The sequence below is a fragment of the Neofelis nebulosa genome, chromosome 9 (assembly GCF_028018385.1).
Source record: "Neofelis nebulosa isolate mNeoNeb1 chromosome 9, mNeoNeb1.pri, whole genome shotgun sequence".
In the NCBI taxonomy this organism is placed as follows: domain Eukaryota; kingdom Metazoa; phylum Chordata; class Mammalia; order Carnivora; family Felidae; genus Neofelis; species Neofelis nebulosa.
The window spans coordinates 36,289,475-36,398,068 of NC_080790.1; the positions used below are offsets into that span (position 1 = coordinate 36,289,475).

The following is a 108,594-nucleotide window of genomic DNA, read 5'->3' on the forward strand; positions in this document are numbered from 1 at the left end:
CTCTGCAACAGCTCATTGCAAAACCAATGCTGAATGCTATTTTTGCTTTTCATCTTTTTCATAAAAATGAAAATCCTCTTTGGTTAGTGAAAACAGGTACTAATGTAGGTCTTTCAAAAAGCCTAACTGGCCTGGGGGGGCCTGGATGGCTCAGACGGTTAAGCCGCTGATTTCAGCTCAGGTGGTGATCTCACAGTTCGTGGGTTCGAGCCCCGTGTTGGGCTCTGTGCTGACAGCTCAGAGCTCAGAGCCTGCTTCAAATTCTGTGTCTCCGTCTCCCTCCCCCTCTGCGTCTCCCCATCTCACACTCTGTCTCTCAAAAAATGAATAAATGTTAAAAAAAAAAAAAGCTAAGTGGCCTGATAACATTCAAAAAGCAGAGGATACTTGTATGTGATTTCAGATACAGTATTTGCTTCCATTCTATGGGTTGCCTTTTCACTCAGTGAATAATGCTCTTTCATGCACAAAAGTTTTGCATTTTGATGAAGTCTTACTTATCTATTTTTTATTTATCTATTTTTTCTTTGGTTGTTTGTGCTTTTGGTGCCATATTAAAGGACCCATTGCCAAATCCAAGGTCATAAAGATTTGCCCCTGTGTCTTTCTTCTAAGAATTTTATAGTTTTAGCTTTTTAATGTAAGTCTTGGATTCATTTTGAGTTAATATTTATATGTGGAGTGAATTAAGTGTCCACTTTCATTATTTTATTTTATTTTTTATTTTGTTTTATTTATTTTAGAGAGATAGAGAGAGAGAGAGAGAGAGAAGCAGCACATATGCAAGCAGGGGAGAAGGGCAGAGGGAGAGACAGAGAACCTCAAGCAGGCTCTACACTCAGCACGGAGCCCAACACGGGGCTCAATCCCACGACCCTGGGATGATGACCCGAGCTGAAATCCAGAGTGAGATGCTTAACCGACTGAGCCAGCCAGGCCCACTTTCATTCTTTTACATGCAGATATTCACTTGTTCCAGCACCATTTGTTAAAGTGAGCGGTCTTTCCCCCACCTACTGGTCTTGATACCCTTATTGAAAACCAATCCTCTTTACTTTTTTTCAGTACAGTTTTATTGCTTTCTGTTGCTTGCATGTATTTGTTAGATGCGTTTTATTTTAAAATTTTCAATATGGAAAATTTCAAGTATATACAGAAACAGGTAGGTGTACTCATCACTCATCCTCCTCAACTCATGGCCAATCCTGTTACATCTTGTTCTTACACGATGCCCCACCTCCACAGTATCTTTGTAGGTCAAATTTAGTGAAGCATACTTGACACACAGTAAAATTTACCCTTTTTATAATTCAACAAGATGTGACCGATGTATGAGCCAGCACAATCAAGATATAAAATATTTCCAACACCCTGAAAGTTTATGATCCCTTTGCAGCGAAATCCCTTCCTTCCAGTGTTCCTGGGAAACGCTGATTAGATTTCTGTCCCTATAGTTTTTTTCTCTTCTAGTACTGGGCCTCCATTTATAAACTTCTCGATTTTTAACAAACCAGCATTTTAGGCTGCAGATTTTATTTTTGGAATCTCTCATGGTTCCAAGGATACATAGCTAGGTTAGACTGGAGCTCTGGCAACGGCCCTTCTGTGTGAGGGAGAATAAAAAAGTGATCATCTCCCCATCAGGGCACAGGCAAGATACAAAATGGGGCTCTGGGCTTCCTAAAGGAGGGGAGGAGGGAGCCTTGAGAAAGTAGTGTCCTTTTGGAACCTGAGGCACAGAACAGCCTCATACACCCTCTTTTCTGTGGTTAATTGCAAGGGATTGATTGAAACCATTTCCCACCACTTCTAAAAATTCTCACTCAACTAATACCTATTGAAAACCTTCTATTTTCGGGGCACCTGGGTGGCTCAGTTGGTTAAGCGGCCGACTTCAGCTCGGGTCATGATCTCGCGGTCTGTGAGTTCAAGCCCCGCGTCGGGCACTGGGCTGACAGCTCAGAGCCTGGAGCCTGTTTCAGATTCTGTGTCTCCCTCTCTCTGACCCTCCCCTGTTCATGCTCTGTCTCTCTCTGTCTCAAAAATAAACAAACATTAAAAAAAATTTTTTTTGCGGGGCGCCTGGGTGGCGCAGTCGGTTAAGCATCCGACTTCAGCCAGGTCACAATCTCGCGGTCCGTGAGTTCGAGCCCCGCGTCAGGCTCTGGGCTGATGGCTCGGAGCCTGGAGCCTGTTTCCGATTCTGTGTCTCCCTCTCTCTCTGCCCCTCCCCCGTTCATGCTCTGTCTCTCTCTGTCCCAAAAATAAATTAAAAATGTTGAAAAAAAAATTTAAAAAAAAAAATTTTTTTTGAAAACCTTCTATTTTCTAGACACTGTTGCAGCAGCTTGGGAAATATTTGTGGACAAAATAAAGATTTCCACCCTTATGGAGATTAAACTCTATCAAGCATAAACAGACACTAAATAAGAAACATAAGAGATTAAAAATAACATGGCATGGCAGAGGTGATAAGGGCAATGCAGGAAAGTAAAAGATCAGGAAAGGAGGGCAGCAGGAGGGCAGGAGTGGATTGAAGAATTAAGTAAGATGGTCAGGGCCCATTTCCCTGAGAAAGTGGGATCTGAACAAACACTAGAAGGGATGGATGGGGAGTTGGGCAGGTGGGTGCTGGGGAGTGAGTAACCCAGGTTCAGGGAATGGCTTGGAGCTAAGCCCTTGTGGAATGTTTGAGAATCAGAAAGGAGGGCAATGAGGCTGGGACAGGGAATAAGAGGAAGGAGAAAGAGAGGGGTCAAAGACAGTTAGGGTTTTGCAGGTGCACTGGCACGTCAATGAGTTGAGAAGATTCACCCTCTACTGTCAACTATGACCCTTATATCCTGATCACTGCACTGCAGTGTTTAAAACATTGTACCAAATCTCATGGGATTCTAGGAGATAACTGGCAAACAGAATTAGGCAGATCCTTTGGTTAAATATGGACTTACTTTACTTTCTCAATGGAAACTACCTAATAGCTACTCCTATACAGAACAGAGTGGTAGTTCCGAGCCTCTGGGCCAGTAGTTCTGGGTCTGTGACCTCAGTGCCACCACTTTGAAGCTGTGTGGCCTGGGGCACGTTGATTCTCCTCTCTGAGCCTGTTTCCTTGGCTCTAAAGTGGGGATGGTAATCAGTGCCTGTTATTGGCTTAATTGTGCCTCCCCCGCCCCCCCCAACCAGATTCATATGTCAAAGTCAAGACTGCTGTCCTTGTACGAAGTAGAAATTTGGATGCTGACATGCACAGAGGAAACATTGTGAGGACACAGGCAGAAGACGGCCATCTACAAGCCAAAGAGAGAGACCTCAGATGAAACCCACCCTCCAACACCTTGATCTTGGACTTCTAGACGCCAGAACTATGAGAAAGCAAATTTCTATTGTTTAAGCCCCCCGGTCCGTGGTATTTTGTTATGACAGCCCCAGGAAAGGTTTACAGTACCCTTAAAGGACTGTTACGGGGTGCGCTTTTAGGGAATTGGCGTCTAAAGGCTGTGCTTTCTAAATCTGATTCATTCTTACCCCGCAGGGGTGCATTCTCTCCACCAGGAGAGATGCTGCCAGGAACAGGCTTTCTCTGGTGCAACTACCAGAATTTTAATTTTTTTCCATTATAGAAAATGGTTTTTTTTTCATTAAATAGACAAAATTGCTATTTAAACTCTATCTGTACATCCCTGTTGATTTTACTGTATGTTGTCATAAAAGTAAAATAGAAATATAGTGAAAAATGAAACCTTGTAGGAAAATGTAAGAGGAAAAGGCCTCTCTCCCTTCAAGTTTCTACTCCCTGCTGTGTGCTCAAAAGTTCAGCACTGATGACAGTTTCCTTATGGATGCTTCTAGGGAAATATTTTTATTCATTTATCAGAAAATATAGGTATATGCATCCTTTAAAAACTTATACAAAAGATACCAAAATTTATGGAGGGTACTCCCCCCCACCCTCGTCTAACATCTTGTAGATTTTTTTCCTATCAGCCATACAGACCAAATTCATTCTGTCTCCTGGGCTGTATAATATAGCTCACGTAATTCTAAGTTCAAAGGTCAGGTGGTTCTGGGGAAGAAGGTGCCAAAATCTAGTCTTTCCATGAGGCCATCAGAGACCCGGCTGCTTGCACCTGTCTACCGTGCCACCTTGCACAGTCATCCTTACCAGAGGGTGACTGTAAGGTGCTTGCCAGTGGCTGCTGGGAATGCATGTTTTTTATATTACATTCATAGGACAAGGGGAGGGAAGAGAGAGAAAGAAGCCTCTCCTTGGGGGCCATAGCTTCTTTTTAGCCAGGCTGAGCTCACTTGAGTCACATATTTCCCTGAGACCGATCAACTGTTGCCGGGAAAACACCCTGTGTACATTGGCCTAAACCAAACAGGATCATCCTCTAGTGGGAGATGGGGTGGCGGCCTGACCGAGTCTGGGTTCCTGGGTCGGCAGGGTGTGGATAGTAGGTCGGGGGTCAGCAGTGTCTTCAGGGTAGGAGTATTTTTCATTTGCACAGAGCTGCACACAAGCATGTTCAAGTGTATGCAGGTAAAGAGAGATGTAGAGAAGGAAGATCACCAAAACTGGCTAATGGTGGTTATCTTTGATTAGTTGTTTCAACTCTTTACAATGAATACATTTACATTATACAAAAAAAGATATGCCATTTTACATATTATCAGTCACCACTTAGGATAGAAACAGAATAATTGTCTTTTCTCAAGAGCATGCAGAGTTTTATGGTGATCCTCACAATAAACATTCTAAGAACTATTTCAGACATCCTGTAGACACGGGTCATTGGTGACAAGCTGGTGTGAATTCTGCTTTGGCATTTCACCTACTTACCATCCCCAGGAGGTGGGGATTCAACGATGAAAGTTTTCTGCCCCCTCCTCGGCCAGGTGCTTGTGGCCTAGTGGGGTGGGATGGGATATAAGAATAGAAGAACTGAGGCAGCTTGTGGTTGTTTTCATGAAGAGCATGGGACCACAGAGAGGAAGTGACCCACAGGCTGGGAGAAGTGGAGGAAGGGCTTGCAGGGGATGTGATATTAGAACTGTGTGGGGACAATAAGAGCAGGTGGGTGGTGGCAACCAGTGCCTGGCATACCCACGAAGGAACAGGGGCCACATGGTGTTCTTACTGCAGGCCAGCCTCACGGCCAGAACTGGACTCTCGCATTGAAATGCAGGCTGGTGTCCTGTATTCATTTTCTACTGTGGTGTAACAAATTGCCACAAATTTAGGAGCTTAAAGCAACATCCTTTTAGTATCTCATATGAGATAATATATAGACATGAGACGATGCCCCGAGTCTCACATGGCTGAAGCAAAGGAGTGGGCCTGGCTGTCTTCCTTTCTGGAGGTTGTGGGGGAAGAATTTGCTTCTAGGTTCATTCAGAGTGTTGGCAGAATTCAGTTCCTTGAAGTTCCCCTCTATCTTCAAGGTATTAGCATCCTGGCCAGGCACATTGAGCCCTTCCTGGGCTTCCTTCCAATCTCTCACCTCCTCTTCTGCTTTTCTCTTCTGCTTTTAAGGGCTCATGTGATTTCATTGGGCCAACCTAGATAATCCAGAATAATCTCTGTATTTTAAGGCCAACTGATTAGTGACCTGAATCTCTTCTGAGAGTAAAGTAACAGTCCCAGGGATTAGGATGTGGAAACTTTTGCCAAGGCCGGGGTGGGGGACATGATTCTGCATGCTTCGGTTCTGGAGCCGGACCTTGGCAGCCATCAATACCTATAGCACAGGGTCCTGATGAACCACCTGGGAGGATACCAGCCTTCCTGCTGGGTGACCAGGGCCAGTCCCAGCCCTGCCAGGCTTTTCCTTCTCTGAGAAGTGTCAGCGGAGTCGGTTGGTACTGGGTCCAGGGCCATCTGCCCTGCTGGCCAAGGCTCATCCAAGAATTGGCCTCAAGTATTTTACATGTACTATCATAATAAATTCATGACAACGTTTAAAAAAATCAGAAACAGTTTCATGAAAATCTGCATTTTTTCTTTCTCTGGAAAGTTCATCAGCTCTGGCAAAGCTGAGTTCCTGGCCAAGCTGGAACTGGGGGCACCCTGGGGGAAGGGAGGAGGGTCTGTGCGCCCTCCCTGAAAGTATCTGCCCTGGGAGGCCCCACTGAGTCCACACCCAGTTTTCCCGGGGTCTCCACGAGGACGGGGAGGGAGGGAATCCGCGTTTACTGGGCCCTCGCCAGTGGCAGCCACTGACTCTACATTCACTCATTGACTTCTCCGACCAACTATTTTGCTGGTGCGCCCACGGCACACGGTTGGGGCCTTATGCCAGGGTGGCCTCTCACCCGCGCCGCCACCAGCCGGAGCTCGTCCCCGGCGCCCCCTCGGCGGCCCGCTCCCGCCCCCGCCGGCTCCGCGTCCCCGCCCCTGGCTCCGGAGCGCGGCCGGGAGGCCGGGCGGGGAAGGGGCCGGAGCCTGGAAGCCCGCCGCGCCCGCCGCGCCCGCCACCCCCGCCACCCCCGCCACCCCCGGTCCTTCGCCCTCGGGGCCGCCGCGGGCCGTCCCCCTCCGTGGTCACGTGAAGAGCCGAGCGGAGCGCGCCCAGCGCGGGCCTCCGGGGGCCCGAGGACAGAGTCCGCCGCGGCGGTCCCGGCGGTCCCGACGGTCCCGACGCTCCCGCACCCCGGCCCGCCGCGCCGCCGCCGAGATGCCCGGGGCCGGCCGAGCCGCGGGCGTGCGCCGCCTGCGCCGGCAGCCGTCGGAGGAGCCGCCCGCGCAGGAGGTAAGGGGGCGACGGCCGCCGCGCTCGCAGGACGCCCCGAGGGTTGGCGGCGTGCGCCGACGGCAGAGTCTCCGGCCCCGAGGTTTCCCTCCCCGCGCGGACACCCCCGGAGCTCCCGGGTAGAGCGCGACCTCGCGCAAAGCCGGCGCCGGCCGCTGGGAGTGAGGGCCCCGTGTGGGGAGGCGGGCGAGGAGCCCCTCCGCCCCGGGGCTTACTCCGTCCTCTGGGCCGCGGGAGCCCTGGCACCCGGCGCTGCTCCGCTGGAAGGCGCACGGGCGGCCGCGGCTCTCGGGATCCGCGCCCCGGGCCGCAGCCCTGCACGCTGCAGTCGGTAGGGGGGCTGTCAACCCCGCGCCGCCTTAGCCCGCCCGGAGCCGCCTCCCCCGGACGGGGCCCGGGCTGGGACCGGCGCCCGGGCTCCGTTTGGGGGTCCAGGGCCAATGAAGCGCGTCCCCGCGCGTTCCCGGGTCTGGGTGGCCCGTGCTCGCCGCACTGTGCTCCATGGCGGCAGGAAAACATCCGAGGGTCCCATTGCAGGGAAACGCCCGGGAAGAAGGCTGCAGGATGTGGGTCTGGGAGTGCTGATGCAGCGCCGGCTCTTCTGATCCCCGCGGGACGAAGCAGATGTGCTCAGCTCTGCACTTCTTTGGAAGACGTGGAGCTTCCAAGCAGTCATTCCTGGACTGTTGCCTTTCTCTGGACAAGCACTCAGAGCGGAGAGGGAGGCAGAGCTCCAGTGATAGGAAGCCCCCGCTTGATTCAGGAAACCCTAACTGTGAATGACAAGATGAGGGGGGGCCCATGATCTGGTCGAGCCTCTGTTTTCCCCCTCTGTAAGGTGGGATGATAATTCACACCCACCTCAGAGGAGTGTGAAGGCCGTGTCAGTCAGGCTCAGGGCACTGTGCCTGGCCCACGGTAATGACAGCCAGGCTTCTCGGGCAACATTCATACGTGCTGCATTTCCTTCTGGTTGTGCAAGTGTGTGGGAGGTGAAGGGTGTTTTAGTCCCTTCTTCTCCTCCTTGAGCTGGCCTCTTCAGCTCTGGGCTGTTCTGGTAAAGCCCCTGCCTCTCCTCAGTGGGCTCCTGTAGCCTGCTGAAGAGGGCCCACGGGGCAGGCTCTGTGGCGTAGGATTTAAAAGACCCGCCTGGTGCATTGGCCTGCGTCTTTGGCCTGCTGGTCTGGCCACTTATAACAGGTGAATTCTGCCACGTCTCCTTAAGAGAACAGGTAGAGGAAGGCAGGTCAAGGAGAGAGAGGAGGGGAAGGATTCTTGGTTGACCGAACAGGCCCTGCCCCTCTCCTTCTGCACAATGATGGACCCGTGATCACCAGAATTTTCTGTAGCAAGAACTGTAGCCTGAGACTGTCCATATCCTCCCTGTGTGTATTTAATGTTTCTTTGTCTGAATAAGAGAAGAATGTAAAGACACGAGTAATTTGAGACCTCAAGAAATGGAAGGAAGGCTGAAAACAGCCCAGGGGAGCAGGCAGAAAAGGTGAGGAGCCTGGTACCAGCTGGTAATTCTCAGCAGAACCCCTCATTTTCTGAGATAACAGCGATGATTGAGTCATTAAGCCAAGGCTCTGACCTCAGACACTTGGTAGCTATGATGGCATGATTAGTTTTGGGTCACTGAATAAAAAACTGCCTAGTCATCTGAAATGCCATTTCCACCCTCTCCTTTCAAGCAGTTTTTTAGAACCTTTTTCTGCCTGGTGTTTATTTTGGCAGATTCTAAAATGGCAATCCACTCCTTTGGTGCTTTTCCCAACAGTTCCAGCTGTGAAATTGAAATAATCCAATGCTAGTGATTCTCAGCCTTACTGCTGGTTATAATTGCCTGGGGAGTTTTTAGAAGCGTATCTGGGTTCAGGCAGGCCCTAGCCCTCGAGATTCTGATGTGATTGGTCTGAGTATGGTCTGGGTAACAGTCACTTTAAAGCTCCCAAGTATTGAAAGCGCAGCCAAGGTTGAGAGCCCATGTTCTGTATGCTGTTACTTTGTGACCTTCGTGATCACCTCTTAATATCTTATGTGCTTCTCTTCGAATGTTCCCTATTCTTAAACGTTTTCCTTCAGGTCTTAGATTACCGTGTCTTCAGGCTCTGGTCTTCCCGGTGTTGCCTTATAGTGATTTGCAGAGAAGTTTTTTTTTTGCAGGGGGAAAATGGGAGTAACCGGGAAGGCTTGGGAGAGTATTGGTTAAATCAGGGAGTCTTAAACTGAAGTGTCCACAGGGGCCAGAGAGGAACATAAAACCAGTGGCCTAGGTGGGAATGACTCAGTTGGGGAGGAGAGTGGGGCTTGTGGTGACACGGAGGGCGTGTTTTTTGCCCCAGGAAGACCACGGTTATCCACTTCCGGTTGGTTGTGGCTACACGGCCTATCACAGATTGTAAAAATGGCCACAAACTCTTCCCATCTTGGACACGGCCCCATTTGCAATGAGCCTTTGCAACTCCTTACATCAGGAGGTGGAGTCGATTTCTCCAGCCCTTGAGACCATTGGCCAGGCGACTTGCTTTGGCCAATGCGACATTAGCAGATGTGACAGAAGCAGGGATATGAAAAACACTTGAGCATCGGTTCTTGCCCTCCTGATGCTCCTGGGAATCCTTTGACCACCGACGTGTGGAAGAGCCGTGGCCAGCCTGCTGCCTGGCGCACATGGCTGAGACACGTGAGTGCGGCTGTTCTAGACCATCTCCTCCAGATGGCCATACAGATCAGCTGAGTTGACCTGGACCAGATGGGCTGCCTGGCTGACCCACCGAACTTGGAAAAAATAATGAGTGTTTATTTAGGTGACCTGAGTATCAGGGTGGGTAGCAAAAGCGTATTGAAATAGAGCCCAGCATTGCCAGATGTTATGACCTTTCAAAGAGAAACCAGAAGTTCAAATTTTTGGGTAAGCTCCAGTTTAAAAAAACAAAAAAATTGAATTAGTAGCCAGCGTCCATAAAGCACTCTCTGGGCCAAACAAAACACATCTTTAGGCTGCCCTTGGCCTGCAGGTTGTTGGTCTTTCTGCACAGAGGGACGTGAGGTGTTTATACTAACAGCTAATTGCCATCTATTCTCTCACCCATCTTCCCGTGGCTGCTATGCCCCAGCTTACCCTTAGCAGCTAGCTGTTTCTTTATATGAAATGTCCACAACATACTTCACAGCCCGGACTTCTGCTGGCAGTCTTTCCACTTGGAAATGGAAACTTCTGGTATTTCCAGTCTTCGTAGAGGAAGTGAGATTTGAGATGGGCCCCCAAAGAAGGAAAGTTCTAGAAAGGATACTCTTGGTTTTTACGTGAACAAGAGATCAGGCGCGGAAGTGGGGCTGGTGGTGGGGCCGTGGATGGCACACCCACGAGTTGTGGCCAGAGAAGAGGGTTTCTGTAGGGAATTGAGGGTGACAAAGTTGGAGACAAGGGGGATTGTGGAGCCCCTAAATGCCAAGCCAGAGATTTTACATTTGATTCTGTGGGCACTCTATGCAAAGAGAAGTCACTAGAAGCTTTTGAATGGGAGTTGGATAGGAAAGCACCGATCACCTCTGTTCCAGGCATCCGTGTGCTTGTAACCTATGGGGGGAAAGAAGGGAGGCTGAGAGAGAGACAGACAGAAAGTACAGTCCTTGTAGTGAGGGAAAAACTGAGATGAGGGAATTTTCCTTAAAATTTATGGCAACTTCTTTTTACCTTAGGTTGTGGTTAGGTTAATTTTCTTCTATATCTAAATAAGGCATATCGGCTTTTTTCAAAGCACTTCTGTCAACAGCTTCGTCAAGGTTCTTGTTTGACTTAAAGGTATCTGGAGCTTCCAGTTTATTCCTACACTGGGGGCTTAGGGAAGGAACTTCCTTGCTCTCTACTGAGAGCCTCTGGAAATGATGATTCCCTCCCCCACCTCCCACCCTGCCCTGTGCATTTTCTTCCCTCTCTCCCTAAGTGATTCTAAGTTATTCACCTTTCCTCAGAATGCAGGTTTACAGGGTTGAGAGGGCCAGAGGAGAAAACACAAAAATCTTAAACGCATTTTTAAATCTCGGGGACAGGAAAGGAAATGTCACAGCTTCGAGAAGAGGAGAAAAAGAAAGTCAAGAGAAGTCAGTTATTGCCATAGCGCCATGAAGATGCAAAACATACAAGAAGCAGTAGTAAAATGGCCACGTTTAGACCAGCGATTTTCCATCTTGACTGCATACTGGAACCCCCAGGGAACTTTACAAATTCCTCCTGGGTCTCACCTCCTTGAGATTCTGATGTGGTTGGTCTGGGCAACGAGAGCTTTACAAGCAAAGCTCTGAAGGCGGTGGTCTGAGCGGTGGGAGCTCTAGAACTGCTCCCCTGGCAGCCACTGGTGCCTTCCCTATGTGGGGGCTGCTGCTTTGAGGTGCAAAACCATCTAGTAGCTGCATGGGGGGGGGGGCATTGCGATTTGGTCTTTGCTGTTTTCGTGGTAGATATGGGCAGTGGTTCCCATGTAAACTTGAAGTATGCAGTTTTGAAACAGCATGTCTGACACAAGCCCGTTCTTGGGTTGGATGAAAATGATTTGTTTTATGGAAAGATACCAATGACCTTAATACCAGTAAGAATGCCCATTAGAGTAAGGTTGCCTGTTAAGAGCACTTCTTCCCAAGGAAAAATGGGAAGGACCCTTAGAAGGTGCACACAAACAGGATGGAGAGAGGGAAGATAGGTAGGAGCAGAAGACAGAGCAGATGAGGTTTTAAAAAGAGACATGTCGGAAATGCAATAGCTAAGGGTGGGAAAACTCTGAAACGATATAAAAGTAAATTTGCTGTTGTGAAAGTGTCAGCATATTTAAACATAACAGGTATGAATTCAGATGGCAAGGGGGGAGTTGAAAGAGGTGCCACGGTGCTTATATCATTCATTCAGTGTGGGGAGCCTGGGTGATGACTGATGGAGGTGACCCCCAGGGCCCAGCTGGGTGAGGAGGGATTGCTGGTGAGCATTTTTTTTTTTTTTCTGTTTTCTACCTGGAGGCCATGTGGATGATGCATCTCAAATCCACAATTGTCAAACTCCTTTTGTGCGGACAAACTGTTTCACTGGGACTGAAAGAATGTTAGTAGTATCATTTTTTTTTCAGTAATTGTTTTTTTTGAGATAGAGAGAGAGAGTGCGAGTGGGGGAGGAGCAGAGAGATGGAGACACAGACTCCGAAGCAGGTTCCAGGCTCTGAGCTGTCAGCACAGAGCCTGATGTGGGGCTCGAACTCACGAACTGTGAGATCATGACCTGAGTGGAAGTCAGATGCTTAACCGACTGAGCCACCCAGGCGCCCCCCAAGATATTTTTTAATGTTTACTTATTTTTGAGAGAGAGGGAGAGAGAGAGAGACAGAGAGACAGAGCACAAGCGGGAGAGGGGCAGAGAGAGAGAGGGAGATACAGAATCTGAAGCAGGTTCCAGGCTCTGAGCTGTCAGCACAGGGGTTTGAACCCATTCATGGGGTTTGAACCCACGAATCATGAGATCATGACCTGAGCTGAAGTTGGACATTTAACTAACTGAGCCACCCAGATGCCCCAGTAGCATCATCTTTTTAAATTGGGAACAATTAAATTGGCTTTAAGAGATTTTGCTTTAAATATATCTATGTCTATGTCTATATCTGTATCTGTAAACATGGGGCTTGATCTCATGACCTGGGCTGGAATTAAGAGTTGGGCACTTAACTGACTGAACCGCCCAAGTGCCCCTAAATATGTTTTTTACACTTGATCTTAGCCAAAAGGCTGAGAAGTGATCCTAAATATATTTTTTAAAGGAAGGCCTTAATATCTTAATTCTTTGCTGTCCCAGTATGATCGATAGGAGACTTAATGAAACTTTCTTAAAATCTCGGGGACAGAGATTTTATATCTAAAATAGATTTCTGAGCATATCCTGGGGGGACTCTAGTGTTCCTCAGTGTTCATGATGTTCAGTGGAAAAATAATTGGCATTAAGAGATTGTCTACTAAAATGTTTTTAATATGAAAAAGAAAAACGTGTGTTAAGTGTTTAACACATTTGTATGGTACTTTTTAGTGTTTAATAACCTGCTTTTAAAAATTTGCTGCACCAGCCCTGAGAATGCACATGACTCAGGAGGTGATGGGTTCTTACAGTGGTTAATTCATCTTTGAGACTTTTGTTCCACATCTATTTTATTTTTTTATTTTTTTATTTAAAAAAAAAATTTTTTTTTTCAACGTTTTTAATTTATTTTTGGGACAGAGAGGGACAGACAGAGCATGAACGGGGGAGGGGCAGAGAGAGGGAGACACAGAATCGGAAACAGGCTCCAGGCTCCGAGCCATCAGCCCAGAGCCCGACGCGGGGCTCGAACTCATGGACCGCGAGATCGTGACCTGGCTGAAGTCGGCCGCTTAACCGACTGCGCCACCCAGGCGCCCCCCACATCTATTTTTAATCAAAACATTTATCTTTGTTTTGGGGCAATTTTTAACCGCTGTAGTGAGCCATGACTGATATACATTAAACTACACTTACTTGAAGAGTGTAGTTTGATGAGTCTTGGTGAGCCTTGGTATCACAAGGAAAACACTTGTGATAGTAATACCACATTCAAGGTAATGAATGCATCACCCCTACGGATTTCCTCATGCCAATTTGCAACCCACCCCTCTCTCCATCCCCTCCTCCCCCTGTCTCCAGGCAACTGATCTGGTTTCTGCCACCATAGATTCATTTGCATATTCTAGAGTTTTATATACTCGTGTAGTAGGTGTTCCTTTGGGAGATAGGAGTTAACTTCTTTCACAGAAAACTTATTTTCAGATCCATCCATTATGTTGTGTTTATCAGGAATTCATTCCTTTTTATTGCTGAGTAGTCTTCCATGGCATACATATATCACATTTTGTTTACCCATACATGTATCTGTGGACATTTTGGTTGTTTCTGGTTTTCGCCTCTCAAGTTTCTAGTTTTCAACTATTTCAAATATTTGCATACAGCTTCGGAATGGTGTTCTCACATAGCCACATTCTTGGGTTGGATGTAAAGTCTCCATGTAGACATATGCTTTCTTTCTCTTTGGTAAATGCTTAGGAACGGAATGGCCCCAAAATTACCAAATTGTTTGCCAAAGTAAATGAACCGTTTTCCATTCCTACCAACACTGTGGGAGAGTTCTAGTTGCTTTACATCCATGTGAGCTCTTGGTAGAGTCAGTCTTCAGTTTTAGACATTGTTTTGTCTTAGTGGATATGTAGTGGTAGTTCATTGTGGCTTAAATGTGTATTTCCCTCATGACTAAAAATGTTGAGCATCTTTTTATGTGCTTCTATGCCATGCATATATATATATATATATATATATATATGTATATATATATATATATATATATCTTCTTTGGTGAAATGTCTCTTAAAAGACCTATCTTAGTAACTAATGTTTGTGTTTTTTAATGCAATATGACTTACTTTTTTAAGTGTTGCAATATGAAATAAGTTTAGGAAATGCAGTCCTACAGTGTGTACAAATATATACTTTTGTCCAAAGTTTGGAATCTTTTGACCTCTCTGAATACTAGATGCATTTGCAAAATTGGCTTGCTTTACCAATGGTAGATCTCCATTCCAGTCCATACAGGACGATGTCCTGTGTTTTGAGGAGGTAAGTCTGGTAATCGAATGGATAATCGGGTTTTTTTCCTCCTAGAGGACGAAGGAAGGTCTAAATAGCTAGTCTGTTTGTATGTGTTCTTTATCTCATTTATACAGAATCAGAAATGTGAGTCATCACCCATGGGGCTCAGCTGTACTGGTCATGAGGAGATGTAAAGTCAAATCTCAAGATGCCCCTCTGGCTGGTTGGATATTATCAATCATTTTAAATTATAAGAATGTTGGCGAGAAGCAGGAATCATGGTGCTCATGTACTATTTAGAGGCATATCAAAGGTGTAACTTTGGGGGAAACAATTTGGTGGTATCTATCAAAATAAAAAAATGCAAAGACCTTTCATCCACAAGTTCAACTGTGTCCTACAAGCACACTCATGGCACAAAGATATGCATGTGTGTCTGTGTGTAATACATATTTTAAAAAATCCAATGTAATTGTGTTTGAAATAGAGAGTAAAGGGACACACTACTTAAAGGAAGAGGCATTTGTTGAAAAGGACGGGGTAGGTGTGTATATATTGTCATGGAAAGAGAAATGTCCAGAATATATGGAGTGAGAAAAATAAGCTTTGGACCATATGAAAATAATTTTATTATTTTTAAGTTATGTGTATGTGTAGAGCGGGGGTCATACCTTGAGAAGGAGTTAGCTTCAAAAGTCATCAAAAAAGGCAATAATTTATTTATTTACTACCCTTGAAAAACACTCTAACCACTCATCAAGTACCCTAAATATAGTTTTGTGTTTATCTGTTTGTGTGTATATAGCCCTATATATGTTTGTATAAACGTACCATTTAAGTACATTTATATGTACTACTCAGTGCTTTCTCGTTTCTTCCTCTGAGAGCACACATTACAGGGCACACAGTTTGCATTCAGGAAGGTTAAGCATGCCTGTGTCTCAGCCCCACCTCAGGTCCCAATGCCCAGGAAAACACATACAGTACTCCGAAAGTTGATTACCTCTGGCGAGAGTGAGGTGGTGCGGGGAGAGAGGGAGGAGGGTTTCCTTTTGTTCATCTACATGAAAAAGAGAAGTGTCCTTTCCTCCTCTGATTGTTGTTCTCTCCTTACTTTCTCCCAAGGAGGACCAGAACCTTCTCCTGGCAGCTGCCTATGTTTCTGATGCCCAGTACAACAGAAATGTTCCATTTGAAACGTCTCCTCGGGCCATCAGGTAAATAAAGTATTAAACTGTCTCCTAGAGCAACCTGTCCTTTAGTACTTACCAGTCTTGAAGTTGAACCCAAACTGAAGACATTGTCTCCACAAACATTTTGAGAAGTCTCTAGGATAAGGCATGGAGATTTGGATAAAATCCTAACATCCAATGCTTTTTTTTTTTTTTTTTTTTTAAGTTATAAGAGCGTGGTGTCTCACACATAGGGAAGCACTCAATAAATACATTAAGGACAGATAAATGAGTACATGACTAACATAGAGCAGGAGATAGGGCATCTGAAGTGAATCACATCATCCTTTCCTCGTAGACAAGGTTGTCCTCTTAGAGCCACGTAGGCGAAAAGACTTGTTCTTTTTCTTTCTGGTGCCTTCTGATGCATTCCATATATTTGTTCTTTTCGTAAGAATCATGCCTTTTCTCTCCCACCCGCTGACCGGTCACTGGTCAAAGCCCTCTGAAAGTATTCTTTTTATTACGGTCACAACCGCTATGCAGGAGGTACTTACTGATCATAGCTTGAGATGGTTAAGAGACTGTGGTTTGAGATGCGATACTATTGTTGCCTTTCTTTTTTCTGTTAGTGTTTTGTAATGTGCGCTCAATTCAGTGCTGTCCCTTGCTCCCTAAGATTTAAAGGAAATGTGGCCAGAGCCCTATTTTGTATTTTGCCCACCATTAGTCTTTTAGTGGGAAGTGTGAGTTTTGTGTAACTCCTGCTCCTTGTATATAAACACCTTTATTCTTTTCATCTCCAGACTTTACTATTTTTATAACCACTGGACAATGCAAGTAGCCATCTACTTCTTTATTTGTGTCGACCTCTCTCTCGCCCTGTTTGAAGAACCGGCACTGTTTCCCCTGCCTTTCTTGGTAAGGATTAAAAACAAAATGGCTAACCAGACTTTGTCATTGATGAGTTGGGCCCCATGCCTTCTTCCTTTTTTTTTTTTTTTTCCAAATTTCAATAAATACGAGTGTGGTTTTCTTTTATTATTATTTTTAAATGTTTGTTTATTTTGAGAGAGAGAGAGAAAGAGAGAGAGGGTGCTTGTCCGCACCTGTGTGTGCACAGGGGAGGGGCCAAGAGAGGGAGACAGAGAATCCCAAGCGGGCTCCTTACTGTCAGTGCAGAGCCTGACTCTGGGCTCAAACTCAAACTCATGAACTGTGGGATCATGACCGGGGCCAAAATCAAGAGTGGGATGTTTGCCTGACCGAGCCACACAGGTGCCTTGGATGAGGTTTTATTTTCATTGCTGGGGTTTGTTTGGAAGAACTCTGCCTACTCGCTGAGCTGATGCTTCCGTGTCAATTATAAGGCATTTTATTTATTTATTTATTTATTTATTTATTTATTTATTTTTAACGTTTATTTATTTTTGAGACAGAGACAGAACATGAACGGGGGAGGGTCAGAGAGAGAGAGGGAGACACAGAATCTGAAACAGGCTCTAGACTCTGAGCTGTCAGCACAGAGCCCGATGCGGGGCTTGAACTCACGAACCGCAAGATCATGACCTGAGCCGAAGTCGGACGCTTAACCGACTGATCCACCCAGGTGCCCCTATGAGGCATTTTAAATGGAGTAGAGGTTTTTGTCTTCCGTGTCCGCAGGGATGAATTGGGTAGACAAGTGATATTTTCAGAGCGTATCCATGAAAGGGCGAGTAGACAATGTCATAATTTAGTGTGATACACAACTTGTTGTACTTGCCACGTTTCCAGCTTTTTTTTTTGTAGTCCTAAATCACTATTTATTGGCACTTAGCAGCTGATCACGTACGGTTTTGAGTAGTCGCATCAAATTCACCAGCGACTCTGGCTCGGTCCAAGTATGAAATTGATGATCCACTCATGTTAAATTTCCCGACTTGATGCTGCCCCTGCAGTTGTCGCAGAGACTGGGTGACTGGCAAGGCCCAGAATATTTACGGTCTGGTCCTTCAACAGATAAAGTTCACTGACCCCTATCTTTATTACCTCCCCTGATTCTGTGGGTAAGTGGGCCCAGGCCGGAAAGATTTCCTGCTCCTGTGTCGTTAGCTGGGGTAACAATATCTGGAAGCTCCGTGGATCTCTGGAGGCTGGCAGGTGCTGCTGGCCGCGAGCTGGGAGCTTGCCTGGCTGGAGCCGGGGACCAAGTGCCCTGCTGTGTTACGCAGCTGCTGCGGGTGGTGTAGGTTTCTCCCAGTGGGGGAGGAGCAGGGCCAAGCAGGAGCATCCGAGTGTACAAGCCTCCACTTCCGTCAGCTTGTTGATGTCCTCTCGGCCAAAGCCCCTGAGATGCCGGAGCCCCGAGTCAACATGGGAGGACGCTGCACACGGGGCTGAAAACTGGGAGCGTGGTTCACCGGGGGCCACCAAACTGATGGTGTAACACACTTCTGTATGATGAAGAGGCTACAATTAGTGAAGTCTCTGCATAGAAAACTTGTGGCCCAGTGACTATCAAAACAAACCCCAGAGTTGGGAGAAGCAGAGCTGTGCATTCAGAGACCCAGACGGTCAGTCCCTCCCTAGCACGGCCCACTCTGGACGCGATGAGACTTCCCTGGGGTTGTCTGCTCAGCCCCTTGCCTCTCTTCCCGAGTCCTCACCCTTCCGTTTGTTTTTGGTCACGTACAGCTTCAGGTTGGCTGAGTTCAGGGTGCTCCTTCAGCCGGTGTTTGGACCTCTGGTCTCTAGAATCGAATGTGTCATGGTCCTGGAATTGCCCCAGGCCCTGTTGCAAGCCTGGCCTTGACAGGGAGTCTCGAGAGTCCTTCGAGGATGAATAGGCTGAGGGCTAGAAGGTGCGGAAGCGGCTGTAGCCCATGTCCACGCCCAGGACCCATGAAGGCTGGGGTGGGGAGGGGAAGACTGTGTCAAGTGCTGCTTTCAGGGCCCAGTCTCCCCATCTCTTCGTACTGTGCCACCCTCCTCACCCCCTGATGAAGGCGAGTGTCCTTGTTGGGGAGGAGTTACTGCCTCAGGGAATCACAGGAAAGCCCGGGCTGCGATCACAGGCTGCCAGTCTAGCTGCCTGTAGGGATTTTGGAGCTGGTGTCCTGTAACCTACAGAGGAGACGGTCAGGACTTGGCACTGGGTCTCAGTGGCCTCCCTTCTTTCCTCTAAACCAGCCACACACGGGCGGAGGGCGGCAGTGGCACTGATGGCTAAGGAATGACCCACATCTCAAAACACGTCTGTGGGAGGTTACTCTCCTGTTAGAGAAACTGAACTTCTAGATGCTTTTTCTAAATATGAACTTGAAATTGGAGAGCACAGAAGGTGCCTGTGTCTGCCGTCCCAGACCTCCCGTCTTCTGGGGAAATGCCTTCTGGGTGCTCTGCCTGCTGATCCAGCCCCTCCCAGGAAGCCCTCCCTGCCTGTTGGGTCATGGGATTCGTGACTCAAGGGCAGGTTTCCTCTTAAGAGGAAGAAACCATTCCAGCTAGCACAGAATTTGACTGCAATTTGCCGCAGTCAAAAGGGACAGTGCTAATTCTTGGAGGGGGCATCAAGGTGGCTTGGGGGGGCTGGGAGGGTTGCGAGAGAGCTAAAGCTGAACCTCCAAGAGGCGGGGCGCTGTGTTTAGTCTCTGTTTTCTGCGTGCAGGCTACCTCGTTAGCAGAAGTTCTCTGTCTGACTGCATTCTTTGGGAGACTTGTACATTTTGCAAAAGTCACTCCTCAAATGGTTTTCTGGAAGGATACGAAAAACATCTGCATCATGGTAACCATCGTGGTGAGTGCTCATTATAGTACCCTGAAGATTTTGTGGTCAAAGGCAGAAACTATGAAGACAAAAGCCTGAATAGATTTGATCTGGTTAAAGCAACAATGACAGACGTCGGCACAGCAAACACCATTAGCACAAGTGCAAGCGGACCCCAAATGAAGAACAAACAGGGCAACGTATGACAGTGCGAGTGCTGTGTTTTAACATAGCAAGAGCACTTGTAAATTAAAAGGGGGAAAAAAAAGAGGCCCCCCAACAGGGCTGAAAATAGGTGAAGGCATCTCCTAAAAGAAAAATATAAATAATGGCAGATAATGAAACAATGTGCAACTTCACTAATTCAGAAATATATATCAAAGCAACAATAAAATACCATGTGTTTGCCTATAAAACAGCGTTAGCAAGATGGAGAGGAAACAGAACCCCTGATACCCTCCTGGAGGGACGAGTAAGCTGTCTTTCTCGAAGGCTGTTTGGCAGTTCTTTGAAAAGCCTTAAAGGTGCTTAACACTTGCACCCTGGAGTTCTATTCCTGGGGCTTTATCGTTAGGAGAGAAGGATGTGTTCAAAGGTTTAGCTACAAGATTGGTCGGTGGCTGAACCGTTCCTGATACTGGAAAAACTGGTAACAACGTGATTTCCCGACAGTCGATATGTGTTAAATGAAATGTGGCCTATCCACTCAGCCCTTTAAACTAGTGTGAAAGTGACAAATGTCTATTACCAAGGCGAGGTGCTTACCATTCATGAAGCCAAAAGACAGTTACCACAGAGCTGGATCACGGTTTTGTTGCAAAGAGAAAAAGGAGAGAATGGTACGCATTCACAGAGAGATCTGGGAGGATATATGCTAAGCAGTCAGGCCAAGAGGGGCAGGGTAAGGAATTCTGAAAGGCTGCTGTTAGGGGCAGAGAGGCCCCTTCAGTGATTAGCTAAGGGTACTTGATAATTAGCTTATTACCGACCGAAGCAGCCGGCTTGCCTGAACCCTCATTCTTTCCAGTTCACCCACGGCTCAGTCTGCACGCCCCTAAGCCGTCCATTCTCAGAGCCCTCACGAACACTCCTAGGTAGGGGTCCCCGTGCTGTAGCCGATACTGGTTTCCCCTCTGAGTTTCTTTCGTCTGTGGCCCGCTGCTCGCCAGCCGTTTCTACATCTGTGTGTCAACGCAAACACCGTGGGACGAAACCCACGCCCTTTCACCCCTCGCCTCCCCTGGCTGTTTGCTTGCCGGTGGTGCCTTACGTCCCAACACCCAGTACCACGTCCTCCTAGTCCAGATTCTCCCCTCTCTCGCATCCGGCCTCCCCAGGGCCCCTCAGGACGCCTCTTGCCCCGTTTCATTTTCCGCACGTGGACTATCGCAGTCGTCTCTGATGTGGCCACACGCTGTCTCTTTGTTGCACGCCATTCTGTTCCCACGTCGTGGCACAGGCCCTGGTCACCCCTTTCGGGAACTGTCGTGGTCACCTCCACCTCAGATGCCCGATACGTGCATTTTAGATGCTAACGCGGGATTAATTCTCCGGAAGCACGTCTCAGATCACTTCGCTCCCTTGCTGGAAAGCGTCTGTCAGCGCCCCAAGACTCTTCAGTGCCCCCCAGTCCTGCAAACGTGCTTCACTCTAGTTGGGACCTCTTCACTCTAGCTGGACCGACTTGCCTGCTGCCCCACGCACATACCACTCGCTCCTCCCCTGCCTGCGGTGGCTCTTTTGCCTGGAATGTCCACTGTCTTTCCTCACCTTGTTCTACATACTTAACTTGACTTCCCTTCACACATCTGCTGAACCCTCAGAATATGCAGACTACCTATCTGTACTTTTCTTATTTTTAGAAATATTTTCTGCTACTGAAAAGAAATATAGGCGCACTGTGAGCGTCTAAATATAGGTACCTATGAGCACAGGCTTGGGTTCAGTCTGTGACACCATGCTTCCTGATGCAGGACGGCGGGGGGACCGGGTGGGAGGGGAAGGAGGAGGCTATTTCTGGAAGAAAGAAATCCAAACAATACAGACTGTATAAAACAGAGGAAGACACTCCTGCTAATCTCCTCCAAGGAGACTGTGTGTGTCTTCCACGACCCTGTCTTCAGCTTGGCCCCTTACTAGGCCCCTTACTTGGCCCCTTACCTCTTCATCTCCTAAAACTCCTAGCACAGTGCCTCACGTGCCTAGCACGTGGGCGTGCAGGCACTCATAAAATTTAAGTCCCATCACGGCGCTTCCCTGCTTCAAGTCATCCAGTGCTTTCCATCTCCCGTCTCAGAAAAGCCGAAGTCCTTATTGTGGCGGAGGCTCTGTGCTCCCCCTTCATTACTGCCCCCCCATCCACCCTCCCTGTCTCCTGCTCTCTCCATGCATGCTGGCACTGCCTTAGGCCTCCCTTGCACGCCCTTTGCCTCATCCGGGTTTTCTCCAGAGCGTGGACCACCACCTGTCGCAGAGCGTCTTTATCAGCAGCACCGTTCTTTCCTTCTGGAATGTGCGCTTTGTGAGGGCCGGCACCTTCCGCCTGGCTCTCGCTCTGTCTCCAGAGCTACAGTGACACCCTGCACTGAGGGGCGCTCTGTGACTGCGAGTATGGAGTGAATTGAATGAGGGCGTTCTCTTGCCTTGTCCGGGTCTTTCCTCCATCTGTCGCTGGGGCGATTTCACTCCTTTGCCCTTGTCGCCCTTATTTGAAAGACTTCGGAGGCTCTCCAGGCCCTGGGAATAAGACTCACCTTTTCAGCCTGGTTCTCGAAGCCATTTGCCATTAGTCCTTGTCACTTCCTGCCACGTCTCCCCCCCCCACCCTCGGGACCCTTGGCTTCCCAGACATGCCAGGACAGCTCCTCCCCGAGAGTCCCTTTACTATGTCTTTCTTCTGTGGCCCTTGATTTTTCTGAGTTTTATTCTTTTAAAATGTTTATTTCTTTTGAGGGGAGGGTCAGACGGAGAGTAGAGAGAGAGAATCCCAAGCAGGCCATCAGCACAGAGCCCAACGCGGGACTCCATCTCGTGAACCGTGAGGCCATGAACTGGACTGACATCAAGGGTCAGACTGAGCCACCCAGGCGCCCCCTGAGTTTTATTCTTTTAAGGCTCTGTCATTGGGGCGCCCGGGTGGCTCAGTCAGTTAAGAGAGGCCGATTCTTGATTTTGGGTCAGGTCACGATCTCACAGTTTGTGAGTTCAAGCCCCACGTCAGGCTCCGGGCTGACGGTGTGGAGCCTGCTTGGGATTTTCTCTCTCTCCCTCCCTCTCTCTCTTTCTCTCAAAAATAACAATAAATAAACTTAAAAAACAACAACAACAACAACAACAACAACAACAACAACAACAAACCTCTATCTTTGCTTTAAGATTACATGAGGGAGTGCTTACCCAGGAAGCCTCCTCCAGCACCGTAACCTTTGGTGATCTGCCTGTCCCCACCCTCCCCTGGACAGCCACGATAGTTCCCTCCTGCCAGCACCCAGGGCACCAGCTTCCTTCCATGGCTGCATCCCATCTCCGCCCCTGTGTCGGATCTCACTGGGTCCTCTGTGGCTTGCTGAATTAACACTTTTGACGATGGAGGTTATTCTTTTTAACTTACATCTTCCTAAAAATACACTGGGTTCTTCTTTTGCCCTGTTCTTAGGTGATCACGAACCTGACAATAAGGATCAGGATTTTCTTACCTCTGTCACCAGGCTAGACAATTTTATACACCAAATTGAAGAAAAGTTAAAGCTAATTAGGATGTAGTGTGGAAGCATGTAACTGTGCAGGTAACCGCATGGGCTCTGACATCAGACTGCGTGGGTTCCAGGGTTGGCTCTGCCCCCTACTAGCTGTGTGACCAGGGCCACATGCTCACCCTCTCTGTGCCCCCAGTGTCTCCATCCAGGAATAGTGCCCACCTTAGGGGTGTGGTGAGGATAACATAGAATAATTACGGAAGGTGCTATTTGTGCTTCACGGCACATAATAAATGCACAAACAACAGCTACTTTTAATGTTACATCACACAACTAGAATTATCCTGTTTATGGAACTTGCTTTGTGACCCCTCTTCCTGGTCGGTGAGCATGCCTCCCCACCGTCACTTTCTCTGTCCTGGAGCAGTGTGACACTGACCTGTCTGTCCCATGTCTCTCACAGCTGACCTTGATTGATCTGATTATCTATGGGTCCCTGGAAGCTGTGAACGTCCACAGCGTTCGATGGTCAAGGGCCTTAAGACCAGTCTTCCTAATTAACTTCCCTGAAAGTCGTCAGGTAAGGAAGGATATACTTTAGGATATGCAAAGGCTTGACTTTTGTTTTTGCAGAAAATTAGCCGATTCTTGTAAACGAAATGAAAATTTTGTCACCACAGATCCGAAGAACTTTCAGAAGCATCCGGAACACTCTGCCCGATATTCTCTACGTCTTCCTCCTGTTTATGTTCAGTGTGCTGATATTCTCCCTTATGGCCTTGAAGCTTTTTGGGGATAGGTGAGCACGCTGCTCTGGAAGATTCTGCTTGTGAATCCCGCCCCGCCTCCCCCCCACCCCCACCCCCCTTCGGGTTCAGCCTGTTGGTGGCAGAATCTGTCACCGGGTGCCATCTTCCTCATTCAAACACTCCAGGAGTGCTTCTGGAAGGGGAAAAGTGTATCAGAAACCACGACCTCACTTATGTGTGTGTGTTTTTCACTTTGTGTTCTTGGTTCCTCTTTAGGGGTCTTAAAACAGTGGAAGGATTGCCCTACTTCACAAATATCCTGGACATAGTGTTTGAGCTCTACGTGCTGGTCACTACCGCGAACAGCCCCGATGTCATGTACGTCCATCTTGGCTCATGTTCACGGATAGACACCTGTTACCAGGACAGAATTCGCTTTGTTAAAGGCAGCTGTGTCCGAACACCGGCAGGGCTGAGAGGGGAGAAATAGTGATTTTCCGTTTATTCACGTTCGTGTAAAAATTTTTGAAGGATGTAACATGTTTACACTAACAATAGCCTACCCTGTCTATCTAAAACTAAGTTTAGATGATTTTTTTTTTTTTTTAAAAAGCTGAAAGCAGCAGGAGATATCTCTTGAGATACAACTCTTAAATATTGGAGCCTACTTTCTATTTGGGATTTTTTTGCGTCTTGAATTTAAACAGCTAAGCCATCTTTCGAAAGGAATCGTGGCTCGTTCTCCCAAGCATTGATGCACCTTTGTGGTTAGGTGAGACAGGAAAGGAATGTAGAGGTTAGTAGTTGTTGCCTTCCCCTTTGCAATGCCAATTCTCTACACACGTGGACTTCACTTAGGAGGAAAACATCATGTATTTTCTTTCCTAACGTCCTTCATATTATGGATTAAGCTTGTTTGGGGAAGTAAAATTATTAAAGAGTGCCACACTGAGTAGATACCCCTTGGGGTCTAGGGCATGGACAGGGCTCAATGCGAGTGTCAATCCCAACCAGGCCATACTGCACTTCGGGGCAGGGCGGGTTTTCTGTCCTCTAGTTCTGTGTGGGATCATCATATCAACTTGCTCTGGCTTGTTGCTCACTCTTGGGCCTGGCTCGGGAAAAACATACGCAAGGGAAAGTTGTGGCCCTCCTTGTGTGCCCTTGGATCTTTCTCTCAGACCCTGGCCATGCCAGTGCCTCCAACACCCCCACCTGTATGAAACCCAATGTCCACTGAAGGTGGAGTGAGCACACACACCTGATTTATGCCTCTCACGCTGGTGCCATTATTAATGGTGCTCCTTTCTTTCTCATTGTCCCAGACTGGCTAGAAAATTATCTGCCTCCCCTGCCCCCCCCCCCAACAAGGCAGTCTGGTGTCCCCGAAGAGCCTTGAGTATAAACCCAAGCCACGCTTCGATTTCCTTCTATAGTCCTGGGCAAGTCGGTCTCCTTTCTTAGGCTTCGACTGTGAAGCCACAGTGAGGCTCCCTCAGTGTGAAGGGAAGGGATGGGATCGGGAGATCGCCAAGGTCCTACTTGGCTTTGAAAGCTGCTGCCTCGAAAAGGCACTGAGACATTCAGAAGGCAAGTTTAGAGCCAGCTGTTCCGCGCTAGGGGCGGTGATGGCTTTGCGACCCCATCACACGGGACCGCGCCATATGGGGGAGAGTCTGAGTGAGAGAAGCTTTTGCCATGCCTCGTGCCCGTGGGTTGTCCATGTGGGATGGCAGCTGAGGTCAGCCTTTTATGCACTAAGGACCTAGGCTGTGAAAAACCGTGCAACATAATTCTGTCCTTCTAGGATGCCTGCCTATAACTTCAACTGGTGGTACTGTCTGTACTTTATAACCTACACCATCATCAATACCTACATCTTCATGTCCGTCTTTCTGGCCGTGGTCTACAACAATTATAGGAAGCACTTAAAGGTAAGGTGCATGAGCGGAAGGGGGGTGGGGGCGGGCGAGGATAGGCGCGTGGGCTGGGTGCCGTGCCAGGGAGGCCGGCAAACGCATTGGTTCAATATCTGAAAGGGTGCTTTTTCTTTTCGCTTTGGCCAATCTGAAGACTTATTTGGTGTCTTGCTCTATTCTGCTGGCTAAGTTGCTTCTTTACCATTCTTTGCAATGGGTCTGACAGTGTTTCTGAATTTTATGTACAGTGGCAGGCTATTGCTGTACTCATTGCTTTTAAGGCATTCAATTGCTCATGGTTCCTGGAAAGGTTTTGTTAAGAATGGGAGTTCGGGATGTTCTCCAAGCTTCCACTCCCTTTTCCCTCTCCAGCAAGAGCAGAAACTTCTTAAAGCCAGCAGTTTCTGCCCTCGGTGCCTGCCTGTTAGATTTACGTCTGGAGAATTCCTGGAGGCGTTGGGTGGGCGGAGGCTTCTGAGTACTTGGGGGTGGAGGATGTTTTATTTACAGCCTGGAATCCACCAGGCTGCCTCAGCCACATCACCTGCCCGCCCTCCACTGCACATATCTTTGCTGGGTTTTTTTTTTTTTTTTTTTTTTAATTTTTGGGACAGAGAGAGACAGAGCATGAACGGGGGAGGGGCAGAGAGAGAGGGAGACACAGAATCGGAAACAGGCTCCAGGCTCCGAGCCATCAGCCCAGAGCCTGACGCGGGGCTCGAACTCACTGACCGCGAGATCGTGACCTGGCTGAAGTCGGACGCTTAACCGACTGCGCCACCCAGGCGCCCCCCTGGGTTGTTTTTTCTTGTTGTAAAACTAGTTGCACAGGGAAGCTTTTCACCAAAGGATGATTTTCCTGAAGGGAAGACATTGGCTTTTGGCTTCTGATCCTTTTGGTTCTGTTCTGAATTTTTCATTGCATAGGGAGGGTCCCACCGGGGAGCAAGGAGAAATTCAGGGAGAACTTGAATGTTTGCAACTATGGAGAAGCAGGTGGCGGGGCTGAGCCTGTTGGTGGCAAAATGGCCTTTGAAGGTGACTGGCTTGTCCCCGTCCTGAGCAGTCTGTGTACTGCCGGGACTTGAGCTGCTCCTGCCCCAGAGGCCAGGCCTCCCAGAGACCCTCCTATCTCAACTTCCTCCCTCTGGGTGGAAGGAGGTTGTCCCAGAGAGTCTGGTATGCTTCTCCTCTTTTTTTGCTGCTGGGCAGAACTGTTGCTGTACCTCCCCCAGCCCCAAGGAGGTGTTTCTTTGGGTAATCTTCTGCAACAGGGATCAGTCAGCAAACGTCTTAAATGTGCTTCAGGTGCCCAGCACCGCACAAAATTCTGAGGAGCCAAAAATGATTAAGACACAGCCCACACCCCTCTGGGGCGCCTGGGTGACTCAGTCGGTTAAACGTCGGACTTCGGCTCAGGTCGTGATCTCACGGCTCGTGAGTTCGAGCCCCGCATCAAGCTCTATGCTGACAGCTCAGAGCCTAGAGCCTGCTTCAGATTCTGTGTCTCCCTCTCTGTCTGCCCCTTCCTGCTGTGCTCTGTGTCTCTCTCTCAAAAATAAGTAAACATCAAAAAAAATTAAAAAACATTATAGTCTAGCTGTGTAATCAATTAAGTGATTGACAATACTACGGGGAGCAATAAGAGTGGGCATCAGGTGGCTGATTGTAACCCGAGGAGGGCTGTGTAGCAAACCACCACCCCACCCCACCCCCCCACCCCCCCGCTTCTGGAAGATTCCCTGTGCTCAGGCCAGATGGCAGCTCCGGGCAGGCCCTGCTGTCCTTCCTGCCCTGGACCTCTTCCTTCCGGACCACTCCTGGCTTAGTTTCACTTCCCTGACTTTTCTCCTCCTCCCTTCTCTTTCTTGATTGACTTAATGGTAGATCTATCTTCTCCCTCTCTGGGGTCTCCCTGTGTCTCAGCAGCACACCCGATTTCCTTCCTTTCTGGAAGCTTCCTTCCTCCTGGGCAGAGTGGAGTTGGGACCAGTCTGCCTCCTGCTGCTCTGTTTCTCACCACACAGATTATCCTTCACGGGCTCCCTCATTTGAACTTGGTAAGATGAGTTCTGTTTATGCAGACGGGTCAGCTGCGTGTACCTGCAGCCGGGGAGGGATTACATACCCGGCATGTTAAGAGACCCAGCGGGGCCTTCTCTTTGGCTGTTCAATTACCTTGAAATGTTTAGGGTAAAGAAACAAGGCTTTCTTGAATCTTTCTCTTAAAAAACACAATTCTATTTTTTAAAGAATGAGATTCGCAAACTGGCGTACCTGAAACGTCACAAAATGATAGAGGCGTTCAACATTCTGAAAGTCAAGGTGGGCACAGAGTTTGTGGTCATGGAGGCCCAGTGGAGGCGGCTGGCCAAGGTCGTGGCACCACACATCAGCAGTCCCCACCTGGAGCTCCTCTTGAGGATCTCCGACGAGGGACAGAAGGGGCACGTGGGTAAGAAGGCTTGGCCGCTGACATTCCTCTTGGCTGTGTTCAGAGCGGGCAACTCCTGGGGCACCTGGGGGGCTCAGTCGGTTGAGCATCCGACTCTTGATTTTGGCTCAGGTCATGATCCCAGGGTTGTGGGATTGAGCCCTGCGTCAGGCTCTGCACTGAGCGTGGAGCCTGCTTTGAGTTTCTCTCTCTCAACCCCCCACTCGTGCTCTCTCTCCAAATTAGAAATAAATAAATTTTTTAAGAAGTGGGTGGCTCCTAACAGTGATTCGTAAAACAGCAGTACTGTTTTCTTGTTTTCCTAAATTTGCAAATAAAAATGTGTATTGGCACTCCCCGCTGGCAATAATCCAGTGGAATTCGGGCCCTCAAAGCTGTGTTCTGACAGGGCTGTCCCCGTGGGAGTTGTCACCATGAGCCATCCCAAAGCCTTTACCTTGTAACGGTCATTCCACCACTGATTCTGCTTTAGGGACAGAATCTAAAATCAGAAGAGAGCTGTGGAAAGAAACGTCTACATTGCATTCCATATTTGAAAGTAAAAGGTTGATAGTAGCCTAAAATTCATGTATTAATGGTCGGTGGCTATTATGAATAACACTTCCTATCTATGGCATGCTTATCGTGTGTGAGCCATTGTCATGATTGTTTCCTGCACGTGGTGTGTACGTGATCTTCCCCATGACTCACTGAGGGGGGGGATTTTTGTGATCCTCATTGGTCAATGTGGAGACCGAGAGTGGGAGAGGTTAAGCAGTTTGCCCAAGGCCATGCAGCTGCAAAGTGATAGAGGCCATCTGACTCCAAGGCCCATGTTTTGCATCATTGTGCTAAACTGCCCCAGATTCCGATAGTCACATAATGGGAAATTTGGGCGACATTAACAATGACTGTGAAGATAAGACAGAAATTCAGAAAGATGTGAGGTGACTAAAATACATCCCAAACTGTGAAGCACCCTCATTTCACCTGTTTCAAGAGAAGTCTAGATGGAAACCCACCAAAAGGGAGCGGTAAGTGTGACAGGATGTAAATTTACATGAGACGAGGACTCTCAGACTAGTCCCAGAGGAGCCATAGGCCTCCTTAGGGCTCTGTGCACGTGTGAGAAGGAAAGCACAGTGATTCTCTGGAACTTACGTGCAAAAAGGAGAATGAAAGGACGTGTGTAGTAAGGTACCGCTAAATGGGTGGTGCCCACGTCTTCCAGTGAGAGTTTTGGACCTTGGCTGGAGGAAGGCCTTTGCCCTCTTGAATTAGCAGGATTTGGCTTCCTGCTGAGCCCTGAGCACGTCTCCTCAGCCACCAGCTCGAGGTTGCGGCTCCGAGTGCCTGGTCAGGAGCCAGGCTTCTCAGAGCCTGAATGACTGCCTTGGTGGCCCCCGTTAGGGACCGGTGGTGGTTGCCTGTGCCCTTCAGCATGCCGGGATTAGGGTTCTGCTAATGGTGGTGAAGGGTGACTGGTGCCCGGGCAACCCCTGAGCACAGTGCTTTTTCATATCCAACCTGCCATGGACTGATAAACAGCAAAAATCAACACTCAGAAAAATGAAGTTACAAAGTGTAAAGTCCAAGTCCCATTTTTTCATCATTAGAGTCCGTGGACAAGATCCTGGCAATTGTTCTACAAGTTTCTGTATTCAGCACTTACCCCACAGAGGGTGGGGAAGACACGGACAGGGCCAGCTGTGGCCCAGGGACATCTGTTTGAGGACCACTGCTCTTGAACTTAGAAGGGAGGGTTGGGACTTGGGTCCCCTTGGAGGTCCCACCCCACAACCGGGGTGGAGTGGCTGGTCGATTCAGTCCAGGTGTTCCCAGACTTCGGCCCCTCTGGTGTTGAGAATTCTTCCCTGATGGTTTAGTACCTCTGCTGCTTCTCGATGATTGGGGACTCTGAACATGTTGATGAATCTTCAGGGCTTTCTCAAATTTCTTTGCAATTCCTTCTGTAAGGTGAATTCCTGGATTGCCATTGAAAGGTGAGGTGTTCCAAACCTAGGGCTGGGGGCTTTTCGGAGTCTTTGTCTGTCAGGCATGGGGAGGCCTATGCACTTGGGTATCGCCTGCCCATCCAGAAAAGATACACATGGTCACTAGGACATACTCACACGAACGTTTCTTTGTTGATAAAGTCAGTCCAACTATTGGTAGTTGCTTTTCTTTGTCTTGACAGCTTCTTCCATGTTCTGGGCTATAAATAGGCTGGCTTTTAAACGATACCATTCAGCTGTGGCAGGGTAAATATGGAGCTTACCAAACACATCCAAGTTCTAATGGCACCCCTACTTGTTTGGATGTATCATTCCATGAATTACATGAGGAAGAGGAGGGAGGAGCTCTTTGATGCTCCCGCACAACTTTCTGGAGAGTGCCAGTGAAGATCTGTGTACAAAACACCACCGCCACCACGTGTGCATCGGCAGAGGCTCTTCTCCGAACGTGGGTTGTGATCTGGCACAGGGTGAGGTCTGTAAGAGTTACCAAAGGAGGCTGGTCAGGGACAAAAGGGAGCAGAGGAAGGGAACAGAGGCATGACCAAAGCCTGCTGTGCTGTAGAATGTTTTCAGGCTGGCCAAGGACAGCCATAGCAAGGGGAATGTGTGGACCAGTTGACGTTATAACTCTTCCAGAAGTGAGAGGCCTCACGTCTTTTCCAGGGGTCCACAGTCATCCTTGAGATAATGGAAGTCAGTAGAAGTGTTGCAGACTTATGAGAAATAAGAGAATCTCCTCGGGAAAGGGCTCCAAATCCAGCTCCCTGGGGCAGAATATAGAGATGGAAATGACCAACCTTCCCTACCTCATGCGAAGAGTATAATGGACCTGTTGTGAATTTTATCTATTCATGTTAATGTTCATGACATACACATATAGTCAATACCAATGAATATGCTTAAATGCCAGTGTGATTTGAAGCTTGAAAACTCTTTTTTATAGAATGAGGTAAGACAATTATTATATAACATTTTAATGTGGGTGTTCTAAGAACAAATATATTTATACATAGGGACATAGCGTTTTAATTTCTTTGGAAGTCTTTAGGTAAATCCAGATTCTTGGCTATTTATCTCAACATTCATTAGTCCAATGCCCCCAATTCAATTAGTGATTTTTTTTTTTTTTTTTTTGAGAGAGAGAGAGAGAGAGAGAGAGAGAGCGTGAGCTGGGGAGGGGCAGAGAGAGAGGAAGACACAGAATCCGAAGCAGGCTTCAGGCTCTGAGCTGGCAGCACAGAGCCCGATGTGGGGCTCAAGCTCGTGAATCGCAAGATCATGACCTGGGCCGTAGTCAGACGCTCAACCGACTGAGCCACCCAGGCGCCCCTAGAAAATACATTTAAGAAACCATAAGTAGTTGATCCACTACTGCTGATATTAAGGATTTGTCAGAGAAGTAGAAAACTCTACATGCTGTGTCCACATAGTTGAAATGAGTAACTCTACAGGGCCTTGTGATTTATTTATTTATTTATTTATTTATTTATTTATTATTTTTTTTTTTGACGTTTATTTATTTTTAAGAGAGAGACAGTGTGAGCAGGGGAGAGGCAGAGAGAGAGGGAGATACAGAATCTGAAGCAGGCTCCAGGCTCTGGGCTCGAACCCACGGACTCTGAGATCATGACCTGCGCCGAAGTTGGATGCTTAACCGACTGAGCCACCCAGGTGCCCCAGGGCCTTGTGATTTACAGTATTGTGTGAGATTTACACAAGTTGACTGATGAAGATCCAACTTTTAAAACCACAACAGTTTATATTATGCCACATGGTTCTTAACCCATGGTTAGATTTATGAACACCTAGATATTAGCCGAGATCATGGCACCCACTGACCTATAAGATAAGGATGAGGGGTGTGAGAAGTTCCAGCCATTTTAGCCTCTTTGGAGAAAAGAAATTTTACATGAACTAAAATACCATATTTCAGTTTTTATTTACACTGAATAAAATCAGGAAAAAGACACGAAGCACATTTTAAACCCTAAATCATAAAACAACTTAGTCTACTAGTTTTTCTTTATTGGGAGCATTAAATCAATTTGGATTAAAATTTTAAATTGTTTTAGTTTGATTAATGAAGTAATTTTATAATGTTTTAAGTTTTAGTTAAATGTCTTTAGATTTAAACTTTTTAACCAGATCTTTAAAATGTCTTTTTTAAATTAAAAAAAACAAATAAATTATAAACCATAAAATAAAATAATAAAAATAAATAAAATGTATCTTTTTACCAAAAAAAAAAATAATAATAATGAAGGTTATTCCCTCCCCACCATGGACTCTCTGCAATTAACTAACTGTGGCTCTATTGTTAATTGCACATCTTTGTAAAAAAAAAAAAAATTTAACTAGGTGCAGACACTAAGGACAGTAAATGAAGTGACGGTTTCCATCTGAGTTTCTTAAAAAATTATAGAAATGCTATTTAAATTAATAGTTCATTGTTTTATATATTTTATGATCGTAGGGGCCGGACTTTATAAACCAGTTTGTTAATTGGGGGTTTTATTCGGAAGGCACATCTGTCAGGCAGAGAATCATGTTAAGATTGGTTCACATAATATTTAATTTCTCTAGCATTTTTAATATATTTGTGCAAGCTAAGAATTTGTCACAGGTTTTGTTAGAAGAAGAAAAGGCAATCGTGGAGCTTGAAATTCATTCCCGCCCCCCACCCCCACCCCGGAGGGTGTTTTTGTTTGTTAGTTTTGTTTATTTTTCTAAGGGATAGCACATTTCAAGCGTAAAGAATTTCTCACTGATTTCTTTTTTTTTTCTTTTTTTTTTTAACCTTTATTTATTTTTGAGACCGAGAGAGACAGAGCATGAACGGGGGAGGGTCAGAGAGAGAGGGAGACACAGAATCCGAAACAGGCTCCAGGCTCTGAGCTTTCAGCACAGAGCCCGACACGGGGCTCGAACTCACGGACCGTGAGATCGTGACTTGAGCCGAAGTCGGCCGCTTCACCGACTGAGCCACCCAGGCGCCCCACTGATTTCTTCATCTTGGGAGAATTCTTAGGTCTCTATTCGGAAGTTAAGGAATGACGTGTTTGCCTTAAAACAACGAAATTAACAATCCATTAGGAAATGTTTCCCTGCGGGGTCGGCAGCACTACCATGACAAAGTACCACACGCCGGGCAGCTTAAACCACAGAAATTTATTTTCTTACGATTCTGGAAGCTGGAGGTCCAGGACCGAGTTGCCAGGGGTTGGCCTCTCCCCTTGGCTGTCAATGATTGCCTTCCTGCGTCTTCATGTGGCCTTCCCTCTGTGTGTGTCTGGGTCCTAATCATCTCCTCTTGTGAGGACGCCAGTCATACGGGATTAGAACCAACCCAATGGCGTCACTTTAAGTTACCTCTTTAGAAGAGGCCCCTCGCCAAACGTAGTCACTCTCCGAGGCCCTTGGAGTTCAAACTTGAACACGCTAACTTGGAGGGGACACAGGTCAGCTCATAAGACCTAAAACCAGGTCTTATGCTCCTGGCCGTAGATTGTTATCCTCCTTGAGAACTTTCTTCTGTCCAAGGTTAACCTCCCCCAGCCCTGCACACAGATAATCTTTGAAACCTCGAGTCCTACTGTCACTTTGTCAAAAGCTTAGACTTGCGAGCATTTGCAGTTCTGGAAGACAGAACTGCAGTGGTTTTAGCTCATCTGCTGCAGACTTCCCCGCTCACGCCATGTGACCCCCAAGTCTAAGGCTCCAAGGCCACAGGTGGCACCACATTGACACAACTCACCTGAATGTATTTCTCTTCTTCCCTAGTGGCCCTGCAGACATTCAGCAGAAGTGGCTCATGACCTTTTGAGCAGGTTAGAGGCAAGTGAAAGAGGTAGGCATACACCCTCGAGACACACCCACAGGACCCTGCTGTCTTCTGACTGGCTCATGATTTGGAGTCAGCGAGAAATCTGGGTCCTCGGCCCTTAGTTCTGAGCACTTCAGAGATGTGGCAAAAAGAAAGTGCCAGTGAGCTTATGGCTCAACAGACTTCCCAGCATTTTACCTTTTACCAAACAGCAGTGTTGATGTAAATATTGTTACCGGGGGGGGGGGGGGGGTGCCCGGGTGGCTCAGTCAGTTAAGCATCTGACTTTGGCTCAGGTCACCATCTCACGGTTCATGGGCTCAAGCCCCACGTCGGGCTCTGTGCTGACGGCTCAGAGCCCGGAGCCTGTTTCGGATTCTGTGTCTCTGTCTCTCTCTCTGCCCCTTCCCCGCTCACGTTCTATCTTGCTCTCTCTCTCTCAAAAATAAATACTAATTTTTAAAAATATAAATATTTTTACCAGGGCAGACACATCTTTACAGAAGACAGCCAATTAGATCTGTTGGCTTTTAAGAATCATAGGTTGTATTTTACGGGATATAGCAGTAATTTCTAATGTCTGATTGTCCAAAAGTCTCCTGGGTTCAACTAATACTTTCAAAGACAGTTTTAATCACAAAAAGTTGACCAGAATTACATGCTTCACAGTGGTCTCCAATACTTCTTTGAACATTCTCCCGCCTCATCAGCAGTTATGAGCATTGTGGTTTCTAAGGCTAAACACTGGAATTTTATTAGTACTCAGTGTTAAAACTTAATCCAGTATTAAACTGAGAAGCACAAACTTACAAATATGGGAAGAAAACAAAGAGAACGCGGAGAGAATAATGTATCTGCAGCAAGGGTTGGCAGACGATGGTCCACAGGCTAAATATGGCCCACCACCTCTTTCTGTAAATAAAGTTTTATTGGAACACAGCCATGCTCGTTCATTTATGTATTGTTTATGGCTGCTTTCATGCTGCTCAGCAGAACTGAGTAGTTAAAACAGAGATCACATGACCTACAAAACCTAACCTATTTACTGTCTGACCCTTTACAGAAAAAGTTAGCTGACCTCTGATCTCCGACATAGAATGCCAGATGGATACAAGGGCCTTCTTAACATAAAATTACTATGGTTTTGATTCTCTTTGTTTTTTCTTGTTCTACTGAATCTTCCAGATTAAAAGATGTGAACCCAGTGAGACTAATAGATTCCCTTTTGGTGTGAGTCACTTAGTGAATGATGTTTTGACTGGATTCCCTGTCTGTAGGTCACCCAGCTACTACCCATGCTTGTCATGTCATTGTCCCCCTAACCACTGATGGTGATCCAGGTCCCTGGATCCAAGATACCCTGGCACCTAATTCTCCAAGGCTACCTTTCTGCCTGAGCAGGTGTTACATGCCTTTGGCTTTTGAGACATGAATGTATATTTTCCTTCTAACTCTGAAGACCCAGGAACTTAGATATCCTAAGATTATCTATGTGTGTTTTTTCATCTAACTTGATGGACTCCTGTTCTTTCATGTTCTTGGGACCACGAAACTGTTAGGGAAGATAGCAACATGAGTGTGTAACATCACTCAAGTCTGTGTCTGATTCAGGCTCCTCGCTCAGATGAGGCCACACTTCTGACGGGGCTGAAGTCTGGGTTTCGGCTGATGGCGATTCCTCATCGTCTTTCTTGCATAAACCACGCTATGGTGATAAGCGTATAGCCATCATTCATCATTTACTCCCGAAAACTGGAATGGAGCTGCAGACATCTGCCAGGCTCTCTGAATGAGAAACCTTCTGGGATTTAAAAGCACCCGCCCCAACTTGGCCCGTTGTCTCAGCGAGACCTGATCTGCACCGGCAATTTCTTTAGCTTTCTTCAAATTGTCCAAACGTTGACTTCGTTTCTAAACTTTGTTTTCAAAGAAAACTTGGAAAGAAGTTGTAGGAGGTTACAAGAAGCAGCAGCAACATTCTTTACGTATCCTGATTTGATCCGTTGATGTGATATTCTTTAGGTTGTATGGAGCAGGAGGTCACGCATGAACAGGGTTGAGGACCAGCCCAGTTGACTCCTGGCCAGCATCTGAGCTGTCTAGCAGGGGGGAGGTACGCGGGGTGGTGGAGAAGAGCCTGCTGGCCCTGGGCATTTGGTGGGTCTGGAGAAGACCAGCTCAGCAGTCATGCGGGGCCAGGTTGGTCAAGAAAGCCCCGGCGAATCTTGGCCTGGCTGGTGAGCCCACTTGTGGAGAAAGCTGTTGGTTTGAGTGAATCCCCGAGAAGGGGAAGAGAAGACGATAGGGGATTGAGGGGAAGGGTGTGGATGACACCTACCTTGGAGGCTTGGTGGAGAGAGAGGGGAAGGAGAGGTGACGCCGGAGAGGCAAGTCAGGCAGAAAGCAGGGATGGCCCACGTGAGGAGGAAGGTGGGTGGAAGGCAGGGAGGGAGGCAGCGGCATCTGTGAACTGGCGAAATCACATGCTTGGGTTGGCTGCCTTGGGCTGATTGCAGGTCTGAGTGAGTACAGGTGGGGGTCTCTGCACTGGCTGACTCCTTGGCCTTGGGCCTTCCCTTTGAAGCTTCAGATCTTCACCTAGGCAAGACAGATCCAAGAGTCTACGCTGATTTGGTATCACCCTTGGGACCTTAGCGACACAGTGGCTGTGTATTGGGGATCTTTTTTTTTTTTTTTTTTTTTTTAATTGCAGACAAAGTGAGCTTTCTACGCTTGGCCGATCTCCTCAACATTCAGGTGGTCACCATCAACATCAGGAGACACCCACTGGAAGACTGGATGCCTCGGGTATACCGGTCATCTGCAAGCCTCTTGGTCCAGAGGATGGTTCGGCACAGGCAAGTGAGATGGGGCCAGTTTTCTCTCAAGTTACTTTCAAAATGGAGGCGTTTGCAAATGCTGTCTGGACTGAATACATTTCATTCTTGAAATTATAAATCAGCCCCCTGCTTGCTGCTTTTGGTTTCTCAGGGAGGCTTGCAAAGGGTTCTGGATGTGTTTATTCAAAAGGACAGCCTTCTGGATTATGCTTCCTTCTGCCCTATTTCCAAAGATGCCCAAGGGCCACAGACTAGATGTGCTGTCTGAGCCAGGAAAACTGACCGCTCTCTGAAATCAGAAGGTTCTAGCCTCATCTCGAGTCATTAGGAAGTTGATGTCAGATATGGCACTTTGACTTTGTAAAGTCTGTGGTAAGAACTCCTGAATTAGAGTCATTGGAATGGTCATCAAGAAGATCATCAGTTCTTTTATTCTCAAGCAAATGGACTCCGGAAAGAGGCATTCATTGTGGTTGCAGATATTATATTTCATATGCGTGGCCCAGAGTATCCCTATCATCAGAGGCTCGTCCTCTTGCTCTCTGAATTTAGTGTTTCATAGAAGAGAATGGTTCAGAAGTCCTTGAAAGTGTCTCAGCCTGTGACGCAGGCACCCCATATCCCTTTTCGCTGTCCATATTTGGTATTTATCAAAGCCCTTTATGTAGAGACTTCTTCCCATTACTCCCAGCCTTGAATTACTGATGTGTTTCATGTACTGGATGTTTGTGTGTCCACCTGTGGCATCCTGAGCTGGGTCCTGGGTCTGGAGCTTCACAGAGAACAGTGGGGTAGGAGCCCCTCTTGTCTTCCCAAGGGTCACCCCGTGTTCTCTTACGCACAGGGACAGGCACCTAAGCAAAGAAGCCTGCTCTGTAATTGAAGAGTCGGGTCAGAGCCCAGCTATCATGCTTTTTCACCCATCTCCCCCCCAGACTTGGTGAGGAGGACGGACATATCAGTCCCCTGGAAGGCTATGTGCCTTAGGGGTGAAGAGGCTTTCAGAAGCTTTCTTAGTTAAGGATGTTCATTTTCTAGGGACAAGTAGCAGAGGTGTAATGATCCCGTGCTAAGCCCTAAACCCTCTCCTTGCCCCAGTTCTGCCTAAGCTTTCACCTGATCCAGGGACTGTGCCCCCAGAGGGGAACCTGGGAAAACCATGCCTCTATACCCCCTGCTTGCTGAGTCTTCATGTTCTCCTTGGCTGGAAGGGCTACACCAAGTATCAGGGTTGGCAGGTGAATTTCAGGACCCTGGCCGTGCCGGCACCTTCACTTACTTGAGTCACAAGTGTGCATGTGTGTGCGCGCGTGCATTGGCGGGACGGGGGTTGGGGGCATCTCGTATTCATCACATTGCTGGGAAACAAAGTAGCCCCTCTAAGGCTCTGAACATGCTCCTTTTACGGAAATGTGTGATGACGGGATCTCTTCTTTTCTTCCCTCGTGGCAGGATTTTTGTCTGGGTTTATGATGTCATCATTCTAATAAATGCCATATTCATTGCTCTGGATGAGAGAAACCCCTTCATTTCCTACGCAGAATGGCTTTTCCTTTCTCTCTACATTATTGAAATTCTCCTGAAACTGTACACGTACGAGCCCAGAGCCTATTTTGGCAGAAGGCAGTTCTGGAACTGGTGAGCATGTGTGTTCTGGTGTGGCAGGGGGTAGAGGCCCTGGGCGACGAAAGGGGGTTTTCTCTCAGTGTGCGGAATATCGTAGGCAGCTCCAGCTGCCTGTTTTTGGGGCATCTTATAATGAAATCTTGGGGGGGGGTGTGGAAACATCTGGTTCAGGCAAAGCTGTTATTTATGATGTGAGTTTGAACTGCCTCTAGCTAAAATGAGAATCGCAGATCATGACATCCTGGATTCGGAAAGGATCTTAGAACATCATACCCAATGAGGCAGTGCCTCCCATAGCTGCCTCAGCCCACTCCGCGGTCTTTTTATCAGAGAAGTTGGCAGATGTGGCTGGACAGTGAGACCGTCAGCAAGCTTTTTCCCACACTGGGTGTGTCACCTGTGGCCCTTTCTTCTCCAGGCTGTGTACCTCCTGGTCTTGAACCATCACCCACATGCTGTAGACCATCTCAAATGCACTGCGTGCATTGGAGGGGTTGGGTCTTGGTGGTTGCTGCTCTCGGTGCCAGGAAAGTCACTGGGGGTGCACGTGTGGCCAAAGAGGAACTAGTTATTCTCGTCCAGTGCTGTGGCACGGCTGTCCTTTGATACTTCTGTCAGGAAGGAAAGTGACGATGTGATGAATGTCCCCTTTAATTAAAAAGTTGCAATGTACCCAGTAAAGTTAATACCAAGAAAAATTATGCCATGTGTTCAGAAAATGTGTCAAAGTATTCTTGCAAGGACACGGTAAAACCTTGGACTGCGAGTAGCTTGTTCTGGAGTGTTCCACAAGACGGGCAGACATTTCTGATAAATTTTAACTTGATAAACCAGCGACGTCTTGCAATACGAGTCGTACATGACGCCGAACATCACGTGATCACGACTGAGCCAGTGGTTCTTGAATTTCACTTTGGTATCCAAGGGCTTTGGATTGCAAACATGTTTCCGGAATGAATTATGCTCACAAACCAAGGTTTTACTGTATATCATTGTTTTGTAAGACAAAGTGATAGGACTTGGTTGATTGCCATGAATTCCCTCGGGTGGTTCCTTGGAGCAGCCAGTGAATGGTCATTGGATCATTCAAATGTAGTATTCCTTGCTTCATCTCCACTGTTCTAAAAATTATGGAAATCAGTTTCATGGCCGGCTCATTGCTTCGCATGAGACTCGATTTAAAGTTTTCTTGGGATCAGTTGTGTCCTGACAGGCCCTTCCCTTGATCCTTCACCAACTTTGCTTCTGCACCATTAGGTTTGATACGCTGATCATCATCGCGGCCCTGGTGGCCACTGTGGCCAACACCACCATTCAGTCAGGTCAGTGCCACGGGCTCTCGGCTTCACCACCTCCTGGGATCGTGCATTCAACTGGTAGCCTTTGTGGAACATCCACCGTGCACCACTAAGGTGTTTGGGATGAGGCAGCGGAGATACAAGAGAATTCGTGAAAAAACGTGGCGTGTTCTGAGAGGGATGGTAGCCTTCCTTGTTTGTGGTTCGCTGTATATTAGAGATTTCATTTGTGTGCATCCATCATACCAGATAAGGATCTGGTCACCTCCTCTCCAAAACTGCCCTCGGTCTCATGGCTTAACCTCCATGTCCATCTTGGCCCCCTGCCCATCTGGGTCCCCTCCCATGGTCCAGCTGTAGCCGGAACTCTGCATTGTCCCTTGCCCACTGGCCTCTTGTGTCTGCACACACATTCCACCACTATTGTGCACACTCCTTCCGGTGGACACAGAGGGGTTATTGAGAGATAGTGCAACAACTTCTTCTCCTTCTTCTCCCTCATCCTTGTCCTCTTCCTCCCCTCCTCCTCCTCCTCCGTCTTCTTCTTCTTCTTCTTCTTCTTCTTCTTCTTCTGTTTATTTATTTATTTTAACAGGAGAGAGGGGGCCGAGAGAGAGGAAGACAGAGAATCCCAAGCGGGCTCTGTGCTGAGGGCCTCCCCAACGCAGGGCTCCGTCTAACAAACCGCGAGATTGTGACGTGAGCCGAAACCAAGACGTGGACACTTAACCTACTTAGCCACCCAGGCGCCCCAAGATAGTGCAGCCTCTTAACATAACTCTATGAAATGAATATTGGGGAAGGAAGGGCTTGTTGAAATGTGTTCTGTAGAACCTGATCCACAGTCTTTCTTAAAGACGGTCTGACGTCTACACCTCCTCTCATGATTCTCTAGCTCTGGGGGTGGGAGGGCACGCCCGGTGTGGCTTTGGCGGGGGTGGGCTGGGGGGTGGGGGTGAGTGATTCCAGGAGCACTTACTTCCTCATTGCTCAGAGCCACTGCCCTGGTCTTGAAGCCGCATCTCTCCCCAGTACTTACGGGGTCTCAGACCTCACTGAATAAAAGGGACGAGCCAGAGGCACCCATAAAATGGAATGTTACGTGATGGTGGGGTTTCTTTTTTTTTTTTTTCCTAGCAAGAAAATACAACAGTCAGCAGATACTGGATATTGTGCTGATCTTGAGGATACTCCGGCTCTTAAGGATCATTGTCAGCATTCAGAGGTAAAGATGGAGCGACGTGCACTCTGGTGGTTCCCACACTGGAGCCGTCCAGAAACCCTTCCCACCTCAGAACTATAGACGCACCCCGTTACGAAGCCGGAACGTAACCTGTACGGAGGACCTGGCGTTCGCTTGGGCCCGGGGGGCAGTGGGGCAGGGAGGGAAGTCAGGATGGTGACGAGCACCCACGTGGCAGCTCCCTGAGGGAGCTTCTGTCACCCACTTTCATCATCCCTGTGACCCCTTCCCTCAACTGCGCAGGCTGCACGGTGACAGAGTAACGGCGGCTGCGGCGGCAGCTAACGCTAACCTGAGTGTGCCCGCCGACAGCCCTCGATGTAGGGGCTTTTATCATCCTTTGTCCACAGGTGATGACGATGGAGCTCAGAGAGGTTGAATGGCTCCCCCAATGGTGCACAGCTAAGAAGGCAAACTCCTGACAGGATTTAAAGAACAGATCCAGGACTGGGGGAAGGGATATTGAACCAAACCCGCCAGCCTGGCGTCAGTTTTACCTTGCGGCTTCCCTTGGGCCGCCTCTCGGTTTTATCCTAGGTTCCGGGTCATCGTGACGACCTTAATTAACATTGGGCCCACGATACTGACGTTCGGGGGACTCGTCTTGGTAAGTGGCTTGTCCTTGGTGCCGATCTACGTGAAGTAAGCGGTAAGATGCTCATTCTTGGCAACTGTCCGTAAGCCTTATTTTAAGTGAGGAAAAGAAAGGGCGATTAAGCAAACGAGACCCACTGGTTTCTAGTACTCCTTTTTTTTGAATTATCCGGTGCCTGCAGACCCTGGGCATGTGCCAGTTAAGGTACACCGGCGACTGGGATAGGCACCAGAACTTCCGCGGCTTAACACAGTCACAGTTTCTTTCTCGCCCACGGTCTAGGTGGGTCTTCCTGGCTGGCAGGTGCTTCCCAGGGATGTAGGTTCCTTCCGGCTCATGGCTGTGTTCCCCCCCCCCGCCCCCTCCCCCGCCCCAGGCCTCAGATCCTTCTTCGTCCTGCTTGTGGCCTCAGATCCCACCGCAGGGAGGCCAGGGGGCTGGTGTCTCCCGCTCAGGAGAGATTCCACACCTCGAAGGAGGGAGCTCGGATACCGGTGGACACTCTTCTTTTTCGTTTCTGTTATCACAGTGAGAAATCCTATTAGTACAGAAGAATGAAAGGTGGACTTCCAGTCATTTCCAGCCCCCACCTGCCTCTTTCCCAGATACGACCGCTATTCAATGTTTCTTGTTACCCTTCCTAAATATCTCTGTGTCTGCAACAAGCATACCACGGACATGCATGTCTGTGTCTAGTTTATTGTTCGGTCAAATGGAACGATCCACAAAAGTGTGCACACCTTTCTTCCACCTCCTAACCTCGTCCCACGTCCTGGAGTTCACGTGTGTCCGTGTAGGCTCTGTGAGGGTTAAGGGTCCCACCGGAGAGGAGACTCGGGAGCACATCTGACCAGCCCCTCTACTGACAGACCTCTGAGGTTGGTCTCCCCTTGTGGCCATCACAACTGACGTGGTGAGGGCCATTCTTGTACCCGCCCCTTAGTATGCTTCTGTACGCGGATCCGCTAGGTCAAGAGGGAAATGTGTTCAAACTTTGCACGGCTTGGTGGCCAGTTGCCTTCCCAGAGAGTGCTCCCTGTGTACCCCAAACGACAGCGCGTGACAGCCTGTTTCTCCGCGCCCTTCGCACCCTAACCAGGGGTTCATGAAGCACTGCCCTGTTTTCCAGTCTGACGGGGGAGAAGATGGCACCATGTTGCTTTGACATGCGTGTCTTTCGCATTTCATGAGGCTGAGCGCCTTCTCCGTGTTCTTTTGGACAGTTTTGCTTATCTTCCCGTGAGCAGCGTGTTCATATCTTTGGTCCATTCTTCTGTTAGTTCTTAAATATGATTTGCAGGAGTGTTTTGCCGATTAAGGAAATTGGCTATTGGTAAGTTGTTTATAGTGTAATTACTTTTCCTTCTCTGTCGCTTGTGTTTTGAGTTTTTCTTTCTTACCTAAAAGCTTTTTGGGTTTTTTTTTTTTTTGTTTTTTGTTTTGTAAATTTTTTATGTTTTGTTATTTGTCTATTTTGGGGGCTGTATAAAAATTGACATTAATGATATAGCCATATTTGTTAGTCTTTTATTTTACAGTATCTCGTTTTTATGTCATGCTTAGTGGGGCCTTTCCCTACGGACTTCTTTTCCCCCAGTTCCTTCATGGTTTGTTTTTTACATTTGACCCTTTCGACCCTTTGGAATTTATTTTGGTATAAAAAACAGGGTGAAGCCACAACGTTACTATTTTTTTTTTCCTGGGGGACCAACCATTATTTATTGAGTATTTAACCCATTAACTTGCTAGAAGCTTTGGTTCTGATGCATAAGCCCATGGGAGAGGTCACGGCGTGGTCCAGCTGGCCGTGTGTCCTCTGTCCCTCCACGGACAGCTCAGGCTTCTCCAGCAGAGTAGCCGATCAGTCCACCCTGACACTGCCTGGGACTCGGTTGGGGAGGGCAGCCCTTTCTGCTGGGCGCACGGACTAGCAATGTCCCCAGCCCACCTCTCCAGCACGCCCCTCGCCCCGCGATTCTGCAGCTCGGTGCGCCCCCTGGTGACCAGTGCTGCCGTCCTAGGTGGTCTACTATGTGTTCGCTATCATCGGGATGGAAGCATTCCATGGCAAAGTCCGGTTCTCTGACCCGAATTTCACCAGTCCTGATGCTCTGGTGTGTGGGAACCCAGCTTTGAAAGATTCAGCATTTGCCCGAGACAGGTACTGCAAGAACAACTTCAACGACCTGGCCTCCTCGTTCATCGTGCTGATGGAGCTCACGGTGGTTAACCAGTGGCACAATATCCTTTCTGAGACGGGCCCGGCTGCCTCACCGGAGCGCCGGCTGCTTCTTGGGGTGGGGCAGGGGGGTGGCTCTGAAAGTGACTTCCAGGAGCATCGAGGGCCGGGGGGGGGGGGTGGGCACCTGCCGAGTTCCCTGCAGGTTGACGTCCTTAGCCTCCCACTCCTCGCGGGCGGCTTTGCCCTCGTGACTCACCAGGCGGCAAAGCTGTACTTCATCGGCTTCCACATCGTGGTCGTCATTCTCATCGTTAAGTGAGTCTGCTCCCGCCACGCTGGCCGATTCCACATCTCCTCCCTGAGCACGTGTAACCAACCGCTTTACCTCCCTTCTCCCGTGTTCCGTCCACCTGCTGTACGTTGTGGGTTGGCACTGGAAGGGACATAAGTCTTACTTGTGTCCACATTTGTGCCCTCGTTGCCTGCCAGTGCGGTGCACCTCTGTGCATAACACGCATCTCATAGTCTCAGAGGTTGTTGGGGTCAGAAGGACTCTGGGGTCCTGGCCGGTCTCCCTCCCCTCCCCCGCCCAGACCGAATCCCTTTAGAGCATCCCTGTGAATGCCGGTCCCCTTGATCACGGGAATGCTCTTCCAGAGAGGTTTCCCGACTGCCATACCCCTCGCACGGCGGTGTGCCTGCAGCCCCTGGGGTGACCTCCCGGCACCACACCGTCCTTGTCACATCAGGCCTGCTTTGGCCAGCCACCACTTTACTGACTCTGGCTCGGGAACGACTCAAGAATCCTGGCCGAGGAGGGGAGGGGAAGAAACCCCGTGGGTGGCTCCGATCAGGCCTGCTCGTCCTTACACAGCCTGAATGGAACACGTAGTGGGAACAAGAGAGAAACACCTCCCTGGTGGCTCTTACAGAGGTTGCTGGAGCGCTGGGACCCGTCAGGGCCAACGACGTGGGAGGCTGTAGGGACGTTCCTGGTCCTCTCCTCTCAAAAGTGTGTGGGCGCCGTGGGCGCCCTGGGCTCCATCATCATCCCTGTTAAGGCAGAAGAGGTGAAGGGTCTGAGATTCCTCCCTGCCTGCACGCCAGCAGGTCAATCCGCACGTATATACCATGCGTACACACAGGTAGAAGGTACGGCACCTTGGGTCAGAGACAAAGACGCTGTATTACTCATGGCGAAAGCAGCGGCAGAGCAATATCCCGTGTCCGTTCCCCGAACCTTCGTCCACAATGAGCAGCGTGGTGAGCACCGCCTGGGGTGGGAATGCAGGAAGGAGCTCCAGAATGAGGAAACTGATCTTACATAGGGCGGCTGGGGACCTGCCCGTCCTCCCCTCTGGACAGGGAGAAAGGGACTTTAGTTTCACCTGGAGTGGAAGCAGGCCCCCAGGGAGGGCAAGGTGAGTCTTTGCTGCCCTGGGCTGTCTCTGTAGGGGAGGCATTGTTGAGCTTTACATCCTGGAATGTCTCCGGGGACAAGCATTCCTGAGTCGGCTCTCCGTGCCTTTGCTCAGACAGCCCAGACTGTGCAGAAACTTGACATATTCATAGAGAATTGTCTACCAACAAATACTTGGCCTAAGCTTCCCCTAGAAACAAACCCATTTTCTTTTTTAATACTCACTGTTTAAAGAGGTTATAAAAGAAGATTTTCCAAGCGAATGAAAGTTGTGCCCAACCCTCGAGAGATACTGTTTATCATTCCTCCCTTCTGTGTTGTATTTTCTTTGCAACAATAGGCTGCCTTTTTATTTAGGCTCACACACTCTTTGGGTCCAGGCTTCCCTGTCACCTGGACCTCGGCTAACGCCCTCTACCTCTTCCTCTTTCCCAGTATTTTCATAGCATTCATCTTGGAGGCATTTTTTGTGGCATATTCCTTAGAGAAAAGTGAAGTAGAAACTGCTATCGAGAAGAAGATTCAAGAGCTCGGAGTGGGAATCCAAGAGTGAGTATTGTGTTCCCCTTCGTGTAGCTCACAGAACTTTAGAAGCAGACTGGCCACATTTAATCTCTAAGTGTCTCGTGGCACCCAGCCTGGTCCTGTGGGTCAGTTCTCCGGGACCTTCACTGTCCGGAGCCCTGGATGTGGCTGGACAGTAACACGGGGCCTCGGCTGGGAGGACACATGCGGGACTCAGCTGAGGGACCTGACCCTGTTCATGTCTCTTCCTCCTTGAAGAGAAGAAATGCAGGACGGGATGCTCGTTGATAATGTGGATGCTAAGGACAGTGGCTTTAGTGGGGACGATGGAGACAACAAAAGGAAGGACCTGAAAGGCTTGTACTTCAGAATTGCATCCAAAAGTAAGTTTTAAGGGTGCCTAGGAGGCTCAGTTGGTTAAGCATCTGACTCTTGATTTTGGCTCAGGTCATGATCTCACAGTGTGTGAGTTCGAGCTCCACGTGGGGCTCCACACTGTTATCGCAGATCCTCTCTCTCTGCCCGTCCCCTGCTTGTGCTCTCTTTCTTTCTTTCTCAAAATAAGTAAGCTTGTTTTAAAAAAGTAAGTTTGAACCCAATGCAAAACTTCCTCCGATCCATGCTCCTCACTGCAGCCAGAGAGATGTTTTCCGGACGCAAATCTGACCTTCGGTGTCTTAAGGATAAAGACAAGGGCAAGGGGCGCCTGGGTGGCTCATTCTGCTGGGCGTCCAACTTTGGCTCAGGTCATGATCTCACGGTTCATGGGTTCGAGCCCCGCGACGGGCTTTGTGCTGACAGCTCAGAGCCTGGAGCCTGCTTCAGATTCTGTGTCTCCCTCTCTCTCTGCCCCTCCTCTGCTTGCCTTTTCTCAAACATTAAAAAAATTAAAACAAAACCAAAAAGACAAGGTCCCTTGTCGTGGCCGCTGCAGCCCATATGTATGCCTGGTCTCTCCTTCTCTTTCTCAGCCTTTCTTCCTTCCCTCTGTGACTCGCCATGCTGGCTGCCTGTCATTGATCTTTGAGTGACTGTTTGGTCACCGTCTGTCTTCCTTGTAGACTCAAAGCTTCCCGTCGGGTGCAGGGCAATGTCTTCTTGCCCTCCGCTGTATCCCCAGGGCCTCACGATGTGCCCGGGACGTGGGGGCCCTCAACACCTATTTCGTTAGCCATTTTATTCTCAGTGAATTAGCGGTTGGCTGAATAACCCACAGCAACCTGCGTGTCAGTTTGGTCTCTGGCCGAGGCGCGACCTCCGAGTGAGCAGCTCAGCATGGCCTGCGGGAGCAGTGGTGTGAGCAGGGCGCCCTTACCAGGTGTCACCCTCCCCCATCCTCCAGGGAGCACCTTCTCCTCGGGCTCTAGAGCTCTGGGTGGCTGAGGAGCGCAGTGGGGTCCGCACCAGCAGAGATGAGTGGTTCTTTCCTGACTTTTTTATCCTTTCTTCCAAAGAGCGTTTGGCTAGCCATGCTTAGAGCGTCGTCTTCGACTCAGGGGCCATCCTTCTGGAAAGCCCAGCTCTGCCCGGGCCGAGTTTTCCCCTTCCAGCCCCAACACGTGCCAGTTCCGTGTGCCTTTCTCCCTCCTCCTAGAGTACAGGACCGTGGATGCCTTGCTGCAGCAGATGTTTGAGTCTGAAATTGCCCCAGAGGAGGAAGGCCCTTCCTTGGATGAGATTCTGAACTTTTCACCTGGTGACCTGTATCCCAAGAATCCAAATTTCGAAAACAGTGCGTGATCCTGGACCTTTAAGGGTGCACACGTGGAAACCAAGCTGGGCGGCCATCCCTTCTGGCTTATTCTATCTAGAGGTGATTTTCCCAGCCCAGGTCGCTCTGTGCTGTGACCAGCCTGCACATCGGCCCCTCCTGCCCTGAGCCACCAGCTGAAAGGTGTGGAAAGGCTGCTTCCGAGTGCCCCGCCTGGGGTTGTTCTGAGGTCTGGTCAGGGCAGTAAGGAGGGGGAAATCTTGGAAGAGATTTTGAGGGGCACTGATCATACACATGGACCTACACGTGTGACGTCCCTTCAGTGGGTGTGTAAAAGCTTTTCATTTATTTTTATGTGATATTTTGCGATTCTATTAAATCACATGCTACAGTGTTACGTGAATGAATTTTGAATATTTACATATGGTAAAGGAATATATCTAATACAGTAGCTTTTAGATGTGGTGTTTATTCAAAATGAAGGAAAACATGAATGCGAAAATAAAGTTCTGTGACAGTTGCTTCTTTTTCCAGGGAAGGCTCTCAAAGCTTCTTTTTTTTTTTTAACGTTTATTTATTTTTGAGACAGAGAGAGACAGAGCATGAACAGGGGAGGGGCAGAGAGAGAGGGAGACACAGAATCTGCAACAGGCTCCAGGCTCTGAGCGGTCAGCACAGAGCCTGACGCGGGGCTCGAACTCACGGACCGTGAGATCATGACCTGAGCCGAAGTCGTACGCTTAACCGACCGAGCCACCCAGGCGCCCCTCTCAAAGCTTCTTAATGTTTATTTTTAAGAGACAGAGACAGAACGTGAGGGGGGGAAGAGGCAGAGAGAGAGAGGGAAACACAGAAACTGAAGCAGGCTCTAGGCTCCGAGCTGTCAGCACAGAGCCCGACGCGGGGCTTGAACCTGTGAACCTGAGCCGAAGTCGGACGCTTCACCGACTGAGCCACCCAGGCGCCCCCCTCTCAAAGCTTCTTTAATTACATTACAATGATAGCTAGCTTTTGAGTAAATCAGTCTCCGAGGTCACTTTCTCCAGCTGGAAGTCCCCCAGTGCGGTGACGTGCTCCTTCCGGGAAATTAAAAGGGATTTATCTTATTTATTAACCGAATTTCTAACTGTGGTAAAATACCCATCACATAAAAGTTACCATCCTAACCAAGTCTAAGCGTATATAGTTCGATAGTTTTAAGCATATTGACGCTGTTGTGCAACGGGTCTCCAGAACTTTTTGTCTTCCCAAATGGAACCGCAACCGGTCAACGGCAACCCCCTCTTTCCGCGCCCCGCCTCCCCGCCCCGCCCCTGGAAACCACCATTCTGCCTTCCGTCTCCAGGACTCTGACCGTTGTGCCTCGCAAGTGCATTTGAGCGAGCGCAATCCTTTGTGAGTTGTCAGGGTATGACTCATTCTTCTGTACCTTGTCACGGGCGCCACTATAAAGGGGCCCATGACCTGAGGTGCAGTGAGACCTGAGTCATGTGTCACGTCGGGGTGACATCTGACGCTGGCTGGGGAGGGATTTCTTTTCCTTGGTTCTGAGGGTGACCTCCGGTGTAGGAGCAGGGCCAAGGTTTCGGGCACCCACTCTGGGGCCAGCTCGCCCGGTGTCATACCCCGGCTCCCCACCGAGCGTGCTACTTCATCTCTCTGTGCCCCATTTGCTCACGTGCACTTGGGGTAAATGGTACCTCCGTCCCAGGAGTGTAGGAGTGAAGGAGGATGAGGACGAGTGGCACCCCGACCCAGCCGCTTCAGCGTTTGCCCTTACAGATTGCTGTTCCTGGTTTAAAGCCACGCCTGGGGTCCGGCGTTGGTGCTTTAGAATTTTCTTACCATGACGCTCCCCAGGAGGTGGGGCATTGCTGACCCCTCTGAGGGGATTCATGGAGCCCTGTCATCCTCCGGATTGCTCCTATTTCTTTGTATATCTAACATTTATTGTGATGTCAAGTATGACACTAAATGTATCGAGTGACAATTTCTTTAACTTGAAAACATGCTGGGCGTTTTTCGATTACAAACTATGCAGTCATTGTAAAAAAAAAAAAAAAGCAACCCAAAAAACAATGCCGAAATACAGTAAAAAGACAAAAGTTGCTCTTTCTTCTTCCTTCTCCTGACACCCACCTCCCCTTCATTCTTGCACTGACCATCGGACACCCCCCTTCCCAGTGGTGGTGCTGAGTTTGTTGTGTATCCTTCTGGAAACAGATCTACCACCCATTTACAGTCATGTGTATCATGCATATGAATATAGGGTATACGGCTGACCCTTGAGCAACATGAGGGGGTAGGGTTGCAAGTCTGCATAAACTTTTGACTCCCCGCGCCACCCCTCCCCCAGGACCAAACTTTGCTAATAGCCTACTGTTGACCAGAAAAGCCTTACCAATAACATAAACAGTTGATTAACACGCAATTCACATGCTATGTGCATTATATACTATATTCTTACAATAAAGCTAGAGAAAAGAAAATGTTAAGGAAGTCATAAGGAAGGGGTGCTTGGCTGACTCAGTGGGTGGAGCATGAGACTCTTGATCTCCGGGTCGTGAGTTCGAGGCCCACATTGGGTGTAGAGGTTAAGTAAATAAATTAAAAACAAAAGAAAGTCATATGTAAAATACATTTACAGTACCATACTGTAATTATAAAAAAAAATCTGCTTATGTGTGTACCTGCATAGTTCAAACTCATGTTATTCAAGGGCCAAAGGCAATTGCATTTCTTATTCTAAGAGGGATGTCATGACGTTTTTCCTACGTATTATTCAAGAATCTTTTTACTTACCAGTGTTTTTTATTGAGATACGTGTGTGTTTGTATATACGCACACACAAAACACTGTCAAGTGTTCTGTACCATCAGCGTTTCGTGATTCATTGAAAGCTTTACTTAGTCATAGACCTATACATTGTTCCACGTGTTCAACATTAAACGGTAACAGAGTAAACCTTGTCACGTAATTTTCTTCATGTGTGACTCCCTTGGGTAGGAGAGACTGGATCCCGGTACTATGGACGTGCAGCAGCCCCCATGGCCACCAGGGGGCCCCCACGGCCCCCCCGCCTCCGTGAACAGTCTCAGAGCAAGGGGAACAGGAAGGAGTTGTGGCTGTGATTGGCATCTGTCTCCAGGTCTGTCTTCTGCCTTTCAGTGAACTTGTCACCCCCACGTTTTGGCACACGGTCTCCCAGCTGGACACTTCATTCCTGTCTCCCCGGCAGGGGGATGGGACGACATGACTGATCAGACCTGCGGGCCGTGAGCCCAACTGGGGCCTGCACCTCACAGGTCTTGCCCTGGGGAGCAGTCTCTGTGTCTTCTCCACCACTGAGAATGGCAGCAATTCGAACATCCTGGAAGCCTTCTGTGGAGGATGGCAGGGTCAGTGCCAGCATGGGATCGCTGACCCCCAGACTGTAACAGGAGCTTGAAATCACTTCTGTTTCCTCCTAACTGTGTGTGTGGGTTTTCCGTTACAGCACCTTGGCCTGCCTGTAGCCTACCCAGCCCAGAAATGGGTTTGTCTGAAACATTCTGGAATGGAGCCGACAGACAGGTGGACTGACTGGAGGGATCAGGGAAATGGACGACCAAGGACGCTGACTTCCTGGGATGAATGGCAGAAAAAGGTGTGAGTGATAGCTTTGCAGGTGAACTTACACTGGGCCAAATGCCCGGCTCTTCAGGGGCTCTTACTTCTGATAGGCAGGAGTTATGCTTGTAGTTCCTTCACGTCTTAGGAAAAGTAAATTTTAGAATCATTGCGTTAGACCACAGATAAAATCCAGAGGGAAAGGGCACTGGTAACAGTAATCTCCGAACTTCCTACGTGAGCAGATTTTTTCTTAGAATGTGGAGCGTGGGGCCAAGAATGAGTAGGAAATGCCTGGACCCAAGATAGATATTAAATTGGAATCTATGCCGAGTCTAGCCAAAGTTTGAGCACTTGGGATTACTTGCACCCCTGCTCAGCTTCTCAGGAGACACAGATATTGAAAAAAGACCCAACCCTGTCCTCAGGGAAACTTCGGTCTCATCAGCGGGGTGAGCCCGAAGTTTCCTCCCTCCCAGAGCTGACTTCGGATGCCTCATCCATTTCAGTTGCCCTTTAGACGCACAGCTTGTTTCCTTGTGCAGGTAAACAGTGCATGTGTGCGTGTGTGTGTGCGCGTGTGCAATCCAGACAACCGACTTATAATTAAATGAAGATGGTTGCTATTGTTTGGACCAAACAAAACACAACGAAAACTATTTGGCTGAAGTGCTTAAAGTAGCTTACTTTGCTCAGATCGAGCCTTTCTCCCTGGAGACAAGGCCGTTGCTAGGAAATCAGACTGTGAAGTTTATTTAAGTAAAGCCCTTGGCATAGATCAGACACCAGATGGGCGACGGCAGTGCTGAGACGACACTGTGGTCAGGTCAAGGTTGTTGGTGCGAACGGCATGGACGATATTTGGAGTGTGAGAGAAGCTGACAACCCAGTAACAGCAAATGGGTGGATGGGAACAAAGGACAAGTCAGTAGGGGCTGGATGCCAGCGTGCCTGGGTGGCTCAGTTGGTTGAGCGTCCACTTTGGCTCAGGTCATGATCCCGTGGTTCACGAGTTCCAGCCCAGCATCGAGCTCTAGGCTGACAGCTCCGAGCCTGGAGCCTGCTTTGGATTCTGTGTCTCCCTCTCTCTCTGCCCCTCCTGCTCACACTCTTGTCAATCTCTCAAAAACAAACATTAAAAAAAGTTTTCTTTAATAGGGGTTGGACACCAAGTGTCCTCCCTGCCCAAGACTGAAGGCACCCACAGTGGCCTTTTCCAGATGGACACATTCCGCTCTCAGTAAACAGCACCCTTATCTTTTCTTGTCTTGTTTTCCTTTGAAAACAGCCACTTTTGAAAGAAAAAAAAAAAAACCCACAATCTTGGTTTATCAGTGCTCGGTTATTTTGACACTTTCAGAATAAATGTAATGTTAGTTTGTTTGAGGAGGTCTGTCCCTTTTCAGCTTCCTTCCAGATTGAGTGTGTAATCAGTCATGTAGATTACATTTTTTATTTTCAAAATAAAGCATATTTTGGGATCCCATTCTATTAATTTATCCTGCAGACACATTTGCACACGCACTCAACTTTTTTGTAGCAATAAAACGGTGAAACCAATGGTCTGTAAATAGAGGACTGGTTAAATCAATAAATTCACACAGAGGAATGGCAGAGAGCTGGACCAATACAGATGGGAAGATGGGCCAGAAAAAAGTGTCCTAATACATTGTGCGAGAAGAGATGGATGGGTACTTCTTCAACGCGACTAAAAACACCTACCACAGGGCAGCATCGCGAGCTCACTGGATAAACATGAGAAGAGCTCCCGCTAAAGCAGGAGGCCGGGCTGCCCAGCGCCACCACTGTTTAGCCCTTTCCTAGTGGTCCTAGGCCAGCGAGAGAAAAATCACCAGCGAAAAATTGGGAAAGACATAAACATGATTTTCATAAGGGGCGCCTGGGGTGGCTGAGTTGGTTAAACGTCCGACTTCGGCTCAGGTCGTGATCTTATGTTTCGTGGGTTCAAGCCCCACGTTGGGCTGTCTGCTGACAGTTCAGAGTCTGGAGCCTGCTTCTAATTCTGTTTCCCTCTCTCTCTGCCCTTCCCCCACTCGCGCACTGTCTCTCTCTCTCTCTCAAATATAAATAAACGTTAAAAAATTAAAAAAACCCATGATTTTCGTAGTGATGACTAGTTACTGGGAAACTTCAAAAGAACCATCTGAAAAGCTTTTTGCAGAAACCAATAGGGTTCAGATGCTCAAACTACCACCTAGAAAAAAATAGGAAACTAGATCTGATTTAAGCAGTCAAAAGTCTTAAGTATTTATTTTAAATATTTTTAAATGTTTATTTATTTATATTGTGAGAGAGCGTGAGCAGGGGAGGGGCAGGAGAGAGAAAGGAGACAGAATTCTAAGCAGGCTCCATGCTGTCAGTGCAGAGCCTGACGTGGGGCTCGACTCACTAACCGTGAGATCAGGGCCTGAGCTGAAACCGGGAGTGGGATGCTTAACTGACTGAGCCACCCAGGCGTCCCTAGTCTTAAGTATTTAAATGAGTACTAGTATCAAAAAATGAGAGCACTTTTTTTTGTATTTCTCAACTGAGAATGGCATTTTGAGACACAAAAGCCAAAAAAGGCCATTTGAAACTTTATAAATCAGAGTATAAAACAAAAATTTCTTAGATTCGTGGAAACAGGGGCGCCTGGGTGGTGGCTTAGTCGGTTGAGCGTCTGACTTCAGCTCAGGTCACGATCTCGCGGTTTGTGAGTTCGAGCCCCGCGTCGGGCTCTGTGCTGACAGCTCGGAGCCTGGAGCCTGCTTCCGATTCTGTGTCTCCCTCTCTCTCTGCCCCATCCCCACTCATGCTCTGTCTCTCTCTGTCTTAAAGATAAATAAAACATTAAAAAAAAAAAAAATCTTAAAAAAAAATAAAATTCGTGGAAACAGAAATCTTGAGTTCCGAGACAGATGACAAACTGGGACAAATATTTGTACCTCACATAAAGGGGCTCCTTCAGGTTCACCTGAAAAAGATCAAAATGGAAAGGGGACAAAGACTAGAGAGTTCACAGAAGAAGAACACACATAGCGCTTGAATATATTTGGCCTAATTTCAGAAGAGAATGCAAATGGACAGAGTAAGGAGATACCATTTTTTCCACGTCAGAGCAGCGGATGTGGAGAGCCTGATCCGTGCTTGTAGCGCAGGCGGAGGGGAACAGATGTTCATTCGTGCTGGCGCAGCCTGTATGGGGGCTATTTGGAGATCCTGACACAAAAGTTTAAATGCATTCACCTCTGACCCAGCGATTTCGTTTCTAGGAATTTACAGATACATCATATAACGAAAATATTATACAGTCCTTAACAAAAATGAGACCATCCTCTATGTAGAAAATATTCTATATATTAAATTAAAAAAAAACCATCGTTATGCTAGTTAAGTATGAAAAGTGTACAGAAATAGGCTTAGAATCATTTTGGGAAAGATTTAAAAGTGGGTCATGGCTGCATCTGGAATGGAGTACCTGCTGGGTGGGAGTAAGGGAGGAGGCGGTTCACTGTGCTCCTGAATTGGGAGTTGCCTCAACTTTCTTTACCTCATAATGCTAAGGAAAGAAGGAGGAAGGCCTGGAGGAAGGCTGTTCAGTTCAGTTTATAGGACCCTTCCAGCTTTAAATGTCAAAAAATGCTAAGTTGCCTGTTATACAGCTTATGAGACTATTTTCAAGATGGGGGATACTCTTTTGAATGGTACTTTCCAAAAAAAAAAAAAAGAGGAAGAAGCTTAAAATTTATAACCGTAATATTTCCTATGGACAGCACTGAAGAACAGGTACAATAAAGAACGGTCAAATTCTATCCATAAAAATTTGAAGTCCTTTGAATATCATTTGAAAAATTTTTGTTTATTTTATACAAATATAAACCCTCAACTTAGTAAAAAGCTGTCTTGCTTTTTGGCTTTTTGGCTAAAGTGAACAGGTTGGTATTAAAAGTGACTTCAGGGAATGTTCACATCAACTTATTTTCACAAAGGCTTGCATTTCAAGTGCCACCCGCCCCCATCAGCCTGCTATACTTTGTTGAAATATTTGTAATGACTAGGTCACATGGACATATGTTGTAGACTTTATTTTTAAGAAATATTGACATAAACAACAAGTGTGGAAAACATCAAGGGTCAAAGTGAGTACGTGAGCATTTACAAAGTGATTTTTAGGGAATGTCCGTATTTTATTTTCGAGAACGCTTATATTCTAAGAGCAGTACGATCAGCCTGTTACGTAGGGTCTTAATCTTGTTTGTATAGTGTTGTTGAAATATTTTCCTCAGCTTCTGCCTTAACAAATCCAAAGATGGAAGATGATGACAATCTGGAATATTCAACATGATGTGAAAAAATTCACTCCACATATCCAGATGAGGAAGCCTGGAGAGACAACGCATGGATACAAGATAAAATGTAGTGTGCAACACGTGGGGCCACCTCACTCCTGCCTCTGGCTTCTACATGCTCGCACGGCTGAATAGAACTTCATCTAAACACATTATAATGCACCAAGAATTGGAATGTATTATAGGTAAGAGAAACTGAAGATCTAATTAAATGTACACACCTTACTCCAAAAAAATGACTTAAGTAGCTTAGAAATAATAGCTCTTCGGTGAAGAACTGTCCGTCGGTCGGTCTATCTATCTATCTATCTATCTATCTATCTATCTATCTATCTATGAAAATCGATCTGCTTTCGGCTAGCATTATATACCATACTCCCAGAATCTGCCAATCTGGCCAAATGGTTCTGATGGGCCTAACTGCGTATGTGCCGGGACCAGGTAGGCAGGCTGGACTAACCAGAATAGAGTTCAGATTCAGAGTTCCTACTACTGTGATCATTAAAATTAACTGTGAAAACCCCACAGCATGGAGATAAGGCACTGGGGCAAAAGCAGAATACAACGAGATTTGAGTTTCAGACAGAATATTCAGCCCATTACTATCAGGCCTGCTGAGGGTTAAGATTTTTCCCTACACTGGCGGTCAGAGACAGAAGCCTTCTGAATAATCCTCTGGTCCTTTGATTATGAGCAAGAGAAGGAATAGAGTATTTACTAAATTTGATGACTCATTATGCAGAATAAACCATAGCTATAAGTTTTCCTTCAGGGCCTGGATCTAATCTTATTTATAAACTGGCACCCCATTTTGTAAAATTACCGCCAACTGCTTTCGTGTTTTTGGTCGGGCTGTGTGGGTGTGGGTGGGAGGGCTGGGGGAGTCCCAGCTTAAATTTCTTCAAGATAAACATGTGAAACTCCACTAGACTTTTTGCACGCTAAAGGCAAGTGTCCTTTCCTGCATATGTTTTTATACCTCAAAAAAAGTTAAGAGAAGTTTAACTGATATAGTGAACCTGCACGTACCAAATGCTTGAACATTATTATAGCTTATTCACGTGACACTATTAAGAGAGCCATCCATGTTCCCAGAAAGAGCTCTAGTCTAGTCATCAATTTTCACTATGATTTTATAGATGAGAAAACAGTCTTACAAAAACTACAGTCACACAGAGATAGGACCTAAAAGCCTATCCTGTGACAGACAGCTGCCTCATCATATGACTTCATAATTTACAGAGCACTTTCACGTACATGATTTCCTTCGCTTCTTATGAGAAACATCGTAGGAGGGGCGCCTGGATGGCTCAGTTGGTTAAGCGTCCGACTTGGGCTCAGGTCATGATCTTGCAGTTCGTGTGTTCGAGCTCAGAGCCTGGAGCCTGCTCTTGATTCTGTGTCTCCCCCCCTCTCTCTCTGCCCTTTCCCTGCTTACACTCTGTCTCTCTCCCTCTCAAAAATAAACAAACATTAAAAAAAGTTAAAAAAAAAAAAGCCAACATCTTAGGAAAGTACGCTCGGCATTATTCTCATTTACAAACGCGAGAAAACCAGCAAAAGCTTGAGGCTCCGTGACACCAGGTGGTCTCTCTAAAGGGTAAAGAGGAGCATCTGAGGGCATACAGGATGCTGACCGTGTGGCCGGGAGCTTTCACTGGAGGACATCGGCTGCCCCACACTGTCTGGGATCCGGGAACAGCAGCAGCGGGGCTTTGTACCCTGCTCACTGTGCCCCACGTCCAGGACTGTGCTGCCTCACCACCCCTCCCAAGGCAGGGCTTTTCCACGCAGCGGCAGAGATCTGTTCTCCACCAGATGGAACCCAACATTCCACCATGCGTGGTCTTTCACTGTGGCACCAACGCGAATACTCACCTCCTAAAAAGACCTTCGGGCTTCCAAACTCCTCCTTCGTTTTTCACTTTCATGTAAGTGCCAAAAAGCATGCAGTACACTGTTGCGGCCACTCCAAAGTAATCAAGCTACAAAGGAAACGGAAGGCACGTGTGACTAAAATAGTCACGCACACAAGAGTACATGAAGAGGTCTAACTTACGCAGCAAGTAGATAACCACAGACTTTTATTTTTAAGTAATTTTGGAAGAAATAAATAAATAGCTTATTCAACCCCCCACCGAAATGCCCTGCTGAGTGATGCCTGTGTGGGCTTTGCTGGAGGCTTCCCGGCCACCGCCTCTTGAGGCAGCCCCTGGGAAAGCCGTTCTCCCTGAGCCACTGTGTGCTTCTCAGGTCCTCCATTCTGTCTAGGGGCAAACGCAGTGCTCCAGCCTGTCTTCCACACGGGCAGCCTGGAGTCCTCCCACCTCCCTCCCCTGCGGCTCTGGTGGCTGGTCTCCACCTGCCCTCCGAAGCCTCTCACCGTGGAATATGTGTGCAACTGAAAACACTTGAGCATGGTCTTAACTCCCAGCACAGGAGAGGATGAGACTGGCTCAAACTAACTAGATCCCCAAGTTCATTTGTAAAATATAGTAAGTATGATAAAGGAATCAATTCTCAACTCTCTCACTTCAGTTCTGTACCTGGTAGTTCCATGGCTTGTTGCTGAGCATCTCAATGCACTGAAAACCAGACGTTTCACACCTTGCTGTAAATGTAGTTCCTTTTGGAAAAAGTTTCATATCTATACTCTGCCCCAGGTCAATCAATGCCAAGCCAGCAGATGTATCATCATCGTCACCATCCTGTTCCAAAAATCTATATTAAACACAAACAAGGGCCAGGCGGCATGAGCACAAATAATGGAAGGCTGCTGGGAAACAGAACTGCATTGAAAGTGCAACACTTGCCTGTTTCCAAGTATGAAATTGTCTGGCTTAATGTCTCCATGAATAATTTCACAGCTGTGCACTTGTTCGATCATGTAGAGCATTCTGAGCGCAAAAGAGAGGACTAGAGCTTGAGGCATCACCTTTTCAGGGGTATTTTTATACAGATTGATTGCATTCTAGAAACAACAGAGAGTGGAATCCTGAATCGGTTGCACAAGATTAATGAGATTAATGAAACAATCCCACCTACCACTCTGACAGAAGCTCCAACCGCAAAAGGTACGAGTAGGGCACAGGCCAAAAACGTACTTCCAAATCATGTTCACATCAAATTCACTCACCAGCAGCGTGCCATAGCTGTAGAGATCGCCTACCAACACACTGCCATTCTGGAATAAGTGGGCGGAATAGAATTTGATGAACATGTGTCGCGTGTTTGGCTTTAGTCGCTCCATCAGCTGGGTCCCGATGTAGAATTCCCAGGGGTTGGCAGGCTTCTGGACCTGCAAGTCAGGTACGTGACATTCACATCCAGTCTCACATTCTGGAAAATGACAGCCAGAAAGCAACGTGTACCCCAACAAACGATGTGCGGTAGAAGGTGATGACAAGCTACGGACTGTTGCCGAAGCATGGGGTCTGCTGTGAGGTCATTTGTGGCAAGGCCATCCCGAATCCTTGCTGGACAGTTTATGTTTCTTAATTGTGGACTACGGACCCAAATGAAGTCACTGTTGTCTTGAGAGAGAACAAAGGGGGCTGACGAACTCAAGTTCTAAAATTCATTTGTACACTACACAAAAAACTGCTCAGATTATTTACCTTTAAAACGAACTTCTGTTTATTTTTGGCATCGTTCATATCTCCATGGGTAACTTCATAGACTTGGGCAAAGGCCCCTTCTCCAAGAAGGTGATCGACATAGACCAGCAAAGAACCTTAGAAGACAGACGTGTCAAAGTGGGAAAAAAAGGTTCAAAACATAATTTTTGGTAAATTGTGTATTTGTAGAATTTTCTTGGCGCTCGTTTGCCTTCATACATAAAAATGGATATAGCTCCCTCAGGAAATGTTTTCCTTGTGTTAAACAAAAGTTAAACACCTGCCACAAAACAGCCTCCCTTTTTACATGGCACGTGGGGGGACCAAAGGCAGCACTGCTGGGCGCCGGGCCTGCCACTTTACGGCAGGAGCGGGCAGACATCCTCTCTTTGCCAATATTCTCAGGTTTAAAGGGGTGATACCTGCACTGTGTCCTTGGCAAGACTGCTGATCCTGTAAAGTGCTGAACAAAGCTCTACGAACACCTTTGAAAAGCGCCAAGTGTTTTACACCGGGACACAAAGCGCAAAGTACAACTGTGCCAATATTTCTCATAGAATACTTAACATTTTTTTATTAAAGTAAAAATTTTATTTTAGATAGTTTTCAATTTACAGAAAAGCTGCAAAGATCGTACAGTTTGTTTGCTCTGCATCCAGTTTCCTCTATTGTTAACTTTCTTTTCTTTTCTGTATTTTTTTTAACATTTATTTATTACTGAGAGACAGAGCATGAGCAGGGGAGGGGCAGAGAGAGGAGGAGACACAGAATCCAAAGCAGGCTCCAGGCTCTGAGCTGTCAGCACAGAGCCCGACGTGGGGCTTGAACTCACAAACCACGAGATCATGACCTGAGCCGAAGTCGGACACTTAACTGACTGAGCCACCCAGGCGACCCTATTGTTAACTTTCTTTTTTTTTTTTTTTTTTAAATTTTTTTTTTAACGTTTATTTATTTTTGAGACAGAGAGAGACAAAGCATGAACGGGGGAGGGTCAGGGAGAGGGAGACACAGAATCGGAAACAGGCTCCAGGCTCTGAGCTGTCAGCACAGAGCCTGACGCGGGGCTCGAACTCACGGACGGTGAGATCATGACCTGAGCCGAAGTCGGCCGCTTAACCGACTGAGCCACCCAGGCACCCCTCTTTTTTTTTTTTTGAAAAATTTTTTAAACATTTATTTATTTTTGAGAGACAAAGCATGAGTGAGGGAGGGGCAGAGAGGGAGAAACAGAATCCGAAGCAGGCTCCAGGCTCCGAGCTGTCAGCACAGAGCCCGACGCAGGGCTCGAATTCACGAACTGTGAGATCACAACCTGAGCCGAAGTCGGACGCTTAACTGACTGAGCCACTCAGGCTCAGTTATTGTTAACTTTCAATAAGGATGGTACATTTGTTACAAATACAGAACCCACACTGGTATGTTATTAAGCCCAAGCCTATCTGGATTTCACTAGTTTTTCCTTAATGTTCCAGGACAAATACATCAAATCTCCTCAGCCTCTGACAGGCTGTGACAGCTTCCAACTTTTGGTTTTAGATGACCATGACACTTCCAAGGAGTACTGGTCAGGTGAATTGTAGAATGTCCCTCAAATTGGATTGGTCTTGCTATTTTTCTAACACTGGGGTTACTACTGGTTTGAGGAGAGACTACCAAGGTAAGGTTGCAATAGATTTTCAAAGTAATTTAAAAAAATCCACATGTTCAAAATCAAATATACAAGAGCAGGCTTACAGTTTCTAATGTGGCACTTTCAGGAACTTGGAAGTCATCACTCCACTCCCCACAATAAAAAAAGAAAAAGCTACACGAACCGAAAATCGACAACTCACGTTAGAGCCATTAAAGACCTGAGGTCACAGGGCACACTGCTGCCCCCACTGGTGGATACGGAGAATAACAGCTTGCCAGAGCATAAGCCCAGGAGCAGAAAGCACCCCTGGAGCCAGCAGCTGGGGGATTACAGCACAACTGATGTCTCAGACCTTATTTAAGAACAAGTCTCAGAACAGACCTTATTTAAGACCTTATTTAAGAACAATAGGGTCGCCTGGGTGGCTCAGTCGGTTCAGGGTCCAACTTCGGCTCAGGTCATGATCTAATAATTTGTGAGCTCAAGCCCTCAGTGCTAACAGCACTGAACCTGGAGCCCACTTCAAGTTCTGTGTCTCCCTCTCTCTCTGCCCCTCCCCTGCTCACATTCTGTCTGTCTGTCTCTCTCTCTGTCTCTCAAAAACAAACAAACAAAACATGGAAAAGAAAAAAAAAAAAAAAGAACAAGCCTCAGGGGAAACCCAAAGCCAACAGGGGAGACAGAAATAAGGACACAAATGGGAACTTTAGTCTCTATGGTGGCAACAAACAGTAAAGGCAGCCTCATCTCAAGACAGAGAAGCATAAATCTTACCCAAAGGCCTATTTTATCTCAGTACTTTTACCCAGTACATCAGGTCTGGCTGCTAACAAAAATTACAAGCATACTAAGAGGCAAAAACACAGCTTGAAGACACAGGGCAAGTATCAGAGCCAGACAAACGTACAGCAAAGATTTTGCAATGATAAGACCAGGAACTTTGTTTAAAAATTATGATTAATATGCTAAGTTGTAATGAAAAAAAGAGATAATATGCAAGAACAGATGGGAAATACAAGCAAATGGAAACTCTGAGAAGGAATCAAAAGGAAGTAAGTGTTAGAAAAAAAAAATACCCCACTATAACAGAAATAAAGACTGTTTTTGATGGACTCATCAATAGGCTGTGCATGGCTGGGAAAAGAATCAGTCAGCTTGCAGGTATGTCGATAGAAACTTCCAAACGTGATTTGCAAAGAAAAAAAAAATTAAAAGATAGAAAAGAATGTTCAAGAATTGTGGGACAATTAAAATAGGTGTAATAGATGTGTAATGGGAATATTAGCAGGCAGAAGAAAAAGAGGAAGAGACAAAATATTTAGAGTTATAATGGCTGAGAAATTCCCAAAATTAATGACAGACACTAAATTAGGGATCTAGGAATCTCAGAGAACACAAGGCAGGAAAAATACCAAGAAGTCTACACCTAGACAAGTTGTATTCAAACTGCAGAAAATCAGATAAGGAGGAAATAGTGAAAGAAGCCGGAGGGACAAAACCATCTACCTACAGAACAGCAAGGGTAAGAATTACATGGACTTCTCTTTGGAGAGCACACAAGCAAGAAGAGAGTGGAGTGAGTGTTGAAAGAAAAACCTCCAAATCAAAAATTCTGTATCCAGTGACATTATCCCTCCAAAAGTGAAGAAATAAAGACTTGCTTACACCATGATTAAAGGAACGTGTCACCAGCAAACCTGCCTTGCAAGCAATGTTAAAAGAAGTTTTTCAGACAGAAGGAAGATGAAATACGTCAGAAACTCAGATCAGAAGAGTGTAGGAAAAGGAGTAAATGAAGATAAAAGAAAGTCTTTCATTTTTCTTATTCTTAGTGGGTCTAGCAGGGAGCTCTTCAAAATAATAATTGCTACAATGTGTGCAATAAGTACAGCTTAGGACAAATGAAATGAGTGACGCTACTGTTCTAAGGGACAGGAGGGAAGAACTGGTAACATTCTGTTATAAAGTACCTGGCACTACCTGTGAACTGGTATAATGTTCATTGCAGGTGGACTTGGGTTAGTTTTTTTTTTTTTTTAAATTTTTTTTTTCAACGTTTTTTTTTTTTTTTTTTTTTTTTTTTTTTTTTTTTTATTTTTGGGACAGAGAGAGACAGAGCATGAACGGGGGAGGGGCAGAGAGAGAGGGAGACACAGAATCGGAAACAGGCTCCAGGCTCCGAGCCATCAGCCCAGAGCCTGACGCGGGGCTCGAACTCACGGACCGCGAGATCGTGACCTGGCTGAAGTCGGACGCTTAACCGACTGCGCCACCCAGGCGCCCCGACTTGGGTTAGTTTTAAATGTATAGTGCAAACTCTAGGGCAACCACTAAAAATGAAGTATAACTGATATGCTAACCGAGAAAACAAAATCACATAAATGCCCAAATAAAACCAGAGAAGGCAGAAAGAAGAAGACAAAAAAGGGAACAAAGAACAAGGGCAGTGAATAGAAAATAGCAACAAGCACAGTAGATATTAATCCAGCTCTATCAACAATCTGTCTAAAGATCAACAGACTAAAAATATACCAATGAAAACAGAAACTGTGACAGGCGATAAGAATACAAGACCCAGTTATATGTTGTCTGTGAGAAAAACACCTTAAATATAAAGACACAGATGGGTTAAAAGTAAAGGGATGGAGGAAGATATGCCATGTTAATTAATAAACAGAAGGCTGGGGCAGCTCTTCCAATTTCATACAGAGCAGACTTCAGAGTAAGAAAAGTGATCAGGCATTAAAAGGGGCATTAGATAATGATAAAGGATCAATTTTCCGAGAAGACATAACTCCTTAATGTGTATGTGTCTCAAAATAGTGAGGCAAAAATTGACAGGACTGCAGGGACAACAGATGAATTCACTATTCTAGTTGGAGATTTCTACACCCGTCTTTCAGTAATCGATAGATCCAACAGGCAGTTGGATCCAACAGGCAGAAAATCCAACAGATTTTGGATTCCAACAGTTGGATTGGATCCAACAGATCCAACAGGCAGAAAATCAGTCAGGGCAGGACTGACTCGAACAGCAGTACCAATCAACTGGATCTAATTCACATTTATGGAAAACTTCATCTGACAATAGCACACTATACATTCTTTCCAAGCTCACGTGGAACGCTCTCCAAGACAGACCATTCTGGGCCGTAAAACACACTTTTACCAAATTAAAACAACAACAACAACAACAAAGAAATCATACAAAGTAGGTGCTCCAACCACAGTGGAATTAAACTAGTAACCAGTAAAGAAAGATAGCTGGAAAGCCCCAAAACACTTGGCGATTAGACAACACATAATTCAAAGAAGAAATTTAAAAATATTTTGAATTAAAAGAAAATGGAAACACAAGTCATTAAAATTGTGGGATGCAGGGGCGCCTGGGTGGCGCAGTCGGTTAAGCGTCCGACTTCAGCCAGGTCACGATCTCGCGGTCCGTGAGTTCGAGCCCCGCGTCAGGCTCTGGGCTGATGGCTCGGAGCCTGGAGCCTGTTTCCGATTCTGTGTCTCCCTCTCTCTCTGCCCCTCCCCCGTTCATGCTCTGTCTCTCTCTGTCCCAAAAATAAATAAAAAACGTTGAAAAAAAAATTAAAAAAAAAAAAATTGTGGGATGCAGCAAAAGCAGTGCTTAGAGGGCAATTTATAGGATTAAATGTGTACGTTAAAAAAGAAAGATCTAAAATCAATAACTTTAGTTTCCACTGTAGGAAACTAGAAAAGAACAAATTAAATCCAAAGCAAGCAGAAGAAAAAAGTAATTATAGCAGGTATCAGTGAAACTGAAAACAGAACATCAACAGAGAATATCAATGAAACAAAAAACTGATTCTTTGAAAAGATCAATAAAACCCATAAGCCCCCACCAGGTTACCTAAGGAAAAAAAGGGGGAAGGACATAAAATACTAATATCAGAAATGAAAGAGGGGACATCACTAAAGATCCCATGAATTAAAAATGTTAATGAAGGAATACGATGAACAACTCTGTGCCCACAAATTTGATCACCTCGATGAAATTTCTTCCTTCACACCGGAAGAAACAGACAAAAAATTGAATTCATACTTAACAGCTTTCCTAAACAGAAAGCACCAGGGCCAGATGGGTCCACTGGCGAATTCTTTTAAAAAAAAAAATTTTTTTTTTTTTTAACCTTTATTTATTTTTGAGACAGAGAGAGACAGAGCATGAATGGGGGAGGGGCAGAGAGAGAGGGAGACACAGAATCGGAAGCAGGCTCCAGGCTCTGAGCCATCAGCCCAGAGGCCGACGTGGGGCTCGAACTCAAGGACCGGGGCTCGAACTCACGGACCGCGAGATCGTGACCTGAGCTGAAGTCGGGCGCTTAACCGACTGAGCCACCCAGGCGCCCCCCAATTTTTTTTTTTTTTAACGTTTATTTATTTTCGGGACAGAGAGAGACAGAGCATGAACGGGGGAGGGGCAGAAAGAGAGGGAGACACAGAATCGGAAACAGGCCCAGAGCCCGACACAGGGCTCGAACTCACGGACCGCGAGATCGTGACCTGAGCTGAAGTCGGACGCTTAACCGACTGAGCCACCCAGGCGCCCCTCCACTGGTGAATTCTACCAAACATATAAGGAAAAAATTATAGCAATTCTCTAGTCTCTTTCAGAGGATAGAATACTTCCTAATCCCTTCTATGAGGCCAGCATTACCCTAATACCAGAAACAGACAGTTACAACACAAGAAAATTACAGAACAGTATCTCTTATGAACATAGATATAAAAGTCCTCAACCAAATATTAGCAAATGAAATCCAAAAAAAAGTATAAAAAGAATTATTTACCATGACCAAGTGGGATTTAATCCAGGTATACAAGGCTGGTTCGATATTCAAAAACCAATGAATAAATCTATCATACCAACAGACTAAAAAGAAAAATCACATGATCCTATCATAAAAACAGGAAAAGTGTTTGATAAAATCCAACAACACCCATTCATGATTAACAGCTCTCTGCAAAGTAAGAATAGTGGGAAACTTCCTCAACTTAATAAAGAACATCTATCAAAAAACCTACTGCTAATATCATACTTAATGGTAGAAACAGATAAATGTTTTCCCACTAAGATCAGGAACAAGACAAGAATTTCTCCTCTTATCACTCCTGCTCAACATTATACTGGAAGTCTTAGCTGATGCAATCAAACAAGAAAAGGAAATAAAAGGTATATGGATGGGGAAGGAATAAAACAGTTCTCGTACACAGATGACAGCATTGTCTAGCCAGAAAATCCCAAAGAATCAACAAAAAAAATCTCCTGTAACTAACACATGATTATAGCAAGGTTTGCAGGATACAAGGTTAACATATAAGTCAATTGCTTTCCTATGTACTAGAAATTAGTAAGTGGAATTTACAATAAGAAAACCCATAATACTTAAGCATCTTCTAAAACGAAGTAACTTAGGTACTAATCTAACAAAATATGTACAAGATCTATATAAGGAAAACCATAAAACTTTGATTTAAAAAAAAAAAAAAAGAAGATCCAAATAAACAGAGATAGTCCACATACATGGACAGGATTGTCAAGATGTCATTTCTTCCCAACTTGATCTAGAGATTCAAGGCCATACCAATCAAAATCCCTGCAAGTTATTTTGTGGCTACTGACATACTGATTCTAAAGTTTATGTGGAAAGGGAAAAGGCCCAGACAGTGAACACGAAGAACAATTTGGAGGACTGACACAACATCAAGACTTCCTATAAAAGCTACAGTAATCAGAGTAGTGTGGTCTGGACAAATAGATCATGGAATAGAAGAGAGAGCCCAGAAACACAGCCAAACTAATATACTCTACTGATCACTGACAGAGCAAAGACAATTCAATTAAGAAAAGATAGCCTTTTCAATAAATGGTGATGAAAAACTAGACATCAACATGCAAAAATGAATCTAGACATAGAACTTATACCTTTCATAAAAGTTTACTCAAAATGAATCATACACATAGATGTAAAACATAACACTATAACATTACTAGAAGGTAACACAGGGGACTAGGTAGGCGACTTGGGGTTTGTTGATGACCTCTTAGACACATACCAAAAGCATGATCCATGAAAGAAATCTATTGATAAACTTGACAAAATTTAAAAACTTCTGCTCTGCCCAAGACACAGTTAATAGAATGAAAAGACAAGCCAGAGACTGAGAGAATATCTTTGCAAGACACTTATCTGATAACGGTTATCCAAAATACACAACTCTTAAAACTCAATTAAGAAAATGGGGGAAAAGACTCAGTAAGAAAATGAACTGATTTTCAAAAAATGGGCAAAAGATCTGAACATACACATCACCAAAGAAGATATACAGATGGCAAATAAACATATGAAAAAATGTGCAACATCATTATATAATTAGGGAATCGCAAATGAAAAATAATGAAATGCCTTTCAATACACATCTATTAGAATGGCCAAAACCCAAATTACTGACACCACCAAATGATGGTGAGGATACGGAGCAACAGAACTCTCATTCATTGCTGGTGGGAATACAAAATAGTACGAACTCCATTTGAAGGCAGTTTGGCAGTTTCTTACGGAAGTAAACATACTCTTACCACCTGTTCTAGCAATCACAACTCATTGGTATTTACCCAAATGAACTGAAAACTTATGTCCACACAAAAAGTGCCTATGAGTGTTTACAGTGGTTTGTTCATAATTGCCAACACTTGGAAGCAACCAAGATGTCCTTCAGTAGGTGAATAGATAAATAAATTATGGCACATTCACACAATGGAGTATTACTCAGTGATTGTAGAGAAAGAACTGTCAAGTCATGAGAAGACCAAGGGACCTTAAATGCATACTGCTAAGTGAAAGAAGCCAATCTGAAAAGCTTGCATACAGTATGATTACAACTCTATGACATTCTGGAAAAGGCAAAACTATGAAGACAGTAGTTAAAAGATTAGTGTTTGCCAGGGTTTCAGGTGGAGGGAAGAGATGATGAATACATGGAGCACAGGGTATTCTGGGGGCAGTGAAACTATTCTTTATGATACCATAATGATGGATACACGTCATTACGCATTTGTCAAAGCCCATAGATTGTACAACACAAAGAATGAACCCTAATGTAAGCTATGGACTTTAGTTAATAATAATCTATTAATACTGGCTCATCAACCTTAACAAATATACCACACTAATACAAGATGTTAAAAGGGAAACCTGTGTGTGTGTGTGTGTGTGTGTGTGTGTGAAGTATATTGTGAGAAGTCTTGCTCCCACTGTTGTCCACATCCACTCTATTAACCATTTGTTAGTTTTGAGTATGTTTCAAGGGTTCTCTGGAAATAGTACCAAATATGAATATATTATCTTCCCCCTTCTTAAGGAATGAAAGGCAGCATATAATACAGGTTGGCCCTTCCACTTAACAGCCTATTTTGGACATCATACCTATCAGTACAGAGCAAGCCATATTTTCCTATAGAGGTCCCATAATTTGCTTTAGCAGTCACATAGACACCTGTGTTGTTTCCAATCTGCTGTTTTTACACGCATACATGTTATTCTGAACGTATGCAAGCATATCTGTGGAAATTCTTAAAAGTGAATGTCCAAAAGTATATGCATTTTTTACTTTGATAGATATTGCCAAATTGCCCTCTGTAAGTTATCGTCCCAACAGCAATCAAACTCCTACAGTTCTGGCTTAACAAAATGCTCTCAGCTTTATCCTGTAGATAAAACTACTCGAAGTGGGGGTGGGAGTGTAGGGGTGGTGCCAGAAGGGAAATCACACATGCATCGGTTACCATCAACTTCCCAGACAAAAACAAGAGTTTAAAAGTTTGTTACCCACATAGTCCTTACCCAGTTGAAACTCAGTCTTGGGCTTGATGGCTGGAAGTTTACATTGCCATTCATAAGTATTTGGATAGGATCTCACTGGCTTAGAAAGCCCAGATAAAAGTTTGAGAATCAATTTATCATCCCATGGATTCTCAACAGTCAAATCTTAGAAGGAATGGGAACAAAAAAAGAACATGAATTCAGTACCCAAGAATTTCCCCAAAGAAACCATAGATAAAACAAATGGAGACATTCATTAAATAAGCTTTCAAAAGCTTCATCATTAAAAGAGCACTGATTTAAATAATAACCGTTCTCAAATATCAAAAGAGCTAGTTCTGCATAGTTCATTATTTGTTATTTTAGATCTACAAAGTCAGATCAGTATGTAGTTGTGACAAAGGAAATGAACACCAAGGGCACCTGCTCCACTTGCCCAGAACTGCTAGATTCTGCCTTTAACATAATTATGTCTTAAAGGCAGACCTGGATCTTAGTTACTCCTAACACGCTCAGATATATATTCTTTAACTTGCTTTCCCACTCGGATCTACAAAACACAATGCCTTTCGATACTTATATTATCTGTGAGCAATTTCCATGGATGAGATGTACTCTGGGTTCACAAAAGAGAAATAATTTCTAAAGGGAAGAATAAAGTTTCTGTCCAATTTATGCTATAAAAATGCTTTTAGTGGTAGTTTCAAAGACTAATCCAGCATGATGACCATGTACTTAGTGCTAAGCCTATGTAGGACACTGTTCTGAGTACTTTATGCTCAGTAATTCACTTGGTCCTTACAAGATTCTGAAGTAGAACCATCACATCCACTTTACAGAAAAGGAAAGAGGGCCAGAGAATTGAAACGATCTTGGCCAAGATCATGTGACTGCCTAAGAGGAGAAGCTAGGACTAGAACCTAGTCAGTCTTCAGAGTCTGTGCTCTTAGCCACTGTGCAAGACTATCCAAGACTGTTTCTGAATAACCAGGGGAAAGGAGTTAAGCACTGAGCCTGTTTACATTTCTGTAAAATAGGGATACCAGTCTTAAATTAAATTCCTGGCACAGAGTAGACCCTCCAATTCTAACTCCCTCTTCCAACAGTATTTGTTTTCACACGTTCTAAAATTAAAACAGATTCGGTTGCCCTTCAAGTATGCTACCATTGTAGCACACTCCGACACGGTATGCAAGTTTTGTCTGAACTTGTGGTCTACTCAATGACATTGAAGTCCCTGTTCTTTGAGCTTCTTTCGTGGAACAGCTTTCGCCAGGCTATTGTCCTTATTCAGGGACACAAGTAGGACTGAATGTGTGTTCATACTTGCAACATCAACATTCCCAAGTGAATTAGTCTGCATCCATTCTGCTTGGCGCCCGGCACTGGCATCTGATGCATCTTCTGCAACGGCGAGGTCAGTGTCTATGAGTTTACAAGCCTCAAGGCTCTGCTGTACCTCACTGGTTAGCACACCATCTGCAGGAGGCTGGCTCACACGGAGCACGGATGCTGAAGATACATCTGTAGGGAACGCTGGTTCTGGGCTTTTCTCTTGAATGGGACTGAATGTGTTAAAGGGATAGACAAGAGGAAACAAAACACCACGTGATTACAAGTCTACAGGATTTGATCACACAAAAAGTCCCACAGAACAGTTTCCTTTCCATTCTGGGAATGACATTTCAAAATTGCTTCACAAAGAGTTGAGTGAAGCATTTTCTTCAGATAAACAAATACTTACAAATACAGCTAGTACAATATGAACAGAAATAAAATCAAAGACATGGAAATATATTCAATAAATAGGTGAGGGAATACACTGGATATTCTTCAGTGATAAACACTGGGAGGGCTGGGTTTATTTCCCCAAGGTGTCATCTAAGTATCACTACTATTATCAAGACTGACTATTTAACTTTATCCCAAAATGGCTTTTTTCACAGCATTGAAACAAACAGAAAATGCCATAATCCAACAACCTAACACCAGTGTCTTTCTTTACGCACACACATACACATATATAGTTGATCTGTATTATTCATGGGTTCCATGTTTGTGAATTCACCTACATGCTAAAACTCATTTGCAAACCCCAAATCAATACTCATGGTGCTTTTACAGACATGCAGAATGGTGAAAAGTTTTAGTCACCAACACACGCGTTCCCAGGGGAAGTGAAATAAGGCAATGCTCTGCATTCTTGTCTCAGGTCTCACAGTATAAACAAGTGCCGTTGCATGGTATACTTAGTAACGTGTTTTTCTGAATTTTTGTTGGTGATTTCGCTGTTTAGGATGTTCCCCAAGCGCAACGCTAAAGTGTTTTCTAGTGTGCCTAAGTGCAAGAAGGCCGTGATGTGTCTTACGGAGAATATGTGTTAGGATAAGCCTTGTTCAGGTATGAGTTACAGTGCTGTGGCCTGAGTTCAATGTTAACGAATCAACAATGTTTATTAAATAAGGTGTCTGTAAACAAAATATTGTGAACAGAGGCTCACAGGAACCTGTGTATCTCCCCTATGAATAACAAATGGTTCCGTGTTGGATAATTCAGAGTTTGCGGTGACTTTATACAAAAGAACCAGTGAAAATAATAAGAATTGACTGTGTATGTATTTTTATACACATAATTCTCCTCCACCTTCACATCCACATATGCACAAACATATGTATAAATTTTTACAAAATGTATATTTTGAGAAAAAGAACTTTGTACATATAACTTGATGTTTCATTCTTAATTAAAAAAAATTGTTTTTAACGTTCATTTATTATTGAGAGAGAGAGAGAGAAAGAGAGAGAGAGAGCATGAACAGGGGAGGGGCAGAGAGAGGGGGAGACACAGAATCTGAATCAGGCTCCAGGCTCCGAGCTGTCAGCACAGAGCCTGATACGGGGCTCAAACCCACAAACTGTGAGATCATGACCTGAGCCGAAGTTGGTCACTCGACCAACTGAGCCACCCAGGTGCCCCTCTTAATTTTTTTTTTTAAGTTTATTTCTTTTGGGAGAGAGAGAGAGAGAACATGAGCAGGGGAGGGGCAGAGAGAGGGAGAGAGAGAGAATCCCAAGCCGGCTCTGCACTGTCAACGCAGAGCCCAACGCAGAGCTCAAAACTAACGAACTGTGAGATCATAACCTGAGCAGAAATCCAGAGTCGGACCCTTAACCAACTGAGTCACCCAGGTGCCCCTTCATTCTTACTTGACAGGCATTTTTCTTACTATGAATTTTTTAAAAAAAGAAACGAATTTTGGAATAGGAATAATTTTAGATTTAAAGAAATGTTGCAAGGATAATAAAGAATTCCCAAATACTCCTCACCTAATTTCCTCTACTGTTATCATTTCACATTACAGAGGCTTCCCTGTCAAAACCAATAAACCAACATTTGTTATATTATTAACTAACCTCCAAACTTCATTTGGATGTTGCCAGTTTTTCCACAGGGCCCTTTATTTGCGCCCAGATCTGATCATGGGTACCGTGTTGTATTCAGTTGTCAGGTCTCCTTACTCCCTTCTCATCTGTGACAGTTTCTTAGTGTTTCCTACCCTCGCAAGACCTTGTCTTTTTTTAGGAGTACTGGCCAGGTATTTTGTAGAGTGTCCCCCGACTCAGGTTTCTTGGAGGTTTTCCTCATGACTAGACTGTGAGTATCGGTTTTAGGGAAGAATATTCCAGAGGTAGAGTGCCCTTCTCATTGCATGACTACCATGAGCTATCACTTGTGAAATTAACCTTGATCATTTGGAAAGGTCGTGTCTGCCAGGTTTCTCCACAGTCCTAGCATGGATTTGAATCACCACACTCCACCTAATCCAGTGGGTGTATGCTGGAATAGAACACTTTCCTGGTTTTTAGTAAATATTGTCAATATTTTATTTGAATTAGTTAATTTTCTGTTCAGCCATTTCATATGGAAGGAGGACACAAATAAATCCTCCCTCTTCAGATCATGGCAATTTTAATCTATCCCATAAGCATAGCCACCAAAATCTATTATTGGGAGAAAATGTGGTAGTCAAATGGGAGTATTTCCAATATTTCATATTACAACAAAACATAGTAGAGGTACCCATGTACACAGAAAAAGTTGCTTCCAAACGCATAGGTATTGCTATTAAGTTATGTGAGTACCCAATTACTGTGGGTGCATAAGTCATCAATAAAACCCTTTTCCCTTCTCCACGAGAATTTGAATTTTGGTAACTTTCTAGCTCTTCTCCCCTGAAAACTGAAAACGTAAGAGCATCACTGTCAACACTGCTTATGGTAAAAAATAACCATTATTGGTAACTGCATTCTAGACTGAGAGAATTAGGAATATACGCTGGGAATCCACAGCTTCAGGCTTCAGGTATGACGAGTCTTGGAATAGGCCTGTCCCTTGTGGGGACTCTGGAATCTAAACTGAGTGTTGCAAGAGCCACTGACACACTCACACCCATGGAAATAAGGCTTCTAAGCCAGGGAACTTCTGTTCCCTCGGTCTTAAGTGTTTCCTTGCAACTTAATCATCTCACAGGGTCAAAGACAGTTATTACCCTGGCAACTGATTTTTGTCCTGTATAGGTCTATGTTATGCCAAGGATGGCTTACGGCAGTCTTGTGATTCAGACGTTTAGTTGCAGGTGGGAAGATTGCTGGTGGGCCTATCGAGCGGCATTTTAAATTAAAAGGCAAGATCTGTTAATTTGCGTGTTTTTTTTTTTTAATTATCAGGGAGTTGACCATTTTCTACATGTTTACTCATTCTTTCTTTTGTAAATTCTGCTCATGTCTTTTGTCCAATTTATTTGCCGGAGTCTCACTTTAAGAAGAGGTTTTTAATAACAAGAGGCGGCACAGCATAGTGGTGAGAGCAAGCAAGGCTTTTGAAACTAGAGAAATGGGTTCAAATTCCAGTGCTGCAATCACAAGTTGTATGACTATAGGTCATCTATTTTTTTTTTTTTTTTTTAACTCTCTAGACCTGGTTTCTTCATCTCTAACGATGAAAAGGATAGTTCCTACAATTAATTTACTGTAAGGATTAACCAAAGGGTACAGTGCACAAAAAGTGTCAGCATCACACGGGAATATAATAAATACTCGAAAATTGCAGCTACTCTTAGCGTCTGTTGCGTTTCCCAGACTATTCAAAACAGTGCAACTTTACTTCCGCAAAGCACTAGCGTATGCTGCATCTGCATTTTGTACCAATGCCTAGGAGGCCGAAACATTCTATCTTACTCCTCTTGAAAGAAAGTTATTGCCTTTCTCAGTTAGAACGGATATAAAGAAAGAGATGCGCATTTGCTCGGTTCCGCAGTTTTCACGCGCCAGGGTCTTTCGCTGGTCAGAGTATGTAGGCTCTGTTCTCCAAAGGAGTAGAAGTCAGTCACAGGAACTGTTCCCATAGACTCTCTGCTACCCCAGCTGCTTCTCTCACTGCCCTGATGTGGCCAGCGTATGGTACATATGGAGAGAGTACCTTCTGGCTTATCCCTGCGAGTCCATGAAGTCTCTGTTTGCCTCGAAGGGTGGGAATTAGGTATTCCACCACATCCTAAAAGCAAAGCTAGAGTGACAGTGGGTGACAGAAGCACACGTGCCCTCATAGTACCTGAACTTTCTGTCTTTTGAGGGTTCCACCACGTTTTCTTCACGAGAATCCAGAGTCACGTGGGGGCACTGTTTTGCTACCACGTTTTCTGAAATATGGAGAAGATGAGAGAGAGACGTTATGCATGCGTGTGTCCATACACACACGACCTCGTATGGTTATAAAGTCCAGGATTCCTTCTTATACCAACTTTCGTTGTAATTTCAAAATAGCATTCCACGGTAAAATGTTCCATAATGTTTAAAAATGGGAAAAAAAAAAACCCACTAAAATTTTTTTTACCACCACTACCATTTGTGAGCATTTCAACTCCATACAATCCTTCAAGAGAAAAGGGTCGGGAGGTGGCAAGTCAGTTCTGGGCAGGATGAGCAGCCTATGGAAGTTACCGGTATGGTGGAGGGCACACCCTGCTTCAGGAGAACCTGAAGACAAGGACGTGGAGAGTAAAACGCTGCAACGCTTCTGGGGGTGGGGGTGGAGATTTGCGTGTCCTTCTGTGTAACTGCTTTATTTAGTCCGTTAGTGTTTAGTTGGTTAAACTGATTTCGAGTGTTTGTATCTGGAAGCTACCTGGCAAGACTCACCATCACTCCCTTTAACTAAAAACAAACCAATGAAAACTGTCTATGGAAAGACAAGCTAGGAAGGCAGAAATGTGGAGTATACCTCTACCAATGACGCTAAGACTACATACAGCCAGGTATTACACCGGACTAAACTATGAGCTAGTGCCTCGCCAGGCAGCTGCTAATCCTTTTTAGAACTAGAACACCAGCTTCTATTTATCTAACTGACATGCAAATACTACAAGAACAGGCAATATTGACTCTCTGAAAGACTCTACTGAGTAGTTTTCCCACATGGAAAACACTTGGAAAAATTTTTTTATTAAAGTGACAAGCTTGTGATGGCACTTGGCAGTTGTCCAAGTTTCAACTGAACTCTCCTTCAAAATCCAGAAAAGAAATGTAACATACTGAGCTAGTACTCTAAGAGAAACTTTTTAGTCTTTAGTTAAAAATGTATAGGTCTATAGGCTCAGACTTTATAGTGCAATATACTTCCACGAAGTAGAGTGCAATTCTTTGAGCGTTCTTTCATTATTGCTTTGGGGAACAATTACTATTTTTAGTAAAAGTGTCATCAGTGGGGCACCTGGGTGGCTTAGTTGGTTAAGCGTCCGACTTCAGCTCAGGTCGTGATCTCACAGCTCACGGGTTCGAGCCCTGCATCGGGCTCTGTGCTGACAGCTCAGAGCCTAGAGGCTGCTTTGGATTCTGTCTCCCTCTCTGTCCCTCCCCCGCTCGTGCTCTTTCTCTCTCTCAAAAATAAACAAACATTAAAAAAAAAAAAGTTTTTTTTAAGGTGTCAGCAGTATTGGAATTTGGCTAGTAAATTAGTAGTCATCAAAATGGTAAAGTGGTCCCGGACCTTATTGTATGTATTTTATTGGTTGGTATTTAATTTTAATAGGTTGGTAATAATTATTTGCACTCAACGCCAATGTCTTATATTAAGGTTCAATTCAGATAAAGATCTTTGATACAGGAGTGTTATGTTTAGGGGAAATAAGGACTGTGAGTTTTATTATTACTCTCGTGAGGTCAGTCATTAAAAAAAAAAATATCTGATTTTCCTGAGTGTAGTACTTGGCTGTAACTCTAATGTAAGACATACATACACCATGTAGTCATACACCAAGGACTAAAATTTGCTATTTTCTACTCTTAAAATAGACCTGTCCATAGTGGTCATTTTGTTTGCAGTAAACATAACATAAACCTAAACCCTGTATAAATGGGTTGGACTTTGCATATCTATGTTCAAATGCTTCTATAGGTTTTCCTCCTGTTCCACCTATAATCTAAGTTATTAAATTTCTAAAATGCACAGACTTTTTTTTTATTTAAAAAAAAAAAATTTTTTTTTTTAACATTTATTTATTTTTGAGACAGAGAGAGACAGAGCATGAACAGGGGAGGGGCAGAGAGAGAGGGAGACACAGAATCTGAAACAGGCTCCAGGCTCTGAGCTGTCAGCACAGAGCCCGAGGCGGGGCTCGAACCCACGGACCGTGAGATCATGACCTGAGCCGAAGTCGGGCGCTTAACCGACCAAGCCACCCAGGCGCCCCTAAAATGCAGACTTTAAGAAAACAATATACCAAAAGAAAAAAATCATATATGTAATAATACAGTAAATGGACTTGAAACTTCTTCTTTATAATTTTTCAACTTCCATTTAGGATTTCCAAGAAGAAAGCTAATTGTGCAAGAACTGAAGCTGGCAGAAGACAACATGCTAACGTAGTGCCACACACACCTTTGTCTTCCAGAGCGTGCACGGAGTCCCCTGGTGGCTTGTGGAAAGGAGTAGATGCAAGCTGTGCAGCAGAGGTAAAGGCTCCCGGGCTCTTAGGACTGGGCGCCAGGGTTTTGTTGCAGCGGATGCCCCATACGGTTGAATCATCTGACAACTCTTCAGTGTGAGGTACTTCCTGCAACAAAAGATGAGCTGAAAAAAAAGCAGCAATCTCCTTCTTTTGTCCACAAAATGTAACACACTCATACTTTTTAAGATTCAAAAAATGAGGAATTAAAATATTTTTTTTTAATGTATATTTATTTTTGAGACACAGAGACAGTGTATGAGCCGGGGAGGGGCAGAGAGACAGGGAGACATAGAATCCCAAGCGGGCTCCAGGTTCTGAGCTGTCAGCACAGAGGCCGATGCGGGGCTTGAACCCACGGACTGTGAGATCGTGACCTGAGTTGAAGTTGGAGGCCCAGGCACCCCCCCCAAAAAATGAGGAATTAAAGAGAAAATACATGTCACCCCTGGCTAACACAGTCAAGGACATTGTGGTTCCGTTCTCCCCAGAAGTGGGACACACCCCAGTGGAGTCGCACTGCATTCAAGGGTCACGTTTTATGTTCTAATTTTTATTTATTTATTTTTTAACTCGAAAAGCCTAGATTTATAGGAGAGTTACAAAGATAGTACAGAGTTCCCACGTGCATTTCGTCAAACTTCCTCTGATGTTAACATCTTATAGAATCCTGGCGCATCTTATAGAATCCTGGCACTACTCCTATAGATGCTATTTGGATTTCATCATTTTTCCACATGTCCCTTCTCTGTTCCAGGCTCCAGTCCAGGACACGTGTGGCATATAGTCTCCTCTAATCTGTGCCAGTGTATTGGTCTGTCTCAGTCTTTCTCACATGGACACTTTTGAATACTGGTTGGGAGCTGTGTTCAATGTCCCTCCCATTTGGGTTTAAATTTGGCCTTTCATATGTTTAGACTGGGGTTATATTGATTTCAGGGAAGAATATCAGGGGTAAAGCGCCCTTTCTTATTACATCCTGTTAGGAGATATATGATATCAACACAACTTATTACTGGGGATAACCACTAATAACCAATAACCAGATTAACCAATCAATCACCTGGTGAAGGTAGTGTCTGCTGGGTTTCTGCTCTGCAAGAAACTATTTCTTCCTTTCCTGACCCTTATTTATTCATAGCAAATCATAGTTAGCCTACACTCAAAAGGAGATGGGGCGCCTGGGTAGCTCAGTCAAACATCTGACTCTTGATTGTGGCTCAGGTCATGATCTCACGGTTCCTGAGATCGAGCCCCGTGTTGGGCTCTGTGCTGACAGTGCAGAGCCTGCATGGGATTCTCTGTCTCTGCCTCTTCTCCATGCACACACTCTCTCTAAAAATAAATAAACTTTAAAAAAAAAAAAAAAGGGGGAAGTAAATGAAGATCCACTTCCTGGAGGGAGGGATATCAAAGAATTTGTGGACAGATGTTAAAACAATCACATTGAAAATGTGAGTGAGATACTGCAAGGCTATACAAATACCTTGTTCCTTCTTAAAGTTTCACTCACTAATTTTAATATTCATTTATGGATCTAGCTTGGAACAATGATTACTGTGGTGTTCTAATGGCTTTTTCTATTACCACTCATTCCTTCTATGTTTATTACTTCTCATTTTTACTTCTACTTATTAATTCTTCTGTAAGGAAGTTTTGTTTTGTCTTGTCTCCCATTTATTTATATCATTGTTGATATTTATTTTATTTCTTGGGTTATAATCCGATACTACCTTATTCTATTTATTTTCTTGTTCAGATTGTGCCTGGTTTGGCCACTGGCGTATTCAGGTTGGCTCCTGAGTTCTTTTGTTATGCCATCTTTTTTTTTTTTTTTTTAAAGCACTTCCTTACTTTCTGGCACTACAAGATGCTCTAAGCTCATCTTGTATTTTTCTTCTTCAGCCTCAGAATTAACTGTTTCTCCAAAAGTGCAATGGCCAAGTTTTAGAGTCGATACATAAAGAGAAACTGCTGAGTCAGAATTACACTAGGCAAAGCCCTTTAGTTGCCAATAAAATGCCACCCATGGTTTTAATATGTGGTGCACAGATTTTATATAGCCACCGTATCTCTTCCAATGCTGGAGGAAACACTGGCTGTTGTTTCTTCAGATGAACACAGGATAAAGCAATTGGCTTATGCTTAGGGACAGGATGCAAAACATTCATCATGGATTTTTTGGCCAAAACACATCTGGTTGAACAGTTCGGTGAAATGCATCTATGAATTGATGCCACTATATTTGAAATCCAGTCCATTATTTGGAAGTTTTTAAGAAGGCCAAAAAGTTCATCAGAAGGATTAGTGAACTGAGTGATAATTTGTTCAGAGAATCCACTGTGGGGGCGCCTGGGTGGCTCAGTCAGTTAAGCGTCCAACTCTTGATTTTGGCTCCGGTCATGATCTTACGGGTTCGTGAAATCGAGCCTCGTATTGGGCCTGTGCTGAGAGCACGGAGCCTGCTTGGAATTCCTTCTCTCTGCTCTCTCTGCCCTACTCTCTCCCTCTCTCTCTCAAAATAAATACATAAATAAATAAATTAAAAAACAAAAACAAAAACAGAATCCACGGTGGAATTAAAACTACGAACCAGGGTTTAGCACAGATTTCAGTGCTAGAGTCTGACCCCTCACGGTCAGAGGGCTGGGCTGGGTGAGTGGAGAAAAGCAGAGCACCCACATAACACACTCAGGGTGAGAGCAGAAGCTGCCCATGGGCTGGGCACCCTCGCTGCTCTGACAGAAGAACGCTGACGCTTGTCTGCTGAGTTACACTGATGAAGGACCTTCCAGTTTAATTTAGACTTGGGTTTTCTAACATTCCACTGGAGGCCTCACTTCTTGGGTTTGGAAAAAAATATATCTCCCACTGGTTCCTCCTGCCAAAGGAAAGGCTCTTTGAGGGCAAGGATCATATCATTTTTTAGTTTCTGTATCTACCACCGTGTACGATACACAGTAGATGCTTGAATAATTGTAGAATAATGTTCCAACCCACTCTTCATATTACATTGTACTTTTCAGGACTGTTTAATATACACTAACTCATTTGATTGACATAATAATTTGGTAAAATGAAGGGCAAAGAGATATAAGACTAACTTCGTGGATGAGGCAGTGATTTACTCACATTTGGTTTTGAAGGAAATCTGCTCATAGAGCGTTCTCCAAAGGTCCTGGCTCCCGTGGGTTTATTTTTAGGCTGTGGTAATCTAAGGAAAGATTTCTAGAATTACAAATTGTAAAATATGCTACAGGGGATACTACCACGTAAATAAGACTGTTAGAAACATTTTCCATTTATCTTATTTGACTAGTAAGATATTTACTTATTTACACATTCCTTACTTTTACAGTAGTTGTAGAAAAACTGAATGCAAGTTGAATTAACTTGACTGTACACATAAAAATAGATCTACAGTAACTTAAGAGAGGATAGAACATATAAAATCTCTACTACACTGAGTTATAAATAGGACAAAAAGAGAGGTAGAGCTATCGCCCATAGAAGGTCATGGACGCCATACATCGTGTTTGTTATGTCTAAGACTAGGTCTAGCTACGGAACTTCCTTCTGAGCTGATCAGACTGTTTCCTTTCTGCCTCGGTGTGAATCTCTCCAACACCGCGATACTCTTAATTCACACTGACACCTCTCTTTCCGTGATTGAAACTGTAAACTGTGAAAATTCCTGGAGCTACCCCATTTTACCCCCACATATGGCTCCCTGGTGATCTTTCAGCTTAAAACAGCTCTCTGTAGCATAACCCAGTATAAGCCACTTCCTCTTCTACTTTACCAATCCTGCAAATACAAACAGAGCATGTATGGACACGCGTACTGGTAAACTCATTCATACCTAATTCAGCTTCAAATCTATAGAATCCTTCAGTTCTCTGATAATTTTAACCATACTGTTTTCCTGTCAACACTTGCTTTTGCTATGGGAGGTCTGCTTTCTCATAACTCTGGTGTCCAATGCAGATCTGGACAACTTTAGCAAGAATCTTCCAGTCATGTGGTTAAAATGCTCGCTGGTGGCAGAGCTGGCACTGGTACCCAGGCCATCTGATCAGTGAGCCACGTTTTCTCACTATCCCGAGTCCCAGAGGAACCTCTGCCGGCATCTCATGTCCCTCTGACAACACCCATCTCCTCCAGTCCACCACATCTCTTCCAAACCCGGAGAAAAACCTGGCTGGCTGTTTCCTCAGGTGGACACAAGATAAAGCAGTAATTAAATGTGTCTTTACCCATAATTTTCCTTGTTTCCATCCTCGAACACAGGAAAAGCAGATGACAAAGAAGAGATGATCTTATTGACTCCCCAAGCCCCAGAAGAACTTGCATTTTCTGCATTGGCGTAAAAAGTAGCATTTTATTATTGTATTAGGAAAAAACATTTATACTTTATGCTAAACTTCACCTACAAATAAAATGGAACAACAGCTTACAGAAAAGAACTGACACAGTTTTCAAATACTAGGTAACAAGATAAGTCACTTTGTAGTGAGATGAAGGGACTTAACTGTGGTCACAGGGTTTAACACTCAAGCCTGTAGGTCTTGAGCTCCTGCTACACGCAAGGCACGGTATTCATCATTCTCCTAAAACATTGCTCTGGTCACCTGACTCACTGAAAAAAGCTCTCTGTGGCTTTTCTTTCCATTTCCTGTAAGAAAGAATTGACCTCTTAACTTTATATTCTGAGGCCTCCCGAGACTAATGATCCTATTTATCTTTATGATGATCTCGGTCTGGCTTCCAGCATAAAACCTGGGACAACAAATGTGGGCTCCAGCACCCCACCTAGGCCATTACTCGAGCCAGGCAAGGCTCAAGTCATACCTCAAGTACTCAGCTTTTCCTGGCCATTCCTTACTCACCAGGATTTTGTCCTTCTATTATTTTCTAAGAAATAAAACCAATCTGTGACATGTATTTAGTCCCTTTACAAACACTATCACATTTTTTTATTTCATGCATTGTCTGCCCTTGTGGGACAAGCTAATCAAGGGAAGGGCAATTTCGTGTATATTCCTTGAGATTTCCTGTGGCAACACCCACAATGCCTACACACTTAGTAGTGTTTTAACAAATGATTACTTTGAAACTGGGCCTCAAAAGCATCTTCATTTTGATCTAGAGATGGCCATTCATCTTTGTCATCAGAAATATCAGGAAGCGTCGGAGCCTGAAACATATTCATGATGAAACCTTAGAAGAATAAAAAGAGTAACTGTAAACATGATTGCAAAAGAGCTTTCATTAATTTGTCGCCAGATGCTACACATTCAAACAAGAGGCTTTACCTAATGCTTCTTTTGTGTGCACGGTGGGTGATGGCTGTACCCTGGATGGGGTTGCCTGAACCATTCCCAGTGACGTGTTTGGAGTTGTGTGAAAAGAACCTGTGTTAACAACCTTATGTGTTTCAGGCCCTATAAAGGAAATGGGACAAAAGGCATTACCAGCAGAGAAATCGGAACAATTTAGAAGGCACAAAATTTAAGGAACATTGCAATGAAAACATTTTATTATTGCTGATAATTACCACTAAGGACTTCTATTATTATAGTGCTCACATATCTTTCGCTTTTATTTTTATAATAGTCCCATGAGGTAGGTAAGGCAAGAATTATCCTTTTATGGAAAAGGAAATGACAGTTCAAAGAGATGAAGCGGCTTGGTCTCAGATCAGATCAAATCAGCCGCCTTGTCATAAGTAGCACCCTTCGCTCCACTGTCCCCTAAGAAATACATGTTAATAGTCACACAGTGAATCTTAAGACTGGCTTTCCATCTTACTCAGCTGGAGCCCGGACAACGGCATACAAGGCCCCGTAAAGCCTGGGCGGGACCTGCTCACTCAGACCTCATCTTCCTCCTCCTCTTCCTCTGACTCACTCCAGCCACCTCAGCCTCTTCACTGTGCATAAAAACCATCAGGGAGATTTCTCATCTCAGGGCTCTGCATTTGCTGTTCTCTCCGCCTGAAACAAGTTTTCCAAGCTAGCTGCATGGGAAGCTCCCTCCTTTGGGACTTTATCCAAAATATCACTCTGTGAGCATCTTTCCCGGTCACCTCTGACATTTCAATTCCCTCCCCCTGACACTCCCTTTCCCCCTCTGTGCGGGTGAGAGGTTTTGTCTTTTCTGTTTATAACTCCATCCCTAACTACCTGGAACAGTACCTGGCATCTGGCAGGTGCTCGGGAAGTCTTGGTGAAATGCAGGTGTTCCCAGCTGTTTCGAGCAGCTTTGCTCCCCACTGAACCGTCACTTGAGAGGATACCAGTCACATAGGGCAAGTGACTGCACAATCGATGTATCTTGTTTTGTTCACAAAACTTACCTTGTATGCAAATGCCTCTAACAAAGTAGTACCAAATAGAAGTATAATCCTCCTAATTAAACTTATAATTACCTTTCCTACCCCACAATATATTAAAGATAACTCTTGTTTTAGGTACATCTGCTGAGAAATTGAATAAAAAAGGTTTCACGAAATCAAATTTCCAAAGGATTCTACCTAAAAAGATATGACCAAGAAGCAGATTTCTACCTTTACTTGAGATGGTCTGGGGCTTCTCTAACCCCTAAAGTCTAAGAATTGGAAAGTGAACACCCCAGTTCATTAAGGCTTGAAGTCTTCATGAGCCACAGCCACCCAAAAGACCTCTGAGTGACCTCAAGAAGCCTGGGCAAAGAGGTCAGAAACAAATTTAATATAATTAAACATTACCTTCTTTTATCTCTGCTCCACTCTGTGGTTTGAATTCATGAGTACTTTTAGCCACACATCTGAAAGAGAACACTCTTGAGACAAACTGACTCCCCAAAACAAACAATAAACAATGTCAGCAATTACAAGCCTGTTTACTTAAAGTACGGACGGAAGTGCTTAGGTGTAAGTAAATAAAGTGTTTTATTTTTTCTTTCATTTCCTTTTGAAGAAAAGAATTCTTATAGATCAAGGTCAGGTACTACATGTTGCCTTGACACAGTGGGCCTGTATTCTAACATCATGTAATCACTCCTGTATCTGGGAGGGCAGGAAAACTGCCTCTAATTCGAATGACCCCATTTATTACATAGGCTAAAGGGCTCACACCCAGGTCCAGGCCTTGGTGAGCAATGCAGCTGGCCACAGTCATGCTATGGGAAGCACTGGTGTGCTTTAGCTGTGATGCTGAGCCAGTAGCCACATAGCATGGTTCTGCCGACTTTAAGAGTTCTCAAGAAATAAAAAAGATGGCACACAAGACATTTATATCACAGTTTAAGTACAGTCACGATAGTGGACCTACCTCACTTGTCTATTTAACATTGCTAAAATTCCCTTAGCAGGGACCATGTTAGGGTGTAAGTAAAAAGTACAACACACTTAATTTTATAAATCCTCACTAAACTGTCTTAAAAACATGAGTTCTTACATGAGATTCCAGACAAAGGCATCTTTTCTCTGCCACGGTAAGCTGTCCTGGCTAGTGAGAGTACCAAGGGTCCATTCAGTCCCTTGCCTGGGCCGGGGTCAGGATCAAGCTGAGGTGCTTCTGACTGAGATCTGAATGTTCATTAGGTTAAAGAGTTTCACAGTTTTATAGGGACAGCTCGTCTGGCCCCTCCAGCCTCATGACTCTGTCTCTGCTGGGGCGGATGGGACACGCAACATCTTTTTGAGCCTGTCACTGCTCTCCTGTTTTTATCATTTTATAACTGTGTTAACAGTGAAGAACTAATAAGGTCATAGACTCCAACGACGCAACAGTTCTTTTTTGACATACACTGTATGACACAGGACACAGGTCTGAATTATTAATCTAATGTGAGTGAAAAAGCATTTTAAATATTATTTCCAGGAGAAATCATTGATAAAAGTTAACCTCAGATATTGAGAAGAACCGGTCCTTATGAGCTATAATCTGTGCTAAGGAGTTTAGCCCAAGGGAAGGGTACAAGTTACACGGTCGCTCTCATTTTCTCTAACGGATCAATAAAATTGCTGTATGTAAAAAGAGAGAAAGAGCGTGTCGAAGTCATGGGAGGTAAAAATTTAAACAAAGTAAGTTATTATTTATAAATTATAATTTATGAAATCTAGGAAAATCCCTCAAAATTTGGGGAAAAAAAAATCCCCAAAGCAGTGTACAACAGATGGGTTTTGGCATATCGTGTAATGGATATGAATCCCAAATTACTCCTGGTGGGAAGCTAGAAGGATCAGGAGAACCCATGTGAGGAACATGTGTCTGGACAGTAATAATCACTACATGTATTCAAGGCCAGTAAGAAAGGCCATTTCAGTTTAATCACAGGTTAATAGCTGTACATTCTCCAGTTACAAAAAAAAAACGGTGAGTTTCAGGTACTGAATATTCTTTTTTTTTTTTAACGTTTATTTATTTTTGAGACAGAGAGAGACAGAGCATGAACGGGGGAGGGGCAGAGAGAGAGGGAGACACAGAATCGGAAGCAGGCTACAGGCTCTGAGCCATCAGCCCAGAGCCCGACGCGGGGCTCGAACCCATGGACCGTGAGATCGTGACCTGAGCCTAAGTCGGACGCCTAACCGACTGAGCCACCCAGGCGCCCCGGTACTGAATATTCTTAAGGGAAGAGAGAAGTATGAAATGAAATGAAATGAACACTCTAAAAGAAAAATAGTGTAATAAGTATGAAAGATTTGGGACGATTTCGGTAACTTTTTCAACATGTCCATCTACAGATTACAGTAAAAACAGGAATCATTCATCTTTTATATACTGTTCTTGAAACTGCAGAACATGTAAAGAAGCTGACAAATGCCACTCCCGTCACTATCGTCTCTAGGACGACCTTCGCCTTACCCGTCATCTTTTCCGGCCACTGGAAACATGGAGTTTGTCACTGGCTGGGCTGCCAGAGGAACAGGAAGAGATACACTCTGGCTGATGGCTGGGGACACCAAAGCGGCAGTGACAGCATTTGCCATAGGAGGAGCAACAGGTGTTGCCTCTCTGGGTCTCTCCCCCATGTTCTTTGAGGCCTGCTGATTGATGGCTGGAAGACACAGAGCTCTCGGTTCCTGCTGGGAGCCTACACTTGGCCCCGTCCTTGCCGGATTAACCTTTCAAGTTAAGCAAACAAAAACAAGGCCGTGAAGTCCGGAGTACCACTCATGAAGTACTACAGCTTTGCAAAGAATGGCATCTGTCATCAGTAGCTTCCTCTCCCCTTGTGGCATCCCCACACCCTTCAGGTACAGCCAACAACAACAAGGACCACTTTACATGATGGATGCTTTTGTAGCTTCTTCACCACAGATAAAACTGGGCAGCACCTACTTCCTGAAATAGGAAATAACGAGTCCCTACAGTTTTATCAGTGTTTAAGAACTGTCTTATTTCTCTTAATTTTGAGAAAGGACCAATAAGTCAATGCCCTCAAATGCTCATAATGGTATTCCCTTCATTAAAATACACTTGGTAGCCATCTTCTCTCTAATGAGATGTGAATCTAACTTGCAACAATAGCTTCCACAAAAACATGGCTTACAGTGGGAAGGCTGACAAGCTCTGGACTTAAAACCTTTGTTTTTCGACTTATGTGCACTTAGACTGTCACTGCACACTCTTGTGTTAAAAAGTTAAAAGACAGTAGAGTTCATTCCTCACCATATAAAAGTATTCTCACAAATTGTTAAAAAAAAAAAAAAGGCACCAACTTCTATGGCAAGAATAGTTAGTTCACAAACAAATGGATAAAATATAAAAAGTTCATTTTTACTAGTCATCAAAAAAAGTAATCAGAAATGACCTATCCCATTTTCTCACCTACCAAACTAAAAACAGATCAAAATTAATAATAATATTCAATTCTGAAAACATGTTTTGAAAAGGAATAATCAGACTTCCCATACCAGATATCAAAACTTACAACAAAGCTATGGTAAATATACAATATGGGATGATCAAGAAACCTAGTAACCAAAGCCAAGGTACATTTTAGAAACAGATCTTGTATATTAAAAATTTAGCATGCGATAAAGATATTTTAAATCAAAGGGGAAAGGTCGAGTAGCTCAGTAAATGATTTGGGGGCCACTGACAATCCGTTTGGGAAATATATCCTTATGCTATCCCAACACAAAAGCAAGCTCCATAAAGGGAGGCTTCTGGTTAAAGACAGTGGCTTAACTATGTGCTTTATCATCTACTACCTCCAAAACCTCACCAAAAGGTTGGTAAAGTAATTCTAACACCTAAAACAACAGTTGGAGGAGGCTGATCAGGAGAAGAGTTCAGACATATAGATACATCTCAGAATGGAAATGAAAGTGGAGCTGAAAGCATGAACTAAGAAAATTCTGAGGGAAAATGATTCCCCTTCGAGAACATAGCATCCAGCCTAATTATCGCCCATGTGTGAGGGTACAAGCAAGAGATCTCAAAAAACGAATCGCTCATATATGCTTTTTTTTAAAAAAAGCTCCTAGGGACTGTGTGCCACCAAAATGGGGTTGTTAAAAGGAAACAATGCCATAGGAACTAGAAAATAAGCAGGGATACACCACTGGAGAGGAGTCAGGAGAGGACAGCTGCTTGGAGGCCAGCGTGGAAGAGACAGACAGATGGTTCCGGGAGGCATGTGGCCAAGAGAAGTGAAACTAAGAGCGTACCTGATGTACTTGAACATAATGAAAACATATTTCTAGTTTCTCCCAAGAGTTTAGAGAGAAATAACTGATAAGTATCATAAAAATATAGCACAGGAGAATAATGAAACAATTATTTTAACAATTTCTTGGAATTATCTAGGGAAAACAAATTATACAAAAAAGGAAATCCAACTAAATAAGAAAAATATGTAACGATCCAATAGCAAAATGAACAAAGTCAAATTTAATTTAACAAATTAATTTTAAGAAAAAAAAGACAAATTTAATTTAAAAAAATTCTTAAAAGTTTTTAAGAAAAAAAACCAGCCACTAAATGTATTTTTAAAAGTCCAAATTTACCTGTGATTAGAAATAAACACATCAGATGGTTAAAAATATTTACGATAGGTAATGTTAGCCAAGCATATACAAAAAAACACGTACTTTTATTCACTATTATGAGTGTAAAACAGTAAATTTTTGGAGGACAGATGGGCAGTATTTTAGGTGCACAAACTTCAGCAGCAATTCTGCTTTTCTGTGTCTTTCCTAGAGTAATCATCTCATATGTACAAGAATGCTCACTGCAGCATGGTTTATGATAGTTTCCACATGACACATGCCCTTCCTAAAAGGTATGAGAGTAGACTGTGATGCTATTAAAATCAGTTGGATCTCTATGTAATAACAAGGAAAGATCCGTAAGGTGGGTTAGGTAGAAAAAGCACAAAGTAAGCCTTATACAGGCTAACTGTATAAGCCTGTATATGTCAATTGTATACATATTTATGTGTTCATGCATAGTAAAGTTCTGGAAAAATGCAAACTACATAGTTAGTAACCATTCATTTATATACGTGTAACTATACACACACATGCACATCCACATATATAACATCTTTGCTTTTATAAAATCATAGTCATGCATTTTTCTAATTTTCAAAATATGTAAGAAATTAAAGTGTTACTAGAATGAAACCAGACCACTTTCTTACACCATCCATAAAAGTAGACTCAAAATGGATTAAAGACCTAAATGTGAGACCTGAAACCATAAAAATCCTAGAATGGAACAGACAGTAATTTCTCTGACACTGGTCATAGCATCATTTCTCTAATACGTCTCCTGAGGCAAGGGAAACAAAAGCAAAAATAAACTATTGGGACAACATTAAAGTAAAAATCTTTCACATTAAAAAAAAAAAAAAAAAAAAAAAACCCAAGAAAAAACAAAAACAAAAACAAAAACCCAAAACTGTAACAAAACAAAAAGGCAACTTACTGGGAGAAGATATTTGCAAATGACATATCCAACAAGGGGTTAGTATCCAAAATAAATAAAGAGCACAACTCAACACCAAAAACAAAAAAAAAAACCAAAAAAAAAAAAAAGAAAGAAACCACAACAACCAAACATGGGTATAGGACCTGACTAGACATTTTTTCCAAAAAAGACATTGAGATGGCCAAAAGACAAATGAAAAGATGCTCAACACCACTCATCATCAGGGAAATGCAAATCAAAACCACAATGAGATATCACCCTCACACCTGTCAGAATGGCTAAAATAAAAAAGTCAGGAGGGGTGCCTGGGTGACTCAATCAGTTAAATGTCCGACTCTTGGTTTCTGCTCAGGTCATGATCTCAGGGTTCATGAGTTCAAGCCCCAGGTTGGGCTCTGCACTGCCAGTGTGGAGTCTGCTTGAGATTCTCTCTCTCTGTCCCACTCTCTCTCTCTCTCAAAAAAAAATGAATGAACTTTAAAAAAAATAAGTTAAGTTACATTAAATTGAAAAAATGTCAGGAAATAGCAAGAACTGGAGAGGATGTGGAACCCTCGTGCACTGCTGGTGGGAATGTAAATGGGTGCAGCCACTGTGGAAAACGGTATGGTGGTTCCTCAAAAAATTAAAAATAGAAATACCATATAGTTCAGTAATCTCACTACTGGATATTTATCCAAAGAAAACAAAACAGTAATTTGAAAAGATATATACGCCCCTATGTTTACTGCAGCATTATTTATAACAGCCAAGATATGGAAACAACCTAAGTGTCCCTTGGTAGATGAACAGATAAGGAAGATGTAGCATGTGTGCGTGTATGTATGTATGTATATAACATTCCACATATACACACAATGAAATACTATGCCACCACAAAAAAAGGATGAACCTAGAAGGTATTGTACTGAGATAAATCAGACAGAGAAAGGCAAATACCATATGATTTCACTCATACGTAGAAGTAAAAAACCAAAACAAAGGAGTAAACAAACAAAAAGCAGAATCAGACCTACAAATACAGAGAACAAAACTTATGGCTGCCAAAGGGGAGGGAGGTAAGGGGATAGGCAAAATGAGTGAAGGGGAGTGGGAGATACAGACTTTCAGTTATGGAATGAATAAGCCACAGGAATAAAAGGTACAGTAGAGGTAACATAGTCAATGGCATTTTATTTTTTTTTTTTATTTTTTATTTTTTTAACGTTTTTTATTTTTATTTTTGGGACAGAGAGAGACAGAGCATGAATGGGGGAGGGGCAGAGAGAGAGGGAGACACAGAATCCCTACGGCGAAAGATGGTAGCTACACTTGTGGTGAACACAGCATAACACACAGAGAAGTTGAATCACTACGTTGCACACCTGAAACTAATGTAACATTGTATGTGAACTATATTCAAAACACAACAAAACAAAACAAAGGAACAAAAAAGAAGAAAGGTTGTATGCCTGGAATACATCAGGAAGCAAGGCAAATGTAGCATGACTTTGTAAGAACAAAGGGGCAAGAAAACTTTTGGTGTGATGTATATGTTCACTATCTTGATTGCGATGATAGTTCTATTGGTGTACATACATGTCAAAACTTAGCAAATTTTACACTTTTAATATGTGTAATATATTATATGTCATTTATACCTCTATAAAGCTCTTAAATAAAAAGAAAAACTCTAAAAAAAAATTAAGGTGTTTATCTTCATTGTATCCTATATCATAGGCAGACATATACTATGTGATCACTTAAGCAGCCATTATGTAGCTTAAATTTATTCTCAATCAACCCCATTCCTTAATAATTTTAAGAAAATCATGTGACTCTAACATACTCATCACCTCTCCCCGCTTCCAACATGAAACAATGGCAAGCAAAATACAACTAGACAATTAATTAATTAAATTATTAAATTCATATTCTCATCATATGATTATGTCACTGTATTAAAAAATCCAAAAAAGACTACATATATGAATACATAAACACATAAGTATGTACATACACACATATAAAAGCATACTCTTTGTAACTTCCTTTTCTCATTTTACCTTTTGAATACCTTTCTGTGTCCAATCGTAAAAATTTGGAAAGCTAGTATCTAAATTAACATCAGAATTAACTCTAAAAATATAGCACAGAAAGGAGCAAGTAAAAACAGAAATCAGTGTTACTGGATGCTGAATGAAAAACATTCAGCAAAGAGCATGCACATACCTCAGCCCTTTCAGGAAAAGCAGGCAGGTTCTCCTGGGACGTCTCCACCACCTGATGCAACTTCTTATGAAGTTCATCCATTTTCTGTTTTAATAGTTGTTCTTCAAAAGCATTTGCTTCTTTTCTTTTCATATAATGTCTATCTTCATTTACTTTAGGAAAGAAAAAATGGTTTCCATGCAAGTTTAAATTCAGGTCATCACAGGAATACACAGAAATGAGTGAAAGGTTATTTTTAAGATGGCAATTTTTTTTACTAGTCTTTTCCATGTATATAAGGTTATTAGCACTGAAAGGTATATTACCTTTTAATTATAATTTTTACCTGCCTTTGGGATGGTTATTTTTCATTTCAGAGCTTGTAAGGTACAAATTTACAATGTTGACCAATAAAAAATATTTGATAATAGCACAATGATAATAATCACTTTTTATAAAAGTCATGATTCTACATATCATTTGAAAGTGGAACAGATAAAAGATGTAAATCTCCAGTGCTTTCTGAGGAGGAGGAGTACGGTACCCTGAAAGTTCAGTGCCTCACATGTACTGCAGTAAGTCTCACTTGCAAAGGCAATTAACGTAGCCATATCACATTCAAATCAGATCCTTTGGCTAAGACTTTATGTCCTAGTGTGTGAAAGAAAAATGCATCTGTGCATGGCAGAAAATGGGTCCTCCATGAGTGTTAACTGCCTGTTCTCTCAGTTGGTGAACAAATGAGAAATGATAAACAAAAAAGGCCAACGCAGAGCAGCTCTCGTCCACGTGAGTTAGATGGTATAAAAGCCCTGAGTGGAACAAAGTTCCACTTTCCTCTCTAAAGTCCATGTTGTTACAGCAAAGACAAGCACAAACTTTGGTGTTAACACTCATGGTTTTCTCTGTGAGGAACAAAACTTGACCCAGTACGCAGCCATAAATAATGTGGCACTTTGATCAGAGGGCTCCTTCTGAATGTCTTCTTTGTTGTTCTTGCAGATTTTAGAAAATCTCTTCTCAATTCCAGTTCCTAACCTAATCCTTTCACAGTACAAATAACTGACCTACAGGTTTAAAATTGCTGTATACAGAAGTTCAAATCCATTCAGATGATATTTAAAAGCTTAAAATAGGGGCGCCTGGGTGGCGCAGTCGGTTAAGCGTCCGACTTCAGCCAGGTCACGATCTCGCGGTCCGTGAGTTCGAGCCCCGCGTCAGGGTCTGGGCTGATGGCTCGGAGCCTGGAGCCTGTTTCCGATTCTGTGTCTCCCTCTCTCTCTGCCCCTCCCCCGTTCATGCTCTGTTTCTCTCTGTCCCAAAAATAAATAAAAAACGTTGAAAAAAAAATTTAAAAAAAAATAAAAAATAAAAAAAAAATAAAAGCTTAAAATATCACTAAAACGAAGGCAACGTTGGTATATCTATTTAATCTACATTAGTGCTATATCAACTCTGAGCTTTGCTGTCAAGACATCAATGTAGTCCCCTGGACAAATGCGGCCGCTACACTTTTCAGGAAAGGTCTGAGGTATGTGCGTGCTCTTTGCTGAATGTTTTTCATTCAGTAATTGCATTTAATAAAGATTTCTAGGCTTCGGATACATGAGCTAGAGACTTTTTCGCAGATTCTTTCGGCATAGTCAATTACCTGTTTAAAAAGGTAATTACTCAAGGTTATTATTTTAAGTGACTAGAGTATCTCAGATCACAAGACTGCAAGTACCCCATTGCTCATGCTTTCTCCGTTGATTGTATTTCTGGGCTCTCAGCTCTTCAAAGGAAAATTCGGATTCTCCACGAATAAGCTTCTCCTTGCAATACATAACAACCTGCTGAACATCAGCTTTGGCTGCTAGAGACGGTTGTGCAGAATATCCTGATTTGGAAATCATGATCACCCTTTGCTCCCTACAATGGGGAAAAATGTATTATTTACAACAGTGTACTAAAACAGCTCTTGAATGACACTAATTAATAGATTATTGCACTGATTATACTTGCATTTTCGACTCTTTATCGCAAGCTGAAGAAATCACCCCAGAAACTTCTGAGCCCTAAAAAGACAGAAAGGGAACATCAGCATTCACTTATCTGAAAAGAAACTGCCATCCAAATTATTTCACAAAACAATAAGAAAGTGTTAGAGGGGTTCTGTAACTAGATTTATATATGTTCTTTAAAATTATAATTAATTCAATCATAATCAATTATTGATTATTAATCTTACAACTTTTGTAAGTAAGAGTCCGATAGGAAAATGATTTTAAAAAATTCCTACTTGGTAATAGAGAAGGGCACTTATTTCCCTCCAATCAACAGACAAGGAGCTGGACCACAGTGCCTATGTGTTCTGGGATTAATATTCCAAAATCCTATATTAATAGAAACAAAAATCATAAAAATTTCCTTCTGGTACTATTCTATCCTCAGGAGTTCCCAATGCTAGGACTGATTCACCAAACAAATATTTACTGAACATCTTATACATGTTTGGAACTGAGCTAGGTCCTGGAAACTGAGCTAGGTCCTTATGTGACCATAAGTAAGACCTATCTCTGCTGTCTAAAAATGTACATAGTCGGGCGCCTGGGTGGCTCAGTCGGCTAAGCGTCTGACTTCAGCTCAGGTCATGATCTCACAGTTCATGGGTTTGAGTCCCGCATTGGGCTCTGTGCTGACAGCTCAGAGCTTGGAGCCCGCTTCGGATTCTGTCTCTCCTCTCTCTCTGCCCCTCCCCTGCTCGCTTACTCGTTCTCTCTCAAAAATAAATGAGCATTTAAAAAAATTTTTTTAAAGTCACATAGTTGGGGCAATAGGAAGCAATGAGGCTGGCAAATGTGTAGAATGTAAAATGAGATAGTTTGAGCATCTATCAAAGTGAGAAATGCATATTCTGCGTCTAAGAATGTGTTATATGAATAAAACTTGTAACATGCACTAAGGACAGAGGCCTTTCTGCTAGAGTCAGCTTAAAGGAGGTCCTTAGCAAACTGAAAGAGAAACTGTAGTACAAAGAGGAAAGATACTGGAAAACAGGCTAGGGGAAGCAGAGACTTGAGCAGAAGAGATCTCAATAGGGCAAAAATCTCAACAAAGAACAACAAGCACAAGTGAAAGACCACCTTTCCCAACTGTGATGGCAGGGAGGGATGCAGTTACATTTACTGGTTGGTGGCAGAAAACTGACAGATGTCATCTAATGGCTTTTGTCTCATTAAAATAGTATTTTTGCCAGCTCCCAAAGGAAAGGTTAGAGACAGCCAGGTCCTAAGTTTGAGGAAAGTGAAAAGAAGTTTAACATCAGTATAATGTGGCATTAGACAGTGAAATGGGACACGTAGGAAATACATAAAACATAGTGTCAACCAGGAAACTGGAAACAATTTCTGGGGAGTAGTAAAGCCCTGGTTAAGGTTATAGGTACTATTGTTCCAAGTTCCTGAGGTTTTTGTTTTTTTTTTTTAAGTTTATTTTTATCTATTTTGAGACAGAGAGAGAGAGAACATATGTGAGCAGGGGAAGGACAGAGAGAGGGAGAGAGAATCCCAAGCAGGCTCTGTGCTGTCAGCTCCCCCTGACATGGGGGTTTGATCCCATTAACCATGAAGTCATGGCCTGAGCTGAAGCCAAGACACTTGGACACTTAAATGACTGAGCCACCCAGGTGACCCAACCTCCTGAGTTTTTTAAGCAGGGATCAGAAATTTCCAGGTGGGTATTATCTAATGTAGGGGCTCATGGGCCCATGTGAGGGAGACCAGTAGAACCAAGGAGGAGAGAAGCTGCTGGGGAGGAAATAAAGACAGAAGGTGAAAAAGTGGGGGGGGGGGGGGGGCCCTAGGTCAGATAAACAGATAAGTTATTTAAATCTGACATCTGAGGTGAGCAGTGGTAGACGATGACAGGCCACAGGTGCAGGTGGCTGACAGAGAGGTTAGAGTCACAGGAACAAGGTCAAACAAATGAGATGTCAAAGTGGATGTAAAAGGGAGCTGGATGACCATTCAATGCCATTCCCAGTTTCCACACAACCCACAAATGTCATTATTACCTGATTCTTAGAAATGCAGGCTGAGTTGTTTCCTGGATTTGATTTTGATGTCACCATTTGATTTAAAATCTGAGCATTATGGAGAGGTTCCAAGGTTCTAGCTATGGGGGGCGGGGGGGGGGGGAGGGGGGGAAGGATGAAATAAAGTGAAATAAAGAGAAACAAGGATAAAAATACATTAAGTAAAATTATTACAAATATATTCCCCTGGTCTTTCAATTAGTAGCATAAGAAATAAATCAATTTATTGATCACTGTCTTAGGAAATGTAACTAAAACACTTTTAAGAAGAGAAATATTCTAGAGATAATTTAAACAACAGGATGGGATAGTTGATGCTTATTTCTGAAACATAATCTTTATTTCTAAGAAAAGATATGACTACCATTTCTTTAAAAGTTGCATTAAACACATTTGATTCAATTCAGATCAGATGGACTCTAGAGTAAGCCTTGTCCTCTATTTTTGGCCAATTTTGATTATTTTTTTAAATCCTAAAAATAGAATGAATTCAAGTTTTCTTTTGGGTTTGCTCTTTTAAATTGCTAAGACAGAGCTCTACTCTCCAGGGATATTTGCTAGGCATTATTACCAGAGTGCCTTCCCTATTACCTAAGGCAATACAATCAATAAATACTGGATGAATTATTTTCTTAGGGAAAAAAAGCCAGCACAAGTCAGACTAAATTATTAACAATTTAGACATTTTTAGAAAGTGTTGTTTTACCTTGAGTTGGCAAGTGGGTTTCAGCAAGGCGTGCCTGAAATAACCTAAGTGGCAGGAGTAAAGGCATCAACACAGATTATAAGCTTACAGTGAAAACTAAATCAATCTATTTAGATCAATCTAGATCAATCAAGATCTTACTATCTTGATTGTCTTACTATCTTGATTACTTACTACCATAAGCTAGTAAAGACTGAGGTTGAGAGAGAATGTAAAGTTGAATTTTAGAATTGCTTCAAAATTAAAAAAAAATTCTGGGATTTCCTTCATACCCAATTACTGTATTAGAAAAATTCCCCCTTCTGTTTAGTTTATGTCCGTATTTCTCAAACTTATATAATAAATGTACCCTCTTTCTCTGTGTATCGTCTGCAAATGTTACAACATGGGGTGTCTGAACTCCTTATCTTAGGCATTCTACACATCTGGACCATAATGAATATAACGTTAAGAAGAAAGAAGTCTAAAACTTAGACCACCACTCCAAATGGCAGATATATTATTGTTCATGCTGTGAGAAGTTTTAAAATATATCATTTCATGGCAACTTTGCACACCAAATCACCTGTTGAGTAAAATGCAACTTCTAAACCTGACATTTTTGGGTGATATCAACAAGAATCTAGAGTATAAAGAGAATAAGAGATGTACAACCAAATGCCAAATCTTGTGACTCTTAATTCAAACAAACCAGTGGTTAACAAAGCAAGCAAGCAAGCAAACAAACAAAAAAACAACTCACAATGTTTTACATTATGAGGAATAACTGAAAATTACAGATATTAAGGAATTACAGTTAAAATTTGTTAGGTGTGAAAATGGCCTAAGCTTCTGCACAAAAAATCACTTTCTAGAGATGTTTATGTATTTGGAATAAAATATTTTGCTGTCTTGGATTTGCTTTAAATTCTTTAGCATAGAAAAAACATGATCAAACGTTAATAATTACTAAAAGTACATGACAGACAAAGGGGAGGTTCATTATATTTTTTTTAAATGCATGCTTGAAAATTCTCCTTATAAAGTTTAAAAAGAACATGAGTGCTATAGCAAAGTTGAAAACAATGAGTGTATTAAGTCTGGCAAGGGGTACAATGAGATAAGTGATCTCAGATGCTTCTGGAGAGGGGCCAGCTGGTATAACCTTTTGAGCAGGGACTGTGCTTATATGTACCACAAACCTTAAAAACTCTTCATTCACCCTTTGACTATATAATTTCAATTCTGAGACTCTATCAGAAGGAAAGAGATAAAAATAGGCAATCTATTGGGAGCTAACTCTATGATAAAGGAAAAAGACCTTGACATGAAGCTGCAGATGTATGTAAAGCATGCCTGTAAATCCTGTAACGAGCAGAGAACAACATGTCAACTAAAACGCCAGGTTTCTTCTGCTTCTTTAGTTTTCTGTATTGTCAGCATTTCTAAATGAGGTATATTTAATCATAGAAAAAAAAAGTTGTGAAAAATAGTTATTCATTAAGATACTCATTATGTTGTTCTTGACAAAAATCAAAATGTTAAAAACACCTTAAATGTTCATTTGGAGAACAGTTAAATTATGACATAACTCTGGGACAGATTTCACAACTGCTTTATAAGTTGTGCTATAAAAGTCCATAATTTCTTAAGAGCAGTATCAAGGCCAGTATACGTAACAGACATAACAATACGATTTACTGTTAAAATATACAAATACAAGGACACGCACACAGGGGTAGGAAAAGGTACTGGGAGGCAACGCACCAAAGTGTTGCCAGTAATATTTCTGGGCAATTTCCTTTCCTTTATACTATTGTGTATTATCCACATTTTCACAATGAGAAAGATTTCCCTGTACAAACAAAGCAATAAAAATTTTTAAGAGCAAACATTACACTTCAAAGCAGGGGACACTCTGCAGTTTTATTTTCAAACTACCTGTAGTGTTGCTGCAGCTGCTCTCTTGGTTCGGCCTGGTGTTGAAGTCCTCTCCGAAAAATGGCACTGGCATGCTGCAGCTCTCCCTGGCCTTCCAGATGCCCAGCCCAGGCTACGTACAGAGGGGATGACGTGGTTCCGATCCCATGGTTGTACAGAAACTCAAAAAACTGATGAAGATCACTGTTGTACTCAGCCTACAGAAACCCAAAGCAAACAGATACAAGAACAAAGGAACTGCCGGTCTAGGTAGGGCCCGGAGCCCGGCTCCCTTCAATGTTCACTCATTTTACTCATTTTTAAGAGAGAGAGAGAGCGCGACAAAGTGTGAGTGGGGGAGGGGCAGAGAGCGAGGGAGACACAGAATCCGAAGCAGGCTCCAGGCTGTCAGTACAGAGCCCGACACGGGGCTCGAACTCCAGAACTGTGAGATCATGACCTGAGCTGACGTTGGACGCTTAACCCACTGAGCCACCCAGTCGCCCCCAGTGTTTGCTCTTCGTGGAGGGTTCAGGATATGCTGTAGGGGCAGGTTTGTGTGGCTGATAGCAAACCTAAAAATTAAGCTCCTTCTTTTCCTTACCCACACAATTTCCCAGGATACTGGGTTCCATGACTCATGATGTATTACAGTTGTCTTAATCTGAGCTTGCCCAAGTGCCACAGGGTGCCTCTAATCCTAGTACCTTGTAATTTAGTGAACAAATCCATCTTAACTCTATCCGTTTATGATTACTAGAACTTGTGCCCCCAAAGTCTTTATTTCAGGACTGTAAAGACACAAACTTTTAAAGCCTAAACTGAGGCAGCCTGTTCCTGGGGCAGTACTAAATTTTAGTTACTGAGAGTTAATATTTTCTTAATTATTCACAATGAATTTAATTTATTCCCAGGAACCCTCTGAATACCTAGCAGTGTCTGCTTATCCTTCTATCCCCAAACACACCTCTCATCCAACACACCTTTTAATTTAGTGGTTTCTATCTACCAACTTGATAGACAGAGGAAGGTTTTAAAATTAAATGACTGACTCCACAATACAAAAGCCAAAAGGTTCTAAAATACACGTCTCTGGCCATACAACTTTTAAAAATTTATGATTGGAAACAGAGGAATTAAAATAAGACAGTCTAAAATGATCTTAAAATCTGGGGGAAAAAGCAAAAACACAGTATGATCACAGATTTGATTATACATCTGAAAGTATACTTACAAATTTTAAACAATAACTGATGAATCTTGGGTCATTGTGGTATTTCTTCTTATCTAAAAATTCTTTCATTAAATGTTCTAATAAAGTTGTCAAGTATTCCTTATTCTCAGGAAAATTCTCTTCTACCCACCGTATGTAACTAGAAAAATATGGATAATATTAATTTTTAGGTCAGCATATAGTTCGTTTATTTGAGAGAAGGAGAGAACATGAGCTGGGAAGAGGGACATTTTTTTTTTTTTAGAGAGTGCATGTGTGTGTGCAGGGCAGAAGGGAAAGAAAGAGGGGGAGAGAGAGAGAGAGAGAGGGAGAGGGAGAGGGAGAGGGAGAGGGAGAGGGAGAGAGAGGGAGAGGGAGAGGGAGAGGGAGAGGGAGAGAGGGAGAGAGGGAGAGAGGGAGAGAGGGAGAGAGAGAGAGAATCTCAAGCAGGCACCACACCCAACAAGGAGCCCCATGAGGGGTTCAGTCTCACTACTATGAGATCATGACTTGAGCCGAAATCAAGAGCCAGATACTTAACCAACTGAGCCAATCAGGTGCCCCAGAGAAAGAGGGAATCTTTAAGCAAGCTCTGCACTCAGCGCAGAGGCGAATATGGGGCTCAATCAATCCCACGACCCTGGGATCATGACCTGAGCCAAAATCAATAGTCAGTCGCCCCAGCATATAGTTTGTTTAAAGGAAAAAAATAAACTAAATGCTAACCTTTCCCATTCACCAAGTGGGTCATCACCCTTGTAGCTCTGCATATGGGCTTCAAACATTCTAGAACAGAGAAAAATAGGCACATGAGCTATTAGGGATAATTCCTAAAAGCAAAAGATGTATTTTATTTTACATGTATCATTTACAAACCTTAAAATTGATATCTGAAATATCAGTTCAAATGCTATATTAAAAATTAAAAGATTATTCACTTGGAAGTTGTCACAAAACTCAGATCCAGTGTTTTTCCAGAAGAAAGCAAAACCCAAGCCCCTGAAGGTAGCCCTTGTGAAAGAGATGACGGGAGAGGGTCCCAGACTCTATCCTTAGGCCCTAAAAGTCTCCTTCTCCTGGCACGGCTGCCTAATGTCACTACCATCATGAAGAACACATAATGGCAACGTTCGTAAATCAGCGACTACAGCTCCCAGAGAACTCAGCTTGCTGCTACTTCTGCATCCCAACCACAAGCTTTAAAAACAAAACAAAACAAAACAAAACAAAACGGCTAGGCAAAGCAATGTTCTCTTCTCTAAGGGCACTTCGGTGCTAGGGGGTAAACAAATAAACACCTAAAATAAAGCCAGGTGACATTAAGCACTTAGGAACAAAATAAAACAAAACAGGACAAGAGGGAAGAGTGTGATAAGAGTTAGAATATTTAGACTGGTCAGGGAAGGCTATTCTCTCTGAGAGAATGACACTAGATCAGACAGCCAGAGAGCCAGCCAAGCAGCTATTTAAGAGTGCTGAGCTGGAAGGGTGGGGGTGACAAAATGTAATTTACATTTTAAAATGTCCATTCTGCCCCTCCAGGCCAAGGAGGGGTGGAATGGGAACAGAAGTGGGAAACCCGTTAGGGAGCTACTACAGTCCCAGTGGGTGGTGAGCTGGACCAGGGTGGGAACAGTACAAGTGTGGGATTTGGGGTGTTTTGGAGACAGAAACAATGAGACTTGCTGGGTGTGAGAGAGAGTCAAGCTAAGAAAGATCCCTGGTTTTCTACTGGAGAAATTACATGATTTTTTGAAAAAAGGATTTGTAAGCAATACTCTCTTCTAGCTATCATCTCAGTATACCAATGCAATCAATGTTTCTTAGGACTCAACATCTAGAAGCCACAAAAGAAAACCTAGCTAAAGCAAACTATATAGAAATAAAAAAACTTCTACCTACATGTCAAATAAAACATCAAACAGAATCAAAAGAAAAATGATAAACTGGGGTAACAAAACAAAGCTTCGAGAAACCAGGGGGGAGGGGGAAACAATAAAAATAAATAAATAAAACTCATCCCACAGGAAAATACTCAACCTCCCTCATAAAAGAAATTCACCTCCCTCGGATCCAAATTTCTCACCTACCAGATTGGCAAAACTAAAAAAATGTGCAACAGTGAATAGATGAAGCAAGGGGGCTTGCTTGCAGGTGGGAGTGCTCTTCATCCCTGCCAAGGGAACTGGTAATATCTGCCAGAATTACAGACGGATTTACTTTTGATCTGGCAAATCCACTAACTGGGAATCTAGGAGACAGATACATCTGTGTATGTGCAAAATGCCACACATACAAGATTTTTCACTGCAGCACTATTTAGTAAAAGACTGTCAACAAATCAAGTCTCCATCAATGAGGGACTTTTTAGGTCAATTATGGTAGATTAAATATACACTTGTAAAACAGGCTGAGAAAGAGCTCTCTATATACTGATAGAGATCTCCAAGGATATTGTTAAAAAAAAGGAGGGTATACATGGTCTGCTACATTTTATGTGAAATCAAGACTGGAAATGTACATGCATATACATACACACCCACCCACATACACATATGCATATACATATACACTAATGTAATATTATAATTTAAATGTATCTGCACCAAGAAACATTGAAAAATAGGAAAATGGTTACATATGGGGGTGGGAGAGTAGACGGGTATAACACATCTCAATGAATACTTTTCTAAATCTTTTTTTGTCTTGTTTTGTTTATTTGTTTATTTTGAGAAAGAGACAGCTCAAGTGGGGAAGGGGCAGAGAGAGAGGAAGACACAGAATACCAAGCAGGCTCTGCACTGTCAGTGCTGAGCCCGACGCGGGGCTCGAACCCATGAAACCGTGAGATGAAGACTTGAGCCTTGGTCAAGAGCCGGATGCTTAACCGACTGAGCCACCCAGGCGCCCCTATAAAAGTATTTTTGTTCCCTGAGGGAGACAGGCTTCTCTTCTTTGCACTTGTTGTTCCCTTTGCCTAGAATGTTCTTCCCTTCAGTTTCACATACCTCCTTTTTATCATTAAGATACACCAAGAATCGGGCTTAACCAACTGGCCCACCCAGGTGCCCTGCTAAATATTTTTAAAAAAATAAATGTATTGCTTATTTTTAAAAATTAAAAATTACTTCTAAGTTTTAATCTCCTTCTCACGCCTCCTAGGTGAGCACATTTCTCCCAAAATATATGTTAATAATAGCCTGCTCCAAACAAACATTTCACATTCCAATACCAACCACATTTCCCTAGTAAAATGACCTAAAATACACTGTAAATTAATACTAAAAACATCCAGTTTGCTGGAGCAAATTGGTCTTTGCAAAGCCAAAATAAGGTCAGAAATACCCGATCTCCCTTTTAAAATGGGGGAAACAAGCTTCTGGAAGTGAAAGAGCTTGCTGGCTAGGTTGAAGGCTGAAGAAAACGTCTTAAAGTAGATTTCTGTCCTGGTTTTACTTAATGGTCTGGGCCTTCTGATCCCCAAGAGTAAATTATCCTAGGGCTGATAAAACTAACCAGTTTTACTTCCTGTCACATAGGACTTGACTGTTTTAAAATGCTTTTGAAACAATGTAGATAAATCACCTAAAGTCATAAAGCAAAGGTGGGGGGATTAACAAAAAGGGTTAGCTGTTTGACATAAATGACAAGCACAGCTTTTTTTTTTTTTTTTTAAGTTCACGTTATTCAAAGACTTTTTTAAACTGATTGTGGGATTATGGGTAAGAGTTATTTTAAGTTCTTCCCCTGCTGTAGAATGTTTTAAATTAGGTGGCTTTGAAAGCTCATGAAACCTACACGCAAGCGTTAGGGTTTTCGTTGGGTCAGACTTTTTTCTCCCACCGCGGCCATCTGCCCAGAGCGGTCCCCGAGAACTCGGAGAACAGTCACCGAGAACTCCGAGGGTCTCCCGAGCTGGCCAAATCCCCCCTAAAGTGCCGCCGTGGCCGCAGTTCGGAGGACAGGGACCGGGGTCTCAGCGGGCACCTCCAGCTACACCCCCCAGGGTCCTTTCCACGACCACGAGTGGCCCACAGCCTAGCTGGGTGGGAGTGAGGGCGGGGAGGTGACAAACTACAGCCCAGGAAAGGGGCGGGAGGGGCAAAAGGAGGCAGGACTGCGGTCTCCGGGCCGAGGACCTGCAGACACCGAATCCTAGGTTCCGCAGCCCCCTCCTTGGCCCGCAGCCGGGGACTGCGCCCCCACCTCGCTCCCATGCCACCAGACCGACACTTACTGAAAAACATTTTCCGGGCTATCCATGTCTAGAGGACGCGGACCAGCAGCAGCACAGCCGCTCCCCCAGCGAGGAACCGCCGACGATTTGAATCTCCCGCGCAGCCGCACTCGGAGCGACAAGCGTTTGCAAGGCGTCTGGCCATTGGCCTAGGCTGCAGAAGGATGGCCAATCGCCGGGGCCGTTGCCGGGAGACATTTGTCCCGCCTCCCTACCGCACGCCGCCTGTTCCTTCCACTTCCCCCCTCTTCCGGGTTGAACCGAAACCGCCGAGCCCGCTGAGTGCGGTTTGAGTTTTGTGGTGCCGCGCAGCCCTAGGATTTTGGCTTAGTAACTGCAATGTGAGGGCGCGTCGGTAGGCACTTCAGGGCTGTTTTTATATGTGGCATATGAAGGTGATGGGTTAGTACCCTTGCAGTCCTCTGGGTTTGATTTAACTGATCTGAAAAGCAATATGGGGTGCCCCAGAGCGTGGGAGGGCTAGGTTCTGCGGGCTGTACCTACATCCAAATGGTAATTATAATAAGAACGGAAGAGTTTGGATAGATTATAGAACGCCAACCAGGAAACTTTCAACATCTGTGGAACTAGGAGCTCCGGAGACTCAAGTTCTCGGGAATTATAAATGAAGAGACCTCTTTGTAAAGGAGTCCAGATGTCTAAGAAGAAATACGTAATACGCTGATGCATATTACTTCCCATTCTACCTCTCCAGGTTGTTTCAAAAGCCACTTGACAATGCCAGTAAAATATAGAGAGCTATTGATGTGATTACCTTCCTTTCACAGAAGCTCTGCGGGTGTTTGTTCTCTGAGGGCCCTTAAGTTAAATACCTTTAAGAAAAAATAGCAGCTTTTGGAAATCCTGATGCTTTCACCGTCCAGAATTCCTTCCATGGTTTTGACCAACTTGAGTGTGCACAAGAATCCGATTTGTGGCGCTTAAAACGCAGAGGGTGCTCACTCTAGGGTCTTTAGACCAATGTTAGGTTCTGCTAACCGTCACAGGAATTAACAGATGTTGCACTCATTCAGCTTTTCAGTTGGCGTCTGATAGTGGCTCAGTCATCAATTAGGAAATGTTGATTGAGCAGCCATCATATACCAGGTGCCATTGGATTTATACCCAATTGCAACCTTGTCTAACTCCAGCAGATCCTTAAGAAAACTTGTGGCTTTGTCTGGGAGACGAAGATGCAGTCATATAAAACCATTTAAAGGTGGCATACACGTGTATTAAGTGCCATATTAGTGTTCAGATTATCTGCTAGGGGATCCAGAGGAGAGAGGGGAAATGGACCTGTCTGTCTCATAAAACTTCATAGGGAAGGTGGAGCTTGAATTGGGCCTTGAAACCGGGTGGATCTCTCCTTTGCTATTGTAGCATTTTTTTTTTTTAATTTTTTTTTCAACGTTTTTTATTTATTTTTGGGACAGAGAGAGACAGAGCATGAACGGGGAGGGGCAGAGAGAGAGGGAGACACAGAATCAGAAACAGGCTCCAGGCTCCGAGCCATCAGCCCAGAGCTTGACGCGGGGCTCGAACTCACAGACCGCGAGATCGTGACCTGGCTGAAGTCGGACGCTTAACCGACTGCGCCACCCAGGCGCCCCTTGTAGCATTTTTAAAATAAGTGGCTTTGGAAGTTTCTCATGACATCTGCACACAAGGTTTAAGGGTTTTGTTGGGTTAGACTTTTGCCTTCCACAGTGGCAATCTGCTCAGAGCGATTCTATTACAAAGAATAAACGAGCTCTGAGGGCCTCACAAATTGCCCAAATCCCCCTAAACTGCCACATTAGCCATAGCCCAGCCAAGGAGGGCTGGGGTGTCCGTGGACAGCACAGGCTACATGGTCAGGGGTCTTTTCCCCCACTCAGGTGTGGCCTACGGCCTGGTTGGGGTGGGGTGAAGGTGAGGTGGGGACAAACTCCAAAGCCAAGGAAAGGGGCAGGAGGGGCAAAAGGGGGCAGGACTGGGGGCGATCCTGGAGGAGGTCATTCTCAGTGGAGACCAGGGTTACTGAAAGATCACCCTTGAAGACTCCTATTTAAGAGTAGTGAAGATTCTTTTTGAAAGACTAGTCTGATAATGTGATATTAAATTTTGAGTGCTAGATTAAGGAGTCTGTACTTGATCATGATAGTAATTGGGCCTTTTGGGAGCAGCAAGTCTGGTTATGTGTAAAGTACACACAACTTTCTCTTTCTTTAAAACTTTCCTAATAATTTCAACATTAAATTGCTAATATGTAAGTTGACTAATAGATTCTCTAAATGTTTAGGAAGGCCACTAGGTAAAGTATTTGTATTTGGGTTTTCAGTGACTTGTTATTTCAATATCACAATCCCCAAGCTTACTGGAGGAGGGATGCCGGGCCACATCAGGGGATGAGCTCCAACCCCAACTTTCTCAACGTGCAGCAAATGGGCAAATGACTCACATTCTTAATCTGGCTCTCGGTTTCCTGATCTGTAAAATGAAAAAAGAAATCTGCCTCCTTGTCTTTGTGTTTCTCTGGCTTCTGCTATCCTATAACCTCATAAGGTTTTCCACTTAATTCCTGAACTCTTGGGTTGTCACATTCTATCAAAGTTAGTGCTCTGTTTAGAAAAAAAAATGATTATTTTTCTCTAGGTTTTGCCTCTGACATATGAACATGTCACAGATACACATATATCTTTCTTCCTCTGGGAATCTAGAGCAACTTAGAGTAGTGGTATTAGATGTGTTGCTGAAACATCATATAAGATTGGAGATTTATAATTAGAATAGTTACAGCAAACTCCTGAGTGTTTTAAGAGACTGTGGAATATTAAGAATAAAGTTGATACCTAGGAAGAGAGCTGTAGAACCCTTTCTTGGAAAGTGTTTTTTTTCTGAGAGTGGGTTGTGACTTCAGAAGATGCCTCTGTGGTCAAATATGTATATATTTCTCATGTATATTTGGTCTTCTGCAGTGTCTAGCTTTCAGTTCACAAAACCTTTGTGATTTCCTTGAGACAATGAGGAAGATAGTAAGGGTGTCTTTTGTTCTGTTAATGAGGTGGCTTTTGGAAAGCACCTAAGGATGGGAGCTGGTTTCCACCATCAACTATGTGATTGGAGGGTTTGAACTTTCAGTCCATCCCACCATCACCCATCAGCCCCAACCTCAGGAGAGGGGAGGGGCTGAAGGTTAAAATCAGCCAATGGCTAAAGACTTAGTCAATCATGACTGTGTAATGAAGGCTCCATATAAATCCAAGAGGGCAGCTTCTGATCTTTTTTTTTTTTTTTTTTCCCCAGAGAATGTCCACACTTCAGGAACCAGACTGCTTCCATGTGCAGCCAAATGGCACCAAGCTCCATGAGGACAGAAGCTCCTTTGTTTGGGACCTTGCCCTCTGTATCCCTTCGTCCGCCTGTTGGTTCATATTCTTTATCATAACCTTCAGTAAAGTGGTAAACGTGAGTAAGAGTTTCCCTGAGTTCTGTGAGCTGCTCTAGCAAATTAATCAAACCCAAGGAGGAGGTGGTTGGAACCTCCAATCTGTAGCTGGTTAGTTAGAAGCACAGGTAACAACCGAGGGCTTGTGACCGGTATCTGAAGTGGGTGTGGGAAACAGTCTTGTAAGACTGAAACTTTAGCCTGTGGAATCTCATGTCACATCTGGGCAGATAGTGTTAAGAATTAAGTTGACTTTTCTGATACCCTGCTGGTGTCTGGAAATTGTTTGGTGTTGTGGTGGAAGAGCGGGGAGAGGATCCCCCCCCCTTGCCATGTTGGAATTGGATCCAGAAACCTTAAAAGACTATAAGACTACCTTTACTTCTGATGCCAGCCTCAAGTGCCAGAGGTTCTCAGCCACCCACACTTCTGACTGATTGGCTACAAAGTCAGGGGTTCCCATAACCTTGATAATTCACTAGAATGACAGAACTCAGGAAACTTACAATTACAGTTTTATTATGATTTTTCTGAGAGAGAGAGAGAGAGAGAGAGAGAGCTGGGGAAGGTCAGAGAGAGAGAGAGAGAGAGAGAGAGAGAGGGAAAGACAGAATCCAAAGCAGATTCCAGGCTCTGAGCTGTCAGCACAGAGCCTGATGCGGGGCTCGAACTTGTGAACCATGAGATCATGACCTGAGCCGAAGTCGGACACTTAATTGACTGAGCCACCCAGTTTGCCTCAGTCAGGGGCACCCAGGCATCCCTACGGTTTTATTATAAAATACATACAGGGTGAGGTCTGGGAAAGTCCTGGACATGGCCCTTCCATGCCCTCTCTCCCCAGAGTCAGGTACATTACTTTTGTGGCACAGCAATGTGCTAACCGACGAGGAATCTCCACGGAGCTTCAGTGTTCTGGGTTTTGCCTGGAGTTTCATTATGTAAGAATGATTGATTAAATCACTGGCCATATGGGTGAAGTCCATCTCCCAATCACCCTCCTCTCTCCTGAGGTCGGGAGGACTGGCTTCATAACCTGTGACTCAAAGCCCCAAATTTCTAATCAATTGGTGTATCTTTCTGCTGACCAGCCCCCATCCTGAAGCTATCCAGAGACCCATCAAGGGTCACCTCGTTAACATAACGAAGATTCCTGTCACTTAGGAGTTTCAAACGTTTCTGAGGATCTGCCAGGAACCCAGGTTGAGACCAGACAAATTTTTTATTATACCATGGGGTGATCTGCATCTTTGAGCATAAGCTCAGAATTTCATTAGCATCAATAGCCTCTGTTATTTTATAACATCTGCACTTTCGGGAAAGCAATTCTGTCCTCTCATGAAATTGGTAACCAGTTGGTATTCTTGCTCAGACTGGGTTTGCTTCCGTCCCTTCAAAGAGCTGGACACTTCCCAAGCTAGAGAAAAGAGCTAAATCAAGGCTCAGACTTGGTGACTTCAAAACATCCGTTTCAGAGACAGTCCTGATAGATGTGTACGCAGCTGAGCACTGACACAATTCTTGTCCGTGTGTCGCCGTCTGAATTGGGTCCCGTAGCTTGTCCTTTTGGAGACAAAGGAACGGCATGAGGAAACGAAAGTGATACCATGAGTTACTTGTCGCCTGGTTTACCAGATGCCCCATTTTCACACGTATGTGGTGTTAAAATGAAGACAGTTTAGACCATCCGGCCTTTATTGAACACTTCATAAAGCAGCCGGTCTCCATTCTCAAGAGTGCAGAGCATGGTGAGGCATGTGAGAAAGTGGCAAGTTTTTATACAAAATGAACAATGAAGAGAAACCTTTTTTAAAGGGGAAAAGAGGGGTGCCTGGGTGGCTCAGTCGGTTAAGCGTCCGACTCTTGATTTCTGCTCAGATCATGATCTCGCAGTTGGTGAGTCTGAGCCCCCACATTGGGCTCTGTGCTGATAGTGCAGAGCCTGCTTGGGATTTCCTCTTTCCCTCTTCTCTGCCCCTCCCCTGCTCGTGCTCATGCTCTCTCTCTCTCTTTCTCTCTTTCTGAAAAATAAACCTAAAAAAAAAAGGGAAAAGGAAAACATTGGAGTTACTTAGGGATCAGGGACTGGTCTCCTGGATGGTGCAGCTTCTGGGCAGATAGAATCCTTGTAAGAACATGAGACTTTCTTTTTTCTTTTTTTTTTTAAGTTTATTCATTTTTTGAGAGTGAGAGAGACAGAACGTGAGGGGGAAGGGGCAGAGAGAGAGGGAGTCACAGAATCCGAAGCAGGCTCCAGGCTCTGAGTTGTCAGCACAGAGCCTAATGTGGGGCTTGAACCCACGAGCCATGAGATCATGACCTGAGCTGAAGTCGGACACTTAACCCACTGAGCCACCCAGGCCTGTCCCAGAACATGAGACTTTGAATGTTAGGTTTGGGTTTGTGGATGTAATCTCCCTGAATTAATAATGCCTGGGCTAAGGAGGAAGGTAATGTTACCAGACACACGTCAA

General features: G+C 44.4%; 2 protein-coding genes, 1 long non-coding RNA gene and 1 other non-coding gene across 7 annotated transcripts; 2 read left to right on the forward strand and 2 right to left on the reverse strand.

Annotated features, from left to right (window-relative positions):
- The first annotated feature begins 6,244 nt into the window (after positions 1–6,244).
- On the forward strand, positions 6,245–50,344 carry LOC131484722 (two pore calcium channel protein 1-like). 3 transcript variants are annotated; one of them, XM_058683262.1, is made up of 19 exons: positions 6,245–6,752; positions 15,508–15,599; positions 16,361–16,475; positions 19,204–19,332; positions 23,461–23,577; positions 23,678–23,796; positions 24,023–24,124; positions 25,554–25,680; positions 27,919–28,120; positions 36,654–36,798; positions 38,233–38,418; positions 39,664–39,728; positions 40,842–40,929; positions 41,485–41,554; positions 43,564–43,783; positions 43,949–44,039; positions 45,580–45,693; positions 45,928–46,052; positions 47,264–50,344. In XM_058683262.1, exons 1-19 carry the CDS (start codon positions 6,678–6,680, stop codon positions 47,407–47,409), a joined length of 2,328 nt encoding a protein of 775 aa, XP_058539245.1. In that variant the 5' UTR covers positions 6,245–6,677; the 3' UTR covers positions 47,410–50,344. The 3 variants fall into 3 exon arrangements, with proteins under 3 accessions (XP_058539245.1, XP_058539244.1, XP_058539243.1); XM_058683261.1 differs by lacking the exons at positions 36,654–36,798; positions 38,233–38,418; positions 39,664–39,728 and having other exon boundaries at positions 43,564–43,775; positions 43,941–44,039; XM_058683260.1 differs by lacking the exons at positions 36,654–36,798; positions 38,233–38,418; positions 39,664–39,728 and having other exon boundaries at positions 6,250–6,752.
- Positions 50,345–55,059: 4,715 nt separating this feature from the next.
- Positions 55,060–102,817, reverse strand: BUB1 (BUB1 mitotic checkpoint serine/threonine kinase). Of its 2 annotated transcripts, none has more exons than XM_058683251.1 (25): positions 102,691–102,817; positions 99,180–99,239; positions 98,475–98,613; positions 97,262–97,458; positions 95,342–95,385; positions 94,615–94,715; positions 92,565–92,617; positions 92,287–92,471; positions 90,582–90,733; positions 85,296–85,555; positions 83,192–83,250; positions 81,759–81,887; positions 81,553–81,663; positions 80,700–80,799; positions 79,576–79,657; positions 76,377–76,551; positions 74,052–74,139; positions 69,768–70,006; positions 68,463–68,606; positions 58,956–59,071; positions 58,475–58,636; positions 58,152–58,309; positions 57,885–58,059; positions 57,217–57,323; positions 55,060–55,372 (listed from the first exon to the last, which is right to left on the reverse strand). In XM_058683251.1, the coding sequence occupies exons 1-25, from the start codon at positions 102,714–102,716 to the stop codon at positions 55,177–55,179; spliced, it is 3,258 nt and encodes a 1,085-aa protein (XP_058539234.1). In that variant the 5' UTR covers positions 102,717–102,817; the 3' UTR covers positions 55,060–55,176. The 2 variants fall into 2 exon arrangements, with proteins under 2 accessions (XP_058539234.1, XP_058539233.1); XM_058683250.1 differs by having other exon boundaries at positions 92,287–92,467; positions 92,561–92,617.
- LOC131486457 (small nucleolar RNA SNORA29) lies at positions 72,340–72,479 on the reverse strand. The gene has a single exon (XR_009249358.1). It is a non-coding gene; the product is annotated as a small nucleolar RNA SNORA29 (small nucleolar RNA).
- Positions 102,818–102,945: 128 nt separating the features above from the next.
- Positions 102,946–106,144, forward strand: LOC131484727 (uncharacterized). The gene is made up of 2 exons (XR_009248411.1): positions 102,946–103,405; positions 105,979–106,144. It is a non-coding gene; the product is annotated as an uncharacterized LOC131484727 (long non-coding RNA).
- Positions 106,145–108,594: the final 2,450 nt, after the last annotated feature.

Excerpts from the sequence above, each read along its gene's own strand:
- LOC131484722 (XM_058683262.1), top strand. The coding sequence starts at position 6,678 with ATGCCCGGGGCCGGCCGAGCCGCGGGCGTGCGCCGCCTGCGCCGGCAG. Across the intron at positions 23,797-24,022 it reads TTGAAGCTTTTTGGGGATAG|GGGTCTTAAAACAGTGGAAG; the intron begins GTGAGCACGCTG and ends GTTCCTCTTTAG. Across the intron at positions 28,121-36,653 it reads GGGACAGAAGGGGCACGTGG|ACAAAGTGAGCTTTCTACGC; the intron begins GTAAGAAGGCTT and ends TTTTAATTGCAG.
- BUB1 (XM_058683251.1), bottom strand. The coding sequence starts at position 102,716 with ATGGATAGCCCGGAAAATGTTTTTCA. Across the intron at positions 79,658-80,699 it reads GGAAACAAGGAAAATTATGG|ATTACCACAGCCTAAAAATA; the intron begins GTAAAGACACAT and ends ATCTTTCCTTAG. Across the intron at positions 59,072-68,462 it reads CAAGACTGAGTTTCAACTGG|GTTCTTTGCTGGTCTATGTC; the intron begins GTAAGGACTATG and ends CTGTCTTCTAAG.